Source organism: Mustela nivalis, assembly GCF_964662115.1.
Source record: "Mustela nivalis genome assembly, chromosome: 13".
Taxonomy (NCBI): Eukaryota; Metazoa; Chordata; class Mammalia; order Carnivora; family Mustelidae; genus Mustela; species Mustela nivalis.
Genome location: NC_139032.1, coordinates 15,658,979 through 15,780,874, shown reverse-complemented (window position 1 = coordinate 15,780,874; position 121,896 = coordinate 15,658,979). Strand labels below are relative to the sequence as shown.

Below are 121,896 nucleotides of genomic sequence, written 5' to 3'. Positions count from 1 at the left end.
CCCAAAGTTCCATGGCTCACACTTGTTGGGACCAGGTTTGGTACCCAAGCAGGAAGCTCTTGACCACCATACCTTACTGTCCTACAAGGCTGGTCCTAGAACTTGACCACCATACCTTACTGTCCTACAAGGCTGGTCCTAGAACTCTGTGATGTGCCTTGCTGGTGCCATTGCACTTGGCCTGCAATCACACCTCCATGTTCTTGGCCACCCACTTTCCGTACTACGAAAGGGCTTCACAGTTTGAAATCCCAAACCAATCAAAGTAGCCTTCTAGCTTTGAAAACTTTTACGTTCACTGTGTTATACCACAGAAGTCAACACAATAGTCCCTTAGGTGAGGAGTGCCTGGGAGTGTGAACCATGCAATTCAAAACACCATGTTCAACACACCCCTTGAACTTACCTCCATGAGTGAGTTGCGGCTCTCCCACTCTGGGCAAAAGACATGCCCAGCAGGAACTCTGGTGGGACTTGCTCACACTAGTTTTCACTTTTTGTCGTTCCTGTTTTACAAATGGGGAATGTGGTAGAAGGCACGAAGGCATCAGGAATGGATGACATCAGCACTTGAAGCTATTTTGTTTAGATCCATGCTGATCTCCATGACTTCTCTGTCTAGTCCAATTGTGCTAATCCGAGTAGGCAGTACATAGATGCTTATTGGACTCACTGATTAAACAGTCATTTGCCTGGATCTTGTTGTTCTTAGGAGGTAACCTAGCTTTAGGGAAAATACACTCAATGATAAAAATAGCTATCATATTGGGTCGCCTCAATGGCTGAGTTGGTTGAGGACTAACTCTTGGTTTCAGCTCAGGTCATGATCTCGGGGTCATGGGAGCTCAGAGTTCAGTGTTGAGTCTGCTTGTCTCTCTTCCTCTGCTCTTCCCCTCACTCACGGGCTCGCTCTCACTCTATCTATCTCTAAAATGAATGAATAAAATCTTAAAAAAAAAAACAATAACCTGTAGAGTGCTTACCATATACAGAACTGAGGATCTATTGCCTAGCTAGTCTACAGAAATAGATTAATTGGATGAGAGCCTTGATATCTATATTACGTAATCAAAGATATTATTATTGCTTTGATTGATTGATTGATTGATTGGGGGAGAGAGAGAATGGGGGGCAGAGGGAGGGAGAGAGCATCTAAAGCAGGCTCTACCTCAGTGTGGAGCCCACCATGGGGCTCAGTCTCACAACCCTGAGATCATGACCTGAGCCAAAATCAAGAGTCAAATGCTTAACGACCTCTGCCACCCAGGGACCCCTATTATTGCTTTTAGTAAACAACAAACAGCATAGAGAAGTAATGTTTACTTACAGCTGGAAACCTTGTCTCAAATCACAGTTAGGCTTATTTGTAAAGTGTAAACTCCTTTAGAAAGTTTGAGATCATTAGAAATAGGGCTGATGTGTACAGCCTAAAAGTCCATTATGTCTCCCAAACACAAGAAACACAAATCATGTCCATCATTCATGTCCAAACCTGTCCTTCCACATCCATGAATTTGGGGCCGAGCTTAGGACATACTACCCCACTTGACAACAAAGGAAAATGAGGTGCTCATTTGTTCCTTGAGGCCACTGAAGGAGTCTGCATCGGAGCCAGATTTTTAATAAAAATCAAACAAAGGTAGACATTCACAGAGAATTGGATTTATGTCAGTATAAATTGTAAACTTGATTTCCTTTCCAACCCCATGTATTTTCTTCGGTCCTCTTTTTTTTTTTTTTCCTTCTAACAGGCTTGCGATAAAGTGCTCACCAAAGCAAAATGCAAGTCATGCTGAAGGCTCAGTAACTGTGGGCCTGTGGTGACAGGGCTCTCTGGCTTTTGGGGAGTTCCAGGCCACCAGAGACGAAGACAAATCAAGGACGCAGCGCACAGCGGAAGTGGCCGCCATGGTCGCTCATGCTGACTGGTGAAGCAGCCACGTGGAAAGCACGTGGAACTGTGAGGACGAAAACCCAGGTTTTCATTCCAGCTCTGAGGCTTGACCACGGGCTGCCATGTAACTTCTCTGAGCCCGAGGAAGCGAAGCCGCCCTCCAAATTGAAATTCTTAATATCGACCTCATGGTATTTGGTGCCAAGAGTTAGTGCATCTAAAGTATCCAGTCAAATGCCTGGCAGCTGGTGGGTGTTGACTATTATTAGCTCCATCTTCAGTCCCACCTCTTGTCTCCATCCTACAAACCTAAGGTTGTTCTTCAGATCAAATAAGGTGTGAGAAAAATCGTGTGACAGAATCTACGGGGCTCTGCAAATGTTAACATGTTATTATGACAGATGAAAGCCAAGGCTAGAGGCAAGTCGCACATAACCCTTGTGTTTTTTTAAATTATTATTCTTTCCCCTTCAAGACCTCGTTCGAGACACATTTTAATCCTTTTGCCCTATAAAAAATGAATGGAACATATGGTAGGTTTGCTCCAGGCCCAAAACTCTGTCGAAGGGTCTTCAGCCTTTGTGAACAGCAGATGATCTGACCTATGAATTCCATCCCCTTTTCCTTCCTCAAAGAAACCTTAATCCCATCCATAATATTGGATCAAGCTGTTTTGGCCTTGCTCTCTTAGATTACTTGATCTAAGGAAAACCAGCCAACATATGGTGAGAATATTCAAGCAGGCCTGTGCAAAAGCTCATGTAGCAAATAGTAGGACCCCCTGCCAATAGCCAGCCCTGGTACTGAGCCACCCCGGAAATGGGGCTTTGGACACCAGTCAAGCCTTTAGGTGACTAAAGCCTGACGGACACCTTGATTTCAACTTGGTGAGAGACTCTGAGGCAGAGCCCACTCCTAACACCCCCTCTGAGTAACTGCACAAGGTCACTGTGTTTCAAGCTGCTACATTTGAGGTGATTGGGTAATTTGTTACGCAGCATTAGATCATGATACACCACCCACTCCATATCGTCAGCTGAGGGTGATTTGTGTTGCATTTCTGCCACTTCCTGCCAAAGACATTTTGAATAATCGATCTGAATCACTTGGGATGAATCTGGGCATCTGTACTTTTTTTTAAAGCTCTATAGATGAATGTGATGTGCAGTGAAAAACCTCTATTTTATTGGGAAGTATAAATACTTAATGTGTAATTATAACCCACTAGCTTTGAAAAAAAAAATTTTTTTTTATTTGACAGACAGAGATCACAAGCAGGCAGAGAAGCAGGCACAGAGGGAGAAGGAAGCAGGCTCCCCGCTGAGCAGAGAGCCTGATGCGGGACTCGAATCCAGGACCCTGGGATCATGATCTGAGCTGAAGGCAGAGGCTTTAACCCATTGAGCCACCCAGGGTCCCCAACCCACTAGCTTTGAATCAGCTAAACTGCATTCTTTCCTCTACGACGCACTGTACAAATTAGGACTGGCTTTTAAGCCCGTGGAAGCTCAGGTGGGCGGCCCCATCACGAGGACGACCTGGTGTTCTTCTCCCCTCTGTCTCTAACACAGAAGCGAGCCAGGAAGACTCATCTTCACTACTTTCCTCTTGAATTTACCTCTTGGCTTCACTGTTTTGACTGAAGAACAAAGCGGGTGTATATGTACCACTGCTTGGCTTTGGGACAATTTGCAGCGGCTCCCATCACGTTCTGTTGCAAACCCCCCTTTTGCTCCTGACTCAGACGCACTGACTCTTTCGTGGGCTGCTCCACAGGTATTTGTCAAGTACATATGAAAATTCTGTTTTACCCGGAGAAAATGAGTCACGACGAGATGCTGACACTTCTGTCCCGCTCAAACATGCCCAGCAAAGATGCTGAATTTCCAAACCTGAAGCTTGAAAACAAGAGTAAATGCATGGCTGAGCATCTCCTCCTTCCTCTGTATCTTCTCCACAGACATGCAACCAGCCGCTTCCAGCACCACACACCAGCAAATTACTATTTTTTACATCTTAAGAAATCTGAATTAGAAAGGTTTGGGCCACCAGCTGAGAGTGGTGTGAACCATCTCCCTGTATCCTAATATCCCAGTAATTATCCTCAGTTCCTCGTCTCACTTCACTTATGGAAACAGCTCCTAAATCCTATTAGCTTCACTTCAGAAATCCCATTTTCAGATGTTCATCCCCTCCCCTACAGCCAGAGCCTTTGTTCAGACTGTCTTCACCCCTAGTCTCTTTCCCAGGGTCTGGACCACAGGCTCCCTCCACTCCAACTCATTCTGCACCCAGCTGCCAGAGTAGTCATTCCAAATTCTAAATCGTATCATGCCACACCCTTGATGGAAAAAGTCTGTGACGTCATGTACCCCCTAATATGATACACCAGGGAGGGCACATTCCCTCCTCTGGTATTCTTGTCAGAGATGCAGAGCCTCAGTCTTGTCATGAGAAAACTCCAGATAAGCCGAGGGACATGCTGTGAAACAAATGGTTAGTGTTCTCCCACAGTGTCACGGTTATGACAGAAAAAGACTAAGGAGCTGTCCCAAACTGGTGAAGACAAAGGAGGCCTGATGTTGAAATGTAGTGCCAGGTCCTGGACTGGCTTCTGGAACATTAGATAGACATGACTAGAAAAACCGGTGAAGGACAAATAAATTCCACAGTTGATGCTTTTATAGCAGCTTCTTCATGTTGACCATTACACAAGATGCTGAAGTCCGAGAAAGCTGAATGAAGGCTATGAAATTGCTCTGCCCTACTCTTACAACCTTTCTGAAGTCAAAAATTGGGGGCACCTGGGTGGCTCAGTCGGTTAAGCATCTGCCTTCGGCTCAGGTCATGATCTCAGGATCCTGGGATCGAGTCCTACCCCAGGCTCCTTGCTCAGCCAAGAGCTTGCTTCTCTCTCTGCCTGCTTCTCCCCCTGCTTGTGTGCTCTCTCTCTCTCTCTGACAAACAGATAAATATAATCTTTTTTTAAAAATGAGGTCTACAATCATTTTGAGGGGTGGGTAGAAAGGAGACACACTGGCAGGGAGAGTACCTTTGTATCAAATTCCAATCAACTATAGGCTTAGTGAAGAGAAACATGGGGTGGGGAGGGGTATCGATGCATGTCTGGCAGGTACCGTGGGGTAAGATGTGAACTTACAGGAACTCTCACCAGGTCTTGAAATAAATAAATAAAATTTTAACCCCTTTTTAACATTTACTTTATAAAACTGCTGTGAATATTAAATTTTTAACCCATGCAAATGCTTTACGTTGAGCGTGGTAATCCGACACAGCATACATGCTATGTTAAACATTAGCTATTACTTAAAGGCAAAAAGGAAAAAGCTAAAATCTGTAACAGTGGAAGGTTCATGACGAGACAGTTGACTATAACTCTGACTGTGTGCCCCACTAATCCAGTTCTCAGTAGTTTTGAAATTGTCAACTTGTACTCAGTCATCCTTCCCCACGCTAGACTTTACTCCTGCAGGGGATCCTCACATTCTCTATATTCTATCAACCAAATCCCGAATCTCTTCAGTTTCCTAAAATGGAGGAGAATCCATCCTCTGAGATCTAGCGAGCAGAGAGGGGAACCTGGAGAGGAAGGTGAGTCTCGTTGCTTGAGTGCTGCTGTCGGTCTTCTCCCCCCAAACCATGAGACTGTCTTACCTGATGCACTTGCCATCTTTCCCTTCCCTCTTCTTTTCCTTACATCTACATATAACTGGTACCCCATCATATAGCCCTAACTACTAAGATTAGCTAGATATGCTTTTATTTTTAAACAGCTGGATATTATAAATAAGAATTTTAGAATTGGTATATGTTCATGGATACACACACACACACACACACACACACACATACACACACACACACATACATATAGACCTATGTATATCTACATATCACATCTTTTTCATCCATTCATCCACTAAAGAACACTTAGGTTGTTTTCTTGTCTTGGCTATTCTGAACAATACTGTAACAAACCTATAGATATCTCTTTAATACCTTGTTTTCATTTCCTCTGGGGTGGGAAATTTCCGTTGCTTTAGAGCATCATTGTGAAGTTGCCTTTAAAAAAAATCCAAAGTACACGTGCAATGTAAGAATGTATTTTCACCCTGAGGGTGAGAAAGGAAGACATTGTTACTTACAAGCAGTGCTAGCTTACATAAACAAAGCATGAATTAGGGTTTCAGCAAGTAAATTTCCAGTGAAAGAAAACTGTAAAACGGTATTTGTGGTTATAGGCAAACATCACAGCGTCGTCACGTGACACATCATGACTGTTGGACTTCTGACTTATTCTATCATTTTCTATTTTAATGTGGGCTTGCACACGGTGGTGGAGGAGGGGTTCCATGATCTCCCGGTACTTAGATCTCTAGCAGGTTTTATCCAGCCTGCTGATGGAAATCACAGGGTAAGAGAGCAGGCTTGCGGGGCGGGGGGGGGGCACTGGAAGAAGGAGAAATCCACTCTCCTTATAAATTTCTCTTAGTGATATCTTGGTAACTTTAGCTACAACAATTGTCATCCTTTTTGATTCTTTATTCATTCCCTATATTCAACTCTGCCCCTGTTTTCCCCCTTTGGAATTGCGATCTGGATTTACCTTCCTCTCTTTCCTCCACTATTACTGTCGAGCATAAATCTTTATCACATCATTTCAGGATTATTTGAACAATCTCCTCATCTGGTCTTCCTGACGGCAGTTTATCCTCTGGCTCTTGCCCGATTAATCTTCCCATAATACTACTTTCATTGTTATCATTCTACTGCTTCAGAATCTGAAATGACTCTTTGTCGCCGAGTGGCTCACCCAAACTCTTCTGGCTGACTTTGAAAGTTTCTAACAATTTCATACTGCTTGAATGACTGCAATTTACTTCCTTCTGTTTCTCTCTGTGGATTATCATCAGACGGTCTTTGCTTTCCTTTCCACCTTGCTCAAGCTCTTACTCACCCACCACACCAAAGATCTGCATACATTCCCGCCCAGAATTGATTTTACCTTTCAGGAGCATCACCCGGAATTTCCTTTGAGAAACATCAAGGCCATCAAGTCCATAGTTCCGGACGTGTCTGAATCCACAGCCAGCTCGGGGGTGGATGTGTGACCCTGGCTAATCAGAAAACCACAAACCCTTGGTTACAACCGCCAATTCAATATAGAACACATGAACTAAGCTATCCAATGAGACCCCTGCCCAAACTTTTTGTTGGAACCTTTAAAAAAGAGTAGTATTTGGCAAAGCCAAGAAACAGCAACTAACAGATTCCTGAGGATATAGTTTGAGCTTCTAGATCTACCTATGCCTGATCTTTTCATTAATAAGAAATGATAAATCCTTCTTCCATTTGGGTTAAACTAGCTTCAATCGGTCCATAAAGAGCATTCCCACCTCTTTACCTCTTCGAGTTAAATTCTTCCTTTGAGATCTAGCTCACACGCCACTTCTGGACTGTTCTTCCCTTCCCTTAATCCCCACTGCACCTTACCTCATCTATACTACATTAACACTGGATCATCTCCATTGTTTAGTATTTTCTAGTTTTGCTTTCCTGGTGTGCTTAAAAGGTTGGACCAATCATTTCTCTTGTGTTCACAGCACTTAAGAATGTTTCACACGTAACATGTAGACTGACTGATAAATCCTTGGTTAAATTACTTTGCCCTAGGAAGTCAACAGTCAGAATCTCAAGAGTAAATGAAAAGTGGGCAAAATTGTTGCCAATCAGAGCCCTGCTCTGTGGATAATTCTGTTCCCATCTTCCTGATTAAAAACAAATATGGGGGGAGAGAAGGCGATTCGATACCAGTGACTGTGGTATAAAGTCACACTTTGCATCAACTTCTGAAGCTATCTCTTCAAGCCTTTGGAGGGGCCCAATAACACCTGCCTGTTCTAGAATGTGGGTTTCATTTTTATTCAGGGATGGTGAAACCAATAAATCAGGGGATGACTGCCACTGAAAAGATAGTTGGTTACTCAGTCCCCAAGAGGAGGGGGCACACCACACCATACAGGGCCACGTGGAGAAGCACAGAGGGTTTCTGCAGCTAGAAGGAGCAAGGGGACAGTCTTTATCATGGTCTCCAAAAGAAAGGCAAAGCAAGAAAGCAAGGCAGAGTGAGCAGGTTCAGGATTGGCTGGTTTGAAAAATTCCAGCGAGCTCTAGGGTATAAGGCCTGTCCTAAATTATCTGGTTCCTGGTCCTGGATTGATTAGGGAAGGGGAATGTTGGCTTAGTGTGTAAGAGCTTGATAAAGGAGATGGTTGGGGGGATGTGGATTCTGGATTCATCCGTTTGCATCTGAAAGGTTCTCGGGAGTTACTTTCTATCTCTGGAAATTAGCTAGCCCTGGAAAGGCAGTCTAGCCCCAGTCAAGGAGGTCCTGGATGGCAGAGTATCACCAATACAGAAATTAAGAACGTATAGTTAACACAGGTTCAGAACACATTGAACAATAAGACAAAGGAGAGGTTGGTGGTAGACAAAATGCTTCTTCTATTACTGAGAAAGCCTACGCTGGAGAATGTGTCTTTTTTTTTTTTTTTTTAAGAGTCTATTTATTTATTTGACGAGAGAGAGAGAGATCACAAGTAGGCAGAGGCAGGCAGAGGGAGGGGGGAAGCAGGTTCCCTGTTGAGCAGAGAGCCTGATGCGGACCTCGATCCCAGGATCCTGAGACCATGACCTGAGCTAAGGGCAGAGGCTTAACCCACTGAGCCACCCAGGCACCCTGGAGAATGCGTCTTAACATGAGAAGCAAACAAGACCTTCTAACTCCATCCAGAATTCGTCAGACTTACTCATGTGGTCATAGGCACGATTGGATCAGGACACCTTTCCCAAGAGACAAGAAATTGTGCTAACTGCAAGCAGACTTACTTCCAAGAGGGGGGGGAGGGAAGGTCAGGAGATGAGTCAAGCGCACCCAGTTTATTCTTCCCAAATGTATCAATCAGATAAGACAACCCACCTTGCCCAGGCAGAGTGAGTAGAAAACAGGGACTGTCAGGGGGTACTGCTAGGCTCAAGTTCCTTTTCATGGAGGGACACATCAAGAGTGGGAAAGAAACATTACCTCCCACCAAAAAACAGATTTTTCTAGAGATTTTAGGAAGACAGTGAAATTCTGGCACTTTCGTAACCAAGACTACAGCTTCGTGTTTCATATTTTAAATCTGGAGTTTCAGCTAGTTGATATTACAGGTTGGTTCAATTCCCCGACCTCACACCTCAGGATTAGCAGCACCTGAGTAACTACTAAGTCTGTAAAACTTGGAGTCAACTTTGGTGTGTTGGAAATACCCTTCTTAGGGCTCTGGGTTGTATTCTGTCTCGCTTCCTTCCACTTTTTTGGATAGAAACAGGGAAAGGGCCAACGGGTCCAGACACTGGGAAACTGTCATCCAGTAGACAGGTCAGTAAAGAATGACCTAGAGATAATGTCTGAGGCCCCCACGGGCCATAAGATGGTGTGGAAAAAAAGAGGAAAACTCCTTATGGCAACATACATCTTTATTCTCAACATTTATTCATCTATAACAGGGGCAAACAAATTATGTTCCACGGGCTAAATACAGTCTGTCATCCGTTTTGGGTTTTTTTTTTTTTTTTTAAGTGAAGATTTATTGGGGCACCTTATTTGGTTGTTAAGCGTCTGCCTTCAGCTCAGGTCAAGGTCTCAGGGTCCTGGGATCCAGCCCTGCATCAGGCCTCCTGCTCGGCAGGAAGCCTGCTTCTCCCTCTCCCACTCCGCCTGCTTGTGTTCCCTCTCTTGCTGGGTCTCTCTATGTCAGGTAAATAAATAAAATCTTAAAAAAAAATAAAAATAATAAAAAAGTAAAATAAAATAAAAACCAAAGATTTGTTGGAACACAGCAACACCCATCCCCTTACAAGTTCTGTGTGGCAGCTTGTGTGCTATAACAGCAGAGCTGAGAAGTTGGGACAGACTTTATGGCCTGCAAAGCCAAAAATATTTACTATCTGCTTCTCTGTAGAAGTTTGCCAACCTTTGCTCTATATATGCTCATTGAATGTTTCTAGATTTACCTGCATGTTCCTGGAAGCAGGGCCAGTCTGTGCCTTAAATGAGCTCACAACCTGCTAGGGATTCAGACTTAAAGATAAGTCTTTATTTATGTCTCTCTTTTTTAATTATTATTTTTTAAAAAGATTTTATTTATTCATTTGACAGACAGAAATCACAAGTAGGCGGAGAGGCAGGCAGAGAGAGAGAGGAGGAAGCAGGCTCCCCACCAAGCAGAGAGCCCGATGCGGGGCTCGATCCCAGGACCCTGGGACCATGACCTGAGCCGAAGGCAGAGGCTTTAACCCACTGAGCCACCCAGGCGCCCCTCTTTTTTAATTATTTTAAAAAATTTTTAAATTTATATTCATAAACCAACATCGGGCAGCCAGATATTTTTAAAACTACTTACAAAGCCGTGTGAGAAACACAGAACCAGAGGAAGAAGAACTCTGAAACTGTAAAGGAAGGAGTGACTTTTGGGAGTGAGGATGAGAAGTGGGAGCTGACTGCTGGGGCGCGGCAGGAAAGACTGCCTCTTGCCCACTGGGCAGGAGGTTATGTTATGCTCCTGGAATTTATCTGAAGGGTAGTGGAACACCACTGAGGGATTTGAATCAGAAAAGCAACATTATCAATTGACTTTTGGAAAAGAAAATTATTTATTGAAAAAAAAAGAATCACATGAAATGTCTCCATGTCTAATACACAGGCGGGAAGTCTGAAGGCTGGCAGATAAGTTAGAAGGGTTGCAATAGACCAGATTTTTTTTTTTTTACTTAGGCCAGGCCTTGCCCCAAATCATTTTTATGTAAGCCTATTCATTAGAAAGTAAAGTACATATCAGGGGTTCATTTGGCATAGAGCATCGAGTGCAATAAAGCAAACTGAAGCCAAACATTAATTATGTGCATATTTAGTTAGTTATGCTTCTAACGTGGGCCTATATTAAATCAGTGAGGATTCATTCCTTAGAGAGGATTTCCATCATTTCCACTCTATTCTTTTTTTTCCATTTACACTTGAAGATAAAGTTATTATCAGTTACCCCCTGCGCAAACGCCGCACTCCCCATCACCACCCCACGCTTCATCTTTCTTCTTGATAAGAAGTAGATCAGGTATGTGTTTCAGGGCTATGAAGAAGATACTAATTAGTCTAAGCCTGTCAAGTTAATTCTATATCCTTTGCCTGTGATTATTTTAGAAATGGGAATGTGATGCACTAATGGGAAGTCTCTGGGAGACTTCCAGGAAAGGTGTACTTACTGAAGAAAAGGGACAGGTGTAGGAGGAAACAGACTCTCTTCTCTGCTGGATTTGTTGTGTCTGGGTGTGATGCCCGGAACTGTGGCAACCATTTTGATTGTGAGGGATACGCTGACATACTTTTCAAGCACAGGGAGGAAGGCAGGGACTGGGTTGATGATATGGAGGACTCAACCTGGAGCTGTCTTAACTTGGAACTTCATGTTATTTATGAGGGTAAATGTCCTTATGACTGAAACTTCTTTTAATTAGGTGTTCTGCTCATTCTGACATAGGCTCCCAGAGAGAAGGATACATATGAGCTTTTGGTTTATCAGCAAACGGATTCATAGATACATGTTCTTTGTTGTTTCTAAAGCAGGACTTGTCACATTTTCGTGTGCCTATGAATCACCTGGGGTCCTTGTTTAAAGGCAGATTCAGATTCGGGAGGTAAGGCCTGAGATACTGCATTTCATTTCTAAGAAATTTCCAGAAGATGTCAATGATGCTGGTGCAAAGACCATGCTCTTGAGTGGCAAATGTAGGCAACAGGTGTAGCTCATTGAAGGCTAGACAAGGGGGAAACCTCTCAGAAACTGACAGACTTTTAAAGGGAGAGCCAGAAGTCATAGTATAATAGTGATTCTGATCCTTCAAATAGAGCAGGCCAGTATTATGTCTTCGTAATCATTACAGAAAAGTTGAGGGACAAATGGTGGAACAAGGACAGGCTCTGAGAGACTGTCTGGGCAGAAAAGAGAGAAGCAGAAGGTGTCTTTCCTACTTGTGGGAGGTCCCCAGACAAAGTACAAATCCACGCTTCTTGTGGAGCTTTTCAGATGACTGTATAGGCCTTTGGCCCTGAAAATTCAGTGGCACTCGCATCTTCACCACTGTAGGTAATTTGAACTACTACCAGCAAAAACAAAATCAGTAAAATAAGTGTAAGGAAGCCCAAACTCTTTTTTTTTTAAATTTAATTTATTTTTTATTTTTTTATAAACATACAATGTATTTTTATCCCCAGGGGAACAGGTCTGTGAATTGCCAGGTTTACACACTTGGAAGTCCAAACTCTTGATTTTTTTTCCCCCCATGATTACTACTTTGATGCTTTCTTTGGAATTAATAGTTATATAATTCTTCCCAAATGATTTTTGGAAGTACATTTGCTTGGCTAGTAGCTTAATCAGACATGAGCAAGCTTGTAGGGTAACTGAACCCTAAATCTTTGGATAGGAAAGCTTGGAATAATGTCAATTCAAAGCATCTCTTTAATTTGAAGTGTTCCCCAATGGCAGCAACAAAAAAGATTTGGAGTTTGTGGGATGGAAAGATAACTGTGTAAGGATCATTTTAGTGTTCCTGGGAAGAGAGAGTGACCCTAGCAGTAGATAAGCTATGATACATTTTGTAAACCAACTACCATTTGCAATTTACACAGAAATCCATCTTCACTTTTTATTTAAAAAATGAAAACACAATAGAAATAGAATTTTCATGCCAAATTTGAGAATAACAATTGGGAACATTAAAATAAAATGTGCATACAAATACAACTGGCTCTTGACTCCTATGATTAACAATATAGAAAATCACAAAAAGTACAAGGAAACTATTTATAGGAGTCATATCTCTAGTTTTATAGGGGAGAGTGTGCTTGTTATTTTAAGACTAAATGATGGTATACTTCATCTAGATCCAAGTATTAGAACAAAGAACACAAAGGCATGGGCGCCTGGGTAGCTCAGTGGGGTAAGCCTCTGCCTTCGGCTCAGGTCATGATCTCAGGGTCCTGGGATTGAGCTGCATGGGGCTTTCTGCTCAGCAAGGAGCCTGCTTCCCCCTCTCTCTCTGCCTGCCTCTCTGCCTACTTATGATCTCTGTCTGCCAAATAAATAAATAAAATCTTTAAAAAAACACACAAACACAAAGGCAAAATAAGCTAGTTCTAAGATAAAGACTGGACCCATAAAGAGCAGAATAAACAGAAGAGGAATTCCAAGAATAAAAATTATAAATCCTAGAACAAGGTTCATGATTACATGGGAACTTTTTTAGTGAGCCAAGGAAGTCCCAAGTGACTTTTTCCTTTTTCCATAAGATTTTTAGGTCAATAGCAATTTGAGTCTGTGTTGATATAAAATCAAGATATTTCACATTAAGAATAAGTCTCCACAAAACCTATTGCTGGGGCAACCTAGTCTCTCAGCTTTGGTTAGCAACATCTGTCTCTCTTCTTGCCCACTTAAGAGTGTTAAATCTCTGTAAATAAGTATTTCCAAGTTAATAATGTTTTCCAAAGAAAAGGGACTTCATGAAACTTGTCTAAGGAGAAGCAAGACCAATTTCACTACAGGCAGTAGACTCAGTGGTTAATAGCTTTCTGGGACTTGTAGACTTGCTTCCAAATCAGGGCTTTCCCATCCAATAGCTGTGTGACTTTGATAGAGTCACTTGAAGTCTTTATAGTGTTCTCATCTGTTTAAAAAAAAAAAAAAGGATGGGAACACTATTGTATATAAGTTATATGCAATTATATATGTGCGGTGTTCAGCATGGAACCTGGAAGTTATAAATGCATTTATTTATTTCACAAAATGGTTACAGAAAATCTTTATGTGCCAGACACTGTACCAGGTGTTGGGGATCTGGGCATGAACAAAACAAATATGCCTCCTACCCTCAAAGAAACTTGGTGAAGCAGCCGATTAAAAGGCAAACCAATATAATATATAAATATAAACTTCCAATGGAATATCTTCTCATTGTGTAAGTATAATCCTCTATACTTAGGCTTAGTAGATGAGTAGGTCTTCAGATTTTTGAGCCTGTATTTTCAAACATTGAATCGTTATGAAACGGACTTGAGAATTATGAGGGAGTTACTTCATTGGCACACGAGGACAACTAAGGGAGGCTTTCATTAACCATTTTATCAAAAGTAGGAAAGCAAGCTCAAACTGTTTGTTCAGATAGTAGAGCATGGAGTTTCCTTCTTTTAATTCATCATGTCTATCCACTCTGTATATCAGTGGAAGATCAGCTTTGGAAATGGTGTTCAGGGATTTATCCTGGATACCAAGGTATTTTAAAAAATAGTTTAATAGGGAAGCCTGGATGCCTCAGTTGGTAAAGTGTCTCCCTTTGGCTCAGGTCATGATCCCAAGGTCCTGGGATCGAGTCCCACGTGGGGCTCCTTGCTCAGTGGGAAGCCTGCTTCTCCCTCTGCCTACTGCTCCCTCTGCTTGTGCTCTCTCTTCCTCTGACAAATAAATAAACAAAATCTTAAAAAAAAAACTGCAGATATAAAACTTGTTGACTGATGGCCCTTTTTTTGAAGAAGAAGAAGACTGCTTGAAATCAAAAGATATTGCCTGTTAAGTTATTTTTGAATCATAGAAGGATGGTATAAGAACAATTGTCCAGGGGTGCCTGGGTGGCTCAGTGGATTAAGCTCCTGCCTTCAGATCAGGTCATGATCTCAGTGTCCTGGGATTGAGCCCCACATCGCATCAGGTTCTCTGCTCAGCAGGGAGCCTGCTTCGCCTTCTCTCTCTGCCTGACTCTCTGTCTAGTTGTGATCTCTCTCTCTGTCAAATAAATAAATAAAATCTTTAAAAAAAATTTTTTTAAAAACAAAAGAACAATTGCCCAGTCTTTGCATTTTATAGATCTGGGCAAAGTCCAGGGAGGTTGGTTGCTGTCTCTAAGGTCATATACCTACTCAAGTCAGGTCAACATCATAGCCCACACATCCTAAGCCAGATCCGGTGTTTTGACTCCCCATTGCACTGCTGCTTGTCACTTGGACCCAGTCAGCCAGCATTTACAGTGCTGATTAGTGACACACAAATAGTCATTCTGGCAGTTACATAGATCAGCTCTCTGAACACCACCTCCTTCCACTTTCCTGCATTCCTTCTTTTACCTTAGAGGTTAGAAAGCTGAAAAACAATCCCCACACTCCTTTGTAACTAAGATTCTAACTTGGAAGGCGGACATGAGCATGGTATGGCTGCATATGGGGAAATTTGATCTTATGGCAGAAGCATTTGGTTTTTTTCAGGGTGATTGTAGCACAGGCTTTGTTATTTGTATTTGGTCCTTAACGTTATAAGTGATGAATGGTGGGCAGAAGTGGGATTAGTGTCCATTGAAACCCTTTCCCTTGGAACAACAGGTATAGTGCTATATTATTTTTGTACGGTATTCAAGCTGGGTTGCCAGGGTTTTCCTAAAAATTTTGTGTGCCAGCATTTTAATAAATCATTTTCTGCTTCAAACAGCTCAAATGGATTCTGTTGTATGTAGCTAAGAAATCTGACTCAGGTTGAGTAGCTTCCAACAGACTCTTAGTGATAAAAGTCCTTTAGCAGATTCATAGTTGAGAAGAAAATGGAAATGAAGCAAATTAAGACTGAAGGCCTGAGAATAGAGGACTGACGGTGTACGTCAAGGTCTGAGTCTGACAGGCTGAGAACCAAGAGCTCTGATGTCCAAGGGTGGAAGAGGCTGATTGTTTCAACTCAAGAAAATTCACCCTTCTTCTGTTTTTGTTGTTGTTGTTTGCTGGTTTTTGTTTGTTTGTTTGTTTGTTTGTTTTTGTTATTGTTGCTCTGCTCAGGCCCCCAGAAGATTGGAGGAAGCCCACCTGCATTGGTGAGAATGATCTTCTGTACTCAGTCCCCTGATTCATATGCTAATCTGTTGTCCAGACACCCAGCAATAATATTTTACCAGCTCTCCGGACATCTCTTAACCAGTCAAGTTGATGTTTAAAATTAGCTGTTACAGGAGTGCAATGCCAGGTAGTGCTAAGTGCTCTGAAGAAAAATAAAAATGGATAAGGGAGCTGGGGTGTACATGAAATAAAGTAAGACGTCATTTAATAAAAAGTAAATTGTGATATGTTCACCCAAGGAGTACCTCATGGCTCTATACAATGTAGATAAAGTTTTGAAACATAGTATTGAGTAAAGGAAGCAAGAAATGGTGCCATGAGAAAACGATCAGCCAAATCCAAAATATGGAATATTTTGCTTTTTGGTGTTTTTTTTTTAAGATTTTATTTATTTATTTGACAGAGAGAGAGATCACAAGTAGGCAGAGTGGCAGGCAGAGAGAGAGAGGGAAGCAGGCTTCTTGCTGAGCAGAGAGCCCAATGCAGGGCTTGATCCCAGGACTCTGGGATCATGACCTGAGCTGAAGGCAGAGGCTTTAACCCAAAGAGCCACCCAGGCGCCCCTAAAATATGGAATATTCTGCAGGTTAAATGATCTAGCTTCCTTAAAAAAAAAAAAAAAGGCAAAAAAGGGGCATGATAAGAAGAGGAGAGGGGAAAAAGCAACAATCCACAAGGTGGGGTTTGATAAAACAAGATTACTAAACTGTTGAGAATTGGTGAAATTGGATGAAGGATTACAATAATATAATAGATTGCCTATTTTCTATTTATTTATTTTTAAAAAGATTTATTTATTTATTTGACAGACAGAGATCACAAGTAGGCACAGAGGCAGACAGAGAGAGGAGGAAGCAGGCTCCCTGCTGAGCAGAGAGCCCGATGTGGGGCTCCATCCCAGGACCCTGGGATCATGACCTGAGCTGAAAGCAGAAGCTTTAACCCACTGAGCCACCCAGGTGCCCCAGATTGCCTATTTTTTAATCATTATTTATTTATTTGACAGAGATCACAAGTAGGCAGAGAGGCAGGCAGAGAGAGAGAGAGAGGAGGAAGCAGGCTCACTGCCAAGCAGAGAGCCCCATGCGGGACTCGATCCCAGGACCCTGAGATCATGACCTGAGTGGAAGGCAGACGCTTAACCCACTGAGCCACCCAGGTGCCCCAATTGCCTATGTTTTTATCTCTACATTTTTCAGTTTGAAAATTCCCATAATTCAATTTTTTTCAAATAAGAAACATAATTTACTTAGAAACTTCTTCTGGGCTGAAATGTAAAAATGTATCGATAAGAATAAAGTAGAAGTCACAGGTTTATGTGTCATTTTAAAGATTTTTTGTTTTGACATTATTGTAGATCGGTTTACTGTTGTAAGAAATAATTCAGACAGATTCCCTATATCCTTCTCTGCAATAGCAATATCCTGCATAGCTATCGCATAATATCTCAATCAGCAAGTTGACATTGATACAATCAATGGCCCTTATTCAATTTCACCAGTTTGGAATGTATTCATTTATGATATATGGCATGTATATTAGTTTCTATGCAATTCATCAAAGCGTACATTTGTGTGACCTCCACCATAGTCAGGATATAGTTCTATCACAAGATCCTTTCACAGGGGCGCCTGGGTGGCCCTGTTAGTTAATAGTCCGCTTCGGCTCAGGTCATGATCCCAGAGTCCTGGGATTGAGCCCTACATTGGGCTCCCTGCTCAGCAGAGAGCCTGCTTCTCCCTCTCCCTCTGCCTGCTGCTCTGCTTACTAGTGCTCTCTAGCTCTGTGCCAAATAAATGAAACACTAAAAAAAAAAAAAAGAAAGTTTCTTTTTCACAGCCACAGACACCACCCTTCCTCCTCCTTACCATCTCTAAACTCTGGCAGCCAATAATCTGTTCTCCCAACTCCATAATTTTTGTCATTTCAAGATAAAATACGTAAATGGAATCATATAGTATCTGTAAGCCTTTGAGATCCCCCCCCCCACCAACCGTAGTTCTTTTGAGATTCATTTGATTTATTGGGTGTATAAATTAATCTTCCTTTTCTTATTGCCAAGTAAGTATCCTATGGTATGGGTGCGCCCCAGTTTCTTTAAGCATTCATCTGCCAAAGGACATTTGAGTTGTTACTAATTTTTGGCCTTCACAAATAAAGCTATCATGAACATTCATGGAAATGAGGTTTTTGTGTGAACCCATTTTTCTTTTCATTTCCTTGGGATAAATGTCCAAGAGTGCAATTACTGGGTGTAAGAAACTGCTATACCTTTTTCCACAGTGGCTGTTCCATTTTACATTCTCATCAGCAGTGTATGTATATATGAGTGTGTGAGTTGTAACTGTTTAACTAATAGTTTTTCAGAATAACTGAAGGAAGAATGATGGCTTTTTGGTTATTAATTCCTGGAGATTAACTGATCTCTTTCTGATGAAAATGTTTCAGCCCAAATGACCCCTTGGTTTGGGGAGATTTCTATAGGAGAAACTCACTGCAAAGAAATAAGGTCAAGGAAGTCCTAAAAGTATTTTAAAACAAGGCTAAAAATTTATCCTAAAGACCTTTGAAAGGAAGAGAAAAAAAAAAAAAAACAACGAACATCTATTGAGCAGATATACCAGTCATTTCTCATTCTTTATCTCATTTATTCCTCTTGATGACCCTGTAATAAGGGTTATATGTCCATTTTAGAAATAATGTAATCAAGGGGCACCTGGGTGGCTCAGTTGGTTAAGCTCACGACTTTGGCTCAGGTCATGATCTTGGGCCCCTGAGACTGAGTTCCACATCAGGCTCCCTGTTCAGTGAAGAGTCGAATTCTCCCTCTCCATCTGCCCCTTCCCCTGGTGGTGTGCTTGCTCTTTCTCAAATAAATAAAATCTTTTTTTTTTTTTTTTAAAGAAATAATGTAATTGAGGTCTCAAATTACTTTTCAAACAGTCACAGTTAGCAAACTGGCAAGTCGAGACTAAAAAGCTCAGCTTCTAGCTGCCTTTAACTCAGTGCAAGAAACATAGGAGGCAATCAGCACATTTGTTGAAAGGAATGAATGGATGAATGTCAGCTCTGTTGTTTATTTATTTTTTTAAAGATTTTATTTATTTGACACACAGAGAGAGATCACAGGTAGGCAGAGAGGCAGGCAGAGAGAGAAGGGGAAGCAGGCTCCCTGCTGAGCAGAGAGCCGGATGTGGGGCTCAATCCCAGGACCCTGAGAACATGACCTGAGCCAAAGGCAGAGGCTTAACCCTCTGAGCTACCCAGGTGCCCCAGCTTTGCTGTTAATGTATCCCTTGGCAAGACTATTAATTTCTCTGAGTCTGTGTCTTCATTTGTTAAAGGAAGACAATAATAACACCTCCTTCACAGAGTTGTGAACAAATAAGGTGATACAATAGGGGGAAAAAAACAATTGGGAAAATGTAAAATGTTGAACAGCGTAAAATTCAGTCAGTATCATAACCAAATACAGACAAAATATAGGCAGGAGACTTGGCTACGAAGCTATAGTGCCAGTAATGTACTCTGTCCCTGGAATCACTTAATTGCTGTTTCCCTAAGTTCCTCATCTGTGAAATCACAACTGAGATTAAGGTTGAGCACCTAATGACACAGACCCTAAGATTCTTACCTAGTAATGAGGCGGGATCAAGAAATTAATTTGAAAATGTTGCACCTGGTTGGGTCAGTTAGTTAAGCATCTGACTTGATTTCCGCCTGGGTCCTGCTCTCAGGGTTGTGAGATCTAGTCCCTTGTCAGGCTCTGCTCTAATTGTGCAGGCTGCTTGGGATTCTCTCTTTCCCTCTGTCTCTATCCCATCACCCCAGCTCTCTATCTTTCTTTCTCTCTCTCAAAAAGAAAGGTTTGTTATACTTCCCAGGATGATAAAAAGTATTATGCTGATTATAATTATCCATGGCATTTTGGTCTTTATTAGGTCATTTAGACCTATACCAATGCATCAAAATTATTACATAGATAATTTGTATATTGATGTGTACATGTATATATGAAAACAGTAGAGGTAACAGTTAATAGCACGAGACTATATATATAACTTACAAACACACAGGGGTCTCTAAGAAAAATCCACACTGGATTATTTCTATCCACAGTGGATAGAAAATGCGCAAGAAATGGCCAAGAATTTGATACACTGTGTCTGTGTAGGGGATAAAGATGGCTAGGGTGAAGCACACAGAAACTCCACATTTGTAACCCTTTGTAGTTTCCTTTTGAATTCTGGACCACATATTTCTGCATTACTGTTAAAAAAAAGACTTAAATTTTTTCTAAAAATCTTGTATAAAAACGGAACATTAACATAGCATAACCACAGGACTTTATTTAAAGCTTTGCCCTTAAATTAATAATTTAAATTATGAAAATATGAAACCACTTCCATTTCAGTATGATTTTATTTTTTTTTTTTATGGAATTTTTGCTTCCTGGGCATGTTTAACTGTTCTGAATAAAGCAATCTTTTCTTTTAAGTACTTTTTTGTAAGACTGATATGCTGAGTGTAGATAAAATTGAATAAAAGGAGTTATTTCCTAAGAATAATATTAAATGTGTGTGAGGCACCTATTTTAACTACGAGGTCAGAGACAAATGAGATAGAAAGTGTATGTAGATGAAGAGGAAGACGTTAAGTCCTGCACTGCTAAGGGCCACCATGAGATGTCTGGCGCCAGTGTTGAGGCACTGTGGCTCCTGTGCATTTTGGTGGTCTTCCAAAGCGTGGATACTGGGTAGGGTTTGGCTTTAACATCTTTTTCCTCTGCTGCCGTCACCAGTCAGGACGGGAATAGGATTTTCGCAAGCCTCTAAACACTGAAAAGATGATGGTGATTCTCTTCCCTATGTGATTAAAAATGGAAATAGATTTAGAAAATAAAGCTTAAATCTTCCCACTAGATTTTCTTAAATAAAAATTCCTAATAAGTTCATCAAAGCTGAACTCTTTTTCCACCTTTCCTTCCTTTAGACTTGGCTCCAGAATCCAGCACTTTCAAGCTGTTAAACCAACCCACGCGGCTTCCCGCAGGTGCCAGCCCCACCCCAGCAGGGATCTCCTCCTTCACTCCTCCCACCTGCCCCTTCGCCCCGCCCACTGGGCGCGTCGTCGTTACGGCAGCGCGCTGTCGCCGAAGTCCCGCAGCAAATGAGCGCAGGCGGCGGCGGCCCTTCGTCGTACCCTCGCGGGCGCATGCGCGCTCGTGCCGGGCGCTCCTGAAGACCTGGCGGAGCCCGGCGCGGATGGAGGCCTGAGGGCGGCGGGGGCGGAGCGCACCGCGAGCTGGGGGCATGTCCGCGGCGGGCGCCGTCTAGAGGAAGGCCGAGCAGCCGCCACCACGCTCTCAGTCGCGGCGAGACGCAAGCGAGCCAGGCCTAGGGCCGCGGCGGCGATGCAGCGACGGCGGCGCCCTCCGCCGCCGGCTTCTCAGCTGCCCGAGGGCTGCGGGGGAGGCGGCGGCGGCCGCAGCGGGAGCGAGGAGGTGGAAGTGCAGTTCTCCGCCGGGCGTTTGGCCTCGGCCGCGGCGGTTTCGGCGGCGGCGGCGGCCGCGCGCAGCACGGAGGAGGAGGAGGAGCGGCTGGAGCGCGAGCACTTCTGGAAGATCATTAATGCCTTCCGCTACTACGGGTAAGAAGCCCGTGGCGGACCCCGGCGCAGCCCATCGAGGTGCCCGCCGGTCGCGGCGGACCCGCCGGAACGGGGGCGCCCGCCGCGCTCGCCCTCGGCCGCCACGCCTCCGGGGCGCCGGGACCGGGCCGCCAGATCAGACCTCGGGGCCCCTGAGTCACCTCGTACCACCTTAGCCCCTCCCGGCCCTGCACCGCCGCGTGTCTGCCGCGCCGTCTGCTGCCCAGCCTCGTGTCTTCCGACCTCGGGATCAGATTAGCTCTCTTGCCTTCCATCCCTCGTTCAAGGTTTGGCTGTGAGGCCGGTGGGGGTGACCGGAAAAGTGCTGTTAACAATTGCAGATAGAAGATGACGGTGGTAAAATCGGCCGGTGCTGGGCATGATCTTTATGTGTTGTCGATGTCCTCCAAACCGAACACACGGAGAACCCAAGTTCACCTACACGTGGGATGCCGTAGGACGAATTTTCCCAAACTGTTGCCAGTTCTTGTGAGAGCTGCATCAGATTTTCACCCCAACCCCCTTGGCGCTTTGAACGTGCAGGCACATTAGTGGTGAATGATGGCGCTCAGTGTCTTTAACTGGTGGGTGAAACTAATAAGGTCGAAGGTGGTCCGGATGTTCTCAAATTTGCTAATTATTAAAGAGGGAAATGAGAGAAGGCACAGTAAAGAACCGCTTTCATGATCTTTTATTCTGCAGGCATGTATCGAATTCTCACTATGGGCTGGGCACTGTGGTAGGACTTTTAAACTCCCTAACTTTAGTTTTCTTCTTTCTAGATAGATGTTAAAATAGCGTAGTCGCAACATTATAATCTCAGGATCTGAAAGGGACTTAGATTTTCAGGGAAATAGAGCACTTTTATTCCTGTTAGAGTTGAGCCCACCGATGACTATGTGTTGAGTCTGCAGTTGGAATGAGATAGGACCCGCACAAGTAAAACTGTTCCCTTAGATGGGCTCCTGTTGTGATAGTCAGTGCAAACTAACTTTTTTTTTTTTTTTTTTTTTTTTAATGACTATGACCTCTTCAAGGGCAGGGACTGAGCCTTATTTATTTTTGTGTCACCAGTGCTTGGCATATGTTGTTGAAGCTCTATTTTTAACAAATAAGACAAGTAGTAGCAAAGAAATACATTTGACCTTCCCAGATAGCTTGCGAATTTGTGACAAATCGGTAGTTTGTTACTATTTGAATTTGGAAACTTGCTTAATTAAAGCCTAAAGTGATTTAGAATCTCATTGCATTTTTGTAACATGAGTTTTTTGAAGTACAAAGATCTTGAAATAATTTACTGGCTAAACCCAGGCATAGGAACTAGAGTGCATTACCTGTGGAGCCCAAAAGGGAATTAACTAGTGTGGGGATTTTATTTGGTATGGACAGAGGCAGGAAGGCAGGCAACCACAGACTTGAATTTGATGCAAGTATTGTGTCTTAAGAATCGTGCAGGGAGGAGAAACAACTAACACTAGATTTAGATAGCTGGGAGAGGTAGATACAGAAAAGTCTGGTACATTTTACTGTGGAAAAATCTAGAAAAGGGTACTGGACTATGCTTGGGAAAGATAGTGGACCCAGATAGTTAAGATGTGTTTCTGTGCTGGCTCTAATATATTAAGACTAATCTAAAATTGATAGTTAAGATTAGGTATCAAGTGGGCCCTTGTGTGGGCCAATAGGGACCTTTGACCTGGAAGTAGGGCTCAAGTGTGGCAGTGTAGAGAAGAGTGCTTGTGTGCATGTTCTAATGGTTGTATAATTTCTTATACTCTAATCCCCCTTTAGCAGTTTAATATGAGATTGAGGATAATTTCATTTTTTAAAAACAATCCTTTTTATTTGTGTGTATTCTTTATGGAACACTTCCAATAGGAGCACCTGGGTGGTCCTGGAATCGAGAGCTGCATATCAGGCTCTCTGCTCATCAGGGAGTCGTGTCTTCTCCCTCTCTTTTTGCCTGCCTCTCTGCCAACTTGTGATCTCTCTCTCTCTGTCAAATAAATTTTAAAAATCTTTAAAAAATGTTATTAAAAAAACACTTCCAGTAGACTGAAGATAGTATTAAAAATATGCTTTAAAAAACCTCAGTGGAAGGGCTAGGGATATGGAAAGCATTTTGTAGCAGAAAACAAACTGGGTTGCCATTGCAACATTTTCTGATCTAGACCCGTGCTGTTCAATACCGTAGTCACTAATCACATTTGGCTAAATTTAAGCTTAAGTTAATAAAAATTTAATAAAATTTAAAATTCATTTCCTCAGTCTTACTAGCCACATTTCAAGTGCTCAGTAGCCACATGTGGCTGGTGTCAGCTATATTGGACAGGGCACATGTAAGCCCTGCAGTAAGTTCTGATGGACAGTCTCTTCTAAACCTTTAGCAAGTACTTCTAAATTTTGGAGAGCTTAGTTTCGCTGCTAAATGCCTTTTAGTCGTTATATAGGGGATTTAGCTTAAAGGTCACAGGGCAAGAGATGTCTTAATATTTTTCCAATGGCTTCTAATTTTGTGTTGCCTACGGGTTTTGCTTAGATGACATATTTTGATTAAGGCAAAAATGATTGTAGCATTGTAGCAAATAGTAAAAAAAAAAAAAAAAAAAAAAAAAAAGGTTTTCATCCCTAAGATACCAGTCTTGTTATTAATGAAGATACTCACATTAGAAGATACTACAGTTGAAAATTAAACATCTTGTCAGAAACAGCCTACTTTTAGAAATAGCAGTTAGGTAAGATTTTAAAAATTGAGATACAGTTTTTTTGTACAGGTGCAGGAACAGGCATATAAAAAGGTGAACAGCTTGCCCAGGCTTATACAACCAAATTGTGGTAGAGTCTGGCCTGAAATTCAAGATGGTTCACTGCATTAGTAAGCAGCAATACTAGTAAGACAGTTTTAATATTTTAATAAATTTTGAAGTGGATTGGGTCAGATTTTCCTTCCGAAAGGATACACTTTCCTGTTTAGAGTGCTAGAGTAGTTCAACAGGTGCAAAGAAATGGGTCTATGACCTTGGTCCTTGGCTCAGACCCAGTATCAGACCCACCCTGATGAAAGGAGACAGAGTTGGGGGTCACTGCCAAGACCAGCCTTCTGGGGACGCCTGGGTGGCTCAGTTGGTTAAGGAGCTGCCTTCGGCTCAGGTCATGATCCCAGGGTCCTGGGATCAAGTCCCACATCAGGCTCCTTGCTCGGAGCCTGCTTCTCCCTCTGCCTCTGCCTGCCTCTCTGTCTGCCTGTGCTCACTCGCTCTCTCTCCCTCTGTCTCTGACAAATAAATAAATAAAATCTTAAAAAAAAAAAAAAAAGACCAGCCTTCTAGAGAGAGCCGAAGGTAGAGATACCCTTGAAATATGGCTGGCCACTCTATTTTCTACCCTTAATCACCAGAGGATATGGCCTCTTGCTGCTGATTGAGTTCAGAACCAAGGAGAGTCTGAAGGTTGTAAAACATTCCTTTAAAGCAGCATTGGTAAATTCTTAAGGTCAGAGGACTAGGTGGTCTCTGTTACAAGTATTCAACTCTGCCCCTGTGTGAAAGCAACCATAGGCAGCATGTGAACAAATGGATATGGCTACGTTCCAGTAAGTCTTTACAAAATGGACCTAGTAGCCGGGGGACATAGTGTACCCACCCCTGCCTTAAATTACATTGGTAGTGTAAGCATTTCCAGAATAGTGAAGTTAGCCGCATTTAAAATAGTGTAAAGAGTGGACTCTTGTGTCAGCTTCAGGAAGACCTCATTTATTTCAGAAGACTCACTGTGGATGTATGTTATGGACAGTTGTGTGGACCATTAAAAATCAAGGGTTAGGAGGGGCGCCTGGGAGGCTCAGTGGGCTAAGCCTCTGCCTTCGGCTCAGGTCATGATCCCAGGGTCCTGGGTTCGAGTCCCACATCAGGCTCTCTGCTCAGCGGGGAGCCTGCTTCCTCCTCTCTCTCTGCCTGCCTCTCTGCCTACTTGTGATCTGTCTGTCAAATAAATAAATAAAATCTTAAAAAAAAAAAATCAAGGGTTAGGGGATGTGCTGCAAATCGCCCTGTTCTGTATAGTTACCTCACTTCTGTTATCAGTAATTGACAGCAGATATGTGTGGGCTCTATGGACCATTCCATAACTTATCTCAGCTACGCGGCAATCATGGAAGTTAAGTAATCCCCATGGAGAATGAAAAATGGCACCAAGGGGGTATATAACTGAGTATTTATTGATTGTTATTTGCATAGGCTGAAATCTGGAGATTCAGTTGGGACAAACACAAGATTTGTATTTTAGATGAATTCGTTGGGTGTGGTAGACTTTGGGGACAGCATTCCTAGGGAGCAGGCCTCTTGGGAATCTTTGAGAAACCTAATGAGGGCCTGAGAGAGGTAGTGATTTGCAGAGAGTTTATGAAGTAGAATCAAAAGGATCTGGAGCTTGTGGTTGTGGGGTCTGTGAGAAGAGGCATTTTAGGATGACTCATTTGTTTCTGACTTGAGTGGATGTATGGTATACCATTCATCAATGTCAGCCATACAGGAAGAAGTGCAGGGGTTTTATTGGGGTAGGAGGTGATCATGTGCTAAGTTCAGTTTGGATATGTTGAATTTTGAGATATGCTGAGAGGAAGATTATGGGGCATCTAGTGCCCAAGAATACTAGAAATGAAGTACTGGGAGACTGTTTAACCAGGTGGGCTCTGAGTTGTAACCCTTCACGACTCTGCTGTTTGCCTAACACATAATGGTCACCTTAAATAGTTGCTTTAGTGTCCTACTCTATTTTATAGGAATGTAAATTGATATGATCCTTCTGAAAATCAGTTTGTATCAAGAACCTTAAAAATACTTTCCTTTTTTCCTTTAAAAAAAAAAAAAAGATTCATTTATTTTAGAGTGAGCGAGGGGTGGGTGGGGTAGAGGAGGTGGGGGGGTGGGGAGGGTCAGGGTAAGAGGGAAAGGGAGAGAAGCAGACTCCCCACTGAGCTCAGAGCCCACTCTGGGGCTCCATCCCACAGCCCATGAAATCATGACCTGAACTGAAACGAAGAGTCAGACGCTTAACTGACTGAGCCACCCAAGCACCTCAATACTTGTCCTTTCTAAGTTGGTATTTCTTCCTTTGGAAATTTGTACTGTTTTTGTCTTTCTAGAATATAGACAGATTTGGAACACAGAAAAGTTCATCATATAGACAAGTGAAAGTATCTAGATGCCTAGGGAAAAGTACTAAGTAAATTTTGGTTGCATAGATGGGATAATGAACAGTCATTACAGTCATTTGCCCTGTAGTCATTAGAGAAGTTTTTTCTGATCTGGGCAAATTCTTTGGTAAAGATGAAGAATTACAAGTGCTTCTAAAAAGTTGATGTGCATGTGAACCATTTGGAGAGCTTGTGAAACGGCAGATTGCATTTCAGGGGTCTTAGGTGGGGCCTGACTGAGCTGCTTGGTTTCTAGTTATCTCCAAGTGAAGTGCGGTTCTCTGTATCACATTTTGACTAGAGAGGCACTTAAATGGCTTTGTTTTAACAATAGCAAGGAGAAATAATGCCAAAAAGTTAGAAGTGATTCCTTTTAAAGAGGGATTATTAGTAGCTTTTTTTCCTGGAGTACTTTTAATTCTCTACATTTTTTGTATTTTCATTGTGAATGTATTAGTTACATAACTGAGGTGTACCTACCATGTTATTTAGGCCCTGGGCTAAGTGATTTGTGTGCGTTACTTTGTTACATTTTCAATGACATCCCATTGGACTGGCAGAAGAATATAATAGTACGTAACCTTGTGGGGTTTTATGGCTATTTTCCAGAGTAATCCATTTTCAGTGACTTAGTGGTGGGCCTGGCTTTTATTAAATCTCAGTAAATGTTAGCTTCTCTAATCATCATCAGTTTTGTTATGTATTACCTTGTTTTTTATGTGAGACAGTTGGGACACAGAGAAAGGAAGTAACTTCCCAAGGGCTGCACAGCAATAGGTGGCATAGCCTGGATTTCAACCCAGTTGGACTCCACAGCTCACTAGTACACTGTCTCTTTGGGGGGCCAAAAGCAAACATCGATGGAGCCGCTGGCAACGTAATCTTTTCCCATTACCCTGCCATTCCCTCCTTGCCCCTGAGCACCACAGCCACCACACACAAGCTTCGAAAAACTGGTCAGGTTATTGCTTCACTCAAGAGCTTCTTCACAGCTTCTTCTTCTTTTTTTTTTTTTTTTTTTTTAAAGATTTTATTTATTTATTTGACAGAGAGAGATCACAAGTAGGCAGAGAGAGAGGAGGAAGCAGGTTCTCACTGAGCAGAGAGCCCTATGTGGGGCTCGATCCCAGGACCCTGAGATCATAACCTGCGCTAAAGGCAGAGGCTTAACCCTCTGAGCCACCCAGGCACCCCCTTCTTCACAGCTTCTTAATTATTATCCAGAAATTAGAGAGTAATTTGGCATAAAAGTGAGACAGTTACTTGGGTGAATAGAAAGATTCGGACAACCAAATGAAATAGTATGGAGTAAATGCCAAAAAACGTTGAGAAGAAACACAAACACTTACTTATTTGTTTGTATATATAAAATGCAAAGAATGATGCAGTGAATACCCATGCACCCCACACCTGGTATGCAAAAAAATCCTTTCCTCTGAAAGAACATCACTTTCTTTCATTTTCATTTCCTTGCTTTCTTTGTAGTTATTTTTTATGTGTGTTCAGTCCCTGTAATATTATTTTTATATAAGATAGAATTGTACATTGTGTGTTTTTCTTCAACTTGCTTTTTCCAACAAATATTTACATTCATGAGTTTTCTCCATATTGTGTATAGTTGTAGTTGATTAATTTAATAGCATTCCATTGTACTGCACTTCATTCATTTTACTGGTGATGAACCACTAGGTTGTTTGCAGATTTCTTGTTTGTTATATATAACTGTACTAATAAAAAGATAGTTTATGTTTCATGGTGCCCATTTGCAAGAGTTTCTTGAGTATGTGTCTAGGACTGTAATTGCTAGGGAATGTGCATACTAAGCTTTACTGGGGTAATGCTAAATTATGTTCCAAAGTGGTTGTACTAATTTATTGTACTTCTCATCAATCAGTATGTATATATATTCAAGTTACTCAATATTTTTGGAATATTTCCTATAGTCAAGCTTTTAGATTTTGCCCATCTGATTGATGTAAAATGGCATTCATTACAAATATAATAATCAGCTTTTTAAAATGGTGGGGTTTTTTGTTTGTTTTCAGGTTGTTTTTTGTTTTTTTAAGATTTTAAAAATTTATTTATTTGACAGGCAGAGATCACAAGTAGGCAGAGAGAGAGGAAGGGAAGCAGGCTCCCTGGTGAGCAGAGAGCCCTGTGCGATGCCGATGCCTGGATGCGGGGTTCTCTGATCCCAGGGTCCTGTGGGATCATGACCTGAGCTGGAGGCAGAGGCTTTAACCCATTGAGCCACCCAGGTGCCCCTGTTTTCAGGTTTTGTAAATTGGTTATCTCCAAAGTGACCTTTAGAGTTATTTGGAAACTTCTGGAATGCAAATTGTGAATACTATCATGTAAAATGCTATAGAATTTCAATTTTTCCTCTGTTTACTACTTTTGTAGTACATAAGATCCTTTGTGTTTTTAAAAAAATTCATCTTGGTTGGTTCTTAATTTCAAAACACATTTTGTATATTCTAAAGTAATTTCAGAGCAGTGTTCTGCTGTTTGATGGAGAAATTTAAAGTATTCATCTATTTTGCTGAAAATTTTAAGTTTGGAAATGAAAATCATAAAAATAAACTAATTGTACATTAATCCTCTTTATGCTTTCTTTTTTCCCTTCTAAGTGGTGCAAATGTTTACTTTCTTATAAACTGTCTTTTGTTTGGTTGCTTAGAGAATTTGTAATAAGGTAAAAACATAAAACTTCCTAAGCTGATATCATTTAAGAAACCAAAAGATTGTAAATCACAAGGCAGTATCCCGACATTATAAAGGAACAATTGTACAGAAAGACAACCTTAAAATAAGATTGGCCCTCATGAGAATTCTTTTGCCAATTTAAAAAACACCTTTTATGTTTTAGCACCAGTATGCATGAGCGAGTGAACCGAACAGAAAGACAATTTCGATCACTTCCAGATAATCAACAGAAACTACTTCCTCAGTTTCTTCTTCACTTGGACAAGATTCGGAAATGCATTGATCATAATCAAGAAATACTACTGACCATTGTGAATGATTGCATACATATGTTTGAAAATAAAGAATATGGAGAAGATGTATGTGAAAGTTTGTTCTATTTTTATTTTAGGGTTTAATCTCTGCATTTTGAGGTCTTTATCTTTCTGGATTTCATTTTTATATTTTGCATGGGCCATTTGCTCTACTCAGAGAATGTTTTCACTTACATGTTCAAGTATTTGATTAGACTTTTTAGAATAGTATGCCAGAAACTGGATTTGTTCACAGATTTTTTTTTTCCCCCTAGAAGTAGTAAGGTAATTGCTGGCATATTGCTGTTTGATTCACATTGTGTTCTAACTGTTCTAGCATATAGAGTTAGTGACTTTAACTTTTACAACCAACTCTTTAGCTGTGTAAAATTTCCTTTGCTTAAATTCATTTTCAGTATCTTGTATCGATACTTATCTTTTACTTTAAGAAGTTATTTTCACTTATAAATCTCAAGGGACTGGCAGTAATAAAGACTGAAGTCCTTTTTTGGTATCCACAGGATGGATACAGTTGGGTCACTCCTGTGTGAGCCTCTCCATGCTGCCCCGTCAATGACCTGGAGGGACTTCCTTCCCTCTCTTAGAGAGAAAAGATGTTCCGTCTCCATAGCAGCTCAGTTCTGGTCCTCCCTGAGTAAAGACTGCTTAGTTATACGGTGGTTTCATGATTAATGGACCTTAAATCTATTGAGGGTAGAAGTGAGACCCCCAAACTCTTTTCGTGTAGGATCTCAAGCTGCACTTGAACCCTGGTTGAGGTGAGAGGCTAGTGATGTATCCACTAAACCATCCATATAGCCCTGTAGTAGCATGTCTGTTTGATCATATTCAAGACTGATTTCCTTGGTCAGAAGCTAATTGATTTCTGTTTTTTTAAACAGGGGAATGGAAAGATTATGCCAGCATCTACATTTGACATGGATAAACTAAAATCTACACTGAAACAGTTTGTGAGAGACTGGAGTGAAACCGGGAAAGCAGAGAGGGACGCCTGCTACCAACCAATCATTAAAGAAATTTTAAAAAATTTTCCGAAAGAAAGATGGTAAATAGTATCTTATTTTTAACCAATTTTTAAAGATACGTAAGCACTCAGTTTCTCTGTAAGAAATTCCACAGTCCTGATTCATGTTTATAGTTGCTGCATGCCTGTATTTTTCCACATAAGGGTGTGTGGTGTTGTCTGTGTTCGTAGATGCTTTGTGTGAGGTTGTAGTCAATATTTTGAATACTCGATTTAGCACTGAAGGGAAATCACTCCATCTGGAAATTAATAAGGTTAGATTGAGTGTCCATTATCAATGATGTTTTCTTTTATAATTTGCCAATGGCAATGCAAGAAGCTGCAGACTTTGCATTTTCCTCATTATGACAAACTTGTAAGTCGATAAGGGATCTGTAGCTTAGAGCAGAGTTTCTTTTTTGTGCCATGAAAAGCCTCAGCAGTCCACTTTTCAGAATAGCATTTATAAAGGAATCAAATAAAATGCATAAGATTGCAAAGAAACCAATTTTGAAGATTAGTTATCAAAATATTAAAAAGCACATTTGTGCTGGAACATGCTTTGTATCCTGTATCGCATTAAATAAGATCTAGCAGCAAGTGTAATTACTGTATCTTTGAAAATACCACAATATGTGTTATTTTGAGAATCTCAACAACTTCAAAATAACTTCAAGTTAAGTTGCATTTTATAGTGCTCATATACTCTACCTAATCACCAATTCTTAACGTTTTACATTTTATTATTTCTTCCTCCTTCCCTCCCTCCTTCCCCTGTTTTATGATTATGTCTAAAACAACATGTATGCACACTTATTACTTAAGCCATTTGAAAGATCAGTTTGTGTGTATATATATATATATATATATATATATATATATATTTTTTTTTTTTTACCTTTCAATACTTCAGAATTCATTTCTTAAGAGCAAGGATATTTTCTTACATAAAAACAGTGTATTTATCAGATTGAGAAAATTTAACTGAGAATACTGTTTTCTGATCTACAGTCTGTATTCAAGTTTTATAAAATTATCCTGAAGATGTTCTTTATAACACTCTTCTGTCCGGTCTAGAATTCAGCCCTGGATATTATATTACATTTCATTATAACATCTTAGTCTTTAATCTGGAACAGTTCCTTAGCCTTTCTTTGACCATGATGGGGTTTTTGAAGAAGATAAGGCAGTCATTTTATGGAATATTCATCAGTTTAAGATTATTGATGTTTCTTTCTTTCTTTCTTTTTTAAGATTTTATTTATTTATTTGACAGAGAGAGATCACAAGTAGGCAGAGAGGCAGGCAGAGAGAGAGAGAGAGAGAGAGAGAGGGGGAAGCAGGGCCCCACTGAGCAGAGAGCCCAATGCGGGGCTCGATGCCAGAACCCTGAGATCCTGACCTGAGCTGAAGGCAGAGGCTCAACCGACTGAGCCACGCAGGTGCCCCTATCTGATGTTTCTTTATGATTGGATCTGGATTATATGCCTCTTTTCAAAATAATACATAATTGATATGTAATTGATCGTTCTTCTCGGGATATCCCATTGAAAGTCATATAGTGTCTGCCTTAGAGTTGTCAGCCATTGATGATTCTTGCATGAACTGGTCTGTCCTGTGCTGATTATGGAATGGTGCTTTTCTAAATTTATAATTATCAGTCAGCATTCTACTGTATCTATAAACTATTATCTGAAAAGACATATGGTTTCTGTTTTATTCAGTGGGTTATGATCCGTTACTTTTGTTTGTTTATTGTCATTGCTGCCTCAGATTTAGCAAGTGGGAATCCCTTCAAGTTGGCCCCTGTGTCCTGTCACGTGGCCCAATTCTTTTTGAGCGCGTCCTTATTTTCTGGCACAATAAGGTATTTCAGTCCCATCATGTATCTTCCCTACTTTAGTTCTGGAATTGGATATTTTTCCAAGAACCTGTTTCCTTTAATGTGGAATTGTATGTAGGAACCAAGATCTGGCACTAGACATGTTTGTTGTTACTAAGGTGTCACAGCTTTTGAGCCTTTCAGTAGGCAGAGAACACACACATAGACGCACACTGGAAAGCATTCATTCGTACTGATTCCTTCAGTTCCAGTCCAACCCCAAAGATTTCCTTCTTGGCTTCCCCTGTTCTTTACATCTGTCTGCCTTTTCCCACAGTGAGAGCCTGGCTTGGGACAACATCCGTACATTCACTCATTCACTCAGTCCTGTAGTACTCACATAATGGTTTCAGAATTGCTGCCTCCATACTACTCTGAGAAACAAACTGCCAGCAGGTGTTTAGGATTTGCTACCAATTATTTTTCCCCTAAGTGAAGAGTATTCGCAAAAATATTCTTCACAAGTTACTGACATAAGCTTTGCTTCAACCCCCTATCCTCAGTGTGGTTGTGTTTTTTTATTTGAAAATCAGTATATCGAAGTTTATTTTTCTGTTTGCTTCCCATTTTTAGGGTTCTGTCTTGCCCCCACTCCCCATCCTTGTTCATTTAAATTTACTTTTTGATTTGTGTGCTATCAGTTATCAACTTGTGATATCCAGAAAAAGTGGTATTCCCTTCCCTGTTCCTTTAGTAGCCATCTCAACACCGTATTCTCAATACCACAACCCGTGTAAGTAATCAGTATCATTAATTTCTTGTTTATCCTTCTTGTTTTTATTTTTTGTTTCTTTTTTTTTAAAGATACTTAAAAAATTTATTTATTTAACAGATAGAGATTACAAGTAGTCAGAGAGGCAGGCAGAGAGAGAGAGGAGGTAGCAGGCTCCATGCTGAGCAGAGAGCCCGATGCGGGGCTCGATCCCAGGATCGTGGGATCACGACCCGAGCCTAACCCACTGAGCCACCCAGGCACCCCTATTTTTTGTTTCTTATGTAAGCAGATACAGGTGCTTTCTTCTTAGTTACCTCTTGTTTCATGCACAATATGCAGTAGTATTCTGTGTATTTTATGTTGCACTCTGCTTTTTTCACTTAGCAGTGTGTCTTAGAAATAGCTATATAGCAGTTCATGGAGATGTTCCTCAGCCTTTTTTACAGCTGTGAAGTACTTCAACCAGTCTTCTGTATGTGGTTATTTAAGTAGTTGGCAGTATCTTATATATTAATTATGTTATAAATTATGTTACAGTTAATAACCATATGCATGGGTATTTTTGTACTGTTGGAAGTGTATCTATAGTATAAATTCTTAGACATGGGATTGCTGAGTCTAAAAGGTAAATGCATATGTAGTGTGGTATGTTAGTCACCTTTTGTGTGCAACAGATTACCACAAACTTAACTGCTTAAAACAGCATACATTTATTATTTCACAGTTTCTTTGGTCAGAAGTCTGGGCATAGCATAATTGCATCCTCTGCATAGGATTTTACAGGGTTGCAATCCAGATGTCTCCTGGGCTGTGTTCTCATCTGGAGGCTTGGCTGTGGAAATACCTGTCTCCAAGCTCACTCATGTTGTTTGCAGACTTGACTTCATTGTGTGTGTGTAGGACTGAGGGCTCTGGCTTTGTTTTAACTGCCTTGGAAACCTGCCTCAGCTCCTAGAGCCCAATTGCCATTCCTCATCTTGTGAGCTTTCCCAAAATGGTCACTTCATCAAGCAGGCAAGGAGAGTCTTAGAGCAAGCAGGCTTTCAGGGGAGTCTTCTATAATGTGGAGTCATCAAAAGGGTGGCTGTTGGTTAGAAGCAAGTCATAGATCCCTGTGCACACTAAAGGGAGGGGATTATAAAAAGGCGTGGACACCGGTAGGTGGGGGGCACTTTCGGGTCTCTGCCAGTTATTGCCACACATGCCTGTAAGGGTTGTACTATTCTGCCTTCTTGCCAGCTATTTATGAAAGTGCCTGTTTACTCACAGCTTTGCCAGATATCATACTACCAAGTTTTTGAACTTTTGCCAATCTAATGGGTGGAGAAACATATCTTGGCCTACTTCTCATTTGCATTTCTTATTATGAATGAAACTGAATATCTTCATATGTTTAAGGGCCATTTTATACTGTGTTTTGAGAACTACATACATGTTCATGTTTTCCCCCTCATTTAAAAATATTGAGGTGAGGAGTGCCTGGGTGGTTCAATCATCTGCCTTCAGCTCAGGTCATGATCCAGGGTCCTGGAAGTGAATCCTGCATTGGGCTCCCTGCCAAGCAGGGAGCTTCTCACTCTCCCTGCCACTCCTCCTGCTTGTACAAGCTCACTTGCGTGCACGCTCTCTCTCTTTCTCTGACAAATAAATAAAATCTTTAAAAAATACATAAATAAAGTTGAGGTAAAATGCATAGAGCAAAAGCAATGGTTTTAAAGTAAACAACTTGATGGTATTTAGTAGATGCACAGTATTGTGTATCCATCATCTCTACAGAGTTTGAAGACATTTGCATGAGCCCAGAATAAATCCCGTACCCATTAGTAGTGATCTTCCATTCTCCTTACCCCACCCCTGACCTCTGTCAGCAGTTTAACTATGAGGTGCCTGGATGTGTTTTTCTTTGAGTTTATTCTGTTTGATGTTTGTTTTACTTTGGAAGGTTTGGGTAGGTAAGTATCACCAAATCAGAGATTGTTTGCTCTTATTTTTTTTTTTTTTTTCTTCTGGGACTTGAGTTGCTTGTATATGAAACTGCTTGACAATGTGTCTCAGGTACCTGTCAGATGACTCTTTTCTCATTAACTCTTTATATTTTAGTTTGGATCATTTCTATTGACCTTAATTGAATTTTACTGATTGTTTATTATCCCAGTGTATTGATAAACTCATTGAAAGACTTAACTCTGCTGCCAAATTTAAAAAAAAAAATGTCTAGGGCTTCCATATACACATACATTTTTGCATGTGTTCTCTCTGTGCTCATATTTCCTATTTGTGCATGTGATCGACCTTTTCTCCTTGATGCTTTAATGTATTTTTTATGGTTAGTTTCAAATCCCTGTCTGATAATTCCACCATATGTGCTCTTTGTGGGTCAGTTCTGATGATGGTTTCCTTTCATATCTGTGGGTTACATTTTTGTTCTGGTTGGCATGTCTCATTTTTTGTTGAATGCCAGATGATGTATGTAAAAGAATACAGAAATTGAAGTAAATAATAATGACAACTAGGAAAAAGGCATTCTCCTTTTGCAAGCTGTGAGCTTGGAGGGGGTAAGTGAAACTTGTGTTTTTAATTTTTAATGTTTACATATATTAGTTGCTTCAATCACTTAAGAAAAAATAGTCTATAGACCTTTCATCTAGAAATATGGCAATGTAACAATTGTTGCTTTCTAGAAAATGAAGTAGTTCCTAAGTTTTCCTCTGCATCTCACCATTTACTTCTTGTACATTGATTTTAGTATCTTTCCTGTGGTAGAGTAATAGAAAGATCTTTGCAATGTTAAGAAACAGACTCTCAGGCATGAAAATATAGTTATTTCTTCAGCAGTAAATGAACTGCTGTGTCCACAGGAAACCCTTGGTGTATTGGAATTATCATCTGTAAAGTATAGGATTTGGACTTTTGTATCTTTTAGCTGGCCTTTAACAGGTAATGGTTGCTAATCCACCTGGTTTGGACCTCTGCATGGGAATGCCATGTAGATTATCTGTAGCTGGGTGCCATGAAAATCACCCACTGGTTTTTTAACTTGTGGCCAGTACATTTTTGACATGCGCTGCTATAGTAACCTGCTGAACACACAGTCGATGGGATAATAGATTCATTATAGACATGCGATTCCTGTGTCACCTAAAACTTTCATTATTTTCATTCCATCATTGATGACAATTGTGACACTTCACTGATTTTCTTTCTTGCTTTTTTAAGATTTTATTTATTTGACAGAGAGAGAGAGAGAGAGCACAAGCAGGGGAAGCAGGAGAGGGAGAAGGCGGTTGCTTGGTGAGCAGGGAGCCCAACATGGGGCTCAATCCCAGGACCCTGGGATCATGACCTGAGCTGAAGGCAGATGCTTAACTGACTGAGCCATCCAGGGGCCTCTCACTGATGATCAATTCTAAAAACAATAATTCTTCAATCTGATTTATAGTGTCCTGAGTCTGAGACCCAGAAATAACTCAGGTAGTGAGTGACATTAAGAGCTCAGGTGAAATTATTTTTCCAGCCATGTTATTACTCAAAAAAAAAAAAAAAAAAAAAAACACAACAACAAATGAAAAACCGGTGCTTCCATTGCTTGTTTCTACATGTCCAAATATTTGATGTACCAGATTCAGAAGTAATGTGGTAATAATAATTCACTGACTTTTTAAAAAAAAGGTAAAATTTAGGAAGTTTCTAATGACATGTTTTTCTGGACAGAAGTTTATTCATAGGCTTCAAAGCTAGGCACATTTCAAATACTTCAGCTATTAGAAATGCTTAAGATATATAGTACTCATTTAAGAAGCTTTTAATTTATATTATTAGTGTCCACAGACTTGTTAACAAATTTTATGATTCCCAGTTTTATCAGTGAAGCTATAGTATGCTTGGGTTTCCTAATTTCTTATAACACTGACTCTTTTCTTCATGCTTTTTGTCATCTTTATTATATTTGGATTGAAGATGATTTGTCAGAGATGAAATTGTGTGGTCTTTGTGATCTTTGACCCTTTTTTTTTGTATGTATTGATTCTTTATTGGATATGTGATTTGCAAATATTTTCTCCAGTTATGTAGGTTGTCTTTTCACTCTCTTGATGTCCATTGATGTATAAAATTGTATAATTTTGATGAAGCCCAATTAATCTATTTTTTTCTTCTGGTGCTAGTATTTTTCAAACTAGTGTTTTTCAAATTTGGTGTCATGAAGATTTTCCCTAGTACTTTCTTCTAATAGTTTTATAGTTTTAATTCTTAAGTTTGTATCTTTGATCCATTTTGAGCTCATTTTGTATGTGATATATTTTTTTACATGGAGATAACTGGTTTTCCCAGCACCATTTTTTAGACTGGTCTTTCCCCATTGAATAGTCTTGGTACTATTGTTGAAAATCAATTGCCTGTACATGTGAGGGTTTATTTCTGGGCTCTTTGTTCTATTGGTCTGTATGTTGCCCCTTACAGCAATTCCATAGTATTTTAATTTTAGTAGCTTTGTAAGGTTTGAAGTCAAGAAGCGTTAGTCCTTCAGTTTATTCTTTTTCAAGATAGTTTTGGCTATTTGGGGCCCCTTGCAATTCCATATGGATTTCAGAATGAACTTTTTCATTTTTGTGAAAAGGCTATTGCAGTTTTATTAGGCATTAGGTTAGCTTGGTTTGGATAGTATTGAGATCTTAACAATATTAAATCTTCCTGTCCATGAACACAGAATGTCTATTTAGATCTTTAATTTCTTTCACCACTGTTTTGTAGTTTTCGGTGTACAAGTCTTTCTTGACCTTGGTCAGATTTATTCCTAAAGTATTTAGTTCTTTTAGATGTTACTGTAAACGGAATTGTTTTCCTAATTTCCTTTTGGATTATTCATTGCTGTTGTATAGAAACACATTTTTTAATGTCTTGATTGTGTAACCCTGCTGCTTTGCTTAATTTATTAGCTGGAGGGGCTTTCTTGTGAATTCTTGGCAGTTTTCTACATACAGATTCATAGCATCTGGGATTGAGATGGTTTACCTCTTCTTTTCCCCTTCAATATGTCTGGCCAGAACTTGTAATACAGTGTTAAATACCAGTGGTGAAAGGGGGCATCCTTATCATGTTCTGGATCTTCGAGGGAAAACTTTCGTTTTTCACCGTTGAGTGTGACGTTAGCTGTAAGTTTTTCTTAAATACCCCTTATCATATTAAGGAATTTGGGGCGCCTGGGTGGCTCAGTCATTAAGCATCTGCCTTCAGCTCAGGTCATGATCACAGGGTCCTGGGATCCAGCCCAGCATATCATGCTCTCTGCTCAGTGGGAAGCCTGCTCCTTCCTCTCCCAATCCCCTTGCTTGTGTTTCTTTTCTCACTGTGTCTCTCTCTGTCAAATAAATAAAAATCTTAAAAAAAAAAAAAGAATTTTCCCTCTGTTTCTAGTTTCATGAACATTTTTATCAAGAAAAGAAAATGTCTTTTCTGTGTCCGGTGAAATGATCATGTTTCTTTCCTTTGTTCGATTAATGTGATATATTACATTGATTGACTTTCTTTTGTTGAACCACCCTTGCATTCCTTGCATAAATTCCTTTCAGTCATGGTGAATAATCCTTTTAATGTGTCGTTGGATTCAATCTGCTAATATTTTGTCCAGGATTTTTACACCTGTATAAAGGGTATTATTAACCTGTTCTCTTTTTCTTTTGTGAAAATTCTTGTGAATTTTCTTTTCCTGAGATGTTATCTGATTTTAGGATAATGTTGGCTTCATAGAATGAATTATAGGAAGTGTTCTTTAATATTTGGGGAGTTTGAGAAGACTTGGTGTTCATTCATCATTAAATAGTTAATAGAATTTACCTCTAAAACCATCTGGTCGGGACTTTTCTTTGTTGGGAGACATCTTTGTCTTTTTAACGATGGGATATTGAGGTGGAAATGTTAAAATACGCTTTTAATTTTTCTTTAGGATATGAGGCCTTCCTCAATAATGCTTCTTTTGAAAACTGTAGGCCTTAGTTGGAGTGAATAGCTAAAAATGACACAGTTTTTAAAGGCTCCTGTGTTTGCTTTAATGAATGCTACAGGTTAGTCTTTTTATCCGTGGTCCTACATTAAATATTCTACAACTGTTAGAATTATGATATAATTATTATGAACTTTTATAAATGTTGATATATGGTGGGATATGTTATTATATTGTAGGATGTTACAGTCTTAAAATTTCTAGTTGGTACTCTCTGTCAATGTATATATTCAGTGCTGTGCTCTAAAAATAATAGATAATAGTTGAATAGCTTCTGTAAACATAAAGTCCAGGTCTTTCTCAAAATTCAAAATATTTCTGTTTTTGAGAAGTAGGTTATAAAGTAAGACATTGTAATTGGAATGTACAAAAGTTTGCATATATTTGGAGGGCTGAATGCCAAATGCTTATGTTAGCTTTATTTTTACCGTCTTCAAACATGACTTTGTTCCTATGCATTGAATCGTGATCATTGAATCATGTATATTACCATGCTGTCCAAACAGCATAACAATGTCAGCTGTACCAAAGGCCATGCATGCTATTGTTAAAAGTACTTAGTGAACTTACACAGAGTATTGTTTTACTGTTATCTAGCTACTATTTTGTTATTATTGTTATTGACAGATAGAATGTGGACTGGTGAAGAAAGAATTAACTCTTAATGAATTTAATAGGTCATTTTATTTTACTTAATTTTTTGGAAAAAATCTTTATTTATTTGACAAGAGAGCGAGCACAAACGGGTGATGTGGCAGAGGGAGAGGGAGAAGCGGGCTCCTTGCCAAGCAAGGAGCCCCATGTGGGAGTTAATCCCAAGACCTTGGGATCATGACCTGAGCTGAAGGCAGATGTTTAATCGACTGAGCCACCTAGGTGCCCCTAGGTTATTTTAAAATTAAAACAAAATTAATTTTTTTGATTAGGTAAAGCACATCACAGTGTTGAAAATTTTAAATATATTTTTTAAGATTTTATTTATTTATTTGACAGAGAGAGAGAGAGAGATCACAAGTAGGCAGAGAGGCAGGCGGAGAGAGAGGAGGAAGCAGGCTCCCTGCTGAGTAGAGAGCCCGATGTGGGGCTCGATCCCAGGACCCTGAGATCATGACCTGAGCCAAAGGCAGAGGCTTAACCCACTGAGCCACCCAGGTACCCCCACAGTGTTGCAAATTTTTAAAACTTCACAAGATTTAAAGTTGCTTTCCTAAAACTGTTACTCGGTTACCCATTTCCCTTCCATGAAAATAATCCATATTATAAGGGTAGACAGGCAGATAAACTTTAAATGAAGCGTGCCAAGATATCTGTCAAACTGTTTTTTGTGTGTGTTATTCTTGGACACAATGGAAAAATTTCATTATCTCTTCCTATGTCATTTGTTTTGCTTTTTAAGTTTATACTGGTTTCCTTATAGTTGATAGGATGAGCTATCAAAAAACTTAAAAAAAAATAAAACTAATGAAACAGTAAAGTTCGTGTTCGTGTTAAATAATTTTGCCATAAAGAAGTAAACCTCTAGTCCTGAAAAAGGGACATTAATTAATAGCCCTTCAGCATCCAAATTGATTTTTAGGAAAATCCTGGTCAACTTTGAGTCTCAGTTAAGTTTCCAGGATCCTGTTTATGCCACAGTAAAGCATATGGGAATTTGATGTCTTTACACTTGGCTGGTTTTGATCCACATTTATGTCAGCTTGTATGTTTTTTGTTTTTTGTTTTTTTCATTTTGAAATTTCAGTGAAGGCCTTTTCTAACTGAGCTGTCTATAAAAGAAAGAATCCTTAAATATGTGTAGAAGTAGCTATACCTGTTGAGCATTAAAGTATTTTTTCCTGTGAAAACACACTTGTCTTATTAGTTGGTCCAATTTGTCTCTTTTTAGAGTTTTACTTTATTCTGCTTTTTAGTTTTCTTAAATAGGCTCCACGCCCAGTGTGGGGCTTGAACTCATGACACGGAGATAGAGAATTGGAAGATCTACCGACTGGGCCACCCACACCCATGCGCCCCTACTTAGAGTTTTTAAGTGCCTGAGTTTGCAAGCATAAGTGGCTTTGAAGCCACAGATTGACATCTGTATTGCAGTCTACTGGCTAATTAAGGAAATGCTATTTTAATTGTGCTGAATGACAGCCATTTTGGTAGTTACTACTAGGCTAGTTACTAGCCTCTGGTCTGTTTTGGTTTTAAATAGATTAGGACTATACTTTAGTGAGCAGTTCATTGAAATTAGCAGTATAACTTTTCTTGAAGTATGAGCTCAAAGTTTAAACCTTTTTCTCAAATATGAACATACGCACACTAGCTTTTCACTTGATGGCCTGAACAGTATGCATTGAGAGTTTCACTTTTTCAGGTGACTAATCATGTTATCATTTGAATTTTAAAATGTTGTGCTATAAAGTTTATAGTTTGCTAAGGAAGGAGATTCTTCAGCTTGAGTCCCACCCGAAATGAAATCACGGCCGCGTAGAACCATATTCTCTTGTGAATCCTGAAAACTGTTGGGACTATATTTTTATATGGTAATTTCATTAACCCACCCCACTTTAGAAGAAAATGAAGTGATACTTTGTGTGTAGGAGAAAAATCGATTGTGTCTTTGCATTTCACTCCAAAATGAAACAGATATACGGTTGGCCAGTTGAATATAGTTCTTTCATATAGTTGGACATTAGGAAACTATATGGTAAGCTTTAAAGAAGCATTTTTTGTCTACCTACATTAAAGAATATAAATTGTAATTTATGAAAGGATTCTCTTAGCTAAAAGAGACCATTTAAAAAGAGAAAATGGAGGAAATGTAGACTAAAGTAATGCAGGAATAGAGACTGAAAATTTAGATTTATCCCTTATCCTGAAAGCCCTCCTTAGCCCAAAACAAATATTTATCTCAGATCTTTCAAACAAAATCTTAAGCTCTTAAAGTTCAGGATTTCAAGTGCTTATAAATCTAGAGTATTAACTCAGTGGAAAAATAGTGTAACTAGACAGTTCACAGAAAAAGAAATACCAGATCCTCAATCTCATAAGAATATGTAAATGTGAAAACCACACTAAGATGCCATTTTTCACCTCTTACATTGCCAAGTTTAAAAGTTATATAACTTAACTAAAGGTATGAGGAAACATAGCTTGCTGAAGGAAGAATAAATCAGTAAAATTTTTAGAAGGCAACTTGGTAATAGCTGACAAAATTTAAATGCATATCTTTTGACTCTTTGAATTCATTTTGCAGAAGCTTTCTATCATTCCTGCATTTGGAAGATCATATATGCCAAAGATTTTAACATTATAATAACAAAAGATTGGGAAAAAATCTAAATGTCCTTAATTAGAGGATTTGGAGACTATATGGTATAGTCATGTAGTGGATTATCGATTCAGTTATAAAACAGATAAGGAAGCTCTGTGTACAAATAGGAAAGATGTTCAAGATGCATTAAATCAGGGATAGCCAACTTTTTCTTAAAGGGCCAGCCAGCAAATATTTTGGCTGTTCAGGCAGAGTAGTCTCTGGGTACAACCTCTGTTGTTGTGGGACACAGCCATAGACAACTTGTATATGTGCATGAATATATTCCAGTAAAGCCTTATTTACAAAAATAGGTCTCTGGCCTGTGAGTCATAGAAAAACTTGGTGTGTAAACTATAGCAGAGGTATGACATGCTGAAATTATTGAGAAGTGAGTCCAAGCTTTGCCTGGGATATTTGGGGAAAACATCATAGATAAGGTGGTAATTTAAACTGAGTTTCTGTGGGTGTATAGGAGTCTAAAGATTAAGGAATTGGTGAGAAGTTGTTTGATAATGGGGGTGCTTTGTTGAGAGTTAATTAAGAGGTAAACTGGGATATGAGGAAGTGGTGATGCAACATGGGAGCTTAAGTGGGTACGAGAAGAATAAATGAAACAAGATGGGATTGGGAGGGAGACAAACCATAAGTGACTCTTAATCTCACAAAACAAACTGAGGGTTGCTGGGGGGAGGGGGTTTGGGAGAAGGGGGTGGTATTATGGACATTGGGGAGGGTATGTGTTTTGGTGAGTGCTGTGAAGTGTGTAAACCTGGTGATTCACAGACCTGTACCCCTGGGGATAAAAATATATGTTTATAAAAAATAAAAAATTATATTTAAAAAAAAAAAAGAGGTAAACTGGGATATTTTTGAAGGGACTAGGCACTAATGGTATTTCTAACCCATTTTCTACCTTTTTAAGGAAAATTTTTATTTATTTATTTGAAAGAGAGCATGAGCAGGATGGAGAGGCAGAGGGAGAGGGAGAAGCTGGCTCCCGGTTGAGCAGGGAGCCCGATGTAGGGCTCCATCCCAGACCCCCAGGATCAAGATCTGAGCCAAAGGCAGACACTTAACAGACTGAGCTACCCAGGCAACCCCCTCCATTCACTACTTTGAATAAAAAATATTTCAATACCTAGCTCTGTTAATCCTTGAAATTTTGCCATCCTTACTTCATTCAGTGTTTGGTTTTGTTTGTGTGAGGTTGTTTTTGATAAATTTTTTAAAAGAAATATTACAGATACAGTTTAAACCGTGCCCTGTAAAACACACTGAGTATATTCTCTTTTTCCAGAGATAACAACTAATACGAAGTTGTTACTGTAACTTTACCTTCCTATAATAACTACATGTTTATATACCTTTAAACAAAACATTTTACTGTTTTTTATAGTGTAAAAATTAATAGAATAGTTGTGGTGTCATTTCACAATTGACTTTTGCTCAGAATTGTGTTTTTACTATTTCCCTGTGTGGATCAGTGCTGGTCGACAGAAATATAATGCAATGTTATTTTAAATTTGCTCAGTCACAGGTGAAATTAATAATATAACTCAGTGTATCTGAAATATTATTTCAGTATAAAATCAGTATGTGACATTATTAAGAAGGTATTTTACATTCCCTTTTTATACTGAAATCTGTCATCTGTTTTGCCCTCATATCACATTAGACTAGTCACATTTTACGTGTTCAGTGGCCATAAGTGGTGAGTGGCTTTTCCTGTTGTTGAACAGAGAACTGCTGGGATTTGGATAGAACTGAACACTGGGAGGGCTTGAAAGTGTGCACATGCCGAACTGCCCGGGGTCAGCTAAGCGTCAACATGTGGACTCAAGAGAGAGTATTTTGTGTGTTGGAACTTGCTAATCTCCATCTGCAGTGCAAAAACCATTCCATGTCTAATAAAAGAAGCCTCTCTTAGGAACATTTCCTGCTGGTAATCTTTGGAGCACAGAACGGTGATACCAGCCTGTCCCACATTCTCTAGATACACAGGAGCTCCACATTTTGTCTGTATAGGTGTACTCTCTTCCTTCTTGCTTGTCTGGAGTAAACTGTCGAAATTGTTCCTGCTGTTATCAGGGATGTCACATTTGTAGTAGATACACTGCTTCTCCATATTTGGACCTTAATAACTAGGTAAACTTTTTGCTTACTTATTTTTGCTAAGAATCTCTAGTGGCAGCATTGAGCCCCATATTATATGCCTCTATTCCTGGTTTTCTAAGGTTTAGCCACATGTACAGTCCATCACACTAAAGGTCTATCTGTAGACTTTATTTCCCTTATTTTCCACCAGAAATACCTTCATAGAAATGCCCTAGAGTTAACATGCAGTCATAGAAGAAACTGCCTATTTAAATGCTTTAGTTTTATACACACTATAATTAGAGGGATTTTCCATTATGCTGTTACTGTCCCTCAAAAATGACCATGAAAAAAGTCCAAGAACAAAAACATAGGGAAAAATTCTCTCCATCTTGCTCATTCATTACTTGAGTTTTTCTTTTTTTTTTTTCTTCAATTCTGTGGCTTTTGTTTTAATGTGTCTCCTTTTGTATGTCCACAGAAATCCTTTTGTCATAATGTAGGTGATAGATCATAATCTTTGTTAACTTTTACTAATCAAGGGCTTACGGTCTGCCTTCTTCAGCTTGATGACAGCGTTTTAATAGCAGTTGTATACAGCGCTTTCCTCCACAAGGTGGGGGTAGAGAGTTCTCTGGGCCTGTTTGGGTACGGAGAATTTGATAGTGGTAGTCATCAAGTTAACTTTCCATAAGTTGACCAAAAAAAATTTGTCAGTACCAATATTAACACAACTTTGCCTTAGGGTTAGCATGATTTCAAAATTCTTGTTCTACTCAGCTCATCAGCCATCCAAACATTGTTAGTGATTATATTTTATAATGATTTAAGTACTCTACGAGTTTACTTCTAAATATATTTACTCTTGTTACATTACTTTGCCCCCCCTTTTTTTAATCTAAGGGGAGCACAGCCTTAGATTAAGGCGAAAATGCATGTTTTGATTGGGCAAATGGGAACTGAGAAAAGAAAAGAGGTAATTCTGGGAGAGTACGGGTTTTGGTGGGAGTAGAAGGGAGAAGTAGGTAGGGAGAGTAGTAGAGAGAGAGTAGCTAGGGAGAAGATACTCCCTATCTACTCTGATAGGGAGTAGAAGAGGAGAGAGAGGCCCCGGCGGGGTGCCACAGTGGCAGGTCTGTCCTACAAAGGGTGGCATAGAGCGTGGCCAGTAGCTTTTGCAATTTGAATACTAAAATTATATATATGCTTTATATACTTGTTAGATAAATGATACAGGTAGGTCTAAACCACATGGGAGGATGTTACCCATTCTCTTCATGAGAAATTTAATCAAGTAAGTCAATTAAAAATTAAAGTATTCATACACAAACATTGTAATCTGAAATGAGAAGAAAGCATTTTATATGGCCGGTTGGCATCAGTTTACTCATGTCAAGTGTTAAAGAACGTCTCCTAATCATAATGAGCCTATTTGTCAGGAGTCCCTTTTAACAAATTTGGGGTTATGTCTTACGGTATATATAAAATTCAAAAATAAAATTAAATAGAATTTGCGAAGGTTTTTATTCAAGTAACACGTAGTTCAGATGGATGACCTGGGACAAATTCCCATGTTACTGTATTTATAGACTCAGTGTTCAAAAGCCCCTTAGTTCTGTTTGGTGCTTCATTTCAGAGTGGGAAATGGCAGAGGTTTACTGTATGGGCCACTAGTAAAAAGCCCTGTTGCTGTCTGGAGCACACCAAATTTAAAGGCCATATAGTATAAAGATTAAAAAGAGAATTATACATGGGAAGGTTTGGAAATTGTTTATGATTTATGAATTAAATTTGGAGAATGCAGATAATAGTGAAGTTTTTTTTAATTTTTAATTGACATGATGATTATACACATTTGCCTTTGGTTTCTATAAGAATTCCATTTTGGTTTCCTTAGGATTATATTGATTGGCTGGAATTTCTGAGAAAGTCCCTTGCTTTGCTAAGACTTTTTAGCAATTTGAAAATGGATGGTGGATCTTACAGTGAAGAGAATTTGTTTCTGTAGTATGATACTACTAAGTGAGAGCAGTTGGGTTGTGAGTCTGTGGTTTGGTGTGATGTACTTGCCATTATTTATGCTCGGTTAGAAGGCAATTCCTCATTTTCCTCTTGAGAATACCTTCTTTCCAAATTCTTTTGCCAGCTAAAATATACAGGATCTTAAAGCTATAACTAACCCATAAAAATCTACGTATATTTCATCTATTTAATCACACAAACTACTGTATTAGTTATAGAGTTTAGAAATAACGTTTTGTTTCACTGTCTTATAATAAAATAATTTTGTTCAATCTTTATGTGTATTAGGTTCCCTTTGGGATAATTTGTCTTCTTGGGATAGTTTTTCAAGTGACAGCTATGCTAGGAGTATGAGTGTCTTCATAAGTCTTTAGATATAAGGCGACTCCTTTTTTTCCCCAAAAAGTATTTAGGGCATAAAACCCTCATCAGATATTTAAACATATGATAATTCCTCCTACCCTTATTTTTCATTTATATTTAGAAGTATTTCTTAGTTTTAAAAAGTCAATTTTGAGTGAGCTTATTCTTACTGAATATCTAAGTTTCTAGTTGTTAATGTGGATTTTGCCTTTTTTTCTTTTTTTTTTTCCTTTGAGGGGTTGGACATAATTGCCTTATTTCATTTCAGGGATCCTTCTAAAGTAAATATTCTGGTACCTGGTGCTGGACTAGGAAGACTGGCCTGGGAAGTAGCTATGCTAGGTTATGCTTGTCAAGGAAATGAATGGAGTTTTTTTATGCTCTTTTCTTCCAACTTTGTACTCAACAGGTATTTAATTTACTTTTTGCTGGAAATAGTAATTTCTCAGAATCAGATTGACTTACCTATTTTTGAACAATTCTGAATTTGAAGATAAATACATAGTGTTTAATTATGATATGTATCATAAGTGTTTCTTAAATTAAAATCAAGTTGCTTATACAAATTACCACTCTTTAATTAGTTCTTAGTTAACAGAATATTGAAATGGGATGGGTAAGTGACTTTTTTAGAAAATCATGGGACATCCCACAAAACTGAAATGCTCCCTGTGCAGAATTTCAAGACTTTGGAGTATTTTCTCATTGTTCCTTAAACTTCTTCACCCCTTTGTTTCTTTAGTGGAGTAAGTTCAGTGTAGCGATCATAACTTTTTCCCGTAATCAAATTCTGATAGGACGGCCATGTATGCTCATATGACTGAGTTGGAAACATCTTTTAGAATTTCTGTGGCCTCTTTTAGAAAACAGTGGAAAAGAGTTGTTATTTTTAAAGCCAGAAGAGGGGCTTTGGAAAAAATAACTAGCTGCCTTGTTTAAATAATATGTTGTCCAGTATGGGTTAGGGAATGGTGAGAAGTTAAAAATGGAGAGAATTAGAATAGTTGGGTAGCAAACAAAACCCATACCACTTGTTTGAGAAAAGTTTGGCCTGTTTTTTACTTGAGTTTGAGGTTTGGAAATACATTTTTTAAAATGTGAATGAGCAACACATTTATATTTCTGAATTTACTTTAATTTTTTTTCCTGTCTTTTAATTCACTATTGGTTACTCATCTACATCTGTATGTGCATTTTCAGATAATTGGTTGGGGTATAGTGGTAACACCTTAAGTATAAATGAATTACATAAGTAAATCTTCAATCAGGTTATATTTTAGTATTTAAAGTAGACTTTCTTGGTAAAATATTTAGTTAACACTGAATTTTGTGCTCATATTTTGCAGATGTTCCGAAGTTAATAAGTATAAGCTTTATCCCTGGATCCATCAGTTTAGCAATAACCGGAGGTCAGCTGATCAGATTCGACCCATCTTTTTCCCTGATGTTGATCCCCACAGTCTTCCTCCTGGTTCTAATTTTTCTATGACAGCAGGAGATTTTCAGGAGATCTACTCAGAATGCAGTAAGTCCAAAACAAGCATTTAAAAGTTTTTGTTCTTTAGTCTAAATTTAATGAGCTGATTTTATACTAAGTCAAAGTATTGGTCATTCATTGACAAGTTAGGATATTTTCAAAGTCCTGTATAAGGAAATGATGGGAAATACAAAGCACAAGATCCCACCATTAAGAAATATAGACTCTGCGGGGTCAATTAATATAAGACAACATGTGAAAAACGTTCATGAATAATGAATACAGTAAAGGTAAAGGATTAGTGGGAAAGGAGACTTTTGTAGAGAGAAGGCGGTGACTTCAAGAATAGGGAGGCAGGAGTGCCTGGGGGGCTCAGTCGGTTAAGTGTCTGCCTTTGACTCGGGTCACTCTTCCATGATCCTGGGATCAAGTCCCGCATTGGGCCCTGCTCAGCTGAGAGCCTGCTTCTCCCTCTCCCTCTGCTGTTTCCCTTGCTTGTGCACACTCACTTTCTTCTCTCTGTCAAATAAATAAAAACGTAAAAAAAAAAAAAAAAAAAAAGGGAAGGCAGAGGTAGGAAGATATAAATGAATAAGGTAATCAGGTAATCAGGGATGGTGGGACAGCCTGACTGGGAGGGAAAGAGAGGTTGGTTTGCTAGTTTAATGGGTGATATGGCTAGAAAAGGTAGAGTGGTTCTAGACTGTGGAAGACCTTTACAATCAGGCTATCAAGTTGGGACTTCACCTTGAAAAACTTGAAGTTTTAGCTAGCATTAGAGAAAGGGAGATGGTAATGGAGAGAGGGGTGGTTGGGGAGTGGATTGGCAGTAAAAGGAAGAAGAAAAATAGTATCCTTAGAGGTCAGCAAGATCATTCATTCAACAAATAATTATTGGAGCACCTAAGTCCCAGGTATGTTCTAGGCATGGGAAAGAGAGCAGTGAACAACGCAAAGCCCCTGGTCACGGGGAATCTGTTCCAATAGGGAGACGGGGCAGTGACAAATTTAGTAATGTAAGGAGGAGTACTGAGGCAGGGTAACGGGGTACAGAGTGACTAGGGAGAGGCTGCTGTTTATAGAGTTACCAGGGAAGGCTCCCTAAGCAGACTTTCAAAAAAAAAATGTTGAGCAGAGTACCTCAAAGTGAAGAGGCAAACCATTAGCTATTTGGGGGGAGATGTTGCAGACAGAAGCAGTGGCAAGGGCAGGTGAATTTAGGCGGGGGAGTGTGCTTGTTGTGCTGAAGGAAAAGCAAGAGGCCACTTTGGCTGGGGTGAAATGAGCAGTGGCGCAGTGGGAGATCAGGTCTGGGAGGATTTGGTGAGGCTGACTTTGATTGTACTCAGAGAAGTGGGAAGCCATTGGAGAGACTTGAGCAGGGGAGTAATGAGATAGTCAAGCTTTTATTTATTTTTCCCTGAACTCTGACATTGAAAACCCGTATTCCAAAGGTAGAAAGAGAGAGATGGAAAATGTTAGGTCCTGGGGATAGGCCAGAGAGCGAGTTCTCAAGAGAGGGGTGACATAATGAAAGACATCACTTAGGCGAGTACAGGTGACCTTGTTCTGCAGCAGGGCTTGGGGGAGCAGTTGATGAAGGTCATCCTCGGTGGGATCAGTGCCTTCACAGCGCTGAGATTTGTAGAATCCAACCTCTGTCCCTGTGCCCAGTCACGGCCTCCACGGGGCACTGACAGCCTCGTTCCCCTGTTCCACTGGTGATTATCGGAAGTACTGGTGAGTAGTTTAAGTATATTTATGCCGTTTGTTTCTCACTTGGCAACAAGGGCATATGGCCTTTCTGAAACTTGCCAGAATTGGTGGTTAACAGTGGCTTAAATCAGTTTAAAACTGAAATGACAGTTATTTCATCTTAACCCATTTGAAACGAAGGCTAGACATTGAATAGATTCACAAACAAAACTCGTACAGGTACATTTGGTAAAGATACCTAGTTATATAGATTATCAAAATGGTTTCCAAGTTGATTATCAAATTATTAGTAAAAACTTTCATGAACTGCAAAGCAGCTCATAAATGATTGTTGGGTTACCCTAACTTCAGTGTTGACTGGACGAGTTTAGCTTCTGTATTCTTCTGGTTAAGTGAAATATTCATAATCCGTAAGAGGTAACATTTGTAGAAGTAATTAAAAGAAAAGGCAACCTAACGTAATGAATGTAGTAATGTGGTTTTCCTCGAATAGATACCTGGGACTGCATTGCTACCTGTTTCTTCATAGACACAGCTCACAATGTCATTGATTATATTGACACAATATGGAAAATACTCAAGCCAGGAGGAATTTGGATAAATCTAGGTAAGTTCCTCAGTGCTTATTAGAATCTTATATGTGAACCTGAGTACTAATACTCTGTTCTCGGTTTGGTAACTTTACGGTACCAAATATTCATAAAGGTTATAGTTATGTTGTATAATTTCCCTTAGACTGTATCCCAGTTAGTGTGGAGTCCTCTGAAAGCAGTGCAAGCCCTAAGAGATAACAAACAGGTTTGAGTCCGTGGCCTTCAGAATGGGTCTAGTCTTGTTGTTGGGTTCTGTCATGTGCTTTATTTTTAATGGCTGAGTTTCACCACAGATATTGCCATTAGGACTAAGACCAAAGACAGAAGTAGGTCTTTTCAAACTTCTGTTTAGAATGTCATGGGACAAATGAGAGTGGCTATAAAATGCAACTGTAATATGAAAGTTATCCCAAACCTTAGGTCCTCTTTCGAAGGAGTCACTTATTTAAATTTCTCTAAAAATTTCCCAGGGAATGATTGAAACAACCCTGGAACAGTGTGGGCCTTAGGGATGCTGACCCCTTGCACAATCAGAAATATGTGTATAACTTTTGACTCCCCAAAAACTTAACTACAGATAGCCAGATAGCCTGCTGTTGACCAGAAGCCTACTGATAACATAAACAATTAGCTTGTATTTTGTCTACTACGGTAGACTGTCTACAGTATATTTTCACATACAGTATATACTGTATATATATATATATATGGTGTATATATATACGGTAGACAGTCTACTGTATATTTTCATATACAGTATATACTGTATATACTGTGTGCATATCTATATACTGTGTATATTGTATAGTGTATTCTTAAAGTAAGCTAGAGAAAAGAATGTTATTAAGAAAATCATAAGAAGGAGAAAATACATTGACAGTAGTAAGCTGTGTTTATCAACAAAACAAAACATGTAGAAGTGGACCTGTGTAGTTTGAACCTGTGATGTTCAAGGTCAACTGCATTACCACTGCGGGTGAGCAAACACCTTACTGAATCACAGAACAACCCTAGGTTGAAATGGTATTTCTACTGTTTCGTAGTTGGAGAGTCTGATCTTGCTGTAAGTAACTTGCAGTGGGGTCCCGGAGCTTACATGTAAGGCAGAGACCGCCTCACAGCCCAGAACCAACCGCTTGAATGCCTAACCAGCTAGTTCTGCAGGCACATCCTGGGTCTAACAGTTCTTGTTAATTATGTGATTAATGTTTCTGACCCTGGTTACTGAGGTAGTGGAAGGTTTTGTATATTTCCAAAGTGTTAACTTTCATAGAAACTTTTCTCTTTGAGCTTTTATCTTAATTGGTTTATTAATATTTTATTAAGTTATATAATAGGAATTATAACTGCTCCGAACAAATAAAATTGGCTCCTCATAAGCACACTGATAAGAGCAGACATGCTGGGCCGCACTGTGATCTGTCTCAGGCTTCAGAGGTAATAGGGCACTTGGGTCGGGGGGTAGGGAGGGAGGTCAGTTTGGAGAGCTTCTACTCTTTATACCACAGAGTTCCGAAACAATTCGGAGCATTGGAATAATGGAGACGCATAGACCTTAAAAGTAGTTATTCGGAAAAAAAAAACAAAACTAGTTATTCGGGAGGTCAGTACTTTCCAAGTCAAATTCTTCACATGTGTGAGCTGAGGTTACAAAATGATGATTATCTCAGAGTGGATTTTTCCTCACTCCTGGTGTGCTGTGGGCATCTGTCGGGAAAAGTGTTCTCACTCTGCATGCCGCGTCCTCGTCCTTTACGACACGTGACTCCCAGCGGAGCTCCTCCTGCTCTTTCATTTCCCAGTCTGCATCTCTGGTCCAAGCCACTGTGTGCCAACTGCGGTACTGCGACATCCCGGAAAACCGCTTGTCTTTTCCGATCCATCGTGGATGCCGACGCCCCCAGGCAGAGGCCTGTGCGCGCTCCTGTACCCCTCCTCTTCCTCGCCGTCTGCTCGCGGTCACTGCACGAGGCACGTCTCCTGAAACTTCTCTGTAGGTCTTGAATCTTCTGTGCCAGGGTTCCTCAGCCCTGGCACTATTGGCATTCGGGGCTGGATGGTTCTTCGTGTGGAGGCTGTGGAGAGGGAGGGTCGCCTGCAGCCAGGGCGGTGGTGAGCGGCATCCCTGGCTCCTGCTGGTTCCACTGCAGCAGGACCTCCTCAGGGGTGAGGACGGGAGTGCAGAATCCGCCCAGCCGAGAACTACTGTTCCAGCTCGGCTCCTTCCTTAGTTCGGGCCCTCGTCGCTGCTTGCCCGGTGACTGCAGCGGCTCCGGTGGGGGACCCCCGCCTTCAAGTTGTCTCCAGTCTTCTGCGCCTCGTTGAGTCCTCCGTATGCTGCCACCAGGGGGATCCTCCCGACACGGGAATCTGGGCCTGTCACGCTCCCTACATACAGTTCCAGCTTTCGAGATACCCGGAACTCTTCCGGATGGGGCCAAGTGCCCTTGTGGTCCTCCTGTCTGAGCTTCGTTATTTCTGTCCCGTCCCACCCCGGCCCTGCGCAGAGACGCCGCCCCTGCCCTGGAGAGGCCGCTCTCTTCCCTCTCCTCATGTTGCCTCTTTCCTAGGTGCTCTCACACTCAGCCGAGCTGATGCTTGCACGCTGGAGGACACGTTTGTTGTATTCCTCGTTTCCGATCTCGCACAGTTCGTGAGCATTTAACACAACACGCTGTGGCCCCCGATACGTTTTGTTTCCTCTGCTAGTCGTGAGCTCCGTGAGGGCCGGAAGCTGGCGCTGGCTCTTTGCCTCCCGCAGAGCCCGACACCCGGCGGCTCCTCAGTGACTGGTGTGTGTGTGTGAGTGTCTTGTTTCAAAGCTGGAAAGTGGAGGAGACGTAGTGTGAAGATGCCACAGAAGGCTGGCTGCCAGGAGACAGGACAGAGTGGCATTTCTGTCAGTAAATTCATAACATTCCCATGGTTTGGGCGTCAGTCCTGTGGGCCTGAAAAAATTTTATCGGTAAGCTGAGAGTGCATCAACCCCGGGGGACAGTTTCACCCTAACTGTGGTGATTTAAGACCAGATCGTCAACGCATTCATAGAAAATGAGAACGGCCCCTGTCAGCCATAGTGGAATACTAAGAAGCTACACTGGAAGTTAAATTACAGTGAAGATGTTGTCTATGTTCTATGAAATCACAAGTGGTAATTTTAAAAATTTCTTTAAGGGGCACCTGGGTGGCTCAGTGGGTTAAAGCCTCTACCTTCAGCTCGGGTCATGATTCCAGGGTCCTGGGATCGAGCCCCGCATCGGGCTCTCTGCTCAGTGGGGAGCCTGCTTCCTCCTCTTCTCTGCCTGCCTCTCTGCCTACTTGTGATCTTGGTCTGTCAAATAAATGAATAAATAAATCTTTTTTTTTTTTTAATCTCTTTAAGGGGATCTAAAGTACTCTAATATTCCTCAGGTTAGGGATAGCTAGTGAGAGTGAGCTTTTTAAGGAAACTGTTTGTATGTGTCCTTTGGGAAAGTCTGTTATTAGCAAAATGTAGAAGTGTGCCTGTGCATCCTGTTCCTCAGTTTTTCATGGTGATCCTTAAAGACGTATGTGTAATTTATGGTGAAAACTGCATGTGGGAGTGCATATGTGTGAGCTGGTGTATTTGTAGTCCAGCAGGGGAGGGCAGGCAATTAGCAGACGAAATCTAATTTCGTCTGGAAGAATAAACAGGTTAAAGTACTAAAAAGAAAGACTCGTAGTCTTTTCCTTCCTATGAAAGGGAAAAAACCCAGTTCTTCCCTACTGTGTATTTCTTCCTCGTGTGTCTCCTTTATTCCTCATATAGTAAAGCACTCATACTCTGACATGTCTGGTTACCAAATGTAAGTTTTCCCGCCATAAGAGTTCTCTGTGACACCAGCTGGGTGCCCCCCACTTTAACTCCTGATACAGTCTGCCTGGAGATAGTGTGAGATACCACAGGGGAAGGGGTCAGTCTCACAGGACCCTCTCCCCCATTTCCCAAACTTCAGCCCCTAGTCCAAAACTGTCACTTGTGCTTCCGACCAACTGTAGATCTATGGGCTGCAGATTGGAGGTTCCAGTGAGCCCCTCTTTAGGTGTGATTGCTAGAGTGGCTCACGGAACTTAGCGACACATGTAGGTTGACCATTTTATTAAAGGATGTGAAGGATCCAGAGGAACATCCAGATGGAAGAGGAGCGTAGGGCAGAGTATCTGGGAAGGGGTGTGGGGCTTCCATGCTCTGTCCCGGGGTTGCCACTCTCCCAGCACCTGCAAATGTTCCTCCCAGTAGCTCTCTGGACTCTGTGCTCTTGGGATTTAATGGAGGCTTGATCAGTGTGTATATTTTCTATCATCTTGCAAGTACCAAAGCATTATAAAGCTGAATGTTTTTTAAAACATGAGAGGTTTCCTGTAAAAGGTAGATAACTGACACATTATCTCCTTTACACACTGAGACCTTGTTGCAGTGGTTGTAAAAATAGAAAAAGGGTCTAAAACAATGACAGAGAATGGCAAGAAGGTCATCAGGAGACAACAAGATAAAACCTTTTTTCAGGTGGGGTAGCTGGATAAGTTTTGCAAAACACCGAATGTGAACCAGTTGACCTGTAGTACGTAGAAACATTAGGTTGATTGTACTTGTAGAAGGCTGAAATACACACAAAGATGTTTGTCGAAGTACCATCTGTAATAGACTGTAAAAAATAGTCAACTATAATGGTTCTCTTTGGGTGGTAAAATTAGAGCTGCGTAACTGTACATTCACTGCTCTGCTGGGCATTGTGGTGGACTCACAAGAAACTGAAGATGTGTGCCTTTACTCATGTAACTTATAATCTAGTTAAAAAGTGTGGATTACATGAAAAATAATCAGTGAGCAAAGCCATACTACATTACATGAATTTTAAAGTAGGCTATATTAAGAGAGTGAGCAGTAGAGCTGGAAACTTAGATGGATTATATTAAAACTTGCTTTCAGCAAGGTTTGGGAGCATGACTAAAGCTTGCATTGGGGAGTTGGAGCTCTCTAGGTGGAACACAACATGAAGAAAGGTACAATATGACCTGAGTATGTAAAAAATCCCTGGGGTGTTTAGATCTAAGAAGACAGTAATGCTGGAGGCTCTTAAAATAATGGAGCAGGAACATCACACACTTTAGAGCCGGACGGACTTCTCTGAGGCTCTTCGTGTTTATAATAGGGCTTCAAAGGCATCGGGATGCTCTAGGACACAGCAGTGCTCAGTAAATGGTAGCTGCTGTCATTTTTGCTAGTCCTAATAAAACTAACAGGAAGTTAAGCTTGACAGAATAGTTTGATGGTGAACCATTGTTTTCTTCTGAAAAGAGTACTAACATATATATTCATAGTCATTTTTCCTAGTGGTTTATGTAGGGTAAGAAAAGAGGAGAGGAAGAAAAACGTTTTAACACTTAGTAAGTATGTTCCACAGAGTGATGAGCCTTTTAGGAGAAACTGTCCTGTTGTTACTCTTAAATCCTGTGATTAGCACATTGTATGAGGGGAAGGGGACGTGAGATGGGCACTGGACTTACAGTTATGCCAATGAAAGGAAAAGAGAAGATTGTTTAGGTTAGTCCTAAAGTAACTATTGAATGATAGTGTGGCCTGGACGGGGCTGACGACGGACTGGGCAGAACGTGCAAGATTGAAAGCCTGGAGACTTTGGTTGGAGTCGGGTCATAGTTCTTGGATACATGGAATGAGAAAATAGTAAAGGGGGAATGTCATTTAAAAAAGCTGTGGTTGCTGTCACTGACTGAACGCCTTCTCTGTGCCAAGGGTACTGGGTGTTGCGGAGCTGGGGACGGGTCCACAGGCCCACGATCAGTGAGTGTTAGAGCTGAGATGTGAGTCGTGCACTTAAAGAGCCAGATCTGGTGTCACATCTTCCTTCCAGGAAACCTTGCCTATAACTTCCCACCACGTGCACGCACTCTCTTAGACCTAGGCTGGCTTGAGGACTCTTCTGTTTTCATATGATACGCAGTCTGCAGCTGCATTTGTGCATTTACTTAAGGAATTACAATTACAGTATACTTTCGGAATTTAGGGACTCTGATCCAGGTGCTCCCTCAGTGACCTCGGAGTTACAGGTGTAAGGCTCCTATGTGGAGAATCACAGTGCAGCCCTGGTATGCCACAAGGACTCCCTCCTCACTAGTGTGGGCCCAGCACTCAAATGGGCCAAAGTTTCAGGGGTTTGGACACATGCCCTTGGCAGATGTAAAGGTTCTGTTCTCCTTTTTGTTTGTTTCACCTACTACCCATCTTATAATTCATTTTGGCATTCTACCACAGCAACTAGTGCCTGTTTATATTTAAGTAATTCATTCATAATATCTTTAAACCATAGGTCCCCTACTTTACCACTTTGAAAATTTGGCAAATGAACTTTCCATAGAATTGAGCTATGAAGATATAAAAAATGTCGTTCTGCAGTATGGATTCCAGGTGGAGGTAAGGGTGGACGACGTTTCACTTCCTACGCTCTTAGGAATGGGAATATCATGACAGTTCCTGACTTGGCTTCTTAATTGTTCTCTCATCCACAAAGTGAAAATAATAGTTGGCTTTTAGAATTATTAGGCTTTGGCATAGTGTGTGGGTAAATGGAAAACTAATCCCTGATGTCATCAGTCAGCTCTCAGTACATGGCAGCTTCCCGTTCTCAACAGTGTCGGCCCTGGTAGCCGGGCAGATACCAAACCCAGGAGCGTCTGGAGGAGCAGGCGGAGTGGGGAGGGCAGTGACAGCATTCACTGTGTGTCATTCTGTAGTGTTCGGTCTTTTTAATCATGCGATTAGAAGGTTTTATGACACTTGGATTTGTGTTTTAGTTGTATGTTTATTTGAAAGCATTTCATTCATTAAAAAAATAAACAGATTTGTTCTTAAAAATGAAGAGAAGCAATGTAACAGAGTCATGGAGAGCTCCAGCTCTTATTACTGGTGTGACCATGAGCAATCTGTTCTTTGTAAAGTGCGATTGCTAATAATGCCAGTCTTAAGGGGGTATGTGTATGTGAGAAGTCAATAGAGTACGTTTGCAGTGGTACCTGTCACAAGTACTGTTTGTATTATCCTCATAGTCATCGTCATCATTAGGATTATCGTTTGCATTCCAGGTGGAAAAAGAATCTGTCTTGTCAACATATACTGTGAATGATCTCTCCATGATGAAATACTACTATGAATGTGTCTTGTTTGTGGTCCGTAAACCGCAGTAACGTTCTCAAGTGGTATCAGCAGGAAAAGAGTTTGATAAGAGCAAATCCTGAAATAAACAACTCAAAATCAACTCTCCCAATGACAGGACACAACCTCAAATCAGTGGTGCCTTCTTATTCCTAACAAAATTTAGAAATAGCGTCTATTTTCTTAATACGTCTATCGCTTTTTCAGAAATATACTATGCCATGCATATTTGTACTACAGAAGTAAAAATGGAGGAAATGTCTTCAAGTATACATTTTCCCTGAAGCCCAGAATTGTCTTTCAGTAGAGAAAACTTTATCTCCAGTGGTCTTCATGAAGCTGTCTGTTGCAAGTCTGCCATATTAATGACTACTAGTATCGAAGTCCCCCCAAATCTTTGTTTTGTGTGCATTGCACATATTATTTTTAGAAGAGTCTGAGGATCCTCTGTCACATTCAGCATCTGGAATTGGGACTTCCGTTTGCTTTGGACCTAAGCAATCCATTCATAAAATGTGTGTGTGTCCTTTTAATCACTCAAATTATTTTTTTTCTAGCTCAGCTGAATTTAGAGAAGCATCAACCATTTCATTTTTATGAAATGCTGAATTTAATAAGATCACAGGCCAGTAAAATGCATTTAAGCATTCAAGTAACTGAGAGTCTTTGGGGCATACTAACCTGAACATTATTTGAAAGCCTACTCATCATGAATCACGCTGAAATGTATGAGATCTGAACACACTTGCGTGAGGCACAAGCCTTTATTCAAGGTACTGCTCAGAAAATGGGGAAATAATAAAATCTCCCATTTGAAATGTATGATTTTAAACTAGAAGTGAATACAGTTTGTCAGTGAATGTTTACAATAATGTCTTTTCTTTCAATTACCTGGATCACAAAAGCAAGCACTTTTTTTTTTTTTCCCCAATAAACTGTCATGATGGTATTACCGTGGGGAAATTCTGAATATGAAATTCAGGGATAACTTACTGCCCGTGGTCTGTGTCTTCAGTATTGTAAGCAGCAGCCATTCATGTAATTTTAGATCAACACCACTTTTGTTCCCTGATAGCTGAGTTGAAACAGTATATGCTGCTTTAAATTTCTACCTCTAGCAGATCTTTTCTATTGGAGGGAGTTTTCCTTTATATATATTTTTTATGTTTATTATTTTGTTTCTAGTAGCTTGGAAAGCAGAGATGACTGATTTGTAACCTTTTCTTGGGAAAAGGAAGTACTCTTGTTGGATATTTTCACAGGTGATTATGATGGCATTAAATGACCTCTGTGGCAATTTGAATTAGATAGACTTAATCTCAATAATGTGCTGTAGGATTAATGTCATGTTCTAATAGGAAAACTTACTTGTGAATCTTTAGGCCTTTTTTGTTAGGTTGGGAGAGTCCACGCAATTTGGCATCTTATTAGTAGGAGCTTTTCTGTGGCCAGTGAGGGAGTTCTTGTGGCCTTTGCTCCTGTTATGCAGTAAAGGGCTCTGTGAAGTTTATTTGACTTGCTAAATTCTGGAGGCTTTAGCCTCTTGAGTTTAAAAAAAAAAATCCCCAAAACTATTTCTCTTTTTTGTGTCTCCCTCTACCCCCAATACTTGGCAGACGTTCAGTTATTAGAATTTTTATTAACTACCATGTGAATGAATTTTCAATTAATTGGTAGGGGGGAAAATCCAAATTTGTTTTTGTTTGTTTCAGAAAAAAAGAAAAGTTTAAAAGGATCCTAAGTATTTAAAAAATCCACTGAAAGGAAAGGAATGCAGGCTGTTTTTGAGTAATATAGAAAAGCTTTTTATTCACTGACTGGTATTCACTTTTTTACTTGTATCAGAACAAATGATCTTGTTTTTTGTCATAGAGGCAAAAATGTATTGGTAGCAAGGACTCGGCTTTATTTCTTAAAATTTTGGCTATCAGGTTTTACTCTTTAATAATATTACTTACATTTCTAAATTACAGCTTAGCTTTTCGTTAATTCTGAAATCAGTTATTTCATTTGTTTTTAACTTCTCCTATCATGACTACTGTTTTTCAAATATTCTACATAAATCTGCATCACTTTTTTTCTCATTGCTTTTGTAGTTAATATATTCGAAATTTGAAAATTGTGGTATCAGTCAATAATAGAAATGTCACTGGAGGATTTAATTTTCTATTTGTTATGTGTAGTCCTAGCTACTAAAGTATGTAAGCCTTAAAATTTTTTGTTCTAATTCCTTATATTAGCTCGATATACAAATGTTTTCATTTTCATAAAGCAGGAGGAGATAGGTCATTGTGCTTGCTTCCGCCCCTTTTTTCCATATTCTGAAGCGGTGCAGGTTAGGGTATTTTAATCAAGTGAGCAAGATGGGAAATGTAAAATATAAAGAGAAGCTGTATAAATCACAGTATAAAATTATGAAGTTTGGGAACTGTAAAATGTACTGTATTTATATGTAATTCTCATTCTAAAAGTTGCCACAAAGGCTGAATTGGAAGCTTCATGTCTGCATGAAATTTCCTATATTTTTAATGTGTATGATGGACTTAATTTTTCTTGAATATTAAAGTCTGCCAATTGCTACGAAACAGTATTTGCTTGGTTGTTTCCATCTAAGTCAGTAGTAACTGTAGATGTGGGAATTTGAATTCTTAATCCTTAGATGAGCTTATTCTTATATGCTTCTAGAAAGTCAATAATAAGAGTACTTGGTCTTTGAGTATGTTAGGCCTTAATACTATTTAATCTTGGTCTTTGGTTTTGTTAAATAACAGAAAATAATTCTAAAGGACACCAGTACAAGAGAGTTCCAGGACCAGCCATTAGTAGCAGAACCGATGGACTTGGCGCTTACTCTGGGTTTGTTCCCCTGAACTGTTGTTTGCCATCTCAGGCAAGATGCTCTAAGTGTGTTGCCTCATCTGTAAGAGGATTGATACCACTTACTTCAGAGGGTTTAAGGCAGTCATGTGCTGCTGTGTGTGGTATCCTATGTGAAAGCACCTGGTAGATAGACAATGTAATTTCACTCTGTGTTGACTGCTGTATAGTGATAGAAAAAGATGAAGATAAGTCCCAAGACATTAATGTTACGGTGAAAAAAAAAATTTCAGTGGAATCCTGGGGGGATTCAAAGATGACAGGTATGTATGTATCGATTCTTGAATATTAAAGTTTGCTGGGAATTGTAAAGAAATTAAGATGGTAGGTAACGGGAGAGAAGGCACAGGCAAAACTTAATGGAGGGTTAATCTCACTTGTAGAAACATGCTAGTACCTGCATCTTAGAGAGTTGGATTATTTCTCTTGGATACACAGAAGCAGAATCATCCAGCCAGCCAAAATCATGTGCATTTTCAGTCACCTTGCCTTTCAAAATGGTGAACATTTTCCATGCCACCAATAGTGTTTTGGAATAGCTTTGCATCCATTTTCTGGCCAGTACTAGGTTTTGCTAAACTTGTCATTTTTGGCAGTATGACAGGAAAAAGTATATAATTTTAATATTCATTTTTTTAACTTACAGAAGTTGAACAATTTATTTAAGTGTAATGTCCAAAGAGAGGTATTTTTTTTTAAATATTTTATTTATTTATTTGACAGAGAGAGATCACAAGTAGGCAGAGAGGCAGGCAGAGAGAGAGAGGAGGAAGCAGGCTCCCTGCTGAGCAGGGAGCCCCATGCGGGGCTGGATCCCAGGACCCTGAGATCATGACCTGAGCCGAAGGCAGCGGCTTAACCCGCTGAGCCACCCAGGTGCCCCTCGAGAGGTATCTTTAATCTGCCAGTCTAGGTTTTCAGCTGGTATACCAGACAAGTCATTGGCAACCATCCAAAAGTTCATAAACCTGTGTCGAGCTCCATCAGTGGGAGGGCTGGCCAGTCTCAGAGCACTGCTTTGAGTTCTAGCTACTGATAACAAGAGCCTGCTTCTGGATTTACCCGGCTGCCTGAGTGACTGAGGCCTGAGTGACTACAGCCCATTGGATGGACCCTGCTAGGTTTCAACGTAGCCAACCAGGGATCTAGGCCCAGGAGTTCAGCTAATGTCTGTGAGTCAAGAGGCCCATTGAACCAACGACTTTGCCTTAGGTGTCAGAGTGGGGCATTAAGTTTACCTCCAAAGGAATAGCTGCCCTTTTCTCAAAGCACCATTGCCCTATTCTCATGGCCAGCTACACCCTTGAATATGCTATTTGTTTTGACTTGGAAGGCTTGTTGGGTCCTTTTCACCTTGGTAGTCATCAGGTCCAAACTGGCTCACCTCCAAATGAGAACGTCCAACCCAACGAGGCATCATTCAGTCTCAAAAGCTTAGGAGCAGATTAATAACTTCCTTCCTTTGTACAAAGGTGTCTTTGGTGATTGGCATTTGATTCTGTTGTAGTACTTGGCTATGCCTGTGAGAATTTAGGCAGCCAGTAAGTCTTTGAAGCTGTGGGTTCTCTCTTCTGGAGTTCAGTATAATTTCTGCTGGACCACCCAGGAAGAAACAGCCCTTGACCGTGACCCTTAAGTGGAAGGAAATGTGCAGGCAAATAATACATCAGATCCATGATACATGTACTGAATTGGCCCACAGGGCCTCAGTGAGAGGTTATTTTTGAGGTGTCTGACTACTTAGGAAAAACAACTGCGATTTTTCTTTTTTCCTTTTTTTCAGGCCTGAACCTAGGTCATTACAAAGGCTTAACCTGGCAGGTTCATGGAACAAAGCTGGCCTCGCTGGACCAGACTTGCTGCACTGCAGTCTCTAGTGGGACTTGCAGTCAAAAATGCAGGCTCCTATGCACAGCAGCAGCCCTGGCCCAGTGCCTGTCAGCAGCTTTGGGATGAGCCTTCCTCGGGGGCCTCTGCTGACACCTGCTAATAGGAGGAGGGCAAGGGGAAGACTTGGAAACCACATCTCTATACTCCCATTCAGTACTTGACCCACTCCTAGGTCCTCCTCCTCTTCCACCCCACCCTCCAGGTCTGCAAGCTTGCAGGAGCCTGTCTGGACTTCCTTTAGCAATGAAACTACTACCATGTCTGTGCAGACCCCGCTGACCCCTGACTGGTGTGCTGTCCCAGGATGAAAATGGAGCAGAAGCTCCCTGTGGTTTGACTGTGAGTTTTGTCTTGGCTTCTTGTATTCACCTGCTTAGCCACCAGCTCTCCCTGGCTCAGATGAGCCGCTAACAATTTTTCACACCTTCCTTCCCATCACAAGCCCTGTCCATACTATCAGTTCAATTCAAGTGTCTTTTTCCCCTATAGGATCACAGAACCAAGAAGTTTAACACGTGCATTACGGGCTACAGCACAGCAGCCAGGAGACCAAGTTGCCTCCAGCTGGGAGGCAAGTCCACGGAGACAGTGGGAGGAAATGGTGGGAGGGAAGCCTGATTTTCTCCATTGACCTGACTCCAGAGTTAATGTCCGAGCAGACTGCTGCTTCCTCCCCCGTGTGCTTTCAGCATCCAATGCATGCCCAGCTCCTAGGGCCCTTTACTTGGTGCTCGAGCACATGCCACTGTGCTGTCCAGTCCAGTCTTCTAGCTTTGGCCATCCCGGCACCCAGAGCCCCAACTTCACTGCCAGCCACGTTTGGCTGTGGCAAGACTTTGCACTGATAGGCAAGCCTTCTTCCTCACCTTCGAGGGGCCACCTACATTCAGTTCAACCAAACGGCTGTCTGTTTTCAGGTCCTCTGTATTGAATAGCAGATTGCTCATTGCTGACTTTAATCTCAGTTGAGGACTCTGTCAGCAGATGCAGCCTTATTGCCTCTGGCTGGGGCCACCGGGCTTGCTGCTCTATGGTGATAATATCCCTATCTCTTCCTGCGGGGAAGAGTGAGCAAATGTGGGTGTCATTTGGGTGACTTATCTCCAACCCACCTGTAGCTGTTCATCACTACAGAACACAAGGGCCTCATTACTTTAGGCCATATTAACCATGTAGGTAAGAGCATCTGCTGCCGTATCCTAGGATTTCTCATATTCCTGAACTGGCCTGTAGGACCTTGTCCTTCCGAATCTGGAATGCCAAGTCTGTCAGCATCCCAGACTTGTCAGCAAAACTGTGGAGTCTGGGGCTTGGTCTTAACCCTTTTGACGAGTGAGTGACTTAGCCTATTCGTTTCATGCATGCTGCCAGAAGACAGGAGAAGTTACACAAAAGTAGAGGGTTCCTGTGTGCCCTCCAGCTTTCACCCCAAAGTAACATTTCACGTAACTATAAGACAGTAATCAAAACCATGCCATGGACATTGGTGTGATTCTGTTACTGAACTATAGACCTTGAAGCTTGCCAGTTTTTGCAAGCTCTTATCAAAAAATCCTACTTTTCAACTTTCTGATTTATTTCTAAAATGGGTTTCTTATTGATAGTATGTAACTAGGTCTTGCCTTTTTATTCATTCTGATTGTCTTTATGTTTTGTTGTCTTGTAATTGGGTATTTAAACCGTTTACACTTTAAAGTAATTATTGACATGGGTGAATTTAAACCTACCATTTTGCTAGTTTTCTACTTGTTCCATTTCCACTTTTTTTCTCCTTTCTCATTTATTCCTGGGCTTATTTTGTTGATTTCATCTCCACTACTGGCTTATGAATTACAGCTCTTTACAAAAAGAAGTTTCAGTGCTTTCCTTAGGGCTTCCAATATACATTGTTATTCACAGTCCACCTTCAAAGTATTATACCACTGAATTACCACTCCTACAATATACTTCCAATTCCTTTCTTCCAGCATTCATGCTGTTGTCACACATTTTACTTTAATGTGCATAATAAACCCCAGAATACATGGTTACTATTTATGCTTTAACTGAATTCTTTTGTAGCAATAAAAACAGAAATATATTTTTTACTCATCTTCATTTTTATAGTTTCTGGTGTGTGCTGCTTTAAAGATCTCTCTACAGATTCTCTCTCTCTCTTTTTTAAGATTTTATTTATTTGACAGAGACAGAGATCACAAGTAGGCAGAGAGAGAGAGAGAGAGAGGGAAGCAGGCTCCCCACTGAGCAGACAGCCTGATGCGATGCGGTACTTGATCCCAGGACCCTGAGATCATGACCCGAGCTGAAGGCAAAGGCTTTAACCCATTGAGCCACCCAGGTGCCCCTCTACAGATTCCCTTGATAACTTCTCCCTTCGGTATAGCCTCATTCCTCTCCCTCCTGAAGTGTGGGCTGCAGTGACTCACTTCTAATGAAGAGACAGAGGTAGAAACGTGTGACTTACATGAGCCCCCCGCAGCAGCTATCCTGGATATCATATCGTAAGCCAGGAGGCCTGGCCTCCTGACCTGCTCCAAGTCTTTCTCTTGATCACCCAATGGAAGGCCATGAGAAAAACCAAATCTTGTGAGTGCAAACATCCCCTGTGTCTGAGACTTTTCCAAACTGAGAATGGTAACCCACAACTGCCAAGAATGTAAAAATTTTTGCAAGTCATGAAGGACTTCCATTCTTCAGTTGGATCACTTGGCATGAAGGGAGACAATGTCATGAGGACATTTCAAATAACCCCATGGAGAGTTCCACGTGGTGAAGAAAGAAGGCCTTCTCCAAACAGTTGCATGTGTAGAATGAGCTTGAAAGTAGGTCCCCCAGCTCTAGTCAAGACTTCGGATGAAGCCCCAACCAACATCTTGACTGCAACCAGGTGAGCAACTCTGGTCAGCAACCCTAAATGACCCAGCTAAGCTGATGTTGAATTCCTGAACCACGGGTGGAGAAAATGGGTCAGGTTTATTGTTGTAAGCCACAGAGTTTGGGGGTAATTTGTGACAAAACACTCTTCACTTCCTCATGTGCATCCAAGTTTCCATTTGTTAGACATACTTGCACCTGAAAAATTTCCCTTAACATTTCTCATTGCAGGTCTGCTGGCAATGCATTCTCTTAGATTTTGTCTGAAAAATCCTTTATCTCAAGTTTTATTTTGTAAAAGATTTGCTGAATACAGAATTCCGGGTTGACCTTTATTCTTTATAGACCACCATTGTTTAGATGAGTACGCTGCTGTCATTCTTATTTTTGTCTCTCTGAGTGGGTTTCTCTTTAAACTGGCTGCTTTCAGTTTTCAGCAGTTGGATTGTCTATGCATGTGTGTTTTGGTTTGCTTTTGCAATTTACCCTGTTATACCTGTGTGGTCGATGTTACTATTTCTGAAAAATCTTATCTCTTCAATTATTCCTTCTGCCCTACTCCCTTTTCTGGGACTTCTATTGGATGTACATTAGATGTCTTGTTCTTGTCCCACAATTCCTGGATGCTCTGTTGAGGTGTTTGTTTTTTATTTTTATTTAGTTTATACTTTTTATTTTCTTCTTTATGTTTCCTTATCTTCACGTTCCTTGAATCTTTCCTTGAATGTTCCATTCTAATAATGAACCTGTTAAGAATTTTTATCTGTTAGGGTTTTTACTTCAAGCATTTCCACTTAAACTTATAATTATATAATTAAGATTATATAAATAATTTATAATTTTTTAAAAAGATTTTATTTATTTGACATAAAAAGAGATCATAAGTAGGCAGAGAGGCAGGCAGAGAGAGAGGGGAAGCATGCTCCCTGCCAAGCAGAGAGCTTGATGCAGGGCTCCATCCCAGGACCCTGAGACCACAACCTGAGCCAAAGGCAGAGGCCCAACCCACTGAGCTACCCAGGTGCCCCAATAATTTATAATTTCTAACTCTCTGCTGACATTCCCTGTGTGTCAATGCATGTTGTTCACCATTTCCACCATATCCTTTAATATGTTACAGGAGCTTGATTGATAAAGACTTATAACCCCAATATCCTGCTTAGCTCTGAGTCTAGTTCTATTAATTGCTTCATTTCTTCACGTTTTGTTTGTTTCCTCCTGTTGCTTTTTTCCTGAGTGTTCCGGTATTGAATTCGATTTGTTGTGTAGAAAAGCAACAAAAAACAAGCTGACATAAACAGTATTTATGGCCAGGTATAAATATGTGCCTGATAGGCTGGTATGGTAGGCTGAGTCAATCTTGCAAGAAGTTGAGTTGGGTTTGCATTTTATTAGCAAGCAGTGCATCACTGGCTTCAACCTCTGCTGGCAATAACTTGTTTTTCCCTTGTGCTTAGAGTAGAGGACAGGATGTCAGATGGTTTTTCCCAGTGTTGTTGCACCCTCTCCAGCATTCAGCTGTGTCTGCATGCCTGTGCCACAGAGGAATTCTTGCTACGTGCTCCTACCTCCACCCCAGGGGTAGACTACCATTCCTTGTGAGTCTGTGCTAGGTTCATGGTGTGAAAATGGGAATTCTTGTTGTCTTAGTGTAGCCCCAGTCTTAGGCAGCCTCTATCACAGAGGCCTCATAAGTGGGGTTTTCTCAGCATTCCCATCCTCTTCCCCATGTATTTGTAGTTGGTTTTGAGCAAGAATTTCCTTTATTTTTCCTCTAAGGATCCTTACCATTGTCCTGGGGATAAGAGGTTTTCCTACCTCCTCCCTAAGGCAGAGGGGGTTTGGTTCCACTGCTCCCTAAAAAGAAACAATGTCTGTCCCTTCCAGTCTCTGCTTTACCCCAAGTCTTTGTCTTGAGCAATGGAAGGCCATGAAAAAAAAATCTTAGAGAAGTGCAAACATCCTCTGTGTAAGAGACTCCCAAATATTCCAATCTGAGTTGCTAATCCACAACTGCCAAAATGGAAAAATTTCTGCAGATTTCTTAGCTTATAAAACAGCCACTTTTGACACAAACTCCTACATCAAAGTCAAAGGAGAATTGATAACTCACAGCAATAGCATTAGCCCAAGTATTAATTTTGCCCAGTACCCTGAGACCCAAATCTCACAGAATGACACAAGACAGTGCTAGGTGACACTTGGCACAAGCATTGGGTTGTATTACAGAAAGATCTTGAGCTTTGGAAATCTGATTCTCTCACGATGGGCAAGCAGTAAGTGTGACTGACTTTGCACTAGGAGAAGATACTATGCTAGATGGTAAATAAACCTACCCTTTGTTCCAGGAGACAGTCTCTGTCTTCCAAGCATATTCACTGTACATATATCCTTGAAAAGAAAATCTAGAATAAAGTTAGCCAGTACCTCCGCTTGCAAAATATGCTGAAATGCAAAAAAAACAAGGGAAATTGCTCCTAACAGAAGATAACAGAAGGCAGAGACTAAGTGTTGGCCTATAGTAAAGATATTTGCAACCCAGACAATGCAATACCAAAAAAATGTACATGTAAATATGTGTATATACATGCAGACCTTACTTTTTTGACTAAATACGGTTTACCAATTGTTCTATATCCATACACGTAAATTCCTTTAATAAAATCTGCATGTCTGTTTGTATAATACACACACACAGACACACAATGCTAACAAGTAACATTTAGATTGTTTTCAACCTTTTGCTATTCAGCTTTATATTACAATGAGTAGTCCCAGTACATACTGCTTTGTGTCCATTCTCAGCGGACACATTCATACTTCTGGTGTAAATTCCTGAGGGTGAGCAGTGCATTTTAAAATTTTCTTTTTTTTTTCATTTTAAAATTTTCATAGATTTGTCAGATGGCTCTCTTAAAAGGTTACATTTAAAACAAAGTATCTGTTTCTCAATATCTTCACTAACACAACTCATTATTAAATATTTTAATGGTGGCCAAGCTGATGTTGAAAACTACATTAAAATCTTTGGTTTTTTTGTTTGTTTGTTTTGCTCTTCACTATCACAGACACCTGGGAAGGAAGAAACCGAGTGCAGGAACACAGACCTGGTCAGTATCCCAGCTTCAACAATTACTGTGTGGTCTTCACTTTTTCCTTCACCCCACAAACACTGAGAATCTGCATTGTGTCAGGAATAAGGCTTGATCAAAGGTCAGAAGTTATTGTTTTTCCCACCAGAGCTTACATAGCAGAGGAAAGATGTCAAACAAGTAATTACAAAACAACAATGAAAACAAGTAATTAACTAATTGTAAGAACTGAGGTCACGGTCATAAGGGACACGTACAGGGTACTCTGAGCAGTAGAGAGATGCTGACTTAAGAGAAGACTTTCCTAAAGAAATGATTATTTGAGCTGAGACCTAAAAGAAGAAAAGAACTTATCAAATACACATGCAGATATGATCAAGAATCTGTATTACATATTTCAAGTGTTCCTGCTATAATCACCATTTACTTGTACCTTAATTAGTACAAAGAGGAAAACTGGTATTTTTCCAGTCTGCAAGGAAATTTACACAATTTTTTTTTTTTAAGATTTTATTTATTTGACAGATCACAAGCAGGCAGAGAGGCAGGCAGAGAGAGAGGAGCAAACAAGCTCCCTGCTAAGCAGAGATCTTGATGTGGGGCTCAATCCCAGGACCCTGGGATCATGACCTGAGCTGAAGGCAGAGGCTTTAACCCACTGAGCCACCCAGGCGCCCCCACAATTTTCTTTATACTGGTTGAGTTCTTACAGAATAAGTCAGGTATGTCATAGTCAATGGTCTGAACATTACAAGGTTGATGAATTTCCTTTTGTATATTATATATATTAATACACAGCATATAATATACTTATATATAATGAATAAATACAATTTCCTACAACAGGCAAGGAAGCAGTCATATCTCAAAGTTAAAAGTTATACAACAATGTAACCTTGAAGTCAAAGTAAAAGGCATTTCCTGCCAAGCCTGGCAGTATGCCTGAACTGAGGCATGTGATGTGTTGTTGACCGTCTGGGGACCGGGGAAACCAAGGCAGCTAGAGTCTGCAGGACAGAGAACCCGAGAGGAGGGAATTCGACACAGAGAGCACTCTGGAGATCAGAGCAGAGCCCCCTCCCAACTCCGAACACGGATTTACGGAGTACTGATGAAGGCATGTGTGTGAAGTGATCTCCCAAGGCCAGAGCAAGAAGGACCAACAAAGTAAACCTGTAATACCTGGTCTCCAATAAAAAACTGCCAAGTATGCAGACACAGAACAAAACATCCTTAGAGATTAATCAATGGGAACCAACCCAGAACCAATAAAGATGTTAGAATTAGGAGAGAAGGACATTAAAACAGGAGTCTAACTGTTCCGTATGTTCAGAAAGCTACACAGAGATGCACAGAAGACTTACACTGAACTTCTGGAGATAGTAAGCACATTGTCTGGGATAAAAAATACAGCCTATGAGATTAACAGCAGAAAAGGTGTGAGAAAAGAAAAGGTTTGTGAACTTCAAATCACAGCAATAGAAACTAGCCAAAACACTATGGGAAAAAAGGCCACACTGGCTTTTCTGCTGTCCCAAGCTCAAGCCAGATGTGCTCTTACTTTAGCACATCTGCACTCATTATCTCCACCTACAATCAGTCACCATAAATGCTCAACTCACCCCTGATTTTCCTCAGGTCCCTGCTCAAAAGTCTCCTTATCCGAGAAAAACCCTTCTTGACCACCTAAGGTAACCTCACCCATCCTTACTCTTCTTCTTCAGCACCTGACAGATGTACTTGTTTCCTGTCTATCTCCCTCAATATAAGCTTCACTTGGGGAGTCACGAAATGGATTTTTGTTTGTTTACTGTGTCAACTCTAGAATTTTCCATGGTCCAGTTATACTTCTGATATGAGTACCTGGTTGGATAAATAATGGGATATGGCGGGGACACAAGATTGGACGAGGAGATGCCTGTGAAACATCCAAGCGAAAACAACGAACAGTCATTCATTCGACAAACAGGTACCGAGCACCTGATATATGTCAGGCACTGTTCTAGGTGCTCAAGTATATCACAAGTGAAGAAAGAAAAAAAAAAATGAAGAACCCTACCCTAAAGGAGCTTACTTCCTAGAGAAGGGCACAGTAAGAATAATAAGTAAGTTGAGTCCTGTAATAGATTGGAAGGTGATATGTGCTATAGGCAAACAAACAAATAAATCAGGCAACGTGAATCTCAAGAGTCCTGGGAAGTGCTGAGTGAGTTGAAAATTTAAATAGGGTGGTCAGGGCTGGATTCATTGAGAAGTTGGAAAGGGTCTCGTGCTCTGGGGTGAGGTTTATCTATTAAATTTGCAGTAATATGGGGCACCTGGGTGGCTCAGTGGGTTAAAGCCTCTGCCTTCGGCTGGGGTCATGATCCCAGGGTCCTGGGATTGAGCCCCACATCAGGCTCTCTGCTCAGCGGGGAGCCTGCTCCCCATCCCCCCGCCTGCCTCTCTGCCTACTTGTGATCTCTGTCAAATAAATAAATAAAATCTTTTTTAAAAAAAATTGCAGTAATACCTGCCATGGAGTTCCGAGGATTAAATGAGATATGGAAAATGTCTGGCAAGTACATAGTTGCTAAAAAAAAGTTTTTTAAACCACTTCCCCACCCTAAATGCTGTAGGGCTTTAATCAGTCTGAAACAGGCAAATTTCAAGATAAGCAGAACGTTAGTGAGTGCGCATCCCTTCTTTACCACGAAGACGTGAAAAGTTTCCTTCTTTGTTGCTTTGCTATTAGTAAGGATGAGTTCTGAGTCATTATCCATAAGAAGTGCTGGGGAAAGAAATCAGAGAGTTGCTTAGACAAAATTATCGGACAGGAAGAAAATTCCGTTGGGTCCATATAAAAGTGCCCCTGGATGGGGGGTGAGGGTGGGAGTGAGGGGCTGCAAGGCTTCTGCTTTACATGAAGTGGCACAGTGTTAACTTGAAGTCAGCTGTGGAAAGTTAAAGATGTGTATTGCAGGGGCACCTGGGTGGCTCAGTGGTTAGGCCTCTGCCTTTGGCTCAGGTCATGATCTCGGAGTCCTGGGATCAAGCCTCACATCCGGCTCCCTGCTCGGCAGGGGAGCCTGCTTCCCTGCCCCTCTCTCTGCCTGCCTCTCAGCCTACTTGTGATCCCTCTCTCTCTCTCTGTCAAGTAAATAAATAAAAATCTAAATAAAAAAAAAAAGATGTGTATTGCAATCCTTGGAGCAATCACTGAAAATTTCATACAAACAGGTATTTAATTTAATGGATTAAATTAAAATTAAATTCAAAGCAATTCTGAATTAATCCAAAAGAGGTCTAGAAAGGGGGTACGAAGTCAAAAAAGAAAAGGAACAGACAGAAAATAAATAGTAGAAGACTAGACCTAAATCCAGTCATCTCAATAATATCTATCAACTGTTAAGGCACTAAACATTCCAATTAAAATATAGAAACGGGGGCGCCTGGGTGCCTCAGTGGGTTAAGCCTCTGCCTTCGGCTCAGGTCATGATCTCAGGGTCCTGGGATTGAGCCCCGAATCAGGCTCTCTGCTCGGCAGGGAGCCTGCTTCTCTCTCTCTCTGCCTGCCTCTCTATCTACTTGTGATCTCTCTCTCTGTCAAATAAATAAATAAAATCTTTAAAAAAATAAAATACAGAAACTGTCATGTCAGAAAAGCAAAATCCAACTATATATGTAGTTTCCAAGAGAAACATTAAATATAAGGAGACAGATAAACTGAAAGTAAATGGATGGGAAAAAAAAAAAAAAGATGTACTGTGCAAATGGTAAGCATAAGAGGGCTGGAAGTGCTATCAAAGACGACTTCAAAATTTAAGAGCATTACCAGAGATAAAAAGGGATATTTCATAAGAACAAAGGGTTAATACATCACACACATAATATATGTGTGCCTAATAATGGAGTTTCAAAATACAAAGATGAAATGTGAGAACTAAAAAGAGAAACAGAAAAATCTACTGTCCTAGTTGGATATTTTAACACCTATTTCTTAGCAATTCATGAAACATTTAGATTAAAAAAATCCCCCTCCAAACAAGAAGCCCCAAATCTATAAAGACATATAATATCTGAGAAAAACTACCAACCACCTTGACCTAAGTGACATTGATAAAATACTACGCCAAATACATGCAGGATATTATGTTCTTTCCAAGAACACGTTACATATACCACGATAACTTGTAGGCTGGATCATAAAATAAATCTCAATAAATTTAAAAGGATGAAAATCACACAGATAATGAATAAATGAGAAAGGAATTAAACTAGCAATCAAAAAGAAAAATATCTAGGAAAACCTCTGATACTTGCAAAGGTAACACAAATAATCTATAGGTCAAACTAGGAATCAGAAAATGCACTGTACAGCACAGGGAATAGTCAATAATTTTGTAAATGACTTTGTATGGTGACAGATGGTAAGCACATTTATCGTGGGAATCATTTCATTATGTATAAAAATATCAAATCACGATAATGTATACCTGAAAATAGGATATATCATGTCAATTAGACTTCAATTAAAAAAAAAACCATCAAGGGCACCTGGGTGGCTCAGTGGGTTAAGCCGCTGCCTTCGGCTCAGGTCATGATCTCAGGGTCCTGGGATCGAGTTCCACATCGGGCTCTCTGCTCAGCAGGGAGCCTGCTTCTTCCTCTCTCTCTCTCTGACTGCCTGTGTGCCTACTTGTGATCTCTCTGTCAAATAAATAAATAAAATATTAAAGAAAAATCATCAAGTATGCTCACTACACATGATTCAAAAATCTGAAAAAAAATCTGAAAGACAAATCACAAAAAACAAAAAACAAAAAAAAACCAACCCTCAAATGTTTATCAGTAGAGTAGATTCATATGATGGAATATCATAGTCAACATAAGTGAATGAAAATTACATGCACAAAAACATAAAATAGGGAAAATAGGAAAGAAAGAACTCAATATTTTAAGTAGACAAAAGATTTGAACATTTTACAAAGAAGAGGTACAGATAGGGTGGCCAGGTGGCTCAGTTGGTTAAGCACCTGCCTTCAGCTCGGGTCATGACCCCAGGGTCCTGGGATCAAGTCCCACAGCAGGCTCCCTGCTTAGTAGGGAGTCTGCTTCTCCTTCTACCCTTCTCTCCCTTCTCATGATCTCTCTCTCTCTCATCTTCTCTCACAAATAAATTGTTTTAAAATAAAAGAGAGATAGAGATAGCAATTAAACTATCATTAGTCAACAACATTAGTCATTAGGGAAATGTAAATTAAAACCATAATGAGATACATGAGGACTAAAAATAAAGTCTGACCATACCAACTGTTGGAGAGCACGTGCAGGAAATGGAGCTCTCATACACTGCTGATGGGAAAGTAAAATGGTATAACCACCATCGGCAATTTGCTAGAAAGTTAAAGACACCTACCACATGGTCCAGCCATTCTACTCCTAGGTATGTACCCAAGACAAAAATCTTATGTCCATAAGAAGCCTTACACACAAATGTTCTAAGCAGCTTGATCTGTATAGCCCCAAACGGGAAGCAACCTACATGTCCATGAACAGGTGAATGGAGAAACAAATTGGGATACAGCCACTCTCAGAAGTACTGAGACATAAAAAGGAATGAAAATGTGATAACATGAATGAATCTTAAAATAACTGTGCTGAAGAATCAAATAAGAACACTATACACTGTGAGTCTATTTATATAAAATTTTAGAAAATGCAAATTAATCTATAATGACAGAAAGTAAAGCTGTGGTTACATTCCCCTGGAAGGAACCAGGGGAGGAGAAAGGAATCACAAGAGGGCAAATGGAAACTTCTGGGGGTGATGGAGATGTGTATTTTCTTCATTGTGGCTATGGTTTCACAGGAACATACATATGTCAAAATTCAGCAAAGTACACACTTTAAAAACATGCATTTTATTTTATGTCAATTAGGGCTCCATGAAGTGTTAAAAAACAAACCCAGCAATACCAAAAGTGTTATTTAGGAGCACAAACACAAATGAGAAAATTATAAAGTAACGCAAAGGGATGGTTAATTCAAAACAGCAATACCTAGAGTGGAGGAAAGGGAGAAAGCCACCAGTAGGAGAAGTACGAAAGGACCTGGTCATGTTCTGGCCCAAGTAATAAACTAGGTGCTGGGCATCTGACTATCATTCCTTTGTGTTTTATACATATGATGTATTTCAGTTTAGAAAAACAGTCTGTGGTGAGGACCACAAAGGAGTGGACCTCTCTATTAACTAACCCCAACTTCTATCATTTTGGGGAAGGACATCCTCAAAACCTTTCAAATAAAAGGTCTTTCATATCTGATCTGTGTGATCTGCTCTTTGAGACTGATAGGTTATCAATTGATAGGTTATCAATTTCAAAGAAGAAATGGAAAGATCGAGCAGACTGTATTTCTGTGCCTATTAAGTAAGTTGTTGCCTATGTTCTCACAACCTTGGCATGGGGTAAATAATATAGGTTAAGTACTTACCAGTTGGGATAGTTATCTTCCTTGCACTATCTCTACAAGATCATGCAGCTCTCTTCCTCATTTTTGTTTACTTGGTTGTATCTTTACCAACCATCGAAATACAAGCTATAGCAAATTCACGGCCCTCACCCCCCTCACTTCGCTTGACCACAAATTCAGCTGTAAGGAAGGTCTTGGAATCTCACTACAGATCATCGCACCGAGTTAGAAGGAACTCTGTGTGCTTCCCACGTAATTTAAGAGCCAAACAAGTTTAGGTTTCAGTGGGAAAAGGCAAGGCTTGGCTCTGGGATGAGCTATTTTGGATGAGTTGCACATGTCCTCTGCAACTTTTCATCAGTGAATTTTTATTCAAAAGATCTTCGAAGAATGCGGTGCCAATCCACGACAGTCACTGCAAAACATACCCTTTGGGTGGATTTTGTTGTGCTTGGCTTTGCGTGTTGGCTTCAGCGACTGCCCTCAGTCCCCACCCCTGTAGAGCGGTCCACCTGAAAGGATCGTTTCATGTGGCGCCAGTGCCTCTCAACCCTAGTTTGCTGAGAGTCTGTAGCTCCTGGAGGTGATTTCAACCTCCGCAAGCGTCCCTGAGGCCACTGACTCCAAGGGAAAATTAACACATCCTGAAGGTCTAAAACCTACACGGCTTCCCCAAGCTCGAAATTTGCATAGCCCCTCCCCGCCCTTGGGGAAACAAGGTCACGCCCTCCGGGGAACCGTGCCACTGGGCCTTTAATAACGCGGCAGCCGCCTTCCCGCCTCCCCCCCGGGCGCGCACTTCCGGCCGCGGGAGCGTTCGGGAGCGCGCCCCGCCAGTCTCCACCAACCAGCGGCTCCGCCTGGCCGGCGCGAGTACGCGCGCGCACACTTGTGCGCAGGTTCGAATCTCCGCCGCTTCGCGGTAGCTCCCCAACGTCCGGCAGTACTTCGAGTGCAGGGAGGGCAGCGCGCGGGGTAGCGCCGGGCCCAGCCGCCCCGCCCCCTCCGCCCGCCCCACCTGCCCGGCGCCCCCTCGCCCAGGGCTGGTCCTCGCCCGCCCTCGCGCGCCCCGCCCTCGCCCTCCGCCCGCAGAGTTATCCGCGCTCGGCCTCCCGCGCCCGGCGGGCTCCGCCCGAGGCTCCGGGGCCCATGGCCAAGCGGCGTGCGGCCGAGCCGCTGACGTTCCACGTGCCTTGGAAGCGGCTCCTGCTCTGCGACTTTCCCGAGGAGCCGCCGCCGCCCCCGCCGCCGCTCTGGATCCCGCCGCCGGGGGCCTCCCACCCCGGGCAGCCCGTCGGCGTCCCGGAGCTGCCCCGAAAGCGCAAAATCGACGCGGGGGCTATGACTGAACCTTCAGCTTCGCCCAGCAAGCGTCGCGACGGCCGGGACAGCAGCGTTCCGGGCGGCGTGCAGCGTGAGGGCCGAGGCCTGGAGACGGGCGAGCCGCCGCTGCAGCAGCCTCCGGTGCGGCCCCGCGGGCCAGGGGAGGAGCCCCGGGGCGCCCGGCCCCCGAGGGGCGGTGGCGACGACGGGGCGGGGCGCACAGAGCCCCGGCCGGGAGACTGGGGTGCAGCACCGCGCCAGGTAGGGGCCGGGGGCTGGCTGACCTCTCCAGAGGGCGGGCGGCTTGAGGGGACGGGGGTCACCCTTAACGCAGCCCCTGCGCGCCCCGGGAGGGAACACGTCGTGACTCGTGTTCTTCAAGAAGTCCCAGAAGGCGAAAAGCCGGGGTCCCTGCTGCAGGAAGGACTCGGACTCCCGGGCTGCACAGGAAGGGCCCCAGAGCCCTTGACCTCATGCTTGGCAGGTTTGGGGAGAGTCCCCAAACCTGCCAAGCATGAGGTCAAGCAAGCACCCGAAAGCACCTGGGTTAATGAGGGGGTGGGGTAGACGTGGGCTCGCACCGGCCGGGCGTCTGTCCTGTGAAAGAGGAAGGCGGGAGTGTGGGTCACGACCGACGTGAGCTTTCTGGAGACTTCACCGGGACCCGCGATAGGTCTGTCCAACATGGAGAAAGGTGCGGCGCACCTTCCTTGGCTTAACGCTGATTTCTTCTACAATTCGAGATAGATTTCTTTCTAAGGAGAGTGACCAGTGTGGTGGCCATCAGTTGGACGGCCGGTAGGCATGGTAAGCCCTTTGGTAGAGAGGAAGGAACCCCCACCCCACCCCCACGCCCCTGTTTTGGGAAAAGGCATTTAATAACTCACAGTGTTAGATCGGATCCTGTGAAAAAGGATTATTGTTGAAAATTAATTTCGACCGTAAAGTAAAGCGACTATACTAGGGTCAGAGAGTGTTAAGAGTTACTATTTTGGAGGGAACGGGCCTGCCCCATCTCTGCACCTAAGATCTGATTTGTCTAGATCTGGGCTCTTCAACATGGCCTCCGCAACTGTGGGGCAACTGAAAACTTGAAACGTGACTAGTCCAGGGGGGGGGTGTGCTTTCAGCGTAAAATACTCTCTAGAGTTCAGAGATCTCAAAAATTTTTATATTGATTACCCGTTGAAAGAACTTGGAGATACTGGGTTGAGTAGAATGGAATGAAAATTTACCTGTCGTACTTTTTTAGTGTGGCCACTAGAAAAATTTTAAAGTATGTTTGTGGCTGGCATTAGTAATATTTATTGGACAGGTTTGGCCCAGACTTAGGAATTAAAGCTGGTTTTTGGCAATTCTGGGTTGACTTACCAGAAGCTTTGGCAATAGAAAGACCAAACGTAGGGCTCAGTTCACCAGCCTCTTCAAGCACTACTACATCGTGGGATCCAGCTCACATTTTTCCATTGTTTTAAGTATATTACAGAATTTTCCAAATGCCTTGCTAGACAAAAAGTGAATTAAGGTTCCTTTGGCAGGACTTCTTGGTGAAAAACCCAATAAAATGAGAATTTGATAGTTAGGAAAGAGCTTTTTCTGTGGTTGTGAGAAATTACCTTTAGACAGTGAACGATGAGCATTTCTGGATGAAATTCTAAATTGTAAATATTTCCACCCCCAGTTGTCTTGGAATTTAGAAAACATGAGGGATTTTTTAAGACTTCGGATTGCTTTTAGATGTTCAAAATCTGCTTACTTAAAACCAAATGATAGCCCTTATGTTTTGAAAACAATAACTAGAATTTACAGTTATATTCGTGTGTTGCCAGTGGCAAACCTTAAAAAAAAAAAAAAAAAAACATAATGCTAAGTCATCCAGACCTATTTGATACAGAGATAACTACTGTGCACTTTGAAAACTTTTCCTCTTAGACCATTTTGGTACCCCACCTATAAATAGGCTTGTCTTTTCTACCAGAACATACTGACTGCAGTATGCCACAGATTGATAAGAGGAAAATATGGAAATTGTAGGTAGGCAAGCAAGGAGAATTTTTTTAGCAGACTGACAGAGAAACCTTCTTCGAATCTTTCAGACACACCGGTATCTTTCACAGCAGTGACTGCATTTGGCAGATCTCTGCTTCCTACTCACTGCAGGCTCATGGCGAGGACTAAGCTTGGCCAAAGGCATACCTTCTTCATGAAGACAGTCCCTCCTCTTTTGGCAAAAGTCCAGGAATCCCTACGTTTCTTCCTTTTGTTGGTTTTGTTTGTGAGCTTCTTGTCTTCTGCAAATTTAAGAGAGGAACCTGTTTTCTCCAGCTCCCTTCTTTCCTGCCTCCAAAGATGGAGGTTTTGTGTTTTAAGAGATTTATAGTGAATAACCAAGATACAAGGTTATGATGAAAACATGGAGAAGCTAAAAAGGCTTTTCAATTTATGTAGTAAATGTCTCTCCCTGGTTCCTGGCACTCAGAATAGTCCCTGTCCTCATCCTTGGAATCTCATTTAGGAAAGGTTTCTCAAATAGGTCCTTTCGACATTGAGGATTCAGTTAAGGCAGAATAATGATACCTTTTTTTCTGTCCTAGAACCTCAGAATATTTTTTGAGTTATCTCAGATGTTTTTTGTTGTTGTTGTTGTTGTTGGTTTTTTTCTGTTTTTGTTTTGTTTTGGTGTTTTTAACCAGAGAACTGAACTAACCAGGTATTACTTAATTAAATATTTCTGTGTTTTCTCATGATAGTGTCACTTCATGCAGATCCATTACTCTGCTGGCCCTGTTAGCTATTTTTAATGGAAAGTAAGCAGAAATGTTTTTTTCTATTCCTAAGAAGAAAATAATGAATGATTCATAGTTTTCATGGGATATAATATCTAGTAGTATTGGGCAATTACAGTATTAATCCTGAATTTGAAAGAGTCCTGGGGGCACTAGTTGTCTCAGTTGGTTAAACATCAGACTCTTGATTTTGGCTCAGGGTTGTAAGATCAAGGCCTGAGTTGGGTTCTGTGCTGGGCATGAAACCTGCTTTAGATTCTCTCTCCCCTTCTCCTGCATCCCCCCATTCATAAATATAAATCCCATCCGTAAATATAAATAAATAAATATTATTATTATTATTATTACTTTTTTTTTTTTTTTTTAAAGAGCCCTGCGTTTTACCAGTGAGGAAACAGACTTAGATCAAGGTCAGAGTTAGTGGGTGGTGGAGTTATCATGCAAACCCAGATCTATCTGGTGGCAAACTTTGTGCTCTTAGCTATTAGGTTACACTGATGTCATTAAATGATCTTTTCGGGGCTTATGTTTAAAGTAGGTAATTTGAACAGTAGATTTTTCCCAAAAGGTGGAGATCTTGACCCTTGTTTTTAACCCTGTTTGCTTATCAAAATTAATTTTGGAGGGGGACATCATTTGGATTATTACATTTTTTTATCCCATTATAAAGAAATTCCAAAGACACTCTTAATTCTCTAAGCCTTAGTGTCTAAGGCTCTCCGTGTACTTCCTATTGAGATTTCCTAATAGGCTTGTGCAGTTCAGTAAAGTGACTGGCGACATGTGGCTGGCTATTAAGTGTTGAAATGTGGCCAGTCTGAATAGTGCTAAAAGTGTAAAATATCTACCAGATTGTGAAAACTTAGTATGACAAAATAATGTAAAATACCTCATTAATTTTTAAAAGTATTGACTGCTTGTTGAAATGATACTATTTTGTATATATCAGGTCAAATAAAATATTGTTAAGAATAATTCCATCTCTTTTTTACTTTTTAAAATTACTTACGTGGCTTTCATTATTTCTGTTGGATAGGGGTGTGTCAGCAAGTATGAGCCTAAGGTGAAAACACAACTGAATAGTATAGGTATATAAATATTCATCTGGGTAGGGTGTTAACGTTCAAACTGGTCACCTTGGAATCCTGTATATAATTCCAGTGCTGCTTCCTTGCACAAAGTATTTTGGGGTTGCTTTTGACATTCTTTGCCAGTTTTGAACTTCATTGGAACATCAGCTTCACTTAGTAATAACTTGAAGCGATATTATAGCCTTTCAGAGGAATCTGTTGAATTTTAAAAGGGCCTGTACTCACTTGCATTTATCAGTGTTAGTATACTGATTTAAAAGTCTTGCCGTGTACCAAATCTTATATCTTTAATAAAATAATCAGCTTAAGATTTTCTTGCTATTTAGCATGTTTATAGCCTAAAAGTTTTTTGGCAAGATGTCAAAATACTTTATCTTATATGAAGTCAGCCCCTTAAATTAAATACCAAAACCTCAGGGGGAAGACCAAAAATAAGTTTTAAGGTATGTGTGTATTTCTTAAATAAATTGTTTTCCTCACTGAAAGGTTAAAAAAAAAAAAAACCAGACCCATTTTCCAGTGTTTTTCTTGGTTGAAAAATAGAAGAAAATTATCAAGAAGAGAAGCTCTTGGAAGAAATTCTTTTAAAATAAACTACTAACAAAATATTTTCACAAATCCATGAATATGAAAATGCACAGATTTGACTGAGTCCATGAAGCACTTTGATTAGGCAGAATTTAAAGGTGTCTTTGTTGAAGATGCAAAATAAAAGACCACAAAATCTTAAGTGAGTTTGGTTTTAAAACAAGAAAATTTTTTGCTTTAAAAAAAAAAAAGTGACTTTCTATAAACTGTTGATAGACTTTCATTTTTCTTTTTTTCCCAAAGCTCAATGAAGAATTTTGGCAGTATAACTCCTTCCAATATTGGAGGAATCCTTTACCACCTATTGATCTGGCAGACATCGAAGATGTAGTTGAAGATAACCTGCCAGAAGCAACGCTTCCAGGCAAGAATGAAGTGGTTGAGATTGACATGGAGTCCTGACAGAAGGAGTTGAAGAACAGGTTTTTCTGAATTTGAGGAGACATCTCTTAAACGAATTCACATATTCTTAAGGAGAAACGTTATTTTCCATACTTGATGTGATACCATTCCCAAACCTAAGAAATGAGGAAAAGTTGTTTGAAAAATAAATACCTACAGTCACTACTGAAACTCCCAAGGGGGTTTGTTAAGGATATAGTACAGTTACAGGGGAAGTATTTTATATATGTACTCTTAAAGAAAAATTTATGTTTAGACTTGAAATTTGAACATACTGATCTTATAAAAAGGAATTCTGATAGTTTTCAAAGTAGGTGGAGAACACATACTTCCTCTTCTCTGTACCAAAAAGTTAATTTGTGGTACATGAAGTGAATATTGTTTTATAATAACTCTTATTAATAAAATGCTTTCTAGTACATTGTATTGCCTCTTCTTAGTTGAACAGATAGCCAACTTAAACATCTATGCAAACTTAAAATGTGGGGGATTCTTAAAGGTGGCATAGTTTTAAAAGAACTTTCTAAATGTAAAGTAGCGAAAATTTCCATTTGGGTAGCATGTTTGCATAGCTTCCAGTGTTTGATACTTGTTTAACTCTACTTTGGGGAATCATAAATGCTTAAAGAACAATGAGGAGCAAATAGGTGTTGCCCCCCTGCTCTTTTCCTAGGCAAGAAGAAAGAAATTTAGTTGTATTTTTAAATTTCTTGATTTTGAATTGTTTTGAGGGCATGGTTTCTATTGCTTATTACTTTAGACTTGTTCTCAACACAGAAAACACTTCAGAAATCCTTGCCTGAGCCCCACTGGAGAGATTCCCATTTAATTGAGATGGGCCCTAGGTATAGCTATTTTTTAAAACACCAGTCCTCCTTTTCCCCAATCCTAATGCGTGGACAACTTTGAGAACCACTAGACTAATGGTAGTTTTTCCTGTTTAAAGGAGATAACTCATTTGAGATGAAGCAACTCCTCTTCATTAGCTTTGTTTTTATTTTGTTCTTTCAGTGACTTTGTTACAAGTAAGTTATTGTGTTACTGTTAAAAAAATAAAGTAAGCAGTTTGTGTTTGAGTTGAATATCAATGATTAAGTTAATTAACTTTTGTACTACGTCTAGAGTGTTGGATTTGTAATTGAGTAACTTGTCCCTGTATACTTTTTGTTGTTAATGACAGTAGATCCAAAATTGAGAAAGGGTAATAAATGCCAGTGAGAGAGAGGGGGGAAAAAAAACAATGTTGTGTATATACCTGTAGGATTTAAGTATGGGTTGACATTAATGAGAATATTCTAGAACAGAAGACTTGTACTGTGGTTAAGAATTAAGGCTTTGGTGTCAGGCATGATTCAAAGGTTTGTACTGCCACTTTCTACCTATGTAACATTAAGCAAGTTATTTTTCATCTTTGAGCCCCAGGTTCCTTAACTGTAATATGAAAAACAATAAATAGTATCTACCTCACAGAGGCTATGTTGATTGTCATGCAGTGTACCAAGTACTCTTTACCTGCATCTTGTTTAATTCTCATAATAACCTTATTGTAGGTTAAAAAAATAGTATAAATGTACTTTTTGTAGTTATACTTACACTTTAAGTTGCCACTAGAAATTTCAGGATAAGAACTGGAATTGAAATACCAAGGATGGCAAGCAAGTGGGGGAAGCAGTTAAATTGCTGTAGAAGGAAAAAACAGTAAACCTTCTTCCCCCTTCTGTTTGACCTGAGGGTAGGAGAGGGTCCATTTTTGTTCAGTGCTCTTCCTACTGACTAGAACAGTGCCTGTCACATAGTAGATAGTCAATAAAAACTGCATGAGCAAATTAACGAGTGTTCTTCTCTATTGATGGGAAGGTAACGGCAACCGTTTTCTCAGAACATATCACAAAGCTAGGCATTTTACCAAAGACGTGCATACAAAAGATGTCACAGAGATGAAATAATAAAACATTGGAAATAGTACAACACTGGAAACAATAATGTAAAAACTAAGACCTATCTACCTATTGAACTATAGGAGGTGGTCATTTAATGAGAAATTTCATAGGATGCTACATTGCAGGTGAGTGAATAGGAGACTCAAAGAGTAGCTCAGATGGGTTCCTGGCTGGCTCAGTTGGTAGAGCTATGCAACTCTTGATCTCAGGGCTGTGAGTTCAAGCCCCACCATCAGTATTAAAGCTTACTTGAAAAAAACAAATCAAAACGCAATGTTTTGAGCATTATGTGTCAAATAGCATACAAAACTGTAAGGTAAAGATTCAGGGAAAATATTTGCTATCAATATGTTGAAGGCTGAACATTTTTATATAGATGTGTACATAGTTTAATGTAAACATTTAAATGAGTTTAATATGTAGAATATGAATATGTAAAGATGTATACATACATGTTTGTGTGTGTGTGTGTGTGTGTATACAGAGATAGGGATTTGATATAATTCTATCCTTTTAGAAAAAATTGTTAGTAAGTAAACCTCAAGATAATTCAGTAAAATTATTTGGTGGATAAATTAAGATGGAAGCTTAAAAGAATTTTTTTTAAGTTGTATACACTTCACCCAGATTCCCTAATGTATCTTATTCCATTAGCACAGTACAATTACGGAAATGAGAAAATTAATGTTCATATATTTCTATAATGCTATTATGAGGACATGGAAAGAGTGACTTCAGGCAAGTCTTAAGGGATATGTCAAAAAATGTACAAATACTAGCCTTTCAAATTTTACCACCATCTGACTAACACCCTTTTTCTGGCCCAAGATTCAATCCAGGGTCACAATTTATTTTTTACCTGTAGTATCTCTTCAATCTCCTTTAAATCAGTTCCTCAGAATTTATTTGCCTTTCATGACCTTAGTACTTTTTGCAGAGTACTGATCAGTTATTTCATAGGGTAGCCCTGGATTTTGGTTTGTCTGATGTTCCTCAGAATTACGCATTTTTGGTGAGAACTCTGTAGAAGCAATGTATCCTCAATGCATTCACCCCAGAAGGCACTGGATATCAACCTGTCTTGTCACTGGTGACTATAAATTAATTACTTGGTTAACTTGATGTTGGCCAGGTTTCTCTGTTATAAAGTTAGTATTTTCTCCTACGTAATAATTATCCTCTAGAAGACACTTTGAGACTATGTAAATATCCCATTTCTCATCCTATTCTGAATGAATTTTAGGATATGTTGATGATTCTTACATGAAATATTTATTGCTCTGGCATATGTCAAATGGTAACTTGGTATTTCCATTATCCGTCCTACATCTATTAACTGGAATTCTGTAAAGCATCACCTTTCCTTTCACCCCCATTTTTTATTTAGTGATTTATAGCAGTATAGATTAGCAGGCATATATTTTATTGTATGAATTATAACATGTTGCCGTCATTATTTTGTTGTACAAATTATCGCAACAGATCTAGCCATATGGGAGGCCCTCTGAATTGGTTCTTGTGCCCTTCTTCTTTTTCTGACATTTATTGTGAATACTGGTTAACATTGTCAATGCGCTTTTGCATTTACAAGATTAATGGATGAAAATTGTGCCACCTGTGCAATGCTGTGATTTTAACTGAACAGTTTGAACCTTGGCATCCTCTTCAGAGAATGGGGACACTAATAACCACCTCAGAGGAACAAAGTGGGGATGAAATGATGTGATGGTTATGCAGAACCCATAGTGGGCACTAAGTATATATATCTCTTCCTTATAGTACTTGAAAATGCACATTTTTGCCATCTTGCAGATACATAGGTAGATAGACTATTAGTGATCTCTGACAATACCTGAAACTGAGGCAAATGTTAAGACTACTTTTAAAGAATTTTAACAATTACCTGGAGTCCATAAATGGCAGTGTTCTAGCAATTTCAGTTTATTGGTTGCTGTATCTTGTCTTTCTGATACAACCCTGTGGTAGAAAGAATTCTAAAATGGGCCCCAAGATTGCCAGAGCACAGTGTATCCAGTCATTTGTTCAAACACTGATTAAGATACTACTGTGAGAAATTCTGCAGATGTCATTAAAGTTCCAAGTCAGTTGATCATGAGATGAAATGATCCATATGGGTATGACTTAATTACATGAGCCCTTTAAATATGGTGGGGAGCTCAGAGACAGAAAAAGTTAGTGCAAAACGTGAAAGGGATTCAATATAAAAGCAATTCTGACTTCGAAGATGAAGGGAACCATGTGACAACCTCCCAACAGCCTCCACGGCTAAGAGAGAGAGCCCTGGCAGCCAGCCAGCAAGGAAACAGGGACCTCAGTCCTACAACCTCAAGGATGTGAATTCAGCCAACTTGAATGAACATGGGAGTGGATTCTTCCCTGGAGCCTTCAGAGAGGAACACAGCCTGGCTGGTACCTTGATTTCATCTTTTTAGCACTTTGGCCTGGCAAGTGGGACTTCTGACCTCCTGGATTAAACTGACTCTGTGTGTGTGTGTGTGTGTGTGTGTGTGTGTGTGTGTGTGTGTGTGTGTTAAGCTGCTAAATTTGTGGTAATTTGTTATGCAGCAACAGAAAACTTATATGAACTCATCGTTTTTATAACTTCCATACCTTTTCACGCAGATGTTTTGGCACAAACATTTATCTTGTAGTATCTCCACTCTAGTCGTGGAATCATTTCTCCAAACAGCCCTGGTTCTTTTACTGAGAATGGTACTTAGAAGTGAAGATCTGGGTGTAAGATCTCACTGTACTCCGTATCACTGCTTCAAGATCCTCTCAGTTGACAGAGCTACAAGATGTATGTGTATACGACTATATGTATTTCTTTATCAGTATACTTGTATCTCTATCTGTATATATACTTAAAAAATGAGTTCACACTGATACTTCCAATCCAATACCACAGTGTTCATTATAAATGCCCTTATTTTTAATTCCTTTGAAAATTAGACCTCATATCCACCCATCCATCCATTCTTCCATCCATCCTTCCTTCATTTCCTCAATCCTCAAATACACATACCACAGTTAGAAACTGCTAAGCTATACTCCTATTCCAAACAGGCTTTCTATTGGAGTAGAATATCTGTACATCTTTTGTGTTTAGCCTTTGGATATTCAGTTAACATTGTGTTCTAAAGTTAGGTTGGTTCTTTCTTTTCCATCCTTCCCTTCCAAGTGGTTAAGTTATTGTAATACAGTTGGGTTCATTTGTTTCTGTTTTTATATCAGTTTTGACTCCCCATCTATGTTTTTTTTTTTAAGTCTGTAAAACATTCACATGATTCTGTGCGCCAGAACTCTACAAAAATGTATAATCAGAGATGTGTCACCCTAATAATCAGAGATGTCTCCCCCATTTTCATTCCTCTGTTTTTCCTACTCTGTTCCCCTTACTCCATAAATAAACAATTTTATTAGTTTCTGGTTTGTTCTACTGTTTTTCTTTTGGCCTAATAGGCAAATACACATATAATTTCTTTATATATTTATAACTCATACAAATTTATAATAAAACTATAATTCTAATAACTGGGTAATAGACATAGAAAAATAGTTTACAAAAGAAAAAATACACATGAGCATAAAAAAAACATTTTTGCTTTATTATGGTCTCAAATTTTAAACAAGAATCTATTTTTCTATATAAATTGGCAAAAGTTGCCCATAACACTTTATTTTTAGTAAAGCCTTTCTGAAGAGCAGCTTGGTAATACACTTTAAGAGCCTTATCATAATCTTTGAACTAGTTTTCTTTCTGTATCTAAAAATATATCTTAAATAATCAGAAAACTAGATGCAAATTTACACATCACTGTAATAGTAAAAAATTAGAAATAATAGCTTGAGAAAATTGATGGATAATTAAAATACACATGCTAGACTATAATGTGCTCATAAGTTGATGTTATTAGGAGTTTCAGTGATACAGAAAAGTGCTCAAAAATATTAGGACTTTCAGAGCTGATCAAACTCCCGCCCACTAAATACAACTAAAAGCCCAACTAAAATACACTCTTGGTCATGGAAAACTAAACGGAGACATTACTGGATAGAGAATGGAAGTCCAGCTTAGCAAAGCAACTCCTATGGAGTAAAGTTTTATGGCTTTGTTTTTCACTCTCCCAGCTTTGAACCAAGAGTGACTGCCCAGTAGAACTGCAGTGGCCAGCATGGACCGCCTAAACTCTTGAGAGAAACTCATCTTTTTGGCCAGAAGACTGGGAAAGGGAGCTCCTCTGAGCAAGAGTGCAAGAATTCTGGAGATGAGAAATCTGGGTAAGCGATCCCATAAGTCTCTATATAAACTGGTACTAGTTACTAGTCCTGAGATTTTTTCTTTTTTCTTTTCTTTTTTTAAGTAGTTTCCAACTGAGTTACTCGGGCTCCCCAATCCTGGGTTCATTCTTGAGATCTTATTTATTTATTTATTTGACAGAGACACAGTGAGATAGGGAATGCAAGCAGGCAAGCAGGGGGATTGGGAAAGAGAGAAACAGTCTTCTGGTAGAGTAGGGAGCCCAACATGGGGCTCCATCCCAGGACCCTGGGATCATGACCTGAGCCAAAGCCAGACACTTAATGACTGAGCCACCCAGGCATCCTGGGCTCATTCTTGAGGGACATATGCATAGAACAGATTGAGAGCCATGTGGCAAAGAATTTGAGAACTAAAATAAAATATAAACCTATGCTCAAATCCCTTTCTGATGTCTGAGTGATGCATGCATGGAACAGACCTAAACTATATAGCCAAGAGTTTGAAAATGGGCCTTAAAACCATGTCCATGGAAAAAGAGACTATTTATGGCACAAAACTAAGGTTTGAGTAGGGGGGAAAAAAATCAATATCATCTAGAAGGTTTTAATAAGACCCATAGTCTCAAAGTAATATTCAGGACACAATCCCAAAATACTTGACATTGAAAGAATTAAAAAAAAAAAAAATGTGGCTTGTTTTAAAGGGAAAGACAGTAGTCAACATTCAAACCAGGAAAATGTGACCAGTTTTCAAAGACAATTAATAGATGTCAATTCCAGGATGACCCAAATATTAGAATTACTCCAAATTTTATTTTATTTTATTTTTTTAAAGATTTTATTTATTTATCACAGAGAGAGAGATCACAAGTAGGCAGAGAGGCAGGCAGAGAGAAGGGGGAAGCAGGTTCCCTGCTGATCCCATGACCCTGAGATCATGACCTGAGCCAAAGGCAGAGGCTTAACCCACTGAGCCACCCAGGCGCCCCTTATTTTATTTTAATTTTAAAGATTCTATTTATTTATTTGTCAGAGAGAGAGAGAGAGAACGCGCACATAGGGGAGCTTCAGGTAGAGGGAGAAGCAGTCTCTCCACTGAGCAAGGAACCCAATGTGGAATTTGATCCCAGGATCCTGAAATCATGACCTGAGCCAAAGGCAGATGCTTAACTGAGCCAACCAGGCATTCCAAAATTACTCCAGATTTTAAAGCAGCTTTCAAAACTGTGCTCCATAAAGAAAATAAACTGAATGAAACCATAAAATTTCTCAAAAGAGAACTATAAACAATAAAAAAAGAAACAAATGAAAATTTTAGAAGAGAAAAATACAAAACCTGAAAGAAAAGATTTAGTAAATGTGCTAAGTAGCAGAATATAGATGACAGACGAAAGAATCAGTGAATGGGAAGATAGATCAGTAGAGATTCTCCAATTTAAAAAAAGAAGAAGAAAATTAAAAATGAACAGAGTCTGTAACATATGAGTGTGTATATATCTGTGTCACTGGAGTCCCAGATATTATGAACAACTTTATTCCTATATATTTGACAACTTAGATGAAGTGAACAAATTTTTCAAAAGCATAAATTACCAAGATCATTAAAAAAAACAACAGATAATCAGAATAGTTTTTTATCTGTTAAAGAAATTGAACGCCTAGTTAAAAACCTTCCAAAAGTAAACCTCCAGACTTACATGTTTTTACTGGAGAATCCTACCAGATTTTTAAGCAAGAAATAATATAATCTCTTAGAGATTATATTGATATGAAAAGAGAACCCTTTTCAATTCATTTTATGAGGTCAGCATTACCCTGATACCACAACCAGATGAATATATTGCAAGAAAATGTACAGATCAATACCTTTTATGAACACAAACACAAAAATTCTCAAGAAAATACTGACATAGCCAACAATATACTTAAAGGATAATATAGAGGAAGATGGTGAGAGATTAGGAGGACCCTAGGCTCTCTTCATCCTATGAACACAACTACATAACCATCAAGTCACCCAAAATACCTCAGAAATTGACCTGAATACTGACACAACCCCGGAAATTGACCTGAAGATTGAAAGAACAGACTCCACAACTAAAAGAGAGGAGGTAGGGAGTATACCAAAGAAGGTAAGAAGTGCAGAGATGTGGTTTCAGGGAGAAAAGGATCACAGCTGCTGCAGAGGGGAGGGAGCCATTGTTATGGAAAAGGACTAGAGAGAAGAGTAGAAGGGAATGCAGAAGGAAAACTTGTCCCCAGAATCCGCTGGCTGAATTTCTAAAAATGAGAGGGCTGCATTTTATGAATTCTTGGAACCAGTGGGGCTTAAAGCCTGAAGTTTTAAAGGGTAGAGGGTTTGGCTGGAATACAGCCCAGAGGGCACTGTACCTGTTCCTGGAGAGAAGACAGACAATCCGGGAGCAGACAGTGTGGCAAGAGTGATCTGGAGAACACCTGGGGCACACAGGGGAGATTATTCACTGTTCTCCAAGTGCATCCCTGAGAGGCAGCATTCAGGGAGATGCCTCTCTGGGAATCAAGGAGCTGGCCAGCACCATTTCCCTCTCCTGCCCCTCAGCGTAAACACAGAGTCACCTGCAGGAAGTAGCACAGCACCAACACTGGTTACGTAACTTGTTTACAAAGCCCCACCACTCTACACTCTGGTGGAACAGCCCTTCTCAGTCATGCTTGCTTTAGTCCCCGCACAGCAGACTCCTCCCTAAGAAGACCAGCACAAACCTCTGCCCACACCACATTTCTCAACCAGAGAGTTCTTCACGGCCTCAGTTCTGGTGAGGTGACGTTGGGTCTCATTTCACAACAGACCACAGCATACCTAGTTAAAACTCATCACATTCAAGCAAGGATCAAACACAGCCCACAGCAGGTAAGGAGACCCTTTGCAGATGACTGGCCTGAAGGATAGAACAGCCAAAACACAGTAGTAGGGTGCACACAGCACACAGCAAATATACTTCCTGAAGCTCCAGTACCTGGGTACCACATGACGTCCTCATAAAGTCATTAACTGCAGGAGCAAGAGACATAACTGGCTTTTCTAACACAGAGAAGGCAGAAACGTAGAGAAAATGCCGAAATGGAGGAGTTGATCCCAAATGAATAATAAGTCAAAAGAAAATCAGAGTAGATTTTAAAATAACAAAGGGGACTATATAGTCATAAAGGGGACAATCCAACAAAAATAAAAAACAATCATAAATATTTATACCCCCAACATGGGAGTACCCAAATATATAAAACAATAACAAACATAAAGGAACTAATTGATGATAATATAATAATAATAGAAGACTTTAATATCCTACTTACATCAATGGACAGATTATCTAAACAGAAAATAAACAAGAAAACAATGGCTTTGAATGACACACTGAACCAGATAACATATATTCAGAGCATTCCATCCTAAAACAGCAGAATACACATTCTTTTCAAATGCACATGGAGCATACTGCAGAATAGATTACGTATTAGGTCACAAAACAGGCCTCAACAAGTACAAAAAAGATTGAAGTCATACCATGCACCTTTTCTGACCACAATGCTATAAAGCTAGAACTGGAAGCAACAACAAGAAAAAAATCTGGAAAGGGCACACACACTTGTAGGTAGCACAACATGCTTCTAAACAATAAATGGGTCTACCAGGAAATCAAAGAACTTAAAAAAAAAAAAATACATGGAAACAAATGAAAATGAAAACAGATGTCCAAAACTTTTGAGGTGCACCAGAAGCAGTTCTAAGAGGGAAGTGTATAGCAATATGGGCCTACCTCAAGAAATAAGAAAAATCTCAAACTACCTAACCTTACACCTACAGAAGCTAGAAAAAGAACAACAAATGAAGCTACAGCCAACAGAAGGAAGGAAATAGTGAAAATTTGAGCAGAAATAACTGATATAGAAACTAAAACAAAACAAAAACAATAGAAAAGACCAATGAAACTAGGATCTGGTTCTTCGAAAAAAATTAATAAAATTGATAAACCTCTACAGAGACTTGCCAAAAAGAAAAGAGAAAGGGTTCAAGACACATTATAATTAAAATGTCAAAGTTAAAGACAAGGAGAGAATATGAAAAGTAGCAAAAAGAAAGGGAAAAAAACTTATTACATCCAAGGGAACCCCCATAAGACTATCAGCAGATTTTTCAGCAACAACTTTGTAGGTCTGAAGGGAGTGGTTTAACATACTCAAAGTGCTGAAGGAAAAAACTTCAACCAAAAATAATCTACCTAGTGAAGTTATCATTCAGAAGGGAAGGAGAGATACAGAATTTTCCAGACAAGCAAAAGCTAAAGGAGCACAGCACCACTAAACTGGCCTTATAAGAACTGTTAAAGAGACTTTTTTAAGCTAAAAAGAAAGGGCACTAATTTGTACAATAACACGTATGAAAGAATGAAATTCACTTGTTAAGATAAATATATAAGTAAAGGTAGAGTTGCTTAGTCACTTACAAAGCTACAATGAAGGTTACAAAATTAAAGTACTAAAAGCTATGATTATAATGATTAAGGTATACACAAGATAAAAAGATGTAAAATGTGACATTAAAAACACAATATGTGGCGGGGGCATAATAACGTTGAGCTTCCCAGTGGACACAAACTTAAGTTGTTATCAGCTTAAAATAGACTGCTAGAGATGTAAGTTGTTATACAGAAGTAAAAATCCTAAAGTAAATACACAAAAGATAAAGAAAAAGGAATATAAGCATATAACTAAAGTACGTCATCAAACCACAAAAGAAGAAAGCAAAACAAGACTATAGAGGAACTACAAAAACAGCCAGAAAGTAATTAACCAAATGGTGAGTTTAGTCCATTTACATTTAAAGTCATTATTGATAGATAAGTGCATGCCTATCAATAATGACTTTAAATGTAAACGGACTCAATTCTACAATTAAAAGGTATAAAGTGGCTGAATAGATGTAAAAAGGGGACCCTTCTCTGTGCTGCCTAGAAGACACTCACTTTAGATAAAAGGACACACACAGACTAGAAGTGAAGGGATGGAAAAAGTTATTCCATTCAAATGGAAACCTAAAGAAAGCTGGAGTAGCTATACTTATATCAGAACAAATAGACATTAAAACAAAGATTGTAATAAGAGACAAAGAAGGATATTACATAATGATAAAGAGTCAATCCAACAAGAAAATATAACATTTGTAAATATTTCTGTACCTAGCATTGGAACACTTACTATGTAAAACAAATATTAACAGACCCAGCAAGAGAAATAGAGAGCAATACAATAATAGCAGAGAATTTCAATATCCTACTTATGTCAGTGGATAGATCATTCAAACAGAAAACCAATATGGAAACATTGGCCATAAATGACCCATTGGACCAGATGGGCTCGACAGATATTTATAGAACATTTTACCCCAAAACAACAGAATACACATTTTTCTCAAGCACTCATGGAACACTTCCCAAGATAGATCATATGTTAGGCCACAAAATAAATCTTAATAAATTTTAGAGGACTGAAATCATATCAAGCATTTTGTTCTGACCATAATGGTGTGAAACTAGAAATTAATTACATGAATAAAATTGGAAAATACACAAAAATGTGGTGACTGAACAACAGAATACTGAATAACCAATGGGTCATTGAAGAAATCAAAGGAGAGAGCAAAAAATAATTTCAGGTAAATGAAAATAGAAATGTAAAACACTACAATTTATGGTAGGCAGCAAAAGCAGTTCTTTTTTTTTTTTTAAAGATTTTATTTATTTATTTGAAAGAGAGACAGTGAGAGAGAACATGAGCAAGGAGAAGGTCAGAGGGAGAAGCAGACTCCCCATGGAGCTGGGAGCCCGATGTGGGACTCGATCCCTGGACTCCAGGATCATGACCTGAGCTGAAGGCAGTCGTCCAACCAACTGAGCCACCCAGGCGCCCCAGCAAAAGCAGTTCTAAGAGGGGAGTTCATAGTAATAAATGCCCACTCAAGAAACAAAAAAAAGGTTTAAAATAATCTAACTTTAGCCTCAAGAAACTAGATAAAAAGAACAAATGAAGCTCAACATTAGTAGGGGGAAGGAAATAAAGATTAGAGCAGAAATAAATAGATTTAAAATATAACAGAAAAGATCAATGAAACTAAGAGCCAGTTCTTTGAAAAGATAAATCTTTGACAAACCATTGGTTAGACTCACCAAGAAAAAGTGGGAGGGGGCTCAAAGAAATAAAATCAAAAATGAAAGATGTTACAACTGATACCACAGAATACAAAGAACCTAGGAGACTAGTAGGAACAATTATATGCCAACAAATGAAATAACCTAAAAGAAATAGATAAATTTCTGCAAACATATATCGTACCAAGACTGAATAATGATGAAATAGAAAATCTGAATAAATTATTAGCAAGGGGGTTGGATAAGTCACTAAAAGCCTCCCAAAAAATAAAAGTCCAGGACCAAACAACTTCATAGGTGAATTCTACCAAACTTTCAAAGAAGAATTAAGGCCAATCCTTCTCAAATTCTAAAAAACAGATTAGGATGGAGCTCTTCCAAATTCATTTTACAAGGCTGGCATTACCTTAATATGAAAGCCAGACAAGGATGCTACAAAGAAAGAAAATTACAGGCCAAGATCTCTGATGAATGTGGATGGGAAAATCCTCAACGAAATATTAGCAAACCAAATTTTAAAAATACATTAAAAGAATCATATGCCATGATGAAGTGGGATTTATTCCAGGGATGCAAGGATGGTTCAACATCCACAAATCAGTCAATGTCATACATCACCATCAAACATACAATTACCTAAATAGTTGCAGAAAAAGCATTTGGCAAAATTCAACAACCATTTATGATAAAAACTCTAAACAATGTAGGTATAAGAGGGAATGTACCTCAGCATAATAAAGCTAACATCATACTCAGTGGTGAAAAGCTGAAAGCTTGAAGCCCCTGGGTGGCTCAGGTTAAGCCTCTGCCTTCAGCTCTGGTCATGATCCCAGGGTCCTGGGATCAAGTCCCGAGTCGGGCTCTCTGCTCAGGGGGGGCCTGCTTCCCCATCTCTCTCTCTCTCTCTGCCTGCCTCTCTGCCTACTTGTGATCTCTCTCTATCAAATAAATAAATAAAATCTTTAAAAAAAAAAAAAGCTGAAAGCTTGTTGTTAGAGTTCAAGAACAATACAAGACATCCCATTGCTAAGAAATGGAAAGATACTTCATGTTCAAGATTGAAAGAGTTAATATTGTTAAAACGTGCAAACTTGGGGCACCTGGGTGGCTCAGTCCGTTAAATATCTACCTTTAGCTCAGGTCATGATCTCAGGATCCTTGGATGGAGCCCCACAGTGGGCTGGCTCCCTGCTTGCCAGGGATCTGCTTTTCTTTTTCCCTCTGCCCCCTCCCCCTACATATGCTCTCTCTCACTCTCTCATGAATAAATAAAATCTTTTAAAAAATAAAAATGACAAAACTCTGAAAAGAAATCTACAGATTCGATGTAAAAATAAATGAGACTAAATTAAAACCTTTCTGCACAAGAAAGAAAACCATCTAAAAAATTAAAAGCAACCTATTGATTGTAAGAAAATATTTATAAATCATATATCTGATAAGGGGCTATTAGCCAAAATATATAAATAACTCAAGCCACTTAATGGCGAAAAACAGTCCAATAAAAAATTGGGCAGTCCTGCTCTTACATTGTTGATGAGAATGCAAACTTGGTGCAGCCCTCTGGAACATAGTATGGAGATTCCTCAAAAAGTTAAAAATAGAACTATCCTAGACCCAGAAATTGCACTACTAGATATTTACCCAAAGAAGGTAAGTACTGATTCAAAGGGGCACATGCACCCCAATATTTATAGCAGCATTATCTATGATAGCCAAATGATGGAAAGAGTCCAAGTGTCTATCAACTGATGAATGGATAAAGATGTGGTATAATATTACAGAATGATATCTTGCCATTTAGAATAATATGGGTGGAGTTAGAGTGCATTATGCTAAAAATAACCATATTATTTCATTCATATGTGGAATTTTTTTTTTTTTTTAAAGATTTTATTTATTTATTTGACAGAGAGAAATCACAAGTAGATGGAGAGGCAGGCAGAGAGAGAGAGAAGGAAGCAGGCTCCCTGCGAGCAGAGAGCCCTATGCGGGACTCGATCCCAGGACCCTGAGATCATGACCTGAGCCGAAGGCAGCGGCTTAACCCACTGAGCCACCCAGGCGCCCCATATGTGGAATTTAAGAAATAAAACGGATAAACATAGGGGAAGGAGGAAAAAGAGAGGTAAGAAAGCCATAAAGAGACTCTCAACTATAGAGAATAAACTGAAGGTTGATGGAGGATTAGTGGGGAGGGGTGCGGTGGGCTACACGGGTGATGGGTGTTTATTAAGGAAGGCACTTGGGATGAGCACGGGGTGTTATATGTAAGTGATGAATCACTGAATTCTACTCCCCAAATCAGTACTATGCTATATGTTAAGTAACTAGAATTTAAATAAAAACTTAAAACTAACTAACTAACTAAATAATAAAAATCAGGCAGATCTGAATAGACATTTTTCCAAAGAAGACATATGTTGGCCAGCAGGTGCATGAGAAGAGGCTCTGCAACATTAATCATCAAGAAATAACAATTGTTGGGATGCCTGGGTGGCTCAGTTGGTTAAGCAGCTGCCTTCGGCTCAGGTCATGATCCCAGCGTCCTGGGATCGAGTCCCACATCGGGCTCCTTGCTCCGCACGGAGCCTGCTTCTCCCTCTGACTCTTCCTTCCACTCTGTCTGCCTGTGCTCGCTCTCACTCACTCTCTCTCTGACAAATAAATAAATAAAATCTTAAAAAAAAAAAAAAAAGAAATAACAATTGTTAGCAAGGGTGTGGAGAAAGAGAAACACCTGTGCACTGTTGGTGATGATGTAAATTGGTGCAATCACAAAGGGAAACAGTATGGAGGGTCCTCTAAATTTTAAAACTAGAACTACATATGACCCTGCTTCCATGTATTTATCCAAACAAATCAAAAAAACTAACTTGAAAAGATATATGCACCTCCACGTTCATTTCACCATTATTTAGCAATAACCAAGACATGAAAATAATCTATCTCCATCCATGGTTGAATGAATAAAGAAGCTGTGGTATACCTATATCTATCTATCTATAGATAGATAGATAGATAGATAGATATACAACAATATTATCCAGCCACAAAAAAGAATGAAATCTTGCCATTTGCAACAACATGGATAGCCCTAGTAAGAATTATGCTGAGTGAAGTCAGACAAGTCAGAAAAAAATAATTACTGCATGATCTTTCTTACATTTTGAATCTATAAATTAAATAAATAATAAATTAATAAACCAAGCTCACAGATACAGATTGGTGATTGCCAGATGTGGTGAGTGAGGGGTGGAAGAAACAGGGAAAAAATAAACGGATAGTTATGTACAGATAGAGAGCCATGTATTACACTGCTATGTTTGCCTGCAAGACTTCACAGGTGCCTATTTAACAATGGACATACAGTAATCAAATGGTGTCTGTAAAGCTCAGGGTTGGAATGACATTAGACTTTATTGGACACACCTACAATTTCACCCCTGCTGGCTTACAAGCTCGAGTTAGAAAACCTATCATGTTAGTAAAAATAAAAATATTGTTTTCAAATCTTAATAAGCATTACAGAGTTATGTAATAATGCCCTTTGTAATTCCAATAATTGCCACCTTTCTTCTAGAGGGTAAGCCAACATATTTTAAAGAGGTAATTAAAAAATATAGGGCCACTTTTATGGAGAGCAATACTATTTAAAATACACCAAGTGTTCAAAAGACTCGTTAAATCTTAGAAATACTCAAAATACTCAGCATCATTCTAACTTAGACTAAAAACCAAAAGACAAACAAAAATCAGAATTAGTTTAATATGAGGACGAAAGAATAATGTTTATATCTATTCAACTTATTCTAGTAGATCAGAGAGGAGTATCTATCCTATCCTTTTATTTTTTCAAGTTTTTATTTGAATTCCAGTTAGTCAACATGCACTGTAATATGAGTTTCAGCTACACCATATGGGGTTTCAACACTTCCATAGGACACCCTGTGCTCATCACAACAAGTGCTCTCCTTAATCCCCACCACCTGCTTCCCAATCCCTCACCCACCTTCCCTCTGGTAACCATCAGTTTATTCTCTCTAGTTGTCTTAACTTTTCTACTGTTTCTTGGTCTGCTGCTCTCTCTCTCTCCTTATCCTACTTTGCTCATTTGTTTCTTAAATTCCACATATGAGTGAAATCATATGGTATTTGTCATTCTCTGTCTCATTTTGCTTACCATAATACTCATAGCACCATCCGCGTTGTTGCATATGGCAAGTTCCATTCTTTATTATGTTTGAGTAATATCCCATTGTATATGTGTGTGTGTGCATGTGTGTGTGTGTGTATGCATACAGACACATATATCTTTGCATATATGGTCCAGTTTCATTCTTCTGCATTTTGTGTTCAGTTTTCCCAACACCATTTGTTGAAGAGACTGTTTTTTTTTTCCTGTTGGATATCTTCTCCTCTGTTAAAGATTAATCGGCCATATAGTTGTGGGTTTATTTCTGGGATTTGTATCCTGTTCTATTGACCTCTGTGTCTATTTTTGTACCAGCGCCATGCTGTTTTGATCACCACAACTTTGTAATACAACATGGAGTCGGGAATTATGATGCCCTTCAGGTCTGCCTTTTTCTTTTTCAAGCTTGCTTTGACTTTTCGGGGTCTTTTGTCATTTCATAAATTTTAGGATTGTTTGTTCTAGCTCTGAGAAAAAAATGCTGTTGGAATTTTGATAGGGATTGCATTAAATGTGTAGATTGCTTTGGGTAGCAGAGAATTTTAAGAATATTTGTTCTTAAAAAAAAAAAAAGAATATTTGTTCTTCTTCCAATCCATATGCCTGGAATGTCTTTTCATTTCTTTCTGTCATCTCCAATTTCTTTCATCAATATTTTAGAATTTCCAAGTACAAGTCTTTGACCTCTTCAGTTAGGTTTATTCCTAGGCATCTTATTGGTTTTGGTGCAATTGTAAGTGGGACTGATTCCTTAATTTCTCTTTCTGCTGCTTCATTATAGATTTCTAGAAATTCCTCAGATTTCTGTGTGTTCATTTTGTATCCTGTACATTTACTGAATTCTTTTATCAGTTCTAGCAGTTTTTTTGGTGGAGACTTTCAGGTTTTCTGTATAGAGTATTGTGTCACCTGCAAATAGGGGAAGTTTTACTTCTTTGCTGATTCAGATGCCTTTGATTTCTTTTTTTGTTGTTTGAGTGCTGTGGCTAGGACGTCCAGTACTATGTTCAATAACTGGCGAGAGTGGACATCCCTGTCTTGTTCCTGATAGTTAAGGAAAAGCTCTCAGTTTTTTTCCATTGAGGGCGTTATTAGTTATGGGGTTTTCATATGTGATCTTTATTATGTTGAGGTATGTTTACTCTCAACCTACTTGGCTGAGTTTTTCTCATGAATGGATGTTGTACTTTGTTAAGTGCTTTATTTTTTGCATATTTTGAAATGATCCTATGGTTCTTATCCCTTCTTTTATTAATGTGATGTATCACATTGCTTGATTTGCAAATACTGAAGTACCCCGGCAAGCCAGGAATAAATCCCACTTGATTGTGGCGAATTATTTTTTAAATGTATTGTTAGATTTGGTTTGCTAGTATTTCATTGAGAATTTTCACACCTGGATTCATCAGGGATATTAGCCTGTCATTCTTTTTTTTTTTTTTTAAGATTTTATTCATTTATTTGACAGACAGATCACAAGTAGGCAGAAAGGCAGGCAGAGAGAGGAGGAAGCAGGCTCTCCGCTGAGCAGAGAGCCCGATGCGGGGCTCCATCCCAGGACCCTGAGATCATGACCTGGGCTGAAGGCAGAGGCTTTAACCCACTGAGCCACCCAGGTACCCCCTGTCATTCTCTTTTTAAATGGAGTCTTTATTTGGTTTTGCTGTCAGGGTAATCCTGGCCACATAAAATAAAATCAGATATTTACCTTCCTTTTCTATTTTTTAGAATAGTTTGAGAAGATTGGGTATTAATTCTTCTTTAAATGTTTGGTAGAATTCGCCTGTGAAGCAATCTGGCCCTGAACTTTTGTTTGTTGGGAATTTTGCATTGTTGAGGTTCTCACTGCGTTCCATTCTTCTCCCAAGTTCACTGAGCATCTTTATGAACATTCCTTTGAGTTCTTTATCAGGTAAATTACTTATCTCCATTTCATTAAGCTTTTTTTTTTTCCCTGAGGTTTTATCTTGATTTTACATTTAGGACGTATTTTTTTGTTTCTTCATTTTGCCTTAGTCTGTTTGGTTTCTATAGCAGATGAAACAGCCACCTCTCCCAGTCTTGAAGGAGTGGCCTTGTATAGGACATGAATCTTATTGTTCAACCCTACCTCGGCTCTTGCTTGGCTCTCAAACCTTTGTACTCATTCAAGCAGCCTATTATATTTGTAATAGCTCCCACTTGTTCAGGATGCGCCAAGACCTGTCAGTGTTCCATTCCAGCTGACTGAAAGCCAGATCCTCAGGCATCAGCTTTTAAAACTGTGCAACTATATGCAGTCCTATGGGACCATAAACATAAACCTGGTCACCAGGGCTGGGTGATCTGGAGGTGTCCATTGTACAGCAGTCACAAAATCGGGGCTCCAAATGAGTGTGAAAGCCCCTTTCTGGGAGATTCTTGAAAACTGAAACAAGGCAGAAGGAGAGCACCAAGGTGGCATCCACAGCCTACATTCCTGGAGAGCAGCTCCATTAGCCATTAAATGTCTGCCATACCGGAAATGTGCTCCTCAGACCAAAGCTCCAGGGCAAGTAAAGGAGCTTTCTTCACTGAAAGATTAGGGGTTGTACCTCAGCCTGCTATCCGGGTAGTACCTTGGGAGCAGTAGTCTGCAAGGAGCCATCTTTCCGATTGCCAACGTCCTGTGAGACCTAGGACTGCAAGCACTCACGGCCACCACAATTAGGTGATCAAGAGTTGTCCCCTGGGTGGCAGCCATGAAAACCAGTGTCTCAGACAGATTTGTGTAAAGCTGCCCTTCAGGAGACAGTGGTGGTCCTCAGCGTATCAGCAGGTGAGCGTGAATATAGTACCTGCCCTCTGAGGTCTCTGGAAAGGATTCCAGTCAGTCCCAAGATGTATGCTTAGTTAAATTAAAGTCCTTTTCCTAAAGAAAACCATGGTTACTATTTTAGCTTGTTTTTTAATCTATAGTTTTATTTATGTATTTGAATTCTTTATTTCTTTAGTTAATCAAAGTAACAGACAGGCTTAAATATATATTATATATATATATATATTTTCCAAACTTACATTGTTATTAAAATACTCTTGAATTGTTTTAACATGTTCTTCTTTTGTAACCTTTCTGTGAACTCAAAATTTCCAAATATTAAAAAATATAAATGCTTTCACTTTATTAAAAAGGAGCATAGTAAATATTTAAGCAATAAATTAATAAAAGGAGAATGTAAAAAAAAAATGTCAACATTATTACTTAGAGAAGTAACATTTGATAACATTGAGAATCCATTTAGCACCCCTTAATGGATAGGGGAATGGCTAGATGGAAATACAGAGTGGAAAGTAGAAAGATAGAAGTAGTTTGGTTTTTTAAAAAAACATTTTATTTATTTATTTGACATAGAGACACAGTGAGAGAGGGAACACAAACAAGGAAAGTGGGAAAATGGGAAAGCAGGATTCCAGCTGAGCAGGGAGCCCAATATGGGGCTTGATCCCAGGACCCTGGGAACATGACCTGAGCCTAATACAGATACTTAATGACTGACACTTAATGACAGACACTTAATGAGCCACCCAGGCACCCCGATAGAAGTAGTTTTTATAAACTTGCATCATAAAAGGAATTACAGGGAGTTCTAATTGAATTTAATAGAAGACGTTGAAGTAAAATAGAAGAAATAGCTAAACCTCAGATAAACATTTCTTCATCATTAAATTTTTTAGCTAATAAAGATTATCAGAGGGTTGCCTGGGTGGCTCAGTTGGTTGAGCATCTGCCTTAGGCTCAGGTCATGATTCCCAGGCTCCTGGGATAGATTCCCCACTTTGAAGGCAGGCTCTCTGCTCAGTGGGGAGCCTACTTCTCCTTCTCCCTCTGCCTGCTTGTGTTTTCTTTCTCTCTGTCCAAAAAATAAACAAAAACCAAAACCCAAAACGGAAAAACAAAGAAACATTATCTGAAGTTAAAAAGGAAAGACCACGAAGAATATGCATGACCTAGATGCTCTAATTTAGATTCCACTGATTGATTTCCATGATTAAAATACAAGGAAGTTAACAGTCTTTTTTAAAAATTAACATATATGTATTATTTGCACCAGGGGTACAGGTCTGTGAATCATCAGGCTTACACATTTCACAACACTCACATAGCACATACCCTCCCCAATGTCCATAACCCAACCACCTTCTCCATACTCCCATCCCCCCAGCAACCCTCCATTTATTTTGTGAAATTAAGAGTCTCTTATGGTTTAATTTCCCTCCCGATCCCATCTTGTTTCATTTTTTCCTTCCCTAACCCCCCTCCCCCATTTTGCCTCTCAAATTCTTCATATCAGGGAGATCGATCATATAATTGTCTTTCTCTGATTGACTTATTTCACTCAGCATTATACCCTCTAGTTCCATCCACGTTGTTGCAAATGGCAAGATTTCATTTCTTTTGATGGCTGCATAGTATTCCAGTGTGTGTGTGTGTGCGTGCGCACATGCGTGTGTGTGTGTGTGTATACCACATCTTCTTTATCCATTCTTCTGTTGATGGCCATCTTGGTTCTTTCCATAGTTTGGCTACTGTCGACATTGCTGCTATAAAATTTGGGTGCACGTGCCCCTTCGGATCACTACATTTGTATCTTTAGGGTAAATACCCAGTGGGTCATAGGGTAGCTCTATTTTCAACTTTTTGAGGAACCTCCAAGCTGTTTTCCAGGGTGGCTTGCACCAGCTTGCATTCCCACCAACAGTGTAGGAGGGTTCCCCTTTCTCTGCATCCTTGCCAACACCTGTCATTTCCTTACTTGTTAATTTGAGCCATTCTGACTGGTGTGAGGTGGTATCTCACTGTGGTTTTGATTTGTATTTCCCTGATGCCGAGTGACGTTGAGCACTTTTTCATGTGTCTTTTGGCCATCTGGATGTCTTCTTTGCAGAAATGTCTATTCATGTCCTCTGCCCATTTCTTGATTGGATTATTTGTTCTTTGGGTGTTGAGTTTGATAAGTTCTTTATAGATTTTGGATTCTAATCCTTTATCTGATATGTTGTTTGCAAATATCTTCTCCCATTTTGTCAGTTGTCTTTGGTTTTGTTGACTGTTTCCTTTGCTGTGTAAAAGCTTTCAATCTTGATGAAGTCCCAATAGTTCATTTTTGCCCTTGCTTCCCTTGCCTTTGGCGATGTTTCTAGAAAGAAGTTACAGCAGCTGAGGCTGAAGAGGTTTTTGCCTGTGTTCTCCTCAAGGGTTTGGATGGATTCCTTTCTCACATTGTGGTCTTTCATCCATTTTGGGTCTATTTTTGTGTGTGGTGTAAGGAAATGGTCTAGTTTCATTTTTCTGCATGTGGCTGTCCACTTTTCCCAACACCATTTGTTGAAGAGATGTTCTCTTTTCCATTGGAAATTCTTTCCTGCTTTGTCAAAGATTAGTTAACCATAGAGTTGAGGGTCTGTTTCTGAGCTCTGTATTCTGTTCCATCGATCTATGTGTCTGTTTTTGTGATAATCCCATACTGTCTTGATGATGACCGCTTTGTAATAGAGCTTGAAGTCTGGAATTGTGATGCCACCAACTCTGGCTTTCTTTTTCAACATTCCTCTGGCTATTTTGGGTCTTTTCTGGTTCCATATAAATTTTAGGATTATTTCTTCCATTTCTTTGGAAAAAATTGATGGTATATTGATAGGGATTGCATTAAATGTGTAGCTTGGTCTAGGTAGCATAGACATTTTCACAATATTTTCCATGGAGAATGATATTCACTGTGGGGTTTTCATAGATGGCTTTGATTATATTGAGGTATGTACCTCCTATCCCTATCCTTTGAAGAGTTTTGATCAAGAAAGGATGCTGTACTTTGGCAAATATTTTTTTAGCATCTATTGAGAGTATCATATGTTTCGTGCTCTTTCTTTTATTAATGTACTATATCACATTGATTGATTCACGGATGTTGAATCAACCTTGCAGTCCAAGAATAAATCTCATTTGGTCGTGGTGAATAATCCTTTCAATGTACTGTTGGATCCTATTGGCTAGTATTTTGGTGAGAATTTTTGCATCTGTGTTCACAAGGATATTGGTCTGCAGTTCTCTTTTTGATGGGGTCTTTGTCTGGTTTTGGGATCAAGATAATGCTGGCCTCATAAAATGAGTTTGGAAGTTTTCCTTCCATATCTATTTTTTGGAACAGTTTTGGGAGAATAGGTATTAATTCTTCTGTAATTGTTTGGTAGAATTCCCCTGGGAAGCCGTCTGGCCCTGGGCTCTTGTTTGTTGGGAGATTTTTGATGACTGCTTCAATCTCCTTATTTGTTTTGGGTCTGTTCAGATTTTCTATTTCTTCCTGGTTCAGTTTTGGTCATTTATACATCTCTAGGAATGCATCCATTTCTTCCAGATTGTCAAATTTGCTGGCGTAGAGTTGCTCGTAATATGTTCTTATAATTGTTTATATTTCTTTGGTGGTGTTGTGATCTCTTGTCTTTCATTTATGATTTTATTTATTTGAATCCTTTCTCTTTTCTTTTTGTAAGTCTGGCCAGGGGTTTATCAATCTTATTAATTCTTTCAAAGAACAAGTTCCTAGTTTTGTTGATTTGTTCTACTTTTTTGTTTGTTTGTTTCTATTTCATTGATTTATGCTCTGATCTTTATTATTTCTCTTCTCCTGCTGGGTTTGGGCTTTCTTTGCTGTTTTCTCCAACTCCTTTAGGTGTAGGGTTAGGTTGTGTCATTGAGACCTATCTTGTTTCTTGAGAAAGGGTTGTATAGTATATATTTTTCTCTCAGGTCCGCCTTTGCTGTGACCCACAGATTTTGAACCGTTGTGTTTTCATTATCATTTGTTTCCATGAATTTTTTCAATTCTTCTTTAATTTTCTAGTTGACCCATTCATTCTTTAGTAGAATGCTCTTTAGCCTCCATGTATTTGAGTTCTTTCCAACATTTCTCTTGTGACTGAGTTCTAGCTTCAGAGCATTGTGGTCTGAAATATGCAGGGAATGATCCCAGTGTTTTGGTACCGGTTGAGACCTGATTTATGACCCAGGATGTGATATGTTCTGGAGAATGTTCCCTGCGCACTAGAGAAGATGGATATTCTGTTGCTTTAGGATGGAATGTTCTGAATATATCTGTGATGTCCATTTGGTCCAGTGTGTCATTTACGGCCCTTATTTCCTTGTTGATCTTTTGCTTGCATGATTTGTACATTTCAGTGAGGGAAGTATTAAAGTCCCTTACTATTGTATTATTGTTGATGTGTTTCTTTGATTTTGATATTAATTGGTTTATATAGTTGGCTGCTCCCATGTTAGGGGCATAGATATTTATAATTGTTAGATCTTCTTGTTGGACAGACTCTTTGAGTATGATATAATGTCCTTCCTCATCTCTTATTATAGTCTTTGGCTTAGAATCTAATTTATCTGATATAAGAATTGCTACCCCAGCTTTCTTTTGATGTCCACTAGCATGATAAATTGTCCCCCCCCCCCACTTTAAATCTGGAGGTGTCTTTGGGTCTAAAATGAGTTTCTTGTAGACAGCATATTGATGGGTTTTGTTTTTTTATCCATTCTGATTCCCTGTGTCTTTTGATTGGGGCATTTAGCCCATTAACATTCAGGGTAACTATTGAGAGATATGAATTTAGTGCCAATGTACTGCCTGTAAGGTGACTTTTACTGTATATTGTCACTGTTCCTTTATGGTATACTACTTTTAGGCTCTCTCTTTACTTAGAGGACCCCTTTCAATATTTCCTGTAGGGTGGTTTGGTGTTTGCAAATTATTTAATTTTTGCTTGTCCTGGAAGCTTTTTCTCTCTCCTTCTATTTTCAATGATAGCCTCACTGGATATAGTATTCTTGGCTGCATGTTTTTCTCATTTAGTGCACTGAATTTATTATGCTATTTCTTTCTGGCCTGCCAGGTGTCTGTGGATAATTCTGCTGCCAATCTAATATTTTTACCATTGTTTGTTGCAGACTTCTTTTCCCGAGCTGCTTTCAGGATTTTCTCTTTGTCACTAAGACTAGTAAGTTTTACTATTAGATGTTGGGGTGTGGGCCTATTTGTATTGATTTTGAGGAGGGTTTGCTGTGACTCTTGGATTTTAATGCTTGTTCCCTTTGTCATATTAGTGAAATTCTCTACTATAATTCACTCCAATATACCTTCTGCCCCTTCTCTCTATATATACTTCTTCTGGAATCCCAATTATTATAATATTGTTTCATCTTATGGTATCACTTATCTCTTAAATTCTACCCTGTGGTCTAGTAGTTGTTTGTCTCTCTTTCACTCAGCTTCTTTATTCTCTGTCATTTGGTCTTCTATATCTCTAATTCTCTCTTCTGCCTCATTTATCGTAGCAGTAAGAGCCTCCATTTTTTAATTGCACCTTATTAATAGCTTTCTTGATTTCAGCTTGGTTAGATTTTGGTTCTTTTATTTCTCCAGAAAGGGGTTTTATTTCTCTAGTCAGGATTTCTCTAATATCTTCCATGCCTTTTTCAATCCCAGCTAGCACCTTGAAAATAGTCATTCTGAGCTCTAGATCTGACATATTACCAATGTCCGTATTGGTTAGGTCGCTAGGCTTCAATACTGCCTCTTGTTCTTTTTTTTGTGGTGAGTTTTTCTACCTTGTCATTTTATCCAGATAAGAATGTATGAACGAACAAAAAAATATATATAAATGAGAGAGTAAAATACCAAAAGGTTGGCAAAGACCTCAGAGAAATGTACGCTAACCAAATCAGAAGAGACCCCAAATCGGGGGGAGAAGAAAGGTGGTAAAAAGAAATGAAAAAAAAAATATATATATATAGAAATATATATTAGACTGGTGAATAGAACAGAGCCACCCACTTGATTTTGGGAGTATTTTGGTCATTTAGAAGAAAATACCTTCCAAAAGTTTAAAGAAATAAAAACTTATGTATATATAAAAATAAGGATAAACATAATGAAGGGTTGGAATAGGACTGTAAAGATGAAAAATTTTTTAAAAATTATAAATACATAATTGATAAAATAAGTTGGTTGGAAAAAGAAAGAAAAAGTGAAGAGAATTTGCTCAGGAGACTAAAATAGAGCCCTGTGCTAGATTTAGGGTATATTTAATCTATTAGAAGAAATTGTATCTCAAAATTTTTTAGAAGGAAAAACCCTATATATATACAAGAAAGAAAGTTAGATACTATGAAGGATAAAATATGACTATAATAATGAAGGTTTAAAAAGATTTTTTTAAAGAAAGGTATTGTTAAGATAAACTAGTTATAAAATGTTAAAAGAGGAAAGAGGAAAAGTTTAAAAAATTAGAATAAGAAAAAAAATCTTAAAAATTTAATTAACTTTTCAAGACTGAAGAATCATGGGGAGAAAGCCCTGAATTCCATGCTTTACTTTCCTCTCCTCTTGAATTCCACTGTTCTCTTTGATCAGTGAACTTGGTCTTGTCTGGATGTTCTTGCTGATCTCCTTGGGGAGGGACCTGCTGTAGTGATTCTCAAATGTCTTTGCCGGAGGCTGCCCTTGCTAGGGGCTGGGCTAAGTGATCTGCTCAGGTTCACTCTTGGGAGCTTTTACTCCCTGAATACTTTCGGTAGAGCTCTGGAGGATGGAAATGAAAATGGTAGCCTCCCAGTATCCGCCCAGAGGATCCTAGAGCTCAGTGCACCCTCTGAGAAAAGCAGTGAATCCTTCCCTTCTCCCTGGTCTCTGGCCATGCTCTGAGCTCACCTGGCCTGTGACCCAGTGTTTCTGTCTCTGGCACCCAGCCCCATTTGGAGTCTCAAAACCCAGCAGATCCCTGCCTCCAGAGGAGGAAAATGAGTCTCCTTGGATCCGACACTTGTGGGGTCTCTGGTCAAAGAGCAGTGCCCGACTGTGCCATGAATCCAGTTTAAGGTAACCCAAGCTGCAAGTTCACTCCTTGGCTCTTTCTCTGTAGTTGGCTTCCCTGCTCTGATACCTGTGAACTCTGCTATACTCAGATATCCCTGATCCTTCTGTGACCCCATGGGACCTGAGACCACACTGTCCCTGGGAGGGCTCCACCCCCACTTCGCCTCTGAAATGATGTCCCCCAGTGGAGCAGACTTCTAAAAGTTCAGATTTTGTGCTCCATTGCTCCACTGCTTGCTGGGAGCTGGCCCTTCCCCCCGTGATCTGCCTTCCCATCACTTCAGATTCACTTCTCCACACATCCTACCTTTCAGGAAATCATCGATTTTCTGTTTCTAGAATTGCTGCTCGTCTTCTCTTCGATCTCTTGTTGGCTTCATAGGTGTTTGGAATGGTTTGATAACTATCTAGCTGAACTCCTACGACCTGATGTCATCTCAGTCTGCTACTCCTCCACCATCTTGACTCTCAAATTCCAAAAGTTAACATTCTTATACTTTTTTGTTTCCCATCTCTTTCTTTTTGTTACTTATATTATTTTTACTTTGTCAAATAAAAACATTTACTTTCCCTCTGTAATCATAATTTCCATTTTTATTTACTTTTAGTTCTTCATGTAAGTGCATTAAATACTTGACTTTTTTTTTTTAATCACATCCCATCCATCCTAGAGGATTAAAAAATAAATTCATCTCTCGGTTGGCTGATTTTACTGCTGTATGTTTTTTTTAAAGTTCATTTTAATATGTGTTGCTTGCTTGTTCAAGAGTGCCTATGCCCTAGTCTTATATTTCTATTAGAACTTGGATAGCATACCTTTTTTTTTTTTAAAGATTTTATTTATTTATTTGACAGAGAGAAATCACAAGTAGATGGAGAGGCAGGCAGAGAGAGAGAGAGGGAAGCAGGCTCCCTGCTGAGCAGAGAGCCCGATGCGGGACTCGATCCCAGGACCCTGAGATCATGACCTGAGCCGAAGGCAGCGGCTTAAACCACTGAGCCACCCAGGCGCCCGGATAGCATACCTTTTTAAGTTAAATGATCTTTCCTGGAGAACAGACACTATAGATATTATTACCTTATGGTATTTATGCGTGTTCTAGTTCTTTACCCAAAATTCCTCCTTTCATTTTGTATTCTCTAGAATTCATAATTGAGGAATATTTTGAAGAAGAGCGCTCAGTTCCCATATTTCTTTGGCTCTTGTTTGGTGGACATTGTCTTCCTATTGCCTTCACATGTGAACAAAAGTTGATTGGGAATAATATTTTTGCATAACATTTTCCCTCTCAGAACTTTTTAGGCATTATTCTAAGTAAAACACAAATTAAAAAAAAAAACTACTTAAAAGTGATAAATACCATGCTGAACAACAACAACAAAAGGGTTGAGGCATTCTTTAGTTAAAGAAAAAATGATATAAAAAGATACCGTATCATCATTATTATTCACCATTGTTTTGGCATTCCTACAAATATAATTGATCCTTGAACAATGCAGGGGTTAGAGGTGCCTACCTTCATGCAGGCAAAAATCTGTGTGTACTTTTTAGCTCCACAAAAACTTACCTACTGATAGCCTACTGTTGACCAGAAGCCTAACTGATAAGATAAAAAGTTGATTAATATATTTTGTATGTTGTGTGTATAATGCACTGAATTCTTCTAATAAAGCAAGCTAGAGAAAATAAAATGTTACTGAGAAAATAACAAGGAAGATAAAATACATTTACAATGCTCTACTGTATTTATCAAAAAAAACCTTGCATATAAGTAGACCCACATAGTTCAAACCCATGTTGTTCAAGGGCCAACTGTACAATGAAAATGAAATAAAATAGTGAATTACTCAATCATTTTCTAGAGAAATTAAGTGCAATGTGGAATGTCCAACATCACTATTTTAAAATTTCCTAGAGGTTTCAACTCTTCCTACTGATCATTTTGTTTTATAGCTCCATATCCCTAAATAATATGCTTTTCTTACTATTTCTTGGGTAGCTTTAGGTATTATGCTTTGACGTTTCACATGAAAGGTAAAGGTTCAACTCTCTTTTATGAACCCCAGTTCACATACACACTCATGTCCCTATATAGATGTATTATATATAAGCTTGGTTAGTTCAGTGTTCAGGACTTACAGTGTCATGACTAAGTAAGTGCTATTCGCAGATGAGTTATGCAGTATACTATGATTACTTTTCCTCATCTTCAGAGAAAAGGAAAAGGCAGAAAAAGACTTTTCTTTTCCTGAAATTAATAATAGCTTTTTCTTGCTTGTTCAGTTTTTTTAATGTATTTACTAGAATTTTAAGCCCAAACTGTCCCCAAATTTGTAATTTATTTTCAATATGTTCTAGGAATTTTATTACCTACAACTTATTGAAGCAAATTTTCCTGCAATTTCCAGACCTGCTCAAGTAGGCCTCATTGAACCTGCCATACAGTTCTCATCTTGTCTTCCCTTTCACTGCTATAGTGGATTCTCTTCACTTTTTCTTGTACTGGATTTCATTCCCTGAATACCATGCTTTTTTTTTTTTAATTTTATTTATTTCCTTGATAGAGAACTAGACTGCAAGAAAGGGAATACAAGCAAGGGGAATGGGAGAGGGAGAAGCAGGCTTCTACTGAGCAGGGAGCCTGACACAAGGCTCGATGACCTGAGCCAAAGACAGATGCTTAAGCAACGGAGCCACCCCCATCCTTTCCTAATCTTGATTTATTCCTTTGTTTTTATAGAGCCAGTCCTCCAGTAGCCTCTTAGGAAGGGGAGCATGGGGAAAGAATTTTGGGATCTTGCGTACCTAAAAATGTCTTTATTTGATCTTACATTTTATAGTGTAGCTGGATTTGTTATTTTAGACTGGAAATAATTTTCCCTCAAAATTTTGAAGTCATTGCACTAGTCTTACAGCTCCCAATATTGCTGTTGGGATATTTAATGACCTTCTGATTCTTCAGTTTTTGTATGATGCTTTTCTCTTAAAAGCTTATAGGAGCTTTTATTTGTTACCACTTTCCTAGAATTTCATAGTAGTTTGACTCACTTTTCATCCTTGGTTTAGATGTTCAATAGGCTCATTCAATCTGGAAATTTAGATTCTTGTATTCTAGGAAAAGGTTTTGAATTTGTTATTTGATAATGTCCTTGACTTTGGTTTTTCTCTTCTATCTTGACCTCTTGGCTTGGTCTCCTAATTTTCTTAGTTTTTCCAGCCATTTTTTCACATCATTGTCTTTCCATCCTACTTTATGTAAGATTTTTTCAACTTTATCTTCTAATCATCCTGTTAATTTTTTTTATTTCTGGTACCAGACTTTAATTATTAGAGGTGTTTTTTTTTTTTTTTTTTAAAGATTATTTATTTATTTATTTGACAGACAGAGGCCACAAGTAGGCAGAGAGGCAGGCAGAGGCGGGGCAGGGGTGGGAAGCAGGCTCCCTGATGAGCAGAGAGCCCGTGAGGCCCGATCCCAGGACCCTGGGATCATGATCTGAGCCGAAGGCAGAGGCTTTAACCCACTGAGCCACCCAGGCGCCCTCATTATTAGAGTTTTTGTTTGTTTGCAGAATTCTCCCTTTAAGAATAATCCCATTTTTTTTTCTTTCTTTCTTTCTCTCTCTCTCTCCTTCTTTCTTCGATAGAGAGAGAGAGAGCACAAGCAAGGGGAGTGGCAGGCAGAGGGAGAGGGAGAAGCAGTCTCCCCCTGAACAGGCAACCTGATGCAGACGCCATCCCAGGACCCTGGGATCATGATCCCACCTGAAGGCAGTTGCTTAACCAACTGAGCTACCCAGATGCCCCCAAGATAAATCTATTCTTGTTCATGGATATAAAATATTCCTAATTCTCTAAGGATAGAAATGGCTTAGTCTTTGTTTGTTTGTTTGTTTTTGTCTTTTCTAGAGAGGGAGGACAGACAAATAGTTGAGTTTTTTGAAAATATGTTCTCCTGTTCTCCCTACTTTGTCTTGTTTGCCCCTTGGCTAATTTGCTTATATTTAAGATTTGCACACTAAAAAACTATTGAGAGTATCTGTGCAAGTATGAGCTTTCTCAGCTGGGGTCTTTCTTACAAAGTGGTCTGGCAAGACCTTATTTGGGGGAACTCCTACGTTTAGGTCTTTTCTTCTGACGAGTCAGAATTCCTATAGAGGAATCTTCTAACCTCCTTTCTGGAGGGAAAAGTCCTGACTGAGTGCATTCTGCTGTTCATCAAGTAAAGAGAATTGGGGTCTAGACGTTTATTACATAAAATTTCAATCAGTTTTTCTACCCTCATTTGTGCTTAGTGTTTCCTAGTCTGACCATTCTCTCTTTTTTAAAGGAAATGTTTTAATTGAAATATAACATACAAACAGAAAGTACACGCACATGGTATATATCAATGAATTCTTACATAGGGAACACTCGTGTGAAAGCACCACCCAGATCAAGACATAAAACATAATCAGTGCCTCAGATGACTACCTTGTGCATCTTCCCAGCCATTCCCCTCCACCACCAAAGGCAATTAACATTCTGACTTCTGTCCTTCTAGATGAGTTTTTGCCTGTTGTTAAACACACACACACACACACACACACACTACAGAGAAATAAATGGAATTTCCTTTTGTGTTGGCTTTCTTTACTCAACATTCTGTTTTTAAGATTTTTTATTTTTTTAAAGATTTTATTTATTTATTTGACAGAGAGAGATCACAAGTAGGCAGAGAGGCAGGCAGAGAGAGAGAGGAGGAAGCAGGCTCCCCGCTGAGCAGAGAGCCCGATGCGGGACTCGATCCCAGGACCCTGGGATCATGACCTGAGCCGAAGGCAGCGGCTTAACCCACTGAGCCACCCAGGCGCCCCTGTTTTTAAGATTTTTTAAAAAAAGATTTAATTTATTTATTTGAGAGAGAGAGAGAATAAGAGAGAGTGAGCATGAGAGAGGGAATGTCAGAAGAAGAAGCAGACCTCCTGCCAAGCAAGGATCCTGATGCAGGATTGAATCCTATGACTCCAGGATCCTGACCTGAGCTGAAGGCCATTGCTCAACCAACTGAGCCACCCAGGTGCCCCCATTATGTTACTGAGATTTATCCATATTATTACATGTAGCTATTGAGAATTTATAATATCCAATGGAGCTATTTAGAATTTTAATATTGAAAGGCAACTGAATTAGGGTCAAAGAAGTATGGTTCTATATTTCAGTTACTGTGTTTTTTAATTTTAACTTTTTGAGGAATAATTGACAATCATAATTATGTAATTATATTTAAACTATATAACATGTTGTTTTGATATCTGTGTCTATAGTAGAGTGATTACCAATATCGAGAAAATTAACATATTTGTCACCTGACACAGTTAATGTAGAGAACTCTTTTTTGTGGTGAGAATGCTTTAGCTCTACCCTCAGCCACCTTTAAGTACACAGTATTGTATTATTAACTATAGTCACCACCATGCTGTGAATTAGATCTCCAGAACTTTTTCTTATAACTGAAAATTTGTTCGCTTTGACTTTCCCCTCCCCCTTCCTTGGCAACCACCATTCTATTCTCTGTATTTAAGATATCAGTCAAGCAATGTGTCAAATGCTTTATGTATGTGATCTTACATATTCATAACAATCCTAGAGTTAGGTCTTTTATTCTTTCATTCATTCCTTCATTCGTTTCTCATTCAATTAACAAATAATTTTTACCTGTTATATACCAGGTGCTGGTATATGGTGAGTGTTGGGACATCAGCCAAAAGAAAGAGACATGTATCTATGAATAGTTAACCCAAATAGTCAAGAATCTATACTTGCCTGGAGCTTACATTTTATAAGCAAAATATTTGATATATTAGATATGGATAAATGTTGCTGAGAAAAATAAAACAAGGAAGGGGATGTAAGGAGCTGATGATAAAGGAGGGATGTTTATAATTTTTTAATTTTTTTTTTTTTTTTTTTGAGGAAGAGAGAGAGAGAGCACGAGCACACCCGTGGGGAGTGAAGGGGGACTTGGAGGGAGAGGGAGAGAGAGAATCTCAGCAGACTCCACACCCAGCACAGCACCGGACATGGGGCTCTGTCTCATGACCCTGAGGATCATGACCTGGGATGAAATGAAGAGTCAGATGCTTAACTGACTGTGCTACCCCAGCCAGGCGCCCCAGCACTTTCGTAATTTTAGATAGTGGGTGAAGGAAGATACCACTGATAAAAAGAGCTTTGAGTCCAAGCTTAAAGGAGGTGAGGGAGTAAGCCATGCAACTCTCCGGAAGAAGAGCATTCTGGGCAGAAGAAAAGGCAAGAGTAAAAGCCTACAAGAGGAAGCTTTTAGGTGTTCTGAAAACAAGGAGGGCGGTGTGGCTAGGAGAGTGTAAGGAGCTACAGTTGTGCAGGCAAAGGCTGGGTCAGATCTTGCAGAAAACGAACTGTAAGGACTTTCTTTTTGCCTAAATGAGACATTGGGGTCTTTGATCAGAGGAGGGACGTGATTGTACCTACATATTAATTAAATCATTCTGTCTGTTTTATTGAATGAGGCAAGAATAAAGGCAGGGGGCCTGTTATTAGCTATTAGTGTCCTCATTTGGCAGGTGAGGAGAATGAAACTTGGACATGACCCAGGTCATAAACTCAGCACAAGCAGAGCTGCACCATCCACATCATCTGGGACCTAGAAAGGCAGGCTCTCAGGCCCTACCGCAGACCAGCTGAATCCCAGTCTGCATTTTAGGAAGAACCTCAAGTGATTCCCCTGCACATGAAAGTTTGAAAAGCTTTGGTAAGCCTCTAAGAGATGACTGTTGTTGAAGCTCATTGATCAGGGAGGAATACTACGGAAGTGATGTTCTAATGGAATGTTACTTGGTAGCAAATAAATAAGAGAGTGGAATACCAACCAGGAGGAAAGATAATACCACAAAGTGTGGGGGTGAATGGCTGAAGTAAGATAATAACAATAGGAATGAAAAATAATTTTTAACAAGGAATGGAGGGAGGTGTTTTTTAAAGAAGGAAAAAGCCCATTAACTTAAGCAATGACCACATATACTAGTGTTTGGGAAGGGACCATGAGAGAGAGAGTTAGATAAAACATGGCACTGACTTTTCAGACCTTGGTAAGAGAATAACTGGACCGCTCCTGGAAAAAGAGAAGTAAGAACAGGCATTGCGAAGATGAGGTAAAAGCAAGTTTCAAATTGCTGAACTGAACTTGGTGCTGGTTGCAGATGTTCAGCAGGTGGTGGTTGCAAATCTTCTGGACGGAGAAGACTTGGCATTGAAGTACTAGTTTTGGAGTCATTTGCCTGGAGGTGCCCATTGAAGCAATAGGAGTGCTTGAGATACTGGGGGACAAGACAGAAGGAAGACTGTGGCCACATACCTAGGACCTGTACCCCTTAAAGAAAGGGTAGGAGACCGAGGAAGGGCAGTCAGAGGGAGGAAGAGAGTGTAACATCTCTAAAACCAAGAGCAGGGAGAGAGTTTCTATTTAGTTACATGCCGTGGAGGTTAGGAGCAGTAAAAAAGTTGGAGCTTCGTAGAAGTCAAAAAAAGCTGTTGGTATATTTCAAAGAATGATTTCTCAGGGATGAAAGCCAGAGGCTTATAGAGAAGGTGGATGGTCAGGAAACATAATCTTCACCCTCAGAGATGTCTCAGTTACCAGAAAGGTAGACAGGATAACCCCATTAGGTAATTATCTGAGAAGATGCACTTATTGACAACTGCACATATATATAGGTCTGATTCATATTAGGTTTTTTTTGTAACCCATCAACGTATTATAAAGATATATGTATGGTGCTGGGATTTGCAAAGCTCTAAATGGAAGTCAAACTTCAGATAAGATATATTTCTCTTCGGCCTTTCGAAAAACCTGATTAGAATTTTTTTGGTCACATTTTATCTGATGAGTGCACACTTTTACTGTGGCTCTCATTGTTTTCGTTGCTGGTTACTTAGTGTAAGAGTTGTGTTTTTGTGTGTTGTTTGTTTACATGTTTGTTTTAGTTCATCTTGCTGCTTATCAAGTGTTACTCTGACAGTGATTCCATTGTTATGCAGCGCTAACGGCTCTGTGAAGCAATCAGCCCTGTGTAAATGGACCAAGAGCTATAGCTTCATGGGGCCAAAGGTCACTCAGTGATGCCAAGTCAAAGGAATGCTTTAAGAGCTGCCCTTGCAGTAAAAATCCCTCATGTCTCACTCATGGGTTACATTCTATCAGAATCATAGTCATCACAGATTTTATTTACACTAAATAAATATTGGACAGCATTCTATTCAATGGCTTCTTAAAGATTAAATATGTCTACATATATCTTTTAGAAAAGATGTGGCTGAAAATATGAAAAATATGAAAGTATTTAAAAGCATGAATATTAAAGTGCTTACAATTCCACTTTTTTCAAAGAAGCCATAAAAGTGTTTATTGTTGTCTCTAGCTCCTTGCCCTGGTGACGGCTCTGGACTGGCCTGTCTCACGCTTATACTTGAAGGGCTGTGTGTGTGTGCGCAGGGGAACTGCTTGTGGACTCTTGGAGAAGAGATCAGGTAGGCAGCAAGTGTAGTATTTCTTCAGAAAATACAGAAGAAAATAAAGGTTTACAATAAATAAGATGAAACAGAAGTTAAAGATATAATCCCATAAGGAAAATTAGGGAGTCCTGGTCTACTTCTTTCCAAGTCACACTGCTTTGACTTTAAGAGGATTTGGTCCGTGAAATGGGAATAATTATACTGTCCATCCTATAGTGTTGTTGTGAAGAATAAATGAGAAAAATGACTATAAAGCAGACCCGGTGTTTAATAGGTGCTTGAGGAAGGATGGTGCTTATGCTCCTCCTCCCACACGCTCTCTCCTCCACAGCGTTGGTGGGGAAGAATTGGATTTGCTTTCTCTCCTGTGGAAGAACTTTGAGGCAGGGTGGAAGTTGGTAAACCTATGGAATCTTTCTAGAAAGGGAGCGAAGGCTGTGTAAGAAGGAAAGGTCCCCGCCTCCTCCGGCCACCTGGTTCCCACAGAGACCGTGGATGGGACGGTGAGAAGGAACCCATCAGGACTCAGGGAGCACCCCCGCATATGCTTACAGCTGGTGTTGGGGTTATCGCCGCCATTGACAAATTCAAGCATGGAAAGAGAGAAATTTGATTTGACAACGTATTGGTAATGTGGGTTTCAGGCACTTGCATTTTCTTATTATTTGTGTCTTACCTTATAACACCGCACACACACACACATATATGGCTATCATTAACCGACTCTGACTCAGTTGAATCTGCACCATGATCGTCTGTTCATTTGTGTTTATTATGCTATAATGATAGTAACCTTATAATATTTATAATAAAAAACAAAGGTAATGATATTGTGTGTTCCTCAAAATAGTTAATATTTTGTTTTACCATAATACAGAGATAATATAATCCTTTCCTGATAATCTCGCTCCACCTCTAGAGTCTACTTGATGAGCCCCCACCCTGGAGACTGTATTTATTTCCTCCCTCCCCCTATGTCCCCCCCTTTTTTGAGACTACATCTTTTTAATACTTCTTCATGGGGTGGTTCTTGCCCTTTTATGTGTGTGTCATTGACACATTAAATTAAGCATCTGATGACCCCTAATTCCCTTTCTCTCAGGAAAAAATACATGTAATCATAAATTTTACATACAACTTTGGGTTCAGAGGACCTTTGGTTCCCTTAAAATTTATATTAAGAATGTCGGTTCTGGGGCGCCTGGGTGGCTCAGTGGGTTAAGCCGCTGCCTTCGGCTCAGGTCATGATCTCGGGGATCCTGGGATCGAGTCCTGCATCAGGCTCTCTGCTCAGCAGGGAGCCTGCTTCCTCCTCTCTCTTTCTCTCTCTCTCTCTGCCTGCCTCTCTGCCTACTTGTGATCTCTCTCTGTCAAATAAATAAATAAAATCTTTAAAAAAAAAAAAAGAATCTCGGTTCTGGAAGATTTGGATTTTTTTTTTTTCATAGGGACAACAGAATAATAACGGCAAATGAGTATTTGGTGCTTACTATGTGCCAGACACTGTTAAAACAATAAACAAGAATAAACAAGGAAGATGCCTTAAACCTTGCGCATGCGTGTGTGTGTGTGTGTGTGTGTGTGCGCGCACACATAGCATTTTTCTCCAACTTCCAGCTGTTTGATGTGGCCCAACAAAAGGAAATAAGGGGTAGCAGTAAAGACTTTAAAGTGCTCATCATTTTAGGTACACTAAGAGTATGTGAGATTTGCTTAGGGAACTTGCTAAATTTCAGAGACAGCAATATATGGGTGCAGAGGGAGAAACTCACTAGATTTATTTGGAATGGTTTGACAGCATTGAAACAGTTCCTGCGTGCTGTCTTGGGTGGAGGGAGAGAGGCTGTAGGAGGGCGGCCTGGTGATGCAACCGAGTTCCTAAAATGAGCTTGGCAATTCGTGGAAAATACCTCAGGAAGGGTGATAAGAACTCTGAGTCATCCGTTTACTTCCAAGTCAGCAGTCTAAGGGCTATGAGGAAAATGAAGTTTATAGCATAATAAACACATCCCACAGCTAGCTCTGAAGTTCCCTATTCAGCACTATGTTTAAGACCCCGTTTTCCCTTTCCTCAGACACTCCACAGGAAATGCATCATCTACTTTGCCCTGTTGGTGGAGTGGAATTGCACCTAAAAGAAACCATGTGTTTGCAGATCCTGTATCAGTCTCTCTCCCGAGCACCAGGTAGCTGCACCGTTTATCTAAATAAACCTCGGCCATTTCTTTCTCAAATCTGGGTGAGGTTTCTTTCCCCCACCCCTGCTTCTTCTAGAAGCATTTATGATGGACTGATCCCATAGTAGTGGTTCTTTGAGGCAACCATCTAAAGAAAAAGAACATTCCGTTGATGACATGTGTACGTGTTCACTAGCTCTTCCTCATCTTTCTGTGCCCCTGGTTTCCAGAAAGGCAAGAAATGGCAGTTCAGAAAGGCACTGAAGTTTTTTGTTTGTCTTTTGCTGTTGTTGTTGTTGTTGTTGTTTTAAGATTTTATTTATTTGACAGACAGAGATCACAAGTAGGCAGAGAGGCAGGCAGAGAGAGAGGGAAGCAGGCTCCCTGCTCAGCAGAGAGCCCAATGCGGGGCTCGATCCCAGGACCCTGAGATCACGACCCGAGCCGAAGGCAGAGGCTTAACCCCCTGAGCCCCCCAGGCGCCCCAGTGCTGAAGTGTTTAGACTCCAGCATAGTGGGGAAGAAAACAAGGCTAAAGGAACCCAGAGACCCTGCTAAAGTTTCCGATAAAATTTAGGAATTTTAAGAAAAAGGATCTAAATGACAGCCCATTTTTCAAGGTGGGGCACCGCAATGAAAAGTAAAAACAAGCCTTTTTACACTTCAGTGAAAATAACCACTAACAAAGTTGGCAGAGGTTCTAAATCCATTTTTATTTTATATAACTTAATGCCAAAGTCGAACTCAGTGCGTGATCAGCTGCGCAGGGAAGCACGCTCAAGTGCAGATGCTTAGCGTTGATGAGGTTCCCTCGGCCCGGAGCTCCAGCAGAGTGATGACGACAGGAGTGTTAATCATTGCCCCGGCCAGGCAATCTTAGTCACAAGTTCCTGCTGAAAGTGAAATCACCCCCTCTGGTTTAAAAACGGCTAAAAACATTTTACTCCATTCACATTGCCATTTCTCCCTTTCAGGTTAAGTACATGGAAATTTGTTCAGCAATTCTTTTTACAGCACCATTTCCATTAGTGGCTCCCACAAGCTGGAGATTATCTGATTGCGCGGTGGATGGAAACTTCAGGATAAAATTCAATGGCCGAAGGCTGAGTGAAGTTTACCCTGGCTGTGGTTATGAAGAGGGTAAGTGAATGAACCTCTTTGTTGCTCTTGTGTTTATTTTCTCTTACACGAGATTTTACACGCCATAAAATGCAAAAGGCATACTCTTGCAATTACAGTTAACCATTGAGATTTGCTTGATGACTATTTTTAAGTGATCACAGGCCAATACCGAGAAATTAGAACACACAATTAAGCATGCATGCCAAACAAAATTGCTTCAGTTTCCTCTTGACAAAAATATTTTTATTAATTAAACAGCCTGTTTAGTTAATTGAACTGTTAGTGAAATGTCTTTCTGCATTGATGGAAGGTTGAACTGTTCAGTAAACAGATTTCTTCAAGGCCTAGAACAGTCCTGGGCGCATAGAAGATTTTGTGGAAATAGCTAATGATTATTTCTCTCTCTCTCACTCTCTTTTTTTTTTTTTTTTTTACTCTGCACTACATTAATGGGTTGTAGAAGGTATTTTCCAGCCATTTGCATAAAATCTTATGTACTTGATACATCAGTGATGAATGAAAAAGGAAGTAGAAAATAAGACTTGTACTTAAAAATAATTTCACATCTTTTGCACTATGATTCCAACTATGATTCTGTTTTTGAGAACACTTCTGACTGTTTAAAAATTACTGCAATTACACATGTTTTACAACATTGCCTGTCATTGTGAAAACCTGGAAACAACCAGATACATGTTCACAAACAGGATGGTGACTAAATACACTGGAATACTATGTGACCATAAAAAAGAAGGGAGAATCTGTATTTATTAACATGAAACCCGCCCAGATTATATTGCTAAGTTAAAAAAAGCAAGTTTCTAAAAAATAAGGCATTAGTAAGTATAGCATATTTCCTCCTCCTCCTTCTTCTTTTTCTTCTTCTTCTTCTTGTTTTTTTGTAAAAACAAGTACCACTATCTAGGTATGCAAGTCTGTAGTGATATTCACCAAACCATTTACAGTGGCTACTTCTGGGGCGCTGAATACAAAAGTTTTCCATCTATTCTTAGTCATTAGATTGCAAGTAGTAGGGATATTGTAGTATTTAGTGCTAAAACCTCAGTGTATATAAATAATTGTTTCTGGTACATATAGGCGTGCAATAAATAGTGTCGACTGAATGAATGCATGAATGAAGAGATTTCTATAATATTTCAGTTGTTGAGACCTGACATGGGTAATTTGCAAGGAAATACATTCACAAAATACCTTAATTTTTAAGTATAAAAAGTGATTTAGAACAACTTCCAAAGCCTCTAATACTTCTTTCCCACTTTTTGCAATACTTTCCCTCATTTTCCTAGTTAATTTTGCAAAGGAAAAGAAAATGTTGTAGTGCCTATGCTCACCTAAGAGCTTCTGCTGAGGCTTACTTTGGGTTTGATGTCTGCCCTCAGAAATCTGTGCATCTCACATCCCAGATTGCTCTTTATCTTCTTATGCACATGCCATCCTTCCAATTTGATTACAAACCCTGAAGATACAGACCCTGTCTGACAATCTTTTCTGTCCTCAATACTTAGCACAAGGCCCCCCTAATAGTAGGGGAATAGTTATATTTCCGGGTATTCTTTCCAGAAACATCTGTGAGGTTCTTAGCGGTGGAGAACTACTGGAATCCCTCCTCATAAGCCAAGCATTGCATACAATAGCACCCCCCCCCCCGCCCCCGTGTGTGTTTGTTGAATGAATCACTGGGGCTTGATCCTGGCATGGAATCTCTGCATACACAGGTGATTAGATTTGGTTTTGAGGGTGTGGGAGGAGGCTGTATCAGTTTGGAATTGTTTCCATTGCCATTAACAGAACACCTGACTAAACTGGCAGAAGCAGAAGAGAAAGGGAATTTATTGGTGCCCATGGCAGTTTGTTAGTGCAGCTGGCTTTAGAAATGGCTACCCACTGTGCCTCAAAATGACATCTCTGTCTCTCTCTTACTCTGTTCTCAGGCAGACTTTCTCTTTTGAGCTTGTAAAATAGCTGCCCCAATCTCTTCAAACCATATTCTTTTGATTGCAATCCAGCGGAAAACGTGTCTTTTGTTTCAACAGTCCTCTCTGGAAAATGAAATCAGGACACTCCGTA

The 121,896-nt window shown here is 39.8% G+C and overlaps 2 protein-coding genes across 2 annotated transcripts; both read left to right on the top strand.

Annotated features, from left to right (window-relative positions):
* The first annotated feature begins 21,038 nt into the window (after positions 1-21,038).
* CARNMT1 (carnosine N-methyltransferase 1) lies at positions 21,039-60,688 on the top strand. The gene is given in 9 exon segments (XM_082694450.1): positions 21,039-21,113; positions 21,115-21,533; positions 29,597-29,792; positions 30,629-30,792; positions 47,394-47,534; positions 48,472-48,650; positions 50,812-50,925; positions 57,262-57,365; positions 58,034-60,688. Coding segments are annotated over 9 exon segments (1,479 nt in total). The 5' UTR covers positions 21,039-21,053; the 3' UTR covers positions 58,136-60,688.
* Positions 60,689-76,072: 15,384 nt separating this feature from the next.
* Positions 76,073-82,946, top strand: LOC309845938 (uncharacterized protein C9orf40). Its single transcript, XM_082694451.1, has 2 exons — positions 76,073-76,873; positions 81,321-82,946. Exons 1-2 carry the CDS (start codon positions 76,439-76,441, stop codon positions 81,477-81,479), a joined length of 594 nt encoding a protein of 197 aa, XP_082550577.1. The 5' UTR covers positions 76,073-76,438; the 3' UTR covers positions 81,480-82,946.
* Positions 82,947-121,896: the final 38,950 nt, after the last annotated feature.

What these genes read in the sequence shown, in the direction of transcription:
- LOC309845938 (XM_082694451.1), top strand. Translation starts at nt 76,439, where the DNA reads ATGGCCAAGCGGCGTGCGGCCGAGCCGCTGACGTTCCACGTGCCTTGG. An exon ending in GGGGTGCAGCACCGCGCCAG is followed by an intron (nt 76,874 to 81,320) that starts GTAGGGGCCGGG and finishes TTTTTCCCAAAG; the next exon opens with CTCAATGAAGAATTTTGGCA.